Genomic DNA, 144,179 nt, shown 5'->3' with positions numbered 1-144,179 from the left:
CGTAATCCAAATCATAAATATATATTGGAATAGCTGACGTACCAGCACCGATCCCTGTGGCACCCCACTAGTTATTGCCCTCCAATTTGAAAAGGGCCTGTTAATTCATACACTTTATTTCCTCTCTGCCAACCAGTTTTCTATCCATCTCGATACACATCTCCCAATCCTATGCATTTTAATCTTGCACGTTAATCTCTTACGCGGGAGCTTGTCAAATGCTTTCAGAAGGTCCAAATATATCACATTGATTGGTTCCCACTTGTCAACTTTACTAATTACATCTCCATAGAATTCCAATAGATTTGTCAGGCATGATTTTCCCTTCATAAATCCGTGCTGACTCTGTCTGAGCCTGCCACTGCTTTCTAAACGCTCTGCTCTAAAGTCTTTGATAATAGATTTGAGAATTTTCCTCACTACCATTGTGAGGCTTACTGGTCTATAATTCCGTGTTTTCTCTTTACTTCCCTTGTTGAATTTTGAGTGACGTTAGTCATCCTCCAATCTGCAAGGACTGTTTTAGAGTCTATAGAACCCTGGAAGATGACCACAAATGCACCCACTATTTTTAGAGCCACTTCTTTAATTGTTCTGGGATGTAGATTATCAGGCCCATGGATTTATCCACTTTCAATCCCATCAATTTTCCCAGCACCATTTCTTTATTCGTATTGATCTCCCTCAATTCTTCACTCACTAAATATTGCATCCATTTATACTAATCCTATTTCTCAGTACTTAGCTAGTAGCCCTATGAGCTGTGGTGTTTCAAGTGCTCACTTAGATTATTTCCAAATGTCTTAAGGGTTCCTGCCTATATCAACCTTTCAAATAGTGAGTTCCACATACCCAAAACCTCTGAGCAAAATTTTATTTCCTCAAGTCTCCTTTAAATCTCTTGTTGCTTACCTTAAAATTGTGAACCCTGGTCATTGACCCAACTACTAAGGGAAATAAGTTTCTCCTTATCCACACTGCCTGTATAAACCACAGAACATTGTTCACTTCAAATCAGATTCATTCCCCACCGCTGTCATCTCTGCTCAGAGGAAAATGACCCCAGCCCATTGAATCTCTTTTTAGCATGATTTACTTCAGACCAAGAAACACTCTGGTGTATCTTTTCGGCACCTTCTCCAATGCAATCACATCCCTCCTATAGCATGGCAACCAGAACTACACACAGCACTCCAGCAGTGACCTCACTAACATTATTATAGCTCCCTCATAACCCCCTTGCTCCCTTATTCTATGCCTTGATTATTAAAGGTAAGTATCCAATATCCCTTCTTAACAACCCTATCTATCTTTCCTGCAGCATTCAAGGATCTATGGACATGCACGCCAAAGTCCCTCTGATCTTCTGTATTTCTGAGGCTCCTACATTCAATGTATACTCCCTGTCTTGGTGGTCTTGGTAGGCCTCCATAAAAAATATGTCCTACTTTTCAGGATTATATTCCATTTGCCACTGTTCAGTTCATCTGACCAGCCTGCCTATTATTGCCCTGTGATCTAAGGCTTTCCTCATTATTATTTCCATGGGATCTGTGAACTTATTGATCAAACCTCCTATGTTTATGTCTAAATCATTAATATACACAACAGCAAGTGACCCAACTCTGGACTCTTTGGCATTTCAGCCACATAAGCACCCTTCAACTGTTACAATCTGTTCCTTCTGTTGGGCCAATTTAGGATGTAATTTGTGAAATTTCCCTAGATCCATGGGCTCTTAGCTTCATAACCAGTTAGATATTTGACACTGTCAAAAGTTTACTTATGTCTATGCAGGCTGCAACAATTGCATTATTTTCATTAAATACCTTGTGACTTCCTCCAAGCTCAATCAAATTTATTAGAAGTCATCTGCTCCTTACAAAACCATGCTGACTATCCTTGAGTAATCCTTCCCTCTAAGTGGAGATTACTACTGATGATCAGAATTTTTCTAATAATTTCCCCACCCTGATGTAAGACTCATTTGCCTGTAGTTTCCTTGTTCATCTTTACCATCTTTCTTGAATAATGATACCACTTTGGCTTTCCTCCAGCCCTCTGGCACCACCCTGTAGCTGGAGAGGACTTAAAAATTAACATCAGAGAACCTATAATCTCTTCACTTGCCTCCCATGGTACCCAAAGATACATCTCATCTGGGCCTGAAGTTTTATCCACCTTCAAGCCCACTAAAACTGCTAATACATCCTCCTTCTTAATGCTAATTGATTTAAATATATCACTCACCCTTCTCAATTTCTAGACCTTTGTCGCCCTTCTCTATTATGAAAACAGATGCCAAGTACACATTTAAAATGTTTTCTGGCTCCACACATAGATTTCCACTTTGGTCACCAGTTTCCTTGGTATTCTCTTGCCACTAATATAAATTAAATGCCTTTGGATCTTTCTTAATGTTGCCTCCCAATGTTTCTCATTTCCCTTCTTCGCTCTCCTAATTTCTTTTTTTTAAGTAAACCCCTGCTCTTTCCACATTCCACTAGTGCATTGACAATTTTGAGTCTTCTGTATCCATGATAAGCTTCCTTTTTTTTATCATATCCATTCCTGTACATACCTTGACATCTAGAACTGTCTGAACTTGTTGGTTCCACCTATCATCTTTACAGGAACGTGTTGGTCCTGCACTCCAGCTATTACCCTTTTGAATATCTCCCAATGACCTGATATGGATTTTCAAACCAATAGGTGCTCTCAGTCGACTTTAGTCAGATCTGTCTTATCTTATTAAAATCAGCCTCCCTCCAGTTTAGAACCTTTTATTTCTGGTCCATCTTTGTCCTTATCCATAATTACCCTAAATTTTATTGAATTCCAACCACTATCACCAAATATCACCAAAACGCTAGCCTACTGCCATACCTACTGCTTGCCTTACTATCTTTCCTAAAAGTAGGTCCATCTCCACGCCCCATCTTGCGAAACTTTTCCATGTTGACTTATAAAACTCTCTTGTACATATTTTAAAAATTCCATTCCTCTAATTCTTCCGCACTGCCTATCCCAATCAAAGTTGGGAAACTGAAATTCCCTAATATTATTAAACTATTATGTTTACGCTTCTGAGATTTGTCAACATATCTTTCTATCTCTTCTGACTGTTAGGGAGTCTACCGCACACCCCTGTAAACTGATTGCTCTGGTTTTGATTTTAAGTTCTATTCATACTTCCTTATTTCTGAGTAGTTTAAATTGAGTATTGAAGCATGAGTTGGCCTGAAGGTTAGTGGGGTTCAATAGCGGAAATGGCACAGTGGCTCAGCTGTTAGAGCTGTTACCTCACAGCACCAGGGACCCAGGTTTGATTCCACTCTTGGACAACTGTCTGTGTGGTGTTTTCACATTTTCCCAGTGTCTGCATGGGGTTCCTCCAGGTCCTCTAGTTTCCTCCCACAGCCTAAAGATAAGCAGGTTATGTCAACTAGCGATGGGAAACGGTAGGAAGTGGGTCTGAATGGGATGGTCTTCAGAGGGTTGGTGTGGACGTGATGGGCTGAATGGCTTGCTTCCACACTGTAGGAATTCCATGATTCTCTGATTATTGGTGCATTTTTCCCAACTAATTCGTAATACCTGGAATAAATGGGACAATATGATACTGAACTGTCTGAGCATTAGAAAGTACAATAATTAATGGATATTTTTTGGGCTGGAGACACCGATAAACATTCATGACGTATTTTCCGGTGTGCAGAGTACAATCTCCAAGTTTGCCAATGATACAAAACTTGAAATCATTGCCAAATATGAAAAACATTGTAAAACCACAAGAGGACAGTGACAACTTTAAGGAGTAGGCAGATAGACAGCAGGTGATGTTTAACAAGAAGTGTGAGGTATTGCATTTTTGTGGGAAGAATAAGGAGATGCAGTCTAAAATGAAACTTGCTACCCTAAAGACTGGGGAGGAGCAGAGCGACCCAAGTGTATATGTGCAAATGTACATAAGTCACTAAAGGTGGCAAGATAAATAGAGCACATGATAAATTATACAGTATTCTAGGATCTATTAATTTAAGGCACACTGGAGCATTGAGATTACATAATGTTATATTAAAAACTAACAATTTTTTTCCATTCATTGGATGAGGGCATTGCTGGCAACATTTGTTGCTTGTCCATAACTGACTATGAAATAATAATAGTCAATACAAACAAAATTTGCAATGGATCATCACATGTAAGTTAAGCCAGGTAAGGACAACAGATTTCCTTCCCTAAAAGGACGTGAGAAAAGATTTTTTAAGAAATGCAATTATAGCCGTCAATGCTACTGCTACTTAATAGCTCGATATTCCAGGTTTATTAACTGAACTCAAATTTCACTAGGTACCTAGGTTGTTGCTGGTAAGAGCTGCATCCACCAATATCCTACAGTCATCTTAATTAATATTAACAGACCATCTAAGTGACAATAAGCTACTTAACATTCTTAATACTAACTTCAGATCCTTGACAAAGATGTCATTTTGAGGTACACATGGGCTAAATTGATGTTTCTACTTAAGACTATATTCTGGCTGATTTAGAGTCCTAGGCCAAAATAATCCAGGAAAACCCACCCCTGTTATGGGTGCATTCATTGTTTTTAATTTGAAGGACTTTGCTGCATTTTGTTACATTGCAACATGCTAACATTAACCAAAGTGCTTTGGGACAATTTGAGGATGTGAAAGATGCCATGTTATCACAGCTCTTCCAATTTATTATTCTGAGCTCACACTTATTACACATAATTAACATTTGTGACAATTCTAACACACAGAGAAAATTTGACACTTGAGGTCAAGTTGCTTTGGAACGCTGTGATAGAATAATGAGGCAAACGCAGACCAATGCTGACAATTATGATATCCTTAACTCTTGTATTTTGACTTACTTTTCACATTAAAATGATTTTAAATTAAAGACAGAAAAAAAACTGACTTTTAACTATGATCAGTACTAATCTTAACTAATCCACCTCTTATCCGAATCACGTCAGCCACTGCAGTGCAGCTTGTCATTTTCAATTTGTCAGATAAAATTATGCCATTTATTAGGTACTCCCAATAAGCTGATTAATGGTTATTGTCAAGGATATGATTCTCATTTTAAAAAACTCAATAAATAAAGCACTGTATAAAAAGTAGAGAATAATTGACTTTCATGTTTTCCCAATAGAACTCACCTAAGCTTTAATTTATAAGGTTTCCTTTATTGCTCATTAATGGGCTGAAAAATCTACTGAAATAAATTAATACTTCCTCTTTCTATCAACATCAACTTTTCTATTCTGATAAATATGCAATTTTGGACTCATTTTAAAATTTTGTAACTCTTTGTAACTCTTTCAGTGTTGATGTGAACTAATGCTTTCAGTGGTTTGCAGTTTCTAAACATCCAGTGAAATAGGTAATCAAGTGTTTCAAGGAACAAATAAGTCTGACAGGCTTATTCAGTTGCAGCAAGCCAACTATGCTAAAACATAGCACGAGAAAGCTACGAAAACAAGCAATTTTGAAGACGCTGATCCCAGCTATAGATCAGGCAATAAAACACACGATACAGTTAAACAAACCAGAAAACTAAAAAGAATAAACAAAAAGATACCAGCAATTATCACGTGTGTCTCAATCAGTCTTGATAACTTTGGAATAAACACTAACCACATCTCTCTAGGACTTCTATCAAACTAATCAATATTGCAGGCATAATTTGGAGAAGAGTCTTGGAAATTCTACCCTGGAGTGTTTAGCAAACATTGAGTGAAATCTTGTTGAGGTTTTAATGCCCTTTAGAGAACAAAATCTGCCATCCTTACCTAGTCTGGCCAATTTGTGATTCCAAATCCACAGCAATACCATTGATTCTTAGCTGGCCTCTGGAATGGCTTAGTGAGCCATTCAGGCCAAGGGCAATTAGGGGTGGGTAAAGTCTTGGCCTTGCCAGCAACACCCACATCCAATGAAAGAATAAGATCAAGAGAATGTCATTGGTCCCATCAGTCAGCTGGAGAGGTAATGAGACACCCATGATACCTCTTGCAGGGAAGGTCCAAAGCAACACCTCGCAAAGTTGCAAGACCACTGTGGTTTTTTTACTCCAGAATCAAAGTGCAAGGGCCAACAGCCTTCCTAGAGAGAGCTTCTAGCCTCTAATTGGCTCAATGTTCTTGCACTCAACTGCACCACAGAGGAGGCTACGGCTATTCACAGAAAAGCGCCCCATGAGTCCCAGGACCAAAGCAACTAATGACAAAGGCAAATGAAGTTGGTGGGGTTGGGGAGTTGCTCAGATGGGACTCATGGGGAGAAAGGGCTAGGGTTCTTTGGAGCAAAGTTGGGGGTTAATCCCAACTCTGGGATACCCCTGCCCAATTTCAGTCCCTTGACTGATTGCCTTTGATCGACGGACATGGCCCTCACTTCCCCAAGGTGAGATAACAAAATGCTAATGGGAAGGCTGCATAGGTACAGACTCAACTGTTTCTGGTTAATCCCAGCAGTGGTAAACTGAGGCCCATAGGTGGTTCTTAATTCGGACCTTTAAATGTACTCTATACTGTTATAGCTTGATTATTTGTAATCTACAAATTAACAAAATAAGTATTATAAACGTTACTGCTTGAATTATTATAAATTATTGATTAATCTCAATGTGTCCAATATTGTAATCGAACAATATTTCTGTCCTTAGCAGAAAATCGCTGATAACTTTTTCAATCTTGTTTTTGGGCTTCCCATTTGGTATTGTCAACAGCTCAATTTAAACATTAATTTTTAACATCTCAAATATTTTAATGCACCATTTACACAATTGGAGGAAATCTCCCCACAGTGCTTTTAAAATAACCTTCAATTTGCAGAGCTCTTTGAAACCTTAGGGTTGTGGTTCCCAATAGAACTGATCACTTAGTCTGATATACCACATTTTGATATAATTTTGGCTACCCGTTTGTTTTTAGTTAAGATGCTCATGAGAATTTTGAAACAAATCTAAATGAGAAATAAGAACCAACTGTTGATAAGACTTTTTGGTTTGCTTGACACTTCATTATAAATATCATGTACATTAATTGGATAATAATGTTTATGCAGTTGTTTAGAGCCCCACACCAAGTGGATTGTTCAAGTAGCAAGTAATTTACAACATATTGGTATCAGGTGGCAAGTGAAGCATGTAATTTAGGATTTTGTTTTATTCTTACGAATAAGGATGCTGTTCATAACATACTTATGAATAGTTTTTGATCGAATGACATTAGTTGTGCAAAATTTCACACCAGTACAAATCTGAGTGCAACATTTCTTTCTAACTTGCAGAATATAGAAAATCTGAATGTAACCTTGTGCAGTATAAGCTGTTTTTGAATCTTCAGATATAAATGTATCGGAATGTGAAGGCAACTGCACGGCCTATGTGTTTGTTCCAAAATGCTCCTGATGAGCACTGAAAACTTTTGAATTGTCCTCCAAACTGACATGTTCTGGGTATTTAGAATACAAATATCAGTTAAAAGAACATGTAGAAGGAGTAAGCAAGTCAGCCCTCTAGCCTGCTCCACCATTGATGTGATCATGGCTAATCTCATCTCAGACACAGCTCCATTTTCTTGCCTGCTCACCATAATCATTTAACCCATTACGAATTGCAGATCTGTCTATCTCCTTCTTAAATTTAATTAATGTCCTGACATCCGCTGCACTCTGGGTTAGTGAATTTCATAGATTCATTGCTTTTTGAGAGAAGTAATTTCTCCTTACCTGTTTTAAATCTTTTTCCTACAGCTATGATTTCTCATTCTAGATTAATTCCACATGGGCATTCTTTCTGTAGCTACTACCTCTACTATGTCAGCTATATTTATTTGATTTGATTTAATTTGTCGTGAGTACCTAAGTAGAGGGAAAAACTTTGTTTATGATAGATCATGGTGAGGAAGGACATACAAATCATAGGGTGAAAAAACACTAGACAGAAGCATACAAGTTACGTTGCACAGGGCATGTGTCACGCAAAATCACCATTCTCTTGTAGATAGTACACACTTCTGTTATTGCAAATCACTGGTGGAGGGAGTGGATGCTTGTAGGTGTAGTGTCAATCAAATGGGCTGCTCTGTCCTGGATGGTGTCGAGCTTCTTGAGTGTTGTTGGGGCTGCACTCATCCAGGCGAATGGGGAGTATTCCATCATAGCCCTGACTTGTGCCTTTTGGATGGTGGACAGGCTCTGGGGAGTCAGGAGGTGAGTTACTTGCCACATTTTCCCTAGCCCTTGACCTGATGTTGTCACCACTATGTTTGTGTCATGAGTCCAGTCGAGTTTCTGCTCAACGATGGCCCCCAGGATGTTGATTGTGGGTGATTCAGTAATGATAAAACAATTGAATGAGAAGTAGTAGTGGCTTGATTGTCTCTTATTGGTGACAGTCATCGCCTGTCGTGGTGTGAATTTTAATTGCCACTTGACAGCCCAAGCCTGGATATTGTCCAGATCTTGTTGCATTTGAACGTGGACTGCTTTAGTATCTGAGGAGTCACTAATGGTGCTGAACACTATGCAATCAGCAGTGAACATCCCACTTCCGAACTTATGATGGAGGGAAGGTCATTGATGAAGGAGTTGAAGATGGTTGGGCCTAGGACACTACCCTGAGGAACTCATGCGGAGATGTCCTGGAGCTGAGATGACCGACCTTCAACAGTGAAGACCATCAAGTATGACTCTAACCAGTGGAGAGTTTACCACCCGATACCCACTGATTCCAGTTTTGTGACGGTTCCTTGATGCTGTACTTGGTCAGCCTTGATGTCAAGCAGTATGTTAATTTGCTGTTTTGCATATGTGATTTGCACCTGCCAGTGCACTATGACCCACTGAATGTAAACTCCTTGTAAAAAGATTAAAATTCTCTTTTTCTGACAACCACATAAGATAGTTATTCCTTTAGGTTTGAGATTTATGCAAAGTTGGGATGTTGTCCCATGATTACTCTTTATTCAACACGTCTCATGAATTTATCAATTAAAAGAATTTCTGCATTTAACTGTTTTCAGAGTCAAATATGATATTAACATTAAAAATGTGGCAGTTAAAAGTAAATATTCTATTACAACATTGTAAAAACTTAAATGCTATTATACTTTACTGAGGGAATGTATTAAATATGAGTTCATATTCATATTAATTACATTATATGTTTCAAATGCCAGAACATTGTCATTCAGATTTCTTTGTATGAATTAAACATATAATAGATTCCAAATAATATTTAAATAGCATTATTCTCATTGGAGAATACAGGGACACTATAAACCACTGGAGAGAAATTCAACTAAGTAATGTTTGAATCACAAATATAATTAATATATTATATTTATTTTCATTTATCAAATTGTAGTTAAAGAGTGTTTTGCAAATTTTGTTTAAGCTACACCAAGAACTTCGTACTGGAATGAGTGGAAAAGTACCCTACAACTTAGGCATGAGAACATTTGCACTAAACAGAGAATTTAACTTATTTACATGTTTATTGAGAATTGATCAACACTCAATTACATGGTTATTAAAATATGGCTTTGAAATTATAAAATGTTAAAATTAGTATTATAGTGATTGCAATGAGGTCAGCCAGCTGGACCTCATAGATTATGAGTTCCCTGATTGGGCTGTCAATTTGCTCCATTCAGGGAGGCCTGACTGGCATATAAAAAGTGGAGTGTCAGTGATGCTGACACTTTGGTAGCTAATTCTGAATGATGCAGTACTAAAGCCAAGGACTGTTGTTGTCTAAATAAAGGGTAACTTGGTGACAGATACTGGCCATATGGAGTAATTTCAAAATATTAACATCAAAAACGTTTGCTTGCTGGAATGCCTTAATTTTCGTATTGAATGCCAATAATAAGCAATTGGTTTGATTTTCTGGGGGCTATTTGAATAGTCTGCCATTAAATTTTATGGAAGACTCATGAAAAGTGTATCTGTGCAGTTTCTTCAGTCTTTCTACAGATCTCCAAATTGATGTAATAGCAGACAATTGGAAGGGCCTTTACAGAAATTCAACTCTTCACTTAACAATTGTCACACACCCCCATATATCTGTTCATCCAAGACTGACCAATGAAAGGCATTGTATTCAAACAGTTTTTAATGTGTTTGTTATGCAATCTTCATCTATCTTAAACTGAGTACATTGTGTCTTTGAGATAGATTTTGACATTAGAATTGCTGTTTAAACTTTGTTCAAATGAAATGTAGTTGAATGTTTAATCTGTCTTCACACTGCTAATTTTTGAATAGAGAAATGCTAACAGTGTGCATATTCAGTTTCAATTTCTACTGCTGGCAGACAACAGTTGTCTGCCACCAGCACGCATCACAAACTGCAAATGATTTACCCAATCATTTATTTGAGTGGCATAAAGTCACACAGAGCTTTGGGGTGGCACAGTGGCTCAGTGGTTAGCACTGCAGCCTCATAGTGGCAGGGACCCAGGTTCGATTCCAGCCTCAGGCAACTGCCTGTGCAGAGATAATGGGAACTGCAGAGCTGGAGAATCCAAGATAACAAAGTGTGGAGCTGGATGAACACAGCAGGCCAAGCAGCATCTCAGTTTGCACATTCTCCCTGTATCTGCATGGGTTTTGTCCAGGTGCTCCAGTATCCTCCCACCGTCCAAAGATGTGCAGTGGATTAGCCATGCTAAATTGCCAGTAGTGTACAGGGGAATGTGGGTTATAGGGGGATGGGTCTGGGTGGGATGGTCCAAGAGGCAGTGTGGACTTGTTGGGCCAAAGGGCCTGTTTCCACACTGTAGGGAATCTAATCTAACCATTCATTTGTAATTGATTGAAAAATCAAGCTTGAATTTCAAACATGCACTACTGTTGGGCAAGGCTTCCTAATGGGAACATCCTATGTGTATTCAATTTCAATGCATCCATGTCTTGCAAAACAGACTAAAATTTGAATTTAGCAATATAATTTTGTTGAAAGCAGATTGTTTTGTTGCACTACTTGTAGGCAGATCTAACTTTTTATCCGTGTACACAAACTTCTAAGCAGATTGCAGATTTTTACTGTGCTACTTATAAACTTGGGAAATAGTATAGTCTGTTTCAGGCTTATGAGAGCATGGTCTCACCCTGAAGGTGAAGGTCCTCCACCAACTTGGCCTGGTTTTGTCACGTGAACCCTGTTCATCAAGATCCATGGGAAAGCCTTGGAGAATGTTGACCACTTCCAATATCTCGGGAGTATCCTGTCAGCCAAAGCAATTATTGATGAAGAGACCAGCACCAACTTCAGTGTGTTACAGCAGCCTTCAATTTCCTGAGCAGAAAGGGTGTTCGAGGACGATAACATCAAATCCAACACCAAGATCATGGTTTATAAAGCTCTGGTGGTTCCTGACCTCCTATTTGGCTCAGACATGAACTGTCTACAGCACAAACTTTAAGGCGCCCGAGCAGTACCACTAATGTTACCTGCATAGGTTTCTGCAAATCTTCTGGGAAGAAAGGCACACCAACACCAGCATCTTTGACCAGGCCAACATCCCCAGCATCAAGGTACTAATCACCCTTGATCAGCTGCAGTGGGCTTGGCACATCATCCGTGCGATCAACATGGGATTCCCCAAGCAGGTGTTCTATTCCCAGCTTCGAAACGGCAGGTGAGCCCCAGGTGGACAGAGGAAGTGCTTCAGTGATACCCTCAAGGCCTCACTGGGAAAGTGTAGCATTCCCACAGACATCTGGGAGTCACTGGCACAACACTGTCCAAAGTGGAGGAAGAGCATCTGGGAAGGCTGCAAGCACCTTGAGACAAGCCATCGGGAAAATGTGGAAGCCAGGCAAAAACAGCATAAGGAAAGCACTGCCACAACAAATCTCCACCCACCCCTTCCCATCACCACCTTCTGCCTCAAGTGTAGCACAGCCTGCAGTAGGTGTATTGGTCTATACAGCCACCTATGGACAAGCAATAGTTAACTAAATACTGATGTAATCATACCACATTTTTCTCAGACAAATTATTATAACCTTATTGTACTCACAATATTGTGTCTTAAATTATCCAAGTAGGATTGATTTCTTCCAAAACATATGCTGAAAAACTGAATTATCAGATTTCAGCAGTGTAGGTTTTCCCAGCTAAATGCATAACCAAAATTAATATGCTACACTAAAAACAAACAGAAGGATAAATGATGTGGAGCTGGAGGAACACAGCAGGCCAGGCAGCAGAGGAACAGGCAAGTTGACATTTTGGGTCAGACCCTTCTTCAAAAATGGGGGAGGAGGAAGGGAGCTCAGAAACAAATAGAGAGGGGAGTGGTGGGGCTGGAGAAGGTAGGTGGGATGTCGATAGGTGAGTGAAGGTTGGCAGCAGTAGGGCTTGGTCAGTGAGGTGGGAGGAGCAGATTGGTGTGGTGGGAGACAAGAAAGAGGCAGTCACAATGATGCCACCGGAAACTGGAGGAGCAGCACCTCATATTCCTTCTTGGGAGCCTATAGCCCAGTGGATTTTACTAGTTTCAAAACTTCCCCAACCCTGCCTCATCCAATGACCAACCCTCAATCTCATCCCTGCCTCCTTAACCTGACACAACCTATCAGTCTTCTCTCCCACCCATCTGCTCCTCCCACTTCACTGACCAATCCACACCACTGCCTACCTGCACTCACCTATCACCATCCCATCTACCCTCCCCAGTCCCATCCACGCCTCTCTCTATTTACTTCTGAGCTCCCTTCCTCCTCCCCTATTTCCGAAGAAGCGTCCCGACCCAAAACATCAACTTTACTGCTCCTCTGATGCTGCCTGGCCTGCTGTGCTCCTCCAGCTCCACGCTGTGTTACCTCTGACTCCAGCATCGGAAGCTCTTGCTTTCTCGGAAGGATAAATTATTCGTTAACTATTCTGATTCATTCCAATTCAATTCATAGATCATTTGTGGCTCAAATATAACTGGGTATAGGAGTCAAAAGAGATGGCATACCCGTTCGTGTGTAACTACTTAATTAGTACTCATATAAAATAAAAACTGTAATAAAAACAGTTTAAAATGTATCTCTTGCATTTTAAAGGACTCATTAGCAGGATAGATGTGGGAGTAATTAACTGAAAAATACTTCATTGGCTATCACTTCTTTAATATGCAAAACACCTGCCGATACTAATGCCATTAATATTGTCCATAAATACCTTGAACTGCGTAAAGAACATTTCAGCTTAGTTGTCTGTGGATTATTATTTTAATGAGGAGATGCGAGTTGACCGTTACTTGTTGCCAATTGACGAATAATACTGTATCACAGAGAACCAAAGATCTGAGAGGATTGTGCTGAAATGAATGAACAAGCCAAACCTTCATCATCTAAAAAGAAATTTCTTCACTGAACAATTTGTGGTAAAAATGTAATGCAGATTTATTGTATCAGTGATAATGGGAACTGCAGATGCTGGAGAATCCAACATAACAAAGTGTGAAGCTGGATGAACACAGCAGGCCAAGCAGCATCTCAGGAGCACAAAAGCTGACGTTTCGGGCCTAGACCCCTCTGATGGAGGGTTTAGGCCCGAAACGTCAGCTTTTGTGCTCCTGAGAGCTGCTTGGCCTGCTGTGTTCATCCAGCTTCACACTTTGTTATCGCAGATTTATTGTGGTAGCTTCCAGTGGAGGAAAATTGTATTTCTTTCTTGTCAGTCTTGAGTTTTTAAGGCAAAGTTTTTTTTTAATGTAATGAATCATTAAGCATATTGTTTTTGCTTTAAGGATCAAAAACTGTACCATGTTGTATGTGTCCAAATCAAAGCGTCAGTTATTGTCATCAACTTTCCAATGTTCCTCTTAACTAACATGAAATTCAGTGTACGTAATTTCATCATTCAAAAAGGGTGGGATTTAAAATTGGAAACTAAGGCTAGTTAGCTAATCATCTGTTCAAATGACAAAATGTCAGCAATAGCTCTTATTAAAGATGTCATAGCAGTGCATTTAGAAGACTTAATCAGGCAGAGTGAACATGATTTTATGAAATGGGAATAATGTTTAATCAATTTATTGGAATTCTTTTGAGAATTAGCTTGTGCCCTAAACAAAGGAAAATGAATGGACTTAGGTACTTAGATATCGAGAAGGCATTTGATAAGATGACACATCAAAGGATATTGCAGAATATAAAAGCTCATGACACAATTCATAATACATTATCATGGATATGGCTTACTATCAGGATACCAAGAGTAGGTGAAAATAATTCTTTTTCTGGTTGGCAATATGCAATGAGTGAAGTGTGACAATGATCAATGTTTGATTTCTTTTATCATTTATATAAATGACTTGGATGTAAGGAACAAAAATAATGTTGCTAAATTTGCTAATGACACAGAGACAGGTAAAAATTAAATTGTGAAGAAGGCACGGCGGTCCACAAAGAGAAATAAATGGGGTAATTGAGCAGAGAATGAACTGGCAAATGGAGCATGGTGTGGGAAAATATGAAATTGTCTATTTTGGCAAGAGTAAAGCATAGCATATATATGAAAAATATGAGAGACTGCAGAGCTCTGAGGAATCTTGGTGTACACGAGCATGAATTGTAAAAGGCTAATATGCAGATATAGCACATAAGTAATTAATTGATTATTAGTGATTAATGTTGGGGGAATTGAATACCAAATCAGGGAGGTTTTGATTCAGTTGCACAGAGCCCTGACGACACCACATCTGAAGTACTATGTGCAATATTGCTGTCCTTATTTAAGGAAAATTGGTGGAAGCAGCACAGAGAACGGTTAGTAGACTAATAACTGAAATGGTTAGATTGTTTTGAGGAATGTTTGGGCAGGCTAGGCTCATATCCATTGACATTTTAAGAGTTACTTTATTGAAAAAAATCATTCTGGGGGTCTTTACAGGATACATGTGGAGACCATGTTTACTCTTGTGGGAGAATCTAGAACCAGGAGTAACTGTTTAAGAATAAAGTGTTACTCACAAGATAAATTTGAGACAAAAAAAGTTCTGTCAAGGAGTCTTCCTCAAAAAACATTGAAAGCAAAATCTTTGAATATTTTTAAGGCAGAAATGGAAAGTTTTTGATAAGCAAGGGATGAAAATTTATCAAGGGTAGGCAGGGATGTGGAGTATGGTTACAATGATATCTGTCAAGATCATATTAAATGATGGTGCTAGATCAATAAGCCAAATGGCCAATTCCTTCCCCTTGTTCAAATGTTTGGATGCTGTCACACTGGTACAGGTTTCCCTTCTGCCTTAGTGGTTCTTTTGAGCATAGCTGTTTAGAAATATGCCAATACAAAACAACGTCTAAGTACATGACAGCTGGGCCTGAGATTTAATAATGTGGTCTGAACCGTGCCCTTCATGTATGGTTTGAGGTGTGTTCTCCAATCTTTGATAATAAAAGGTTCAGCATAAATTATTTAGCTACTTTGTCTCATAAGCAGTAAGTGAATTGAACAGTGTTTGCCCAGTGAAAACTGTGGCAGTTAGAATTGCACATGAAGCTTGCCTTTCATGTGGTCTTCAGTTTTAATCTGCTCCACAGAAGTAGGAAACTAGCAAGGTTCTTCTTTAAATAAAAAACCAGGCACCAATTACATTTTTTAAAAACATCAAGTATTGTGTTAAGCAAAGGGATACTATATGTTTCCTATCAAATGAAACATTTAGCAAGTAGCCACAATGACGCCACCCGAAGGTTGCAAGAACAGCAACTCATATTCCGCTTGGGAACCCTGCAGACCAATGGTCTCAATGTGGACTTCACAAGCTTCAAAATCTCCCCTTCCCCCACTGCATCCCAAAACCAGCCCAGCTCGTCCCCTCGCCCCACTGCATCCCACAACCAACCCAGCTCTTCCCCTCCACCCACTGCATCCCAAAACCAGCCCAGCCTGTCTCTGCTTCCCTAACCTGTTCTTCCCCTCACCCATCCCTTCCTCCCACCTCAAGCCGCACCTCCATTTCCTACTTACTACCTCATCCTGCCTCCTTGACCTGGCCGCCTTCCCTGGACTGACCTATCCCCTCCCTACCTCCTCACCTATACTCTCCTCTCTACGTATCTTCTTTTCTCTCCATCTTCAGTCCGCCTTCCCCTCTCTCCCTATTTATTCCAGTTCCCTCCCTCCATCCCCCTCTCTGATGAAGGGTCTAGGCCCGAAATGTCAGCTTTTGTGCTCCTGAGTTGCTGCTTGGCCTGCTGTGTTCATCCAGCTCCAAACTTTGTTATCTATTTAACAAGAGCAGTTGGACCCAAAAGAAATCAAAATTTGTTTGTTTCTGCATGGATTGATTTTAGCAAGCCAGCTAATGGAAATGAGAATCAAGTAGATGTTATAATGATTGGGTGATCAGTTCTGCTAATTTGCCATTGGTTGTAAATAGAGGTATAAAAAGAAAGCAAGGACATTATGCTAAACCTACACATAACACTAGTTCATATCTGTGCTGGAGTATTCATAACATTAATGCAGAATTTCTAATTCTGTTGCAATAATATTATTTTTAATATGATTTGTTTTCAAAGAGATTACAATTGTGGTAATTTATTTGATAATAACTAAACAGTAATTAAATTGGTTGTCTTAATTTGGGCAAAACAAAAACCAAACTGGTTCCAGATTTTTCTAGTTTGTAAATAGAGATAGAAAATGCAAAATTCAGGACATTATGATAAACCTCTTTATAACACGAGTTCACCTCTGCACTGGAGTATCATGTCCAATTCTGGGCACTTTATGAAAGGCACAATTGTTTTGGAGACAGTATAAAAGGGATTTTTCTGGATTGGTTCCAAAGTTGAGGATTGTGGGAATGTTTGTAGGCTGGAGGAGATGAGGTTGTTCTCCTTTAAGCAGAAAAAGCTAAGAGAAGATTTGGTAAGAATTATTTTGATAGAATAAATAGTGAATCTATGTCCATATGTTGATGGGCTAAAAAAAAGTGCAAATTTAAAGGAATTGACAAAAGAACAAGAGGTGTCATTACGAAAAAAAAACACAATAAGTGGCTTGGAATTTGAATTCACTGTGAATCAGAATCAATACTAGCCTTCAAAAAGAAATTAATGAAATACTTGAAACAAAAAATATTGCATTTGAAAGAGACTTCTTTGACTCAATGGGTTCAATTGCTTCATGTGCTCTTGTCCTATAATGGAAGTGTGGCAGTAAAGAATTTGTTTGCAGAAAGAATTTTGGCTGTGATGTCCTTGTTAAAAAAAATCTGTATGATTATCATCCAGACTTACATATGAAGATGGCTGTTTATTAATGTAGTAAGTCCTAGATATCAGGATGGGATACCCTAGCACACGTTTGTGATGGTGTGTGGAGAAGGAACATACTTGCACAATAATGTAATTTTAGGAACAGTATACAACCTGCTCCATCTATCTTACCCCACAGGATACTATTAAATATAACTGATAAAATGTACAAAATAGAGTGACAATGTATAGCTTCAATAGATATGAAAGTTCCAAACATTTTGAAGTATATTTTTCTGACAGTATAAATATACTAAACAGTAACATGTATTATTTTTCTAGAACCCCCCAGAAGACAATGCTTTTACTATAGGAACCTACAAAAGATGGTTCAGTAGAACTGATATTTAAATTTTTATCAGAAAGTAAAATGCAAAATCCAAAATGTGCTGAACTTGTGGGAAATCTGCAGTAGTGTTTTAACTTTGTCAACGATTCTTGCCCCAGAGCTGTCACGTTCACAGTGACTCAAGTGACAATGTATATTGTTCTGATATCTATGTTGATCACAGTGTTTGGAAACTTAATGGTTATCATTTCAATCTCACACTTCAGGCAATTCCAGACACCTACTATGTATTTTCCTCTGCTGCTACAGATTTTCTTGTGGGTTTCTTGATCACTCCTTACAGTATGGTGAGATCCATTGAAACATATTGGTACTTTGGGAGTACATTTTGTAAAATTCACTCAAGCTTAGATATGATGAGTACAGCATCTATTTTCCATTTGTGTTTTATTACAATTGATTTCTATTGTGCCCTGTGTGACCCTTTACTCTACCTGACACCTCTTGTAATTGCTATTTTTACCACAGTTAGTTGGTAATTCCTCCATTATTTGCATTTGGTATAGTATTCTCTGAAGTGAATCTGTGGGGCATTCAGGATGTAATTATTTCCAATTCACGTGTAGGTAGTTGTGTTCATGTGTTCAATCACCAATGGGGAATATTAGCTCCAACAATTGCCTTTTGTATTCCAGGTGTCATTATGCTGGGTATTTATATCAACATATATTTTGTGGCAAGAAAACATGCCAAAGCAAATGAAATTACAAACAAAAGAACTAATTCTGCAGAAGAAAATAAAAGTCAACTCTCAAGAAGTAAAGAGGGCAAGTCAACATTAGGGATAGTGATAGGAATCTGCCGGACTTGTTGGCTTCCTTTCTTTATAACTTCTGTCATTGATCCAATGATAAATTTTTCCACATTACCAATCATACCTGATTCATTTGTATGAGTTGGGCATTTTAATTCTGCTTTCAACCCAATACTATGTATTCTCTTGCACCCCTGGTTTTGAAGATCGTTAAAGCTTATGCTGACCTGGAAGATATTAGACTTCAATTCTTCCACAATTAATTTATTTTTAGACTTGTTACTATCAGAACTTTGCAAGAAAAATGAATGAATTTGATCCAGAGAATTTGGTCTGGAAGCAAAGGAAATATGTTTCATACAATCCGGTATTCAGCCCAGTCATTGATCTAAATAAAAATCATTGATGATCAGTTTTTGCACTGGTGGGAAATATTTTTGATATCTGGAGATTTTAAAACAATTATTTTCCTGCGTGATTATTTCTTTTATTCATTTTTCTTCACAAAACATATCACAGCTTGAAACTATGAATGTATTTGGTATAATTAGTAAAGCAGGTTGGTGAAAAACACTGATTAATCTTGAATAGCCTGACTGTTACATCTGTAATTAACTACACTGTACCTCTCCTCAAAAGTCCCTTTATGCTTACAAATACGATTAGCATTAAGGTGAAAAACTGAGAAAACCACCTTGTCATAATTTACATTGATGACAATTAAACAAAAAACTTAATTCTCAAGATTTTTGGACATTCTTTAACATTATATTAGAAGCTGAGAGACAGAACACAATAATCATGTAAACATGCAGATTACAATTCAAAAGTGATGTTTGTTCACCCACAGCAATTGTTTTTGAATTCAGTCACAATTATAGTAGTAAAAAAGGTTCCCGCCCAACTATCCTGTTCTAAACTCACTCCTCTCTAAACATCTCTCTTTACCTAACTATTTCATTGCTTTTATCCTTGCTAGGCTTTGATCTTGATTAAAACAATTAACATTGATGGTTCTTAAAGCTAATTCACTTCATATCGGTCATTCTGAGCAATTGCATAACTTCTAAAAGATGTACCTCCATTATGGATACAAACTCCCTAACAACTTTGGCTACTATTGTCTGTCTTGTTATTATGTCAGCCTCACTAGCAATGAGTCAGGGATTTGAAGTTTCTGTGGTGATTTGATGACATCACATGGCATTTTAGATAGGACATCCACGTTCCAATTCATCTAACTAAAAGCACATTATCCATTACCTGCCAAGAAGGTTCTTCCAACAAATGGTGTTTTAGCATTTCCCTTGCTCATTCAATTATCTCCTCATGATGTTCAATGGCATTATCATTGCTGAATCTCCCACTATAAACATCCTGGGATATACTAATTGACCAGAAGCTGAACTGGATGAGCTTTATAAATACTGTGGCTTTAATAGCAGGTCAGAGGCTGGGAATTTTGCATAATTGACCTCCTGTCTCTTCAATCCATGTTTATCATCTGCAAGGCACACGGATGCGATCAAATATTCTCTCCTTACCTGGCTGAGCATAAATCCAACACTCAAAAAGCTTGACACCATCCGGAAGAAAGCAGCCTCTTTTACTGGAATTCTACCAACCACTTTGAACTTTCACCACTGATGCACAGTGGCAGCAGTGCGTAGCAGCCATAAAAGGTACCACAGTAACTCACCAAGGCTGTTCCAACACCATTTTAAGCCCATCTCCACCATCAAGGAGGATGAGGGTGGTATATGCAAGAAAACATCACCACATGCAAGATCTCTTCCAAATCTCACACCAACCTGGCTTTGAACTATATTTCTGTTACAGACACTGTCACTAGGTCAAAATCTTGGAATTCCATTCTAACAACCCTGCGGGTATACCAGCATTCCATGGACTATAGCTATTCAAAAAGGCAGCTCACCATCAGTTTCTACAGAGCAATTCAGTTTGGACAATAAATTATGTCTACATCCCATTGACAAGTGATGCCAACTGCCCATGAGTGATTAAGCAAATCTGACTAATCTTTTACTTTATTTTAAAATAATTTCTGGAGAAAATTCATTCATAATCAACTTGGTGACCAATAATGAAGTACTCTTCTAGCAGGCAATGAAAACAGATGAAATGGCTGAAGTGTAGTAGAAATCAATCCTCAGGCCTTATTGTAATTTTTTAAATAGAATTCCTACAGTGTGGAAACAGGTCATTCAGCCCCAGTCTACACAGACTCTCCAAAGAGCATCTCACCCAGACTCACCTACCCTATCCGCATAACCCCACATTAATGGTTAATCTATCTAACCACACGTCCCTGGACACTATGGACAATTTAGCCTGGCCAATCCACCTAACCTGCACATCTTTGGACTGTGAGAGGAAACCGGAGTGCCCAGAGAAAACCCACGCAGACACGAGGTGAACGTGAAAACTCCACACAGGCAGTCACCCGAGAGTGGAACTGAACCCGGGTCTACGGCGCTGTGAGGGAACAGTGCATTTTCCAGGATCCAACCTCTAGGGTAAAATCTTGGAACTCATGAAATGGCATTATGAATGTATCTATACCGAATGGACTGTAGTAGTTAAAGAACACAGCTCACCATCACCCTCTCGGGGGCAATTAGGGATGGGCCATACATGCTGGCCCAGTCAGCAAAGCTCACTGAATGGATACAATTCTTGGACTGTCTATCTCACTGACAGTAACTGACAAGTAGGTCTTGTGAGAGATGAGAAAAATGGGAAGGGGCCTGGGAGCTGATGATTATAACAATCAAGAGTACTGTGGACCAGAAGAGAGAAGTCCTGATTTACAGAGCTCAGAAGTGGCATTTTTTGGTGGCAGCCATTAATGGCTGCTGTGCTCTGCACTGTTGGATTTCCTACAGTGGACAGGCACTGATTTTGTCATTTACACAGGGGCCTGGGAAAGTAACAATATGGCTGCTCCTGTGCCACAAGTGCTGATTGCATGTGACAATACTGTGCCCCAAAATTTGTAAAAGTCATTGCAAAGTATACAGTAGAGATGGTTGAAGGACAAATATTTACGTGAATTCCACTGCCTTCTTCTTTGAATAGTATCATGAGCATGGATGGTGAATTGGAAGGCGGAATCTTTTAAATGAAGCATCAACCTAGATTATGCATGCAAAATCTCTTCACTGATAATAGTTTAACTTCAAAAATTTGAAGGCTTTCAGTGAGGAAAGGTTGTCACTTAATAAAACGCTAAGCACACTGATAAAATATACATCCACCATAATTATGTGATGAAGAATTAATACTTGTTAGTTTTTCGTGACTATCTTATCAGTGATATAATGACAAAAATGCTGAATCAATTACAGCACATCCTTCAAAAGACTGTGAAGGTTATTTTGGTCTCTTGTGGATCATAAAAATCTTATTGGCTGTGCTATTAAGACTGGGACAGAAGACAAATACTTTAATCTCCTTAAAGCACTTCTATCTGTAGTTGAATAATTGCACTGGTTCATATGCCCATTCAAAGATATGACACAAAGTTACCAATGTGAACATAAAAATCACATTTGAACTCAAAATCTGGTTACGTAGTTCTGAATCTAAGGACATCTCTGATATCCATGATGATAATGCCAAGAAACATACAGTTGGTTTTATAATTAGCATTTATAGAAAGGTAAGGAAGTTAACTGCTTAACTTTTTTTATACTGATCTATGGTACAGAAAGTTAAAGTGTATGTTAAAATATTTCAATCATCCCTCTTCTTTCTTTCTTGTGAAATATTGGTACATAATTACACACTGTGAAAATGTGACACTGAATGATTGATACACTGAAGAATCTTTGCTAGATTTTTGAGAGACTGCTTCAGCCTTCAGTCAGTTCAAGAAATGTGGGGAAATACGACATTTCATCCATAAGAAGATTAATAATACATTAGCTCAGAAAATGCTATTTAAATGTTGTAAAATGCTGTGTCTATTGAGATAGAAACATATATCTATTTAGATATTAGCTCCTTAAATGAAAGAAAAACATATTTATGTTCTATACATTAAAAGTTACCAAGAACACCTGTAAACTGTTGCTCATGTGCAATGCTATTTTAGTGAAGTTCCCGTAAATACTTCCATATTTTATTATAATTGCAATTAAAAAATCCAATGGTAGAAAATGTAATATGAATATCTTCAATATAGAGAGCAATAATTTGAATCGTTAAGCATCATCTTTTACATGTGATACATCAATCATATACTGAAATTCAAAATAACGTAAATGTTTTGCATTGAAGTTTGCTATGTGAACTTTATAAACATGGAGTTTAATGTTAAAATGGTGTCATTTAACAATAGCTGTTGCTATGTATCATTTGTGCTCTAATTGAAGTCCAATGTTAAATCACCAGGAATGATTAAATGACAGACCACAATGTGGTGTTATATGTCATCTTTACTACAAATAATTTAACAATGAACATATCTGGTATTTTTTCTAAGTAATGTAAACTCTAATATGCAAAACATGGTTTCAAGTCAAACTTAAATGTCAAATAATTGTGTATTTTACAATGGTATGTATAAATTGATCAATTCAATTCATAGAATCATAGATTCCCTACAGTGTGGATAAAGGCCCTCTGGCCCAACAAGTCCACATCGACCCTGAGAACATACAGGCAATTATATCTCTTTGCACAATATTTTGTCCAGTATAGCCTGCTCTCTGCTTGATTCCAGGACACTGTCATTTGCCTGGCCACTGGCAAAATCAGAAACTAAATTTCATACATATGTGTTTCTTTTCATTTGTTCATGGGATGTGAGCTTCACTAGGTGGGCAAGCATTTATTGCAAATCCCTAGTTGCTCTTGAGGCGGATTCTTGAACCACTGCAGTCCATGTACTGTAGGTAGACCTACTGCGCCATTAAGGAAAGCATTCCATGATTTTGATCCAGAGACACTGATGGAATGGTGATCTATTTCCAAGCCAGCATGGCATGTGGCTTGGAATGGAATATGCAGGTTTTGGTGGTTCCAAGTGTATGCAAACACGCTGTCTAAGGAGTCTTGGAGAATATCTGCAGTTCATGTTGGAGATGCTACACATCATTGTAACTGAGTGTCAATTATGGTGGGAGAGAAAGTTTGTGGCAGTGATGCTAATCAAGTAGGTTGCTTCACCCTCAGTGGTGTCAAGCTTCCTGTCCATTGTTAGAGCTGTACTCCTCCAGGCAAGTGGGGAGTATTCAATCTCCATCCTGAGCCATACTTTGTAGATGGTGGGGAGGATTTGGGGAAGATTCCACCTAGCAAACACATGAATATAGGGGGTATGATCAGTAAGTTTGCAGATGAAGGTGTGGTATATAGTGAGGAGGAAATCCTTATAGCATAGGATGATAAGAATGGAAAGGTCAGGTAGGTTTAACAATGGCAAATGGAGTTTAGTCTTGAAAAGTGTGATATAATGCATTTTGGGAGGTCTAACAGGGCAGGGGAGTGCACATTGATTGGTAGGACACTGGGAAGTGTGCAGGATTATAAAGATCTTGGTGTGTATTTCCATATATTCTTGAAGGCAATTTGCCTCATAATCCTAGTATGCCTTGTCTTGCACAACCAGAGAAGGAACAGAGGTGATGTGAAGGATGCTAAAGAACTGGGCGAGTGACAGCTAGGAATGAGATGAGGACATTGAGCACGAGGAACATCACTTTCACCATGAGAGAGTGCTGAAGTGTTGGGTGCAACAAGCCATACAGCAGATCATTGACACCCACTTCCATCGGAGCTGGCTGAAGTGATCAGTCATTTGATCATGGCTGATATGTTTCTCAAGCCCATTCTCCTGTCGTCTTGTCATAACCCTTGTTCGCCTTGATCCTGGAGCTCCCTCCCTAAGGGCATTGTGGATCAACCTACAGCATGTGAACTGCAGGCATTCAAGAACACACCTCACCACAACCTTCTTAAGGCCAGTTACAGATGGGCAATAAATGCTGGCCAGCAAGAGATGCCTGTGCCCCACAAGTGAAATTAAAAAACTCAAGAATCTATCCATCTACATCTAAAATACTCTCAAGGGCATGGGTTTTACAGCTTCCATGGAAATGCGTTCCACAGATTCACCAACTTCTGGCTGAAGAAATTCTTCCTCATCTCAGTTCTAAAGTGTCATCCCTTTACCATGAGGCCATGCCCTCAAGCCCTCATCTGCCTTACTAGTGGTGACACCTTCTCCACATCCACTGTATTCTGGTCTCTCATGGTTCTGTTAGTTTCAATGAGATGCCTCATCCTTCTAAACACCTTCAAGCACAGACTCAGAATCCTCAATTGCTCTTCATGTGACAAGCCCTTCATCCCTGGAATTATTCTTGCAAACCTCACCGGGACCCCTTCCAATGCCAGCAGATCCTTCCTTAGATACTGGGCCCAAAAGCTGCTCACAGTATTCCAAATACAGTCTGACCACAGCCTTATGCAACCTCAGCAGTACATCCACTGTCCATGAATATAGTGCCGGACGATTGGAGAGTGGCAAACTCTCCATTCCCTTGATGTTGTAGGTAAAATATTACCAAGTACAATTTAGTGGTGAATCAGGCACAGCTTTATTAACAAAAGCTTTTGGGAGAAGCAGGGACCTCAAAGGGGCCTCACCAAACTTCTGAATCGCTACAAACAGTTTCAAAACTTATATACATTCACTGTCATGTACACTGTTGTTCATTTGTCATGTACGCAGTTCTTCAGAAACCTGCGGTTTGTTCTACGTTCCAAACGGTTGTAGTTCTGCTGTTGTTTTTCGCCGGCAGGATCTTGCTGTTTCAGCAAATTGTTTCCTCCCAGGTTCAGTCTGAAGGTCCACATCCTTATCAGAGTTGTTGTGTTGTTAACTCTTTACTTACTCCTTCACTTGTTCAAAAAAGAAATAGGGATAACCCTGGAAATTACAGGCCAGTTAGTCTTACTTTAGTGGTGGGCAAATTATTGGAAAAGGCTCTGAGAGATAGGATTTATGATCACTTGGATAGGCACAATTTGATTCGTGATAGTCAGCATGGATTTGTGAGGGGTAGATGATGCCTCACAAACCTTATTGAATTCTTTGAAGAGGCGACCAAACATGTGAATGAAGGTAGAGCAGTGGATATGATACACGTAAGTTTAAGTAAGGAGTTTGACATGGTTCCCCATGGTAGGTTCATGCAGAAGATAAGGAAGCATGGGATAGGGGGAAACGTGGCAGATTGGATTCAGAATTGGCTGACCCTTAGAAGACAAAAGGTGGTAGTGGATGGAAAATTTCAATATGGTGCTCATTTATGAATGGTATACCACAAGGATCTGTTCTTGGTCCTCTTCTATTTGCAATTTTTGTAAACGATTTGGATGTAGGAGTGGAAGGGTGGATTAGTAAGTTTGCGGATGATACAAAGGTAGATCGAGTTATGTGTAGTGCAGAGGGCTGTTCTAGGTTACAAAAGGACATTGATAGGATGCAGAGCTCGGCTGAGGAGTGGCAGATGGAGTTTAACCCTGAAAAGTGTGAGGTGATTCATTTTGGAAGGACAAACTTGAAAACAGAATATAGAGTTAATGATTCTTGGCAGTGTGGAGGAGCAGAGGGATTTTGGGGTTCATGTCCACAATTTCCTGAAAGCTGCCACCCAGGTGGATAGCGATAGCAGTAACTGTAGATGCTGGAGAATCTGAGATAACAAGGTGTTGAGCTGAATGAACACAGCAGGCCAATCAGCATTAGAGGAGCAGGAAGGCTGACGTTTCGGGCCTAGACCCTTCTTCAGAAATAGGGTCTAGGCCCAAAATGTCAGCCTTCCTGCTCCTCTAATACTAATTGGCCTGCTGTATTCATCCAGCTCTACACCTTGTTAACCCAAGTGTATAGAGTTGTTTAGAAGGTGTATGGTGTGTTACTTTTTGTTAGAGGGATTGAGTTCAAGACCCGTGAGTTAGGCTTCAGCTATACAAAATCCTGGTTCGGCCACATCTGAAGTATTGTGTCTAGTTCTGGTTGCCTCATTACAGGAAAGATGTGGAAGTGTTGGAAAAGGTGCAGAGGAGATTTACCAGGATGTTGCTTGGAATGGAGGGAAGGTCATACAAGGAAAGATTGAGAGAGCTAGGGCTTTTCTCTTTAGAATGATGAAGGATTAGAGGAGACTTGATAGAGATATACAAAACGATCAGAGGTATATATTGAGTGGGCAGCCAGAAACTTTTTTTCTAGGGTGGAGGTAGCTATTATGAGGTGGCATAGTTTTAAAGTGAGTGGAGGTAGATATAGGGGAGATGTCAGAGGTAGGTTCTTTACTCAGAGAGTGGTAGGGGCATGGAATGCATTGCTGGAGAGGGTCGTGGAGTCAGCCTCATTAGGAGCATTTAAGCGACTATCAGATAGGCATATGGATGATAGTATGAGGTAGGGTGAAGGTTAGCTAGATCTTAGGTTTAGGGTAAAAGTTCAGCACAACATCGTGGGCCGAAAGGTCTGTACTGTGCTGTACTGTTTTATGTTCCATATTCTATGTTCTATCCCTGTTCTTGTATTCTAGGCCACCTCCTGAGATGAATGCTAACATTGTATTTGTCTTCCTAACAGCTAACTGAACCTGTATGTTAACTTTAGGAGAATCCTGAACAATGACTCCAAGTCACTCTGCACTTCAGATTTCAGAAGCCTTTCCCCATTTATAATCAAACCTCTCTTTTTCCTGCTAAGATACATTACCCACTCTCCCAGCCTGTCCAAGTCCTTCTGCAGCTTCCCACTTCCTCAACACTACCCATCTCTCTAAGTATCTTTTGACATCTGCATATTTAGTAGTAATGCCATCGGATCATTGGTCCAGATAATAAATGCATAATATGAATACGTATAGTCCTAACACTGATCCCTGTGGAACTCTACTAGTCTGTGGCTGTTGTCCTGAAAAGACCCCTTTATCTCAACTCTCTGCCTTATGCTAGTCCTTTATCCATGCCAGTACTTTACCCCTGACAGCATGGGCTCTCATCTTATCCAACAGTTTCTGTGCAGCGCATTGACAAAAGCCTCCTGGAAATTTAAGTAGATCACGTTCACTGGCTCTCCTTTGTCTAACTTGCTGGTTACCTCCACAAATAATTTAACAGATTTTTCAGGCATGATCTCCCCTTGATGAAGCCATGCTGACTCAGCCCTAACTTACCACGTGCTTCCAAGTACTCTGCAATCCTATCTCAATAATGGACTCTAAACCTTACCAATGACTGCAATCTGGCTAACTGGTCTATAGTTTCCTCTTTTCTAACTACCTCCTTTCTTAAATGAGGTATTACATTAGCCATTTTCCAGTCCTCAGGCACCCTCCCTGATTCTAGTGATTTCTGAAGGATCATCAATAATGTCTCTACCGTCTCCTCAGCTATCTCCTTCAGAAACAGGAGGCTGGAAGAACACAGCAGACCAGGCAGCATCTTGAGGAAAGGAGCAATCAACCTTTTGGGCATTACCCTTCTTCAGGACTGGATGGGGGAATTGAGGGGGCAACAGATAAAGAGGAGGGGAAGGGGTGGAGCCAGAATGGTGGTGCTAGGTGGACACTGGTTGTAGGTATGACCTGGTTAATTAATGGGAGGATTGAATCCTATTGGAAGATAAGGTGTTGTTCTTCCAATTTGTGTTCCAAGTCGCTGCCAACACTGGAGGAGGCTGAGAACAGATATATCAGAAGGGAATATGAAACGGGAAGTTGAAATGGGTGGTGGCCAGTAGGTTAGCTTGGCCGTAACAGGCCAGACAGAGATGCTCAGCAAAACATCTCTGGCCAGCTCCTCGTTCATGTCTTTGTAGTTATCTTTAATTAATTGTAATTCTATCACATCTGACTTCAGCTTCTTCCTCTCATACAGTAGGACAAATTCTCTCATATTATGGCCACTTCCCTGCTAGGGGTTCCTTCACCTTAAGCTCCCCAATCAAGTCCACTTCATTATACATCACCAAATCCAGAATTGCCTATTCCTCAGGGTTCTCTCACAGGTTGTTCCAAAAAAAAACCTTATAGCTGACTGGTTAGCATATACTGCCCATCCCTAGTTGCCCTTGAGAAGATGGTGGTGAGCTGCCTTTTTGAACCACTACAGTCCACCTGCTGTGGGTTGACCCACAATGCCATTAGGGAGGGGATTCCAGGGTTTTGATCCAGTGACAGTGAAGGAACGGCAATATATTTCCAAGTCAGAATGGTCAGTGGCTTGAAGGGGAACTTGAAGATCATGGTGTTGCCACATCCCTGCTGCCTTGGTTATTCTAGATGGAAGTGGTATGGGTTTGGAAGGTGCTGTCTAAGGATCTCCTCCTTTATTTTGGTGCCTGCTTCTGTCCGAATCCATTCTAGTGAAATATCTTGGATATTTTGCAATGCTAAAGCATTGATATAAAAAAAATTGCTGTTTTTGATGTTGATGGATTTTGTTTAGGTAATTGTACCAAGGGATATGGAAAGGTTGTGGGTAATTGGAGTTCAGATACGGATTAGTTATGATCTATAGATTTGAAGAAAAAACAGGTATGAAGAACAGAATGGCCAATTCCTGTTTCTGTTTTCCAAGTTAACTGAAATAGTCTGTCCAAGTGCAAAGGAGCAGCTGTGCAGATCAAGGATTAGCTTTATAGATTTTGTAGGGTAACTCAGAATTCTTCCCAAATTTCTACAGATAGGGTCTGAAATTGGTTTCCAATCTAATTGGGAAGCAGAACAAATAGTCCCCCCATTCAAGGTATGGAGCAAAATGTATGGAGAGAAAAGCTAGTAACATTGTATTTTGCCAAATTTTTGCCATGAATTGACATGCAGTTTTACAATGCAAATGGAATTTCTACCTCAGAATGCCTTTCCACATATAATTCAAGTTTATTTTACATAAGAACCCATGAGTTGAATTTTGAAACTTAAAATAAATGAACGCTTTTGTTAATAATAAGTTTTTATTACTGTCACCAGCATAAAATCACAGAACTGCTGCAGTGCAGAGGGAAAACATTCTGCCTTTGTATCTACACCATCATTCTGAAAATTGTCCCTGCATATTGTTTCTATTTAAATTATCATCCAATGGCCTTTTGAATGCTGCAATGTACCGGCCTCCACCACATTTCCATTCCATGCAGTGCATTCCGGATTCAAACCACTCGCCTTGCGTTTGCTTATCTAAAATTGGGCTCCCTGTTTCACTTTCCTTTTGTGAGTGGGAATAGTTTCACCCTAGTCTTTTTGTCCACACCTCTTATGATTTTGGATACTCCTGTTGAATCTATTCTAAGCCCTCTCCTATCCAAGATAAACAATCCTAACTTCTCCAATCCCTCTTTTAACTGAAGTATCTTAATCCTGGAATCATGGTTGTAAACCTCTTCTGCACTCTCTCCTATGTGTTTACATTATTTCTATGGCATGGTGCTCAGACTGTACACAATCCAGCTGAGGTCTCGTCAATGTCTTATCTAGTTAATCATAACAGCCCGCTCTTGTGTTTTATAATCATATTTATAAAGCTGAGAACTCTGTATACTTTATTAAAGGTTCTCTCTACCTCTCCTGTTATATTTAATGTCTTGCATGCATTTAGACTCAGGTGTCCCAGCTCCTACAAACCCTTTAGAATTGTACACTTTGTTTTGTACTGTCTGTCCATGTTCTTTGTACCTGGGGCAGCACGGTGGCTCAGTGGTTAGCACTGCAGCCTCACAGCACCAGAGACCCAGGTTCAATTCCAGCCTCAGGCGACTGTCTGTATGGAGTTTGCACATTCTCCCTGTGTCTGCGTGGGTTTCCTGCAGGTGCTCCGGTTTCCTCCCACAGTCCAAAGGTGTGCAGGCTAGGTGGATTGGCCATGCTAAATTGCCCACAGTGCTCAGGGGGTGTGTGCGTTATAGGGGGATGGGTCTGGGTGGGATGCTTCAAGGGGCGGTGTGGACTTGTTGGGCTGAAGGGCCTGTTTCCACACTGTAGGGAATCTAATCTAATCTAATCAAACTGTATTACTTCCCATTTCTCCACATGAACTTCGCGGCAGATTTTGAGGCAATGACATGCACAGGAAGATGTGTGGATGCAGCCACAAATAGAGAAAGATGCAGATAGAAGCAATACATTTTTCTCATTCAAATTTGTTTTAGCTTTAAACGAGTAAGGAAGTTTAATTTTGGGAAGAACAAAACTGTTGAGTGAAACTGATACCAAGCTGAAGTATTCTGTCCACCAACCACACACCCTGAGGTTCAAGGCTAAGGTAAATGTCATCGAAGTGAATCAGGTTCCAACGCAATGCCTGTTTAACAATTACACCTGATTAATTCAGGCAGCATATTTATGAAAAGGGAAGTTTAGCAAAAAATTTATTTGTATATCAGTAATTTATTTTAAAAAATATGAGTGAATAAAGATGAAATAAATGTTTACTAATATCAAAGCCCGGTTAATTGTAATTGGTCTTAATTAACATTAAAGGATATGCAAACACAGTACTTTAGATTTTATGACCTTCAGTGATCAGGTCAATGGCAGAAACATTGAACAAGAATATTAGACAAGACCAGTTCTCTGGAAGGGTCACTCGACCCAAAACATTAATTCTGATTCTCTCCACAGATGTTGATGGACCTGCTGAGCTTTTCCAGCAACTTCTGTGTTTGTTTGTGAGTAGAAACATTGGTTCATTTAATTTTTCTGCAGTACTGTATAGTTGATCATCCAATTGACCTTGTTGAGTTCAATGGAAATCAAAATTATTTCTGTCATCCAATGCAAATACTGAATCATTTTATTTGTTTAGGAAACTATTTTTGTGGTGTTTTCAATCTCTGCGGGCTATAGTTACTTAACTGATCAATAATCATGATAAAATAATCCACAGATAAATTGCATAGGTATTATAAATTATGCGTCGTCAAATTAAATTAAATATTCTGTATTGTGTCTTTTTTCAATAGAATATTTCAATTCTTCAGACTCAGGTTCTTCTACTCTAAAATATATTTGACCATTATAAATCTTCTTCATACCTTTTGAACATGTGCTTCCCTTGTTTCAAATGTGCCACTAATAATAGATTATTTTTACAGAAAACACAGATTAACTACAAATGAAGATAATCATATTCTTGATAAAGATTTCTTCAATCAATCATTTTGAAGTAACAGCTTTTTTGTCTCACCGTGATCAAGGAATTTATTTTATCAATGTGAAACAAAATGAATTTATCAGACAATGAGAATTCAGACAATGTGCAATATTGTTTTGAATTGGTCAACACGTCCTGTACCAGAGTCACCAGGTCAATTGCAATTAATGTAGCACTGTACATTTTTATTATCACTTCAATACTCATTACTATATTTGGAAACCTGGTGGTGGTCATTTCTGTTTTACATTTCAAACAACTACAGACACCCACCAATTTTCTTCTCTCATCTTTGGCAGTTGTGGACTTTCTAGTTGGCTTTATTGTACTGCCGTATAGTATGGTTAGGTCAGTGGAAACATGCTGGTATTTTGGAGAAGTGTTCTGTAAAATTCATTCAATTATAGAGATTGCGTTAACTGTTGTTTCAATTTATACTTTATGTTTTATTGCCATTGATCGTTATTATGCTATGTGTGACCCTTTGTTTTACTCTATAAAGATCACTCTACCTGTAACGGTTATGACAATTATACTAATTTGGCTGTTTGCTGTCTTTTATGGACTTAGTGTATTTTTACTAGACTTTAGTAAAAAGACTGTAGACAATTATGTAGCTGTAAGGTCCTGCGAGGGCAGCTGTATTGCATACCATAAGTTTGAGGGGCATATAGATGCATTGATTGTATTTTTTATTCCAATTTTTATCATTTTAGGAATATATGTCAAGATATTTTTTGTAACAAGATGCAAACTTTGTAGAAAGATTGAAAATATGCCAAATGATAGACACTGTACTGAAGAAAACAATGTCAAAATTATGCATAAAAAGGACCAGATAGTTGTTAGAAACCAAGACATATTAATTGGAGTTTTTACGTTATCCTGGCTGCCTTTCTATGTAAATAGCATTGTTAACCCATATTTTGATTTTTTAATCCCACCAGTTTTGGATAGTGTATTTGCATGGTTTGGATTCTTTAATTCTACTTTAAACCCTTTGCTGTATGCTTTCTTGTATCCATGGTTTCGGAAATCACTAAAACTTATACTTTCTTGTCAGATATTTAACTCTGATCCTTCTACAGTTAATTTTCTTTCTGAGTAACCACATATGGAAATGATGCAAAAAATGAAATAAATGCAACCTACAAATACCCAAAATGTGTTATGTCGGAAAGTCTTTGATTGCCTTTTATCCGGTCATGGTTCATTTGTAGTATTCCTGCTTCTGAAAAGAAGTGCTCCTGAAAAGGATGTAGGTAGGCTTCCTGTTACAAAGTAATGTTATTGCTACATTCCTAGGTTACCGTATTGCACAAATCTGAAGAAGGACCACTAGATGATGTCTTTTGGAATGGATGGTCTGTTGCACACGCAGTGTGGTTTCAATGATCAGGAAGGACAAGGCTGCAGTATTTCATTCACCTTCATATCATTGGAGGGTTTTGTTTTGGTAGGCCCTATTGAGAAGTCACCCACAACTCTCTACCTTACCCTATCTTAAGCACCCTATCACTATGGTCCACGGCTTCTTATTTAATGGAAGTGGACTCAATTATTTTTCACTTGCCTCCATATCTGGAGGTTGTATCAGCTATCCATCAGCTTTCAATGGCTATGTCAGCTGCAGCTCACCCCAGTTTTACCAGAGCAGGTCTTGTGATCTGATGGGGTAGGTGGCCAACCTATCCGAGTGCATTCAAGCTGACAGCTGCACTGAACATTTCTGCAACTGGCTGTTTCCAATTATTCACTGAACATTTCTGTGACTGGCTGTTTCCAATTATTCACTGGGAATCCTGTGTAGAATTGCTCAAAGCTCAACCCACAAATGTATCTAGTCTGTTACTGATGCAGTTTATGCCAGATTAAAGATCGAAGAACAAAGAACAGTACAGCACAGGAACAGGGCTACAGCCCACCAAGACTTTGTTGCCATATGATGCCTTTCTAAACAAAAAACTTTTTGCCCATCACTGTCCAATTCCCTCTATTCTCTGCCTATTCACGATACCTCTTGAACATTGCTATTGCGTCCACCTCCATCATCTCCCCTGGTTGTGCATTCTAAACACCTATTACCCTCTTTGTAAAAAAATTGCCCCTCACATCTCTTTTAAACTTATCCCATTTACTTTAAACCTCTGTTCCCGAGTAATTGACATTTCTCCTCTGGGGAAAAAGCATTCTACCCATGCTACTCGTAATTTTGTACAAAAACAAAATTGCTGGAAAAGCTCAGCAGGCCTGGCAGCATCTGTGGAGGAGAAAACAGAGTTAATGTTTCGGGTCTGGTGACCCTTCCTCAGAACATAATTTTGCAAACTTCTATTGGGTCGACTCCCAGCTTTCAATGTCCAAGTGAAAACTATAAGACCAGAAGACCATAAGACATAGGAGTGGAAGTAAGGCCATTCAGCCCATTGAGTCCACTCCGCCATTTAATCATGGCTGATGGGCATTTCAACTCCACTTCCCTGCACTCTCGCTGTAGCCCTTGATTCCTTGTGAGATCAAGAATTTATCAATCTCTGCCTTGAAGACATTTAACTCCTGTGCTCCATGGCAATGAATTCCAAAGGCCCACCACTCTCTGGCTGAAAAAATGTCTCATTTCCATTTTAAATTTACCCCTTCTAATTCTAAGGCCGTGCCCACGGGTCCTAGTCTCCCTACCTAACGGAAACAACTTTCCAGCGTCCACCCCTTCTAAACCATACATTATCTTGTAAGTTTCTATTAGATCTCCCCTCAACCTTCTAACCTCTAATGAATACAATCCCAGGATCCTCAGCCATTCACCATACGTTAAACCTACATTCCAAGGATCATCCGTGTGAATCTCCGCTGGACACGCTTCAGTGCCAGTATGTCCTTCCTGAGATGTGGGGTTCAAAATTGGACACAGTATTCTAAATGGGGCCTAACTAGAGCTTTATAAAGCCTCAGGAGCACATCGCTGCTTTTATATTTCAACCCTCTTGAGATAAACGACAACATTACATTCGCCTTCTTAATCACAGACTCTACCTGCAGTTAACTTTTAGAGAATCCTGGAACAACAGTCCCAGATCCCTTTGTACTTCTGCTTTACGAATTTTCTCACCGTCCATGCCTGTATTCTTTTTTCCAAAGTTGGTCCAATTTCTCCTTATAGCAAATACCCTCCAAACTAGGCATCATCCTGGTAAACCATTTCTATAACCTCTCCAAAGACTACCCATCCTTCATGGAGCATGGCAACCAGAATTGTGCACAATAATCCAAGTGTGGTCTAACTAAAGTTTTATTCAGCTGCAACGTGACTTGCCAATTTTTATGAAGCAAGCATATTTAAATGTCTTCTTGACCACCTTATCCACTTGCGTTGTCACTTTCAGAAAACTGCGGACCTATACATGTAGATGCTGTGTATGTTGATGCTGGTAAGGGGCCTACCATTTGCTGTATACTTCCATCCTGCATTAGATCTTCTAAAATGCATCACCACGCAGCTGTCTGGATTAAACTTCATCTGCCATTTCTCTGACCAAGTTTCCAGCCTATCTGTATCTTGTTGTATCCTGTGAAAATCCTAATTACCCACAGCTCCCCCAATCTTTAGATCATCTGCAAACTTACTAATCAGACCACTGACCTTCTCCTCCAGGTCGTTTATATATTACATACAACAGGAGTCCTAGTACTGATCCCTGCAGAACACTACTGATCTGATCTCCAATCTGAAAAACATCCTTCCACCACTACTCTCTGTCTTCTAATGATGAAGCCAGTTTCGTATCCATCTTACCAGTTCAGCACAGATCCCTTGTGACTTCACCCTCTGTATTAGCCCGACATGAGGGACCTTGTCAAAGGCCTTGCTAAAGTCCATATTGACAACATCTACTGCCCTTCCCTCATCGATCATCTTTGTCACTTCCACAAAAAACTCAATCAAGTTTGTATGGCATGGCCTTTCCCACTCAAAGCCACGTTGCCTATCACTAATAAGTCTATATTCTTCCAAATGTGAGTAAGTCATATCCCTAAGAACTGTCTCCAATAATTTCCATACCACTGATGTAAGGCTCACTGGCCTATAATTTTCTAGATTATCTCTGTTGCCCTTCTTAAACAAAGACACAACATTAGCTATTGTCCAGTCCTCTGGAACCTCCTCTGTGATTAAAGGGAATACAAAGATTTCATACAAGGTCATGGCAATTTCCTCACCTGCATCCCTCAGCCTTCTGAGATAGATCCCTTCAGATCTTAGGGACTTGTCAACCTTAAAGCTTTTCAAAACACCCAGCAATTCTCCTTTTCTATATTGACATGTCCTAGAATATCAACATACCCCTTCCAAGACTCACTATCCAACATATTCTTCTCCTTTGTGAATACCGATGTAAAGTTTTAGTTAAGAAACATAGAAACATAGAAGATAGGAGCAACAGGAGGCCATTCAGCCCTTCAAGCCTGCTCTGCCATTCTGCACAATCATGGCTGATCATCCAACTCATTAGCCTAATCCTGTTTTCTCCCCATAACCCTTGATCCCATTTGCCCCAAGTGCTATATCTAGTCACTTCTTCAATACATTCAGAGATAGTAGGAACTGCCGATGCTGGAGTCTGAGATAACAAGGCATAGAGCTGGATGAACACAGCAGGCCAGGCAGCATCAGAGGAGCAGGAAAGCTGACATTTCGGGTCAGATCCAAAACATCAGCTTTCTTGCTCCTCTGATGCTGCCTGGTCTGCTGTGTTCGTCCAGTTCCACACATTGTTATCTTGAATACATTCAATGTTTTGGCATCACCTACTTCCTGTGGCAATGAATTCCCCTGACTCATCATCATTCTTTGGGTGAAGAAATGTCTCCTCATTTCTGTCCTAAATCATCTATCCCGAATGCTCATACTGTGACCCCCTGGTTCTGGACATACCCACCATCCGGAACACCCTGTCCAGTCTTACTAGAATTTTAAAAGTCTCTATGAGATTCCCCCTCATTTGTCTGAACTCCAGTGAAAACAATCCCAAACCTGGTCAATCTAGAAATGTTTTGCAGGATACTTTTCATTCAATAACAGTGTGTGGGTGCCACTGGTTAGGTCAGCATTTATTGCCAAGCCCTAATTCCCCAGAAGGCAGCTAAGAGTTAATCATGTTGTTGCAGATCTGGAGTCATTAGTTTTGTTTCATTTGAAGGAGACTAATGACTGTTTAATGTATTACATGAGCATATTTCAAAACTTTCTTGACGGACTGGCCATGCTAAATTGCCTGTAGTGTTCAGGGTGTGTGGGTTATAGGGGGATAGGTCTGGGTGGGATGCTCCAAAGGGGCGGTGTGGACTTGTTGGGCCAAAGGGCCTGTTTTCACACTGTAGGGAATCAAATCTAATCTAATGATTCAGCTATCCATTCCCTTTAAATACCGACTTATCTGCTGGGCATTTCAGCATTTAGCAGTATTTATTGTTCTAAACGTCATTAAATAGAAGCCTAGACCTTCCAACCTCTCGTCAAAAGACAACCCACACCACACAAATTCCACACAGTAGATTAGTAAACTTTCTCTAAATTGCTCAGAACTCATTTAGCCCCTTCCTTAAATAAGGAGACCAGTACAGTACCCAGAGATAATGGGAACTGCAGATGCTGGAGATTCCAAGATAATAAAATGTGAGGCTGGATGAACACAGCAGGCCAAGCAGCATCTCAGGAGCACAAAAGCTGACGTTTCGGGCCTAGACCCTTCATCAGAGAGGGGGATGGGGGGAGGGAACTGGAATTTCCCTCCCCCCATCCCCCTCTCTGATGAAGGGTCTAGGCCCGAAACGTCAGCTTTTGTGCTCCTGAGATGCTGCTTGGCCTGCTGTGTTCATCCAGCCTCACATTTTATTATCTCAGTACAGTACCCAGTAGTCCAATTATGATATCATCAATGCCCTTTTTATTGAAACATAAGCTTCCTACCTTTGCATTCAATTCCCCTTTTAATAAATGATTACATTCTATTTGTGTTCATAATTACTGCAGACTAACCTTTTACAATTCCTGCACCGGGGCAGCCAGATCATTATACGTCTCAGAATTCTGCAATCAATCACCATTTAGACATTACGCTTTCCTTGCAGAAAAAAAATTTCACACTTTGCTACATTATATTCCATTTGCCAGGTCTTTACCCACTTTTTAACCCTTTCGAGCTTCCTTATATCCTGTTCACAACTTGTTTACCCATATTTTTGTCATCAGCAAATTTAGCTAACATACCTGTGGCCCTTTTATCCAAATCATTATTATGAATTGTAAATGGTTAATGGCACTGCACTGATGCTCTATGATGCACCACTTGTTTTATCTTGCCAACCAAAAAAATGATTAATTTATGATTGTTCTAAGTTTCCTCTTAGCTAGTCTTCTATCCTTGCCAATATGCTATCCCTTCACCACCAGCTTCTACTTTCTGCAATAATCTATGATTTAGCACATTATTAATCACAGCTCGTCTGATCGGCTAGCAGATAACTGTCTGATTGGTGGTGATAGCATCAGGTCTGTTGGAGAGAAACAGTACAGGATGCTCATCAGTTCTCCCATTGTTCCAAATTCATCCAAAGTTGATAGACCCATGAATTTCCATTCTCTTGATCTCGTGACATTACTCTTGCAGAGTATTATGTGGAATCTCTGGCTAAAGGGTTTTTGAACCATTCCTGTGATTTCTCCAAGGATTCAATTAATTTTCCACTGAGAAAGATAATACTGAGACAACTTTTCAACATGTTCACAACCTCCTGAGGGTATTTCAAGGAAGACCAAGTAGTAAATTTCTGAATGATTCTCTAAAATGAAATGTTCTTTATAATGTTGCCAATCTTTTGGGAAGGGTTGCAGAACCCCCAGATAAAGAGGTAAAAAGTTTATTAATCCATTTATCCTTGAATCGTATGTCAAATGTATAGAATGGATTCAGGAAAAGTATAATGAGAAGCATTTACACTTATACTGTGAAGAGAGAATAAAGTGTGGCAGGAAAAATGACTAAAATGTATTTGATAAGAGTAAGAAAGCATGATGGATTGTAAAATCAATATGAATAATTGATAGATTAACAAAATAACAAGCCGTATTAACAACTAGGCAGAAACAAGAGGCATCAATTGTCAAATCTCAAATACACTTTCATTGTCGGTGAAAAGATAACTCATTGAAATAATTAGCTTTAGTAATCTTTAATCTCTGTTAAGCTAGGTTGAAAAGGTTGTTCAAAATGAGGATTGACAGTAATTACAAAACATATTGTAATCCCCAGTAAGTACGAATAAACATTGCCAATCCAAGTATATTATACTGTCGGCACTCCTGCATTCTTTCTTTGTTATGTACTCCTTTACCTATTTACGGGAGCAATACATGCTTTGTTTTAATGAAATGAAAGAGATTGGTTGGAACTCTGATGAAAACAAGGCATACCTAATTGGCTGCATTATTTTACGTCATTTAGACTGGGATTCAAAACAAATACATGATGAGTCTCAAGTTAGATCAAGGAGCATGTCCCTGTAATTCAACACATGCACTGGATCTACGGGATTTTTTGAGAAGTCACAATGAGGGATCGATGAAAACAAAGAACTGAGTCAGAGCAACACATCAGACTACACCATCAAGAGGCCAGAAACAGTCTTAAAATGCAATTACATTCTTTGGCTTAGGTAATCATTTGGCTGCAGTGAGGATGCGTAGACATCTGTGAAATGTGATAAGTCCAGTATCATTGTGACTCAATTTGACTTGAGCTAAATATTGAATAATTGAAATGAAGCTGTCATTTACTTCCAGTTTTAAAAAATTCTGTAGTCATTATAATAGTCATAATATTTATATAAAATGGCTTTGGAAATGAAAGTTGGAAAATTGTGTTTATTTTGACTTGACTTGTGAGCAGGCAGGGCTATTTCAAGAATACTTTCAACTAATGACAAGCATTTTAGAAAGTGACAATGGAGTCCCAGAATTAGGAACTATATTTATAACATTAGTATAGTGTGGAAGATGGATCTAAAAAAAAATCATTTGACATTCGTTGCACTCCTTGAGCTTACCCAAAGCTAAATTAAAAGTATAGAGGAATTTTTGATCTTTAATTTTATTTTAAATATATCATTATTTTGGTGAAATAGCCAAATCTGTCCCGTGTAGAAATGAAAACAATGAGTTTCCTCAATGAGTCTCTTGCTAGAGTTCAAATAGTGATCATACAGATCAATAGCTTCCTAAAATGAAACATGAATAATTTTGTCTTTGCCTTTTATAGGCATGGTGACTCAGTGCTTAACACTGTTGCTTTGCTGTGCCAGGGACCCAGGTTCAATTCTACCCTTGGACAACTGTCTGTGTGGGTTTCCTTTCATGGTACAAAGATGTGTATGTTGGGTGGATTGGCCATGCTAAATTGTCCATTTTATCCAAGGATGTGTAGCTTACATGGATTAGCCATGGGGAATGCAGGGATAGGGTATGGGGTGGGTCTAGGTGGGGTGTTCCTCAGAAGGTTGGTGTGGATTTGATGGGCTGAATGGCCTGTTTCCACACTATATGGATACTGTGATTGGAACTCATGAATGTTGTGTATATGAATTGAGGATCTTTGTGCAATGAATGAGTGACTACAGTATTTATATAATCAAAGAAATGGTCATACTAAAATAAACTAAATCTTCCTTTCCACAGGATCAACATCTATTTTAAAACACAAGAGGACTTCCTGGTTCAAGATTACTGCAAACTCCTCTCCAATAAACTGTCTGTTTACTATTTCAAAATTACGCTAAGAAAAGGAAAATGAATTCAACCCAAATTCAGAATAAGGTTGATACAGAATACTGCTTTGAATTTGTCAACACTTCATGTTGCAAAAACAGCCAGTCAACAGCTGTACATGTAGCATTATATATGATCTTTGTAATTATTGTGTTGATTACAATTATAGGCAACTTACTGGTGATTATTTCAACCTTACATTTTAGAAAACTACAGGCAGCCACCAAATTTCTTGTTCTTTCTCTTGCTGTAACTGATTTTCTAGTGGGGCTGGTGGTTTTGCCTTACAGTTTGATTAGGTCTGTTGATACATGCTGGTATTTTGGAAGTATATTTTGTAAAATCCATTCAGGCCTGGACATGGTGCTGACAATAACATCCTCCCACCCCAAGCCACATCTCCATTTCCTACCTACTAACCTCATCCCACCTCCTTGACCTGTCCGTCTTCCCTGGACTGACCTATCCCCTCCCTACCTCCCCACCTATACTGTCCTCTCCACCTATCTTCTTTTCTCACAAAATAAACCATTCTCTCCATCTTCGGTCCGCCTCCCCCTCTCTCCCTATTTATTCCAGAACCCTCACCCCATCCCACTCTCTGATGAAGGGTCTAGGCTCTAAACGTCAGCTTTTGTGCTCCTGAGATGCTGTTTGTCCTGCTGTGTTCATCCAGCTTCACAATTTATTATCTATTTATCACATGTGTTTTATTGCCATTGACCGTTACTATGCTGTGTGCAAACCTTTACTCTATCTGACAAAAATCACTCTGCCTTGGTTTATTTGTTACATTTAGTTGGGTGTTTTCTATAGTTTATGGGTTTGTTTTAATTTTCTCAGATGCTAATATATATGGAATTGAAGATTATACCAGTGCTATTTCTTGCCATGGCAGTTGTGTGCTCATCTTTAATAAGCTATGGGGCTATCTGGATCCACTGATAGCATTTTTTGTACCAGTTTCAGTTATTGCACATATATACCTCAAAATATATTTTGTAGCAAGGAAGCATTCTTGAGCAATTGGAAATATAACACAGATTGAATTCAAAACATAAAAATAATACAGGAGGTTTCCAAAAAAAAAGAATTTAAGGCTGCTGTAAAGCTGGGGGTTGTAATAGGAATCTTCATTATCTGCTGGGTTGCCATTTTTCATAATTACCATAGTTGATCCTTATATTGGTTTCTCCACACCTCCTGCATTGTTTGAAGTGTTTGTGTGGCTTGGTTATTTTAATTCCACTTGCAATCCAATGTTATGTGGCTTTTTTTTAAATCCCTGGTTTTGTAAAGCATTAAAAATGATCATTTCTTGCACGATATTTGATGAACACTCTCCAATGATGAATGAGTACCTGGAATGACAATATTTTTCAAAACAAGAATGGTTTATTTTGTGATACCAGTGAGCTATATGTGCTGGGATTTCTTTTCATTTAGTGGCCTGAGTATTTTATATTTTGTTAAATCCTAGTTCATCATTCTTAGGATACTGTATTTAAAAGGTCTAATTGTCAATCTGCAATTGTTAGAATTAGTCTGTTCAAATTTATGCATGTAATAAACTTTGATGATTTGGTAAAAGTACATTGGCAGCCACAAGTGAATATGTTCAATGACTGACCACCATAGCAATCAATTTCTACATTTAAAACCTATGATCGATTATACCAGGCTTCACTTTGGAATCTGGCTTGCTCAAAATTACCATCAGTTGGGAACATACATTGCTATGAGTTAGCATCAGGATAACTGGAGCCGAACACTGAAAAATCAGTTTTTTAAAGGGTCAATAGTCTATATCTCATTGAAGCAGTTTATCTCATGATGTCAGCTAACTCTTACAGGTACTGAAATAAAGCAAAGAGCTGCAGATGTTGGAAATATAAAGTATTCTAAAGAAGGGTCACTGAAATTGAAAGTTAACTCTGATTTCGCCTTGATTTAACCAAAACTGGAGAGTTTTTCCAGAAATTTCCATTTTCTTTACAGATACTCTCAGCTCAGTTGGCTGAATGGCTCGTTTATCATATGGACTGGTGGCAACAGCACAGGTTCAATTTCTGCAGCAGCAGATGTCACTACAAAGTCCCCACCTTCTAAACCTCATCCCTCTGCCTGAGGCATGATGGCCCTTGGGTTAAACCATCATCTGTCATCTCTCTCTAATGACACTGCAGCCTTATGCAACAATGGTGATATTAGCCTGTCTTATAGAACAGTAGCTGGAGTTCTTCTGAAGAAGATTGAATGATTTCTAAGTGCGAAGTATTGAGATTTGATTTCTGTGAAGCTGTCCCCTTATAACCAATGGTAAAATTAAGTGGATTTGTAGACTTGGGTCACGTTTCCACCTCAAGAAAATTGGGATTTGGCTTTGGCACGGTCATTTCCTAATCAAAGCGAAATCAGGTGTGAAGTATATTGGAACTAGAAATTCAACAATTTGACACCGAAGGAAGTTTGGGAATTGCATTAAAGTTTATGGACAAAATTTTTAAAAAACTGATCTATTACATCTGTATGCAGCATAGTAGGACTTTGATAAGAAAGCTGGATGGTTATTATATTGAGAAATACACAATTGACAGGTTTTATAGAAGATTGCAAAAATTATATTTGAAGATTTCTAATTTAATATTTTCCTTCAAACAGTTAGATTTTGCTAATATGTTAAACATGGATAAATTCCCAATATTAATTGGACTCATATTTTAAAAAAAGAATATGCTACTGAAAAGAAACAGACGCGTTAAAAAAACCCCGGAGAAAATATTGATTTCCAGCCATTTTCGAGGTACCAATGACACAAGGATTCAATAATAGCAATGTTTCCAGATGATCCAGATATGCTAGCATTAATATTAGGGAAGATTCATAACCAAGTGAGATAGAGACACCTTTGACAGCTATGTAGACCACACACATTGAGGAAATGTGACAGAAGAACAAATGCTGGGAATTGCTAGGGAACAAGTATTTCAAATTTCACTTGAAATATCACTATGAAACACATTGTCCTATTCAAAATAACAAGACTTTCAAAATGAACTATGACTCAGAGGGTCTGTGAGGAGAAAGTGACAGTACTTGTCAGGCAGAAGGAATCAAATTAGTTGCAAGTTGTTTCAGCCCAGTAATGTATGTCCTGTTCGCAATCTCAACTGGCTGTGCAAGAGTTTGACAGTAAATGCATGCCCACAGAGTATGGAAGGGATTAGTTAAAATGTTATGTGGGTTTCTAAACAATATTGATCACAGTAAGATTAAGGAAATTGAAAATTCTATTTGTTTCTAATTCAGGGATGACAACACACTACAGTTACTAAAAAGAATAATGAACCCCAGTAACATGGCTGAAGTAAATCACCTTATCAGCAAAGATGTAAAATCAAGTTACTTATGAGTTACTGTTGAGCAGGCCATCTCATGTTGAGAAATAAAATTTAATCCAGGGGACACGGTACATTACAAAAGCGAAGAGCAGCAAAAATGAAAGCATTCTGGTAAGACTAAAAGCAATGATGGAGAAATAGTAATACCACAATGTGGAAATCAAATACCAAACACGATGCATTTGTTGGGGTTAATTGTAAGTGTTTATAAATTTACAGAATCTGAACAAGTTAGTGCAATTGGTATAGTAGCCTGCACTGTTCATACACATATATTGGAAAATATTAAAGAGTAGGTTGTGGCAGATGAGCAGAACATGGTAAAAGTGATGCTGAAACAAAGTATAAAATTATCTCAGGGGACAACAACTAAAAATTAATACCAGAGAAAGAGGATCCAGTATGCAAAGTGAAAACCGACAAATTAAAATTATATTGAGTCCGATATGACACTTCTTCAGGACTGAAACAGGTTGGAAAATTAAGTTTCTTATGTTATTACCATAGATGGAGAAGGAGAGTAGAATAGATGGCAAGGGTGCCTAAGACAAAAGTCAAACAGAGGTCTTTTGCTCTGAGCATTTTCCGCATCTGTTCCACTTACTTCACTTCTGGCTTGCTCATGTCAGGTACAAGCAGCCAACACCACACAGCAAGATACAAAAAGCCTCAGCATTTGCTAGGTTGGATAACTGGATGAACCACAGTTGACGTAACAATCTTGTAAACGGAACAGTTGATAAATTCACAGCTTGAAAACTTTGAAAGTCTCCCAGAGTGTTGAATTCATTACACATGCTTTTCCCAGATTCTTCTGTTCCACTGTGAAATAAAGAAATAGCTGTTGAAAATTTACCAAGCCCAATCTAAATTCAAAGATATAGTGAAGCCCACAATCTTTCAACAAATCTGATTGAAATAAACAATTTGTCATTATGTGATCCCTTTAATGTAAATAAACATTTCAAATATTTTCTCAGAGGCAATATAAAAAGAATGAGCTCTTAAACAATAGATGACGTTGATAGTAAATTATGAAAGCTGATGATATGCACTTTTCAAGCTTTGATGCTTATTTTAGCTCCCATAACATAAATATAACATATGATTCAAATAGCGCTGAAGAATTCAATGAACATTTATTGTAACTCATGGTATTTATAAATGTGCATTCCAAACTCAGGTCAAGCTAAGCAATTTGTATGTAATTCAGTACTCTTCCTTCAGTGTGTCATGCTGTACAAGGACAGAGCTCAGTGAGATGGAGACTGAGAGCTTTATAATAAAATGTGAGGCTGGATGAACACAGCAGGCCAAGCAGCATCTCAGGAGCACAAAAGCTGACGTTTCGGGCCTAGACCCTTCATCAGAGAGGGGGATGGGGGGAGGGAACTGGAATAAATAGGGAGAGAGGGGGAGGCGGACCGAAGATGGAGAGTAAAGAAGATAGGTGGAGAGGGTGTAGGTGGGGAGGTAGGGAGGGGATAGGTCAGTCCAGGGAAGACGGACAGGTCAAGGAGGTGGGATGAGGTTAGTAGGTAGCTGGGGGTGCGGCTTGGGGTGGGAGGAAGGGATGGGTGAGAGGAAGAACCGGTTAGGGAGGCAGAGACAGGTTGGACTGGTTTTGGGATGCAGTGGGTGGGGGGGAAGAGCTGGGCTGGTTGTGTGGTGCAGTGGGGGGAGGGGATGAACTGGGCTGGTTTAGGGATGCAGTGGGGGAAGGGGAGATTTTGAAACTGGTGAAGTCCACATTGATCCCATATGGCTGCAGGGTTCCCAGGCGGAATATGAGTTGCTGTTCCTGCAACCTTCGGGTGGCATCATTGTGGCAGTGCAGGAGGCCCATGATGGACATGTCATCAAGAGAATGGGAGGGGGAGTGGAAATGGTTTGCGACTGGGAGGTGCAGTTGTTTGTTGCGAACTGAGCGGAGGTGTTCTGCAAAGCGGTCCCCAAGCCTCCGCTTGGTTTCCCCAATGTAGAGGAAGCCGCACCGGGTACAGTGGATGCAGTATACCACATTGGCAGATGTGCAGGTGAACCTCTGCTTAATGTGGAATGTCATCTTGGGGCCTGGGATGGGGGTGAGGGAGGAGGTGTGGGGACAAGTGTAGCATTTCCTGCGGTTGCAGGGGAAGGTGCCGGGTGTGGTGGGGTTGGAGGGCAGTGTGGAGCGAACAAGGGAGTCACGGAGAGAGTGGTCTCTCCGGAAAGCAGACAGGGGAGGGGATGGAAAAATGTCTTGGGTGGTGGGGTCGGATTGTAAATGGCGGAAGTGTCGGAGGATAATGCGTTGTATCCGGAGGTTGGTTGGGTGGTGTGTGAGAATGAGGGGGATCCTCTTGGGGCGGTTGTGGCGGGGGCGGGGTGTGAGGGATGTGTCACGGGAAATGCGGGAGACACGGTCAAGGGCGTTCTCAATCACCGTGGGGGGAAAGTTGCGGTCCTTAAAGAACTTGGACATCTGGGATGTGCGGGAGTGGAATGTCTTATCGTGGGAGCAGATGCGGCGGAGGCGGAGGAATTGGGAATAGGGGATGGAATTTTTGCAGGAGGGTGGGTGGGAGGAGGTGTATTCTAGGTAGCTGTGGGAGTCGGTGGGCTTGAAATGGACATCAGTTACAAGCTGGTTGCCTGAGATGGAGACTGAGAGGTCCAGGAAGGTGAGGGATGTGCTGGAGATGGCCCAGGTGAACTGAAGGTTGGGGTGGAAGGTGTTGGTGAAGTGGATGAACTGTTCGAGCTCCTCTGGGGAGCAAGAGGCGGCGCCGATACAGTCATCAATGTACCGGAGGAAGAGGTGGGGTTTGGGGCCTGTGTAGGTGCGGAAGATGGACTGTTCCACGTAACCTACAAAGAGGCAGGCATAGCTGGGGCCCATGCGGGTGCCCATGGCCACCCCCTTAGTCTGTAGGAAGTGGGAGGAGTCAAAAGAGAAGTTGTTGAGTGTGAGGACGAGTTCCGCAAGGCGGATGAGAGTGTCGGTGGAGGGGGCCTGGTCGGGCCTCCTCCCACCCACCCTCCTGCACACCTCCTCCCACCCACCCTCCTGCAAAAATTCCATCCCCTATTCCCAATTCCTCCGCCTCCGCCGCATCTGCTCCCACGATAAGACATTCCACTCCCGCACATCCCAGATGTCCAAGTTCTTTAAGGACCGCAACTTTCCCCCCACGGTGATTGAGAACGCCCTTGACCGCGTCTCCCGCATTTCCCGCGACACATCCCTCACACCCCGCCCCCGCCACAACCGCCCCAAGAGGATCCCCCTCGTTCTCACACACCACCCTACCAACCTCCGGATACAACGCATTATCCTCCGACACTTCCACCATTTACAATCCGACCCCACCACCCAAGACATTTTTCCATCCCCTCCCCTGTCTGCTTTCCGGAGAGACCACTCTCTCCGTGACTCCCTTGTTCGCTCCACACTGCCCTCCAACCCCACCACACCCGGCACCTTCCCCTGCAACCGCAGGAAATGCTACACTTGTCCCCACACCTCCTCCCTCACCCCCATCCCAGGCCCCAAGATGACATTCCACATTAAGCAGAGGTTCACCTGCACATCTGCCAATGTGGTATACTGCATCCACTGTACCCGGTGCGGCTTCCTCTACATTGGGGAAACCAAGCGGAGGCTTGGGGACCGCTTTGCAGAACACCTCCGCTCAGTTCGCAACAAACAACTGCACCTCCCAGTCGCAAACCAATTCCACTCCCCCTCCCATTCTCTTGATGACATGTCCATCATGGGCCTCCTGCACTGCCACAATGATGCCACCCGAAGGTTGCAGGAACAGCAACTCATATTCCGCCTGGGAACCCTGCAGCCATATGGTATCAATGTGGACTTCACCAGTTTCAAAATCTCCCCTTCCCCCACTGCATCCCTAAACCAGCCCAGTTCATCCCCTCCCCCCACTGCACCACACAACCAGCCCAGCTCTTCCCCCCCACCCACTGCATCCCAAAACCAGTCCAACCTGTCTCTGCCTCCCTAACCGGTTCTTCCTCTCACCCATCCCTTCCTCCCACCCCAAGCCGCACCCCCAGCTACCTACTAACCTCATCCCACCTCCTTGACCTGTCCGTCTTCCCTGGACTGATCTATCCCCTCCCTACCTCCCCACCTACACCCTCTCCACCTATCTTCTTTACTCTCCATCTTCGGTCCGCCTCCCCCTCTCTCCCTATTTATTCCAGTTCCCTCCCCCCATCCCCCTCTCTGATGAAGGGTCTAGGCCCAAAACGTCAGCTTTTGTGCTCCTGAGATGCTGCTTGGCCTGCTGTGTTCATCCAGCCTCACATTTTATTATCTTGGAATCTCCAGCATCTGCAGTTCCCATTATCACTGAGAGCTTTATGTTTTGCTGTCACATGCCAAGACACAGAGATGACATCGTGAACATGTTTGTTAAAGTTATATGACATTTCTGCTGCAAGACATAACACAACAATACAGGTTTAAAACTATTAATCAAACCAAACATTTTGAAAGGCATTTGAAAAAATACCTAAGCTAGGTTATAGGATAATAAAATGTGAGGCTGGATGAACACAGCAGGCCAAGCAGCATCTCAGGAGCACAAAAGCTGACGTTTCGGGCCTAGACCCTTCATCAGAGAGGGGGATGGGGGGAGGGAACTGGAATAAATAGGGAGAGAGGGGGAGGCGGACCGAAGATGGAGAGTAAAGAAGATAGGTGGAGAGGGTGTAGGTGGGGAGGTAGGGAGGGGATAGATCAGTCCAGGGAAGACGGACAGGTCAAGGAGGTGGGATGAGGTTAGTAGGTAGCTGGGGGTGCGGCTTGGGGTGGGAGGAAGGGATGGGTGAGAGGAAGAACCGGTTAGGGAGGCAGAGACAGGTTGGACTGGTTTTGGGATGCAGTGGGTGGGGGGGAAGAGCTGGGCTGGTTGTGTGGTGCAGTGGGGGGAGGGGATGAACTGGGCTGGTTTAGGGATGCAGTGGGGGAAGGGGAGATTTTGAAACTGGTGAAGTCCACATTGATACCATATGGCTGCAGGGTTCCCAGGCGGAATATGAGTTGCTGTTCCTGCAACCTTCGGGTGGCATCATTGTGGCAGTGCAGGAGGCCCAGACGGACAGGTCAAGGAGGTGGGATGAGGTTAGTAGGTAGCTGGGGGTGCGGCTTGGGGTGGGAGGAAGGGATGGGTGAGAGGAAGAGCCGGTTAGGGAGGCAGAGACAGGTTGGACTGGTTTTGGGATGCAGTGGGTGGGGGGGAAGAGCTGGGCTGGTTGTGTGGTGCAGTGGGGGGAGGGGATGAACTGGGCTGGTTTAGGGATGCAGTAGGGGAACGGGAGATTTTGAAACTGGTGAAGTCCACATTGATACCATATGGCTGCAGGGTTCCCAGGCGGAATATGAATTGCTGTTCCTGCAAGCTTCGGGTGGCATCATTGTGGCAGTGCAGGAGGCCCAGACGGACAGGTCAAGGAGGTGGGATGAGGTTAGTAGGTAGCTGGGGGTGCGGCTTGGGGTGGGAGGAAGGGATGGGTGAGAGGAAGAGCCGGTTAGGGAGGCAGAGACAGGTTGGACTGGTTTTGGGATGCAGTGGGTAGGGGGGAAGAGCTGGGCTGGTTGTGTGGTGCAGTGGGGGGAGGGGATGAACTGGGCTGGTTTAGGAATGCAGTAGGGGAAGGGGAGATTTTGAAACTGGTGAAGTCCACATTGATACCATATGGCTGCAGGGTTCCCAGGCGGAATATGAGTTGCTGTTCCTGCAACCTTCGGGTGGCATCATTGTGGCAGTGCAGGAGGCCCAGACGGACAGGTCAAGGAGGTGGGATGAGGTTAGTAGGTAGCTGGGGGTGCGGCTTGGGGTGGGAGGAAGGGATGGGTGAGAGGAAGAGCCGGTTAGGGAGGCAGAGACAGGTTGGACTGGTTTTGGGATGCAGTGGGTGGGGGGGAAGAGCTGGGCTGGTTGTGTGGTGCAGTGGGGGGAGGGGATGAACTGGGCTGGTTTAGGGATGCAGTAGGGGAAGGGGAGATTTTGAAACTGGTGAAGTCCACATTGATACCATATGGCTGCAGGGCATCTGCAGTTCCCATTATCTCTAAGCTAGGTTATAGTTTTCTTTTGTTGAATGTAAGGAGTAATTATTTGCATTTTTAGCACTTCCATGACTATAAAGTGTCCTAAAGCACTTGACAGCTAATGTAATACTTTTGAAATACAGTCACTTTTAGAATGTAGGAAAGAAGAAACCAATTTGTGTACAGCATGTTCCCACAAATTGTAACCAGGTAAATCACCAAATGAACAAAATGGCCAAATGACCAGTTTTAGTAGTGGAGTGATAAATATTGAGATTAGGAAAATTCTGTTCCCTTTCTTCAAATAGTGGCACAGAAATCTTTACAAGAGAGCAAAGGCAGGGCCTTAGTTACTATGTCATCTGAGACATGACACATTCAACGTTGCAGCATTCTCTCAGTACTGCATTAACGTGTAAGCCAAGAGTTTGTGCTTAGATCTCTGGTGCAGAATCTAACCCAAATCACAATTTTGACTCAGAAGTAAGAAAGCTGCCACTAAATCACAATTAGTAATGTGTTAATTTAGTAAAAAGTATGTGGTATATTTTTATAAGGTTAGCTGCTATAATATTATATAAATAGGAGGTAAGGCTGTTGTGTTATAGGTCTTCAGAATTTACTTGATTTTTTATGAGGGTCCAAATGTAGTGTAATATTTAGCTGCCTGTCTGTTGGAAGTTTTGAAATACAGAGGATGTCCCAAAGTTGCTACTGTCTTTCTATATAATCCAGAATAAAAAAAACAGAAAATACACAACAGTATCTTAGAATCTGTAAAGTGGAAAATAACTGAACCTTTGCAAGAAATTAGTCACACAACTAGCCACAACCTTCTTCAAGGTAATTGGGGTAAGTCATAAATGCTGGCTGAGCTGGCATTGCTCATATCTCATAAACTATAAAGAGAAGGAAGCTTGGATTAAAATTAATACATGTAAAAATAACAAAACACAATGAAATATAAACCATAAATGTCAACTGTCCAGCTACAAGCCCCTCATCAGACCTGTGATTTGGAGAGGAATGGACAATATCAATTAGCTTATTCCCACACATTGACCAACTCCCTATACAACAGAAGACTGTCCACTATTGAGATAACAAAGTGTGGAGCTGGATGAACACAGCAGGCCAAGCAGCATCTTAGGAGCACAAAAGCTAATGTTTCGGGCCTAGAACCTTCATCAGAAAAGGGGGATGGGGAGAGGGCTCTGAAATAAATAGGAAGAGAGGGGGAGGCGGACCAAAGATGGATAGAGGAGAAGATAGGTGGAGCGAAGAGTATAGGTGGAAAGGGGATGAGGTTAGTAGGTAGGAAATGGGGGTGCAGCTTGAGGTGGGAGGAGGGAATAGATAAAAGGAAGAACAGGTTAGGGAGGCGGGGAAAAGTTGGGCTGGTTTTGAGATGCAGTGGGGAGAGGGGAGATTTTGAAGTTGGTGAAATCCACATTGATACCATTGGGCTGCAGGGTTCCCAAGCAGAATATGAGTTGCTGTTCCTGCAACTACAGGTGGCATCATTATGGCACTGCAGGAGGCCCAGGATGGACATGTCGTCTAAGGAATGGGAGGGGGAGTTGAAATGGTTCGCGACTGGGAGGTGCAGTTGTTTATTGCGAACCAACCACTATCGAAGTTGTTTGCACTCCATAGCTGATCATTTTTCCCCATGCCTTATCCTCAGTAAATATCCAACAGATTAACTAAAACCAAGTTCATTTCCAAACTATGCTTATTTATAGCCTTTTGCTAAAGTTACCTAAATGATCAGGGTGGGATGGTGCCTCAGTTATCCCTCACCATTTCTCCTTTTAAGAGGTTTAGAGGCAGAGATTCCCTCCATCAGGAGTTTGCCCTCAGTCAGATTCAGAATAGTGTCTGCAGATGTACGGTGAGTGGTAGAACCAGGGCTGGCCTGGGGTTCCACAACTAGATTATGACTTGGTTTCCTTGGATAAAGGCGACAAAATCTTTTGATTTTCTTTAGTGCAGCACATTTACAGAAGGCCTGCCAAGGGCAACAGTAGATTCTTTCTGCTGATAACATGAGCTGTGCAGGCACCTACCAATGGCAACCAAAAATAGATAAACTACTTCTCACAGCTGGGAACAGTGGCAAGGATTCCCTTGTAAGTGCACCTTGGTCCCTATACTGAGATGTGCATTTTTGCTTCAATATATAATTGACATTTGGATATAATTAATAATACAGGTCTGTAATATGTGGTGTGGTGTTTGCTTAATCATATCTTTATGACATTATCCAAGTATGGTATTATACGACTAAGGAACCATAAAACTTTTCACAACTACCCAATCATCATAATTGCTAATGGCTGCTGACATGACCATCATTTACCTTGATCTGCCTCATCAGCCTGCCCCAAAGTGGTAGGATAAATGGAACTCAAGGACCCCACTAAAGAAAGACACGCAGCCAGTATCTCACAGCCAACTTGGCGTTGCTCAATAAACAGGAACTGTAGAATTTCTACAGCGTCACCCTTAAGACCATCAAAAAAAATGCCTGCAAGCATCCTATAGATTTCTCTAACAGGAATATCAAGATTGATCAGAGAGGACTGACAACGTGATCCAAGAGCTGCCAAATAGTAGGCAAAGCATTTCTGAATTGAAAACACAACAGAAGTTCAAAGGAAAGAAAGAATAAATGGTGGGAGTGAAGAGGACAGGTTATTTGCTAATAGCTGCGATGTGCGTACATTCTTCAAGGTAGTCAAAACCTTCAATGGCACCAGCACCTGACCACCTCTCACTGAGAGCTAAAGACAAAGTGCCACTCATCAAGGATGGTGTGGCAGTAAGCAGTTGCTGGAAGAAACAGTTTCAGGAGCTCCGCAATGCAGACTCTGTCTTTAACACAAACGCCCTTGATCGTATCTTACAGTATGCTGCTCACCACCACCTTAGCACAACTCCATCCTGAGATGAGATTATAAAGACCATCGACCAACTGAGAGCCAGCAAGCCCATTGGTACAGATGGAATTCTCCTCAAAATACTGCAACTTAGCAGAAATAAAACACTCTTGGTATAACACCATGAACTCATCTCCCTTATCTGGAAGGAGGAGAGCATGCCAGGATATCTCCAAGACGCCATAACTGTACCATTTTCAATAAAGGAGACCATAACAATTGTGGTAACTGAAAGCAGTCTCTCTTCTGTCTGCTGCAGGGAAGGTCAGTGCAGGAATTCTCCTCCACCATCTCCTTCCAATGACTGAAGAACTGCTCCCAAAATCAAACTCAAGTTTTGTGCAACATGAGGCAGAGAAGACATGATTATGATACCAAGACAAGTCCAACAAAGATGCAGAAAGTAGCAACAATTTCTATTCAGTGCCTTCTTCAGCCTCACAAAGGCCTTAGTCAATCAAGAGAAATTACAGAACCATTTCCACAAGTCAGGTTTCCAACAGAATTTATTTACTTTATTCATTTGTGGGATGTGATTGTTGCTGGCTGGCCAGCAGTTATTGCCCATCTCTAGTTGCTCTTGAGAAGATGGTAGTAAGCTGCCTTCTTGAACCGTTGCAGTCCGCCTGCTGTGGGCTGATCCAAAATGTCATGAGGGAAAGAATGCTAAATTCGTTAACATCATTCATTTGCGGCACAATGACATGCATATCATCATTCTCACCAATGGATTCCCACAGAAATGATACAAATACAAACTGGGGTTGAGCAAGGTTATATCTTTTCTAACTCTCTACCCCATATCCATGAAGCTTCCAGCTGGAGTGGCACTTCTTTAGTGTGTAAATTATAAGAAGACACCTTTATTTCGGCCACTTATTAAGGAATCTCACAGACAATCAAATACTGAAACAACTATTTAAACTTAATTGCATATAGCAACCAAAAGAAGACCTCTCAATTAAGCAAGTTAAGCCTCACAACTCAACTTGGCTATTACCTGATTAATGGTCAAATTTAGCTATGATTCCAACCAATAGAGTCTGTCCCTGGGTGTGTCCAAAGTCTGATCCTTGTGCAGATTTGTTCTCTGGAATTCTGCTCCCAAGGAATACTGGAGTTGAAATCTTATACAATTTTTTGTCCTTCAAGTTTGTGGTGTGACATTATTGAATATCTTTTAGATTCTTTCATCCAGAATATTGACTACTCCTCTGAAACTATCAGATATGCAGCTTGCCTTCTTATAAGAAGTAGCTTAATTGTTCTTTGCTACATTTGGTATTGGCTAACTGTTTGAACACACAGCTTTCCTGTGATTAACTTCTTAAATTCTTCTGTAGGGCAATCAGTTATCTTTGTGACATAAGGCAGCCAGTTATCAAGCAGTTGTTAAACAATTTTGTTTGTGTTGCTTCAAATCCTTTTCCCAGACATGGCTAATTGTTATCAATTCTTCTGTAAGTTTTTCATTATCCCTTAACAGTTCTTTCTTTCCAGACAGAAGTATTTCTGATTCTTTCATTTTATGAACAGCTATTAAAGTTCTGAAGTTTACACAATCAAACTTCTCTAATTGATGAGCAGAAAACTCTTTAATGTGTATCACCTCTAGTTCAGAACTGAGACCACCCCAGCTCTGTAATTGAGCCGCTGTATACACATGATGCTTGCATATGTGCACACACAGAGACCAAAATCCAAGCCATCAAGCGTGCAATCATGGAACTGTTTCAGAAAATGGGCCTTAGGCTAAACATCTGGAAAATAAAGGTGCTCTACCAGCCTGCTCCTGCCATGCAACACTGTTTCACAACTATCAACTGGAATACATGGACCAGTTCGCATACTTTGCAAGTGTAATGGAAACATACATCAAAAATTAAATTCAACACAGCCTAGAGTGTGCCAATGTAGCCTCTGGTCATCTGAAAAAGAGTATTTGATGACAAGGATGCCAAACCCAGAACTGAGTTCCCAATCTAGCAGTATTACCCACCCTTCTGTCTGTGTTGGAGAAAACCCTGTTGTTGGACTCAGCATGAAACCTACTTACTGTTTGAAAGAGTATTGAGGGGCTATCTCAATATTACTTGCTGAGCAAGTTACAACTGCAAGAATCCTGTGACAACCATGATCACAAGAGCCAGAACATCAGTGCAATAGACTTTGAAGCACACTATGCCTGATCCTTTTTGCCTTTAAGAACAAAAAGTGTTGGAAAAAAGTGTTTTCTTCAAACGCTTCTAGTATAAAGGCAATTAAGAATGTAATCACTTCTAAGTGTGAAAGATGGATGCGTTGTAACTAGTTCTAAATCCAAATGACACATTCACTGCTATCATTCACTATTTTCTAGACATTCAATGCAACTGAAACATGGCTGAGACAACTCTCATGGTGAGAGGGCTGAGTGTCACTTTTATGGGCAGAGGCACAGGATTCATAGCCATCGGTCATTAGGATATTGAAGACGCAGACACATGAAGCATGCATCTGTAAATCCCAGCTATCAATACAGGATGAATGGCACACTCTTACGGAAGGTGGAAGAATTTCAATTATTCACCAAGGAAGTTGTATTTCTGTCATTTGCCTGCTACAATTAAACTCAGAACTTGCCCATTTCACCTCTGCACAATGCAAGTTGTGGGACTTACATGATAAGCATGCACGTTTAGAATATTGATTATATCCTGTAAAATAAAAATTGTTTGTTTGCCAAGTTCTGCCTGGAAGCTTTGCATCAATAGTGAATTACAGCCTGTGATGACTTGATAGCTGTTCTAAATTATTGGTATTTGATCAAGATGGTAAACACCATTAGTGAACTACTATACCACTGCTGTATTGTTTATTAGGACCATCTCCACTTCAATAAACTACAATCCTTAGTTTTGGGGACCTTTTCAAAATATCCACCTCATTCTGTGATGTAGTCTCCAAGCTCTTAAAGAGAACAAGAAGTTATTACAAGTGTTAAAGTGAAAATTTATTGGAAAAAAAATTGATAGTTTCATATAATACTACACACCATTTCATTAATCATTAACTTTTGTACGGAAAGAAGAAAGTTCAAAGAAATTATTTTCCTCTAACATCACAAGCATAATTTTTGCTTTCTAAACCATTATATATAACGGTCTTCAAAACATTAAGTCTGTGTGCTCAACTCCACAAGTGTTTTAAATAAAGGATTTATTTTGTAAATGCATGACCACAGCTCAAAGCTTCATGGTGGATGTTCCTCTGAAATTTAATTTTAACAATGAAACCTTAGGATATTCACTGAAAAGTGGTGGAAAAAAATCCACAGTTCCTATTAATTACTTTCTGTCCTGAGATACTTCCTCAGGGACTGAAGATCTATGTTTCACACCTGAATACTTAAAAAAAGTTGCCCCACAATATCATGTAACTTTCCTTTATGCAATTTATATGAAGTGATAGAACAAGAAGTAAAATTGTAAACATAATTTACAAAAAAGCACTTCTTATAAATCATACAGATTAAATTCTCATTTGACAGTACAACTAAAAATCTCCCTACCATTCTCTACACTAAATATGTTTATGTGAATTCTTATTATTCTGTAAACAAGTTCATTGTGGAAGATTTAAACTTAAGTATTTTACTTAACATACTTAAGGAGTATGTACTTGCAGATTTTTAGGTCAGGGATAGTTTCTGGGAATGATGATGTAATGTGGCCCGTTTTGATTTTTATCTTTGCTTTCTCTGCCTTCAACATTCACATTTCCCTTACAACCTTTTGTTTCTGGCCCCTCTTTACTCCTCTCTGACTTCCTGCATTGGTTCCCATCTCTGCCGCCATTTTAGTTTAAACCATTCACAACAGCATGGTGGGAAAGGGGGGAATTTAACACTGGGGATTGGAGGCAGTAATTTAAGATGAAGAGGGCAAGTGGTTAGTGAAGGGAGATGGAGTTTGACACATGGGGGCATACAGTATATACAGAATGCAGCAGGTTTAATTGACAACCACCACCATAATGACACCACATCGTAACCGCTTGCACCCAGTACCCAGGAATTGCTATGATCCCTATATTCTTGATAACTCTCAAGTTTCTGTTGTGTGCATGGGTCCAGATGGCTTGTAAGATTAATTACAGTGGTTCAGGAGTTACTCCCTGTGGCCATGGCTGTTTCAACGGACCAACGGAAGAGGAGTAAAGATAAAATACAGTCCATTCTCAAACCAGGAATATTATGCAGCAGACAATAAGAGTCACAGAAGTTGTAGTTCCATTGTTTGAATAAGACAGGGGGTAGCCTTAAAGTGCAGTCTGGACAGATTGTACTGCATCCTGCTGTGCTCTGCACAACTGGAGCTGGAAAAGCAGGGATGTGATGGAAGTTGATGAGTTGGGAGTCTGAGAGCAGTTTTCAGAGAAAAATAAGAACATTGAACAGAATAAAAATCACCTTCTGCATGACAGAACACAGCAGAGACATCACAGGGCATTTTATGTCAGACAATGGCTTAATTGGCACCCTCCTTCGTAAATGAGAGCTGGCTGCAGTAGTTATTTATTGACTGTAACATTGTTGTTGCTTGAAAGGCAAGCAATTCATTTCTATTCTGAGAAGCAAATGCAGCTTCAGTTTGTTTGATTTATGTTTGCTTTTGGTGTTGGTCAATAGAAGTGACTGTTTTGACAGCTTTCCTTTAAGTGAGAGCCCCACATTGAGAAATAGAATGCTGGCCTATGCTGGGCATTTGAAAAAGATTAACGATGACACAGAGAGGTTTGTATTATAGGATGTGGCTAAGGGCAAGTAAATTATGTGGCCTGGTGCTAAAGCATCAACAGGTATAGGAATGTATAGCTGAGTATGTAAGGAAGCAATGTTTCCTCTAAGCCACACAGTCATTTTGTGGGTCTGTGAAGCCTCTCAGCATTCCAACGCTATGCCAACACATTCACCTCCAGTTTCTCCAGACACTGCCACACAAGGATATTGGAGAGCTGCATAGCGACTGGAGATATTGGAGGTAATGTTGTACAGAAGTGTCAGCCATGCCACCTATTATCATAAGAAATATAGGTTTATGAATGCTATCCCATTACGTAGATGGTGCTGAGCAATCCCAGCCTCCAATGTCAACGTGACCAAATGCATGCCTGGTGCTCAAAGATGATGCCAGCACTAGCAATCTACAGAGATCCTAACAGCAGTGATTATTTCTGGCTACAGCAAATGGGAGAATCAACCTCATGTCAGGTGTGCAGGATGCCAAAGAACATGGTATGGAATTTATGAGGTGAGTCTAGAACAACCACATGAGAAATCTCACTCAGCTCTGTGGAGAGAACTTCTCCAAGAAATCTGACACTTAGCCAATTTCCCAAGAGTTAGCTCAAGAGTTTAAAAGCAGGAAAGTTGTGATGAATATTTATAAAACACTGGTTTTACCTTGTGTGCAGTATTGTACCCTAATCTTAACACTGTACTTGCAGAACGATGTGAAGACTTTCGAAAGGGCGCAAATAAGTTTTATGGGAATGTTTCCTGGGTCATAACATCTGTAAGGTTTGGAGAATCTAGAATTATTATCAGTAAAGAGGTCTGTGAGGTGAATTGATAGACCTGTTAACATGACGAATCTAAACCAAGCAGAGAGGAAGAAATTGTCCCTGTTGGTGGAAGGGATAAGAACCAGACCAGATCAATTGTTTTGTCAGAAGCAACAATAATGACATGAGGAAAATCCTTTATTACATAGTGCATGTTTAGAATCTGAACTGCACTATCTGAGATCATGCTGGAGCTAGGTTAAATCGTAACTTTCAAAAACAAGGTTGAATAAATCCCTGAAGAGAAAGATAATCAGGGCTGTGGAGAAGGAACATGGGAGTGTACAGGCAGCACTGTTCTTGCAGGAAGTTGGCATTGATACAGAAGACCGGTCTCCTTCATTGCTGTAATCATTGCCTGATTTATTAATTCCTCTCATTCTCAAATCACATATAGTGCATATGGATTTATATGCAAACAGAAATAATTTGCTGATGTAATGCAACACCAAAGAAGCCCTAAGAATTTAGTAAGAGTATCAGGATATCTGTCAAGAGGCCTGAGAGCGGGGGTGTGATCCCAACTTGGCCCATTGAGAGATCTGTTGTGCTGCATTTTAATCCCACTGAATTTGTTACCATCAAATCATTTTTCCCTTTCAAGGAACAAGAGCACATCTCCAAGAGCTGCTGTCCAATTAGATGGTCACCAGCTTTTCAGTTTCAGCAATGCCTAATCAGTGGCCATTAGTGAGACTGCGACCAGTTTAAGATGATATGGAAAAAAGTGCCAGCTTTACAATGAAGTGAGTGGCATCTGGGTCTACTGGTACCAGTCAGACAGGCTGCAGAAAGTGGGAAATAGAGACATTGTGTGGAGGTGTTGGGGGGAAGGGTGCAGGTCAATGGGATAACATCATCATACCCACCAGCGATGTCAGCTGGAGAGGCCATTTCAGTGTACTACAGACCATCACTCCACGTTGGAACTAAACACCTGCAGTGGAGGGAAATGGCCATTAATATCATTTTGCAGTCTCTTGACAAGGGGACAATTCTCCATTTCTTCCAGTACTTGTGAAATGCTTTGGTGGTACGGAGACAATTGGCATTCTAAGCCTTGCTTTCCCTCACTATCAGATAGATTGCCTGATCTTCAGTCTGTCCTGGAGGATAGAAAATATTGACTTGATCAATGAGGTATTCTGTATCTTCATTCACCAGGTAAAGAACAAAACAATGCATGGAAACATGCTGTTTACAAGGAAGGCTTTATCCTTCAACTATCTTGATGAGTAATCAGTATCCAAGAAATACATGTTGAATAAAAATACAACAGTGACTATATTAAAAGTGTTCCATCTGGATGTCCTAAAGGTATAAACGTTATTCTAGCTTCAGATAATGTTTCCAATATACTTTGAATAAACTATTAAATTTGACTATATTTATGTAACTACACACCATATATCATAGAATCCTCACAGTGCAAAAAGACTATTTGGTCCACTGAGTCTGCACTAACCCTCTGAAGAGCACTCCATCCAGAGTGAGCACCCACTCTATCCCCATAACCCAGCATTCACTATGGCTAATCCACCTAGCCTGCACATCCCTGGACACTACAGGGCAATTTACATGGCCAAACCTGCATGTCTTTGGACTGTGGGATGAAATTGGAGCACAGGGACAACATGCAAAGCCCTGAAGCCTTGAAGAAGCCATATATGAAGTCTTGAAGAAAACTGACAGATTACTTGACTTCGTAAAGGAGAGCTCAAGTTCTGAATTGTTCTTATGTCTATATTACTTTCTAATTGTCTGGGAATAAGTTTATTGTTGAAGAGTCAGGGTTAAGTATTTTGCAGGAAAGGATATTTTTAGACCTTTGCAAAACCAGGGATAAAAGAAAGCATAAACAATGGGGTTAAAAGCAGAATTAATAAAACCAAACCATAAAGTAGCAGAGAATAAAACTCTAGATGTACTGTAATTAATACATGGATCAACAACAATGGTCATGCAATAGGGTAGCCAGCAGATTATATAGAGTACTGTTACTATGCTCAGTTTCATGGCAGCACTGTGTTCGTGGCCTGCAAAACCTGGATTACTGTATTCCTCTTCAGATTGGGCTTTCCTTGTCATGTTTCTAATGACTCGAGCATGCCTTCTTGCTATAATAAAGATTCTAATGTAAATACCAAAAATGGTCAAAGTGGGGCCAAGATGTCTAATCAATGGGTTCAAATGTCCCCACAGCTTATTAAATGCAAGTATACAGCTACCATAACATGAAACTGTCCTAATATAATCTTCTGTTCCCTTCCTAATTATTTTTGAACAAACTAAACCAAACCCATAAATAATAGAAAACACCCAAATAAATATAATAATTGTGATGATCGCAGGTAGTGCGATTTCATTTTTTACTGTAGAGCAAGGGATCACAGACAACATAGTCATGATCAACTGCAATAAAGCCCAAATGATCGATTGACACTAATGTCAGTGTCTCAGATAATCTTAGATGAATGGCATAGAGAATATTCCCAATATACCAGCATGTTTTAAGTGGACAGGGTTGTTAAGAAAGCATATGGTGTTTTGGCTTTCATTAACAGGGGGATTGAGTTTAAGAGTCGTGAGATCTTGTTGCAGCTCTATAAAACTTTGGTTAGACCGCACTTGGAATACTGCGTCCAGTTCTGGGCGCCCTATTATAGGAAAGATGTGGATGCTTTGGAGAGGGTTCAGAGGAGGTTTACCAGGATGCTGCCTGGACTGGAGGGCTTATCTTATGAAGAGAGGTTGACTGAGCTCGGTCTCTTTTCATTGTAGAAAAGGAGGAGGAGAGGGGACCTAATTGAGGTATACAAGAAAATGAGAGGCATAGATAGAGTTGATAGCCAGAGACTATTTCCCAGGGCAGAAATGGCTAGCACGAGGGGTCATAGTTTTAAGCTGATTGGTGGAAAGTATAGAGGGGATGTCAGAGGCAGGTTCTTTACGCAGAGAGTTGTGAGAGCATGGAACGCGTTGCCAGCAGCAGTTGTGGAAGCAAGGTCATTGGGGTCATTTAAGAGACTGCTGGACATGTATATGGTCACAGAAATTTGAGGGTGCATACATGAGGATCAATGGTCGGCACAACATTGTGGGCTGAAGGGCCTGTTCTGTGCTGTACTGTTCTATGTTCTATGTTCTATGTTTTAACAGAGTAAACCGTGCAGTTTGGTAAAACAACTAATTCCAGTAGAAGGTCAGCCACAGCTAAAGAAAGAACTAGATAATATGTAGGAGTATGGAGTTGTTTGAAATGGGAGATTGAAATAATCCCCAATAAGTTCCAAGAACAGTGACTAAAATTAAACTCAAGGATCAAACATAAAGTATTGCTCACAGAAGTTGCTGGAAAAGCTCAGCGGGTCTGGCTGCATCTGTGAAGAAAAAGTTAGAGTTAACATTTCGGATCCGGTGATAGGTCACCAGACCCAAAACATTAACACTGATTTTTTTCTTCATAGATGCTAATAGACCTGCTGAGCTTTTCCAGCAACTTCTGTTTTTGTTCCTGATTTACAATATCCGCAATTCTTTTGAATTTTATAAAGTATTGCCCGGTTTATTGGGGTCTCCCCATTTTTGGGCAGGATGGGTTACTAAATTCGAAAAACAGTTCTAGATGTTCCAATGATCACTGAATAGGATGAGTTCATTTCCTGCTCCACCTGTCACAAAATACTGAAAAACACAAACTGATTGTTCACAAAATATTTGCTGGAAATAATTTTAGAGGCAAAGTTCTTCTTAAACTGCAGATTGTATGGAAAATCAAGTTTCAATGTCCTATAACATCACTGTATCATTCTGATGAGCAGAATAAGAAATTTGTCTCAATGGTATTTGGCAATAGCTTTGTGATTATCACTGAATAAAGCAAAACTTTGACTTACAAACAAGCGTGCACTTAAGAGTACTCCACAGAGATGTTAATGTAGTGTCCATTGAGAACTCACTAATTATATCCTTATAAGAGCTTTGACTCCAGCATACTGTTAACAAACAGATCTTAATATTCTCAATTTTTAACTTGGAGAACAATATGTAATGTATTTACCGTCTATTTATTGGTCCTATATTCAGTCTGTTCAAGCTCCGAGGACTTCTTGCTCTAAATAAATTCAATTTTATTACTTATTGTCCAAATGATCTAATTTATTTTACACCTTAGTTTAAAATACAAACTGATCATTATTTCTTTCATGAAACAATCATGTAAAGCACGGTAACATTTCAATGACAATCAGCAAGACTTAAAATGATTTGCACATATTCCAATTCAATTATAATCAATGTGCAATAAGTATTGCAAGTTTTAAATGTCAAATTCTTTATTACCATAAAGTTATCTCAGTTTTGAAGAACGTTGCTAGAATTTGGGAACTGATTTCTGATGTTCGTCCAGCACCGAATGAGGTATCCTAATCTTTATTTTGCAGCTTCTGAATTTTGTAGTTCAGCAGCAATTATAAGTAGCCTTTGAGACAATTTGAGACACTCTCATACATTTACGTAGGAATTGAAGTACTCAGTTTATGATGTAGATATGTGCAGCTAACGTAATGCTTGTTTACACTGCGTTAGTGAAGTGACTGCCCAGTTTTAAGGATGTGTTCTATGAAAATATGTAGCAACTTATGTCACATTGCCATAACACGATAAGACATAGAAGCAGAATTAGCTTACTCAGCCCAAGTCTGCTCTGTCTTTCACTGACATCATGGATAATCTGCAGCTCCAATTTTCTGTCTTCTCCCTCTAGCTCTTGACAATAACTCAGGCTCAACAGCCCCTGCAATAATGAATTCCACAGAAACACTTCACTCTGACAGAAGAAGTTCATTCCCATCGCTGTGTTAAATGTGCGACCCCTTAATGTGAGATTATAACCTTTGGCCCTAGGATCTCCCACTCTCTGCATCTACCTTGTCAAGTCCCCTAAAAATCTTAAATGTTTAAATAAGGTCACCTCTCATTCTTTGGATCAAAACTATAAATGTGTAGTTTACTTTTCTAAAACTCTGACTATTTATTGCGACGTTAACATTAATATCACAACTACCACTTACCATTTAATTTCTGTTTTAACGGGATGAAAATCTCAAAGCTTTCTGGAGTCTAAAGTGGATTATTTCTTGAAAAGGAATTTAACATTTTAGACCATAAATCTGATTACACTTTGTCTAAAATGCATTCCTAATTTCAATGGAAGTGGACACTGGTCAAAGGTGCACCTATTCCAAAAGTAGTGACGCATGCAAATATTAGCAAAATAAGCTGAAAATTTGTTAACAAAAAAAATCAATAAGTAAGCTCAAAACAAAACTGAAGCTTGTGAGAAAGTAAAGTAAGTACCAATATGATTGTCTAATGGAAAATTCACAAGCTTCATTTATCCACAAACTTTCCATGTAATGTAAGGTTTTTACTCAACTATTCAACTAAGAAAGAATACCGCAAACTACAAGGAAATCTTTTTTATCTTCTGAGGAAGGGTCACCGGAGTCAAAACGTTAACTAAGATTTTTTTTCCACAGATGCTGCCAGACCTGCTGAGCTTTTCCAGCAACTTTTGTTTTTGTTCCTGATTTACAGCATCTGCAGTTCTTTCAGATTTTTCGAATTATGGACAAAGAAAAACTAGGGGCAAAAGGAACAGAAAATGAGCAAGGCACTCAGGATAAGGCTAATGTAAAAGAAATAGGAATTACTCAATACCAGTGTCTAAAAAGTACATTGTTCACTCAATGATGCTTCAGAACAGCCATCTTAAAGAGTCAGCAGTTCAAATTCAAGTGAGATGAACTAACCTGATGAGGAGATGTGCATGAAAATTCTCTTCTGTTCAGTTAAGATTCACAAATATTAAATGGAAAAGCATGAGGGTTGTTTGATTCCTTGAAATTTTCAAACTGCATGTAATAAAACTCTACTTGTTTTTTTTAAGATGAAATCATGGAATCATTTACAAAATTATCAGGTGAATTGAATTTTTTCTCACAATTGGAATCTGGGCATTTGGGAACATTTGCTGCAATTCATCACTATTCGACTGCATAAATAACTTGGTGGTAAACAGCTATTATAATAGTACAACGCTTGCTAATGACACCAAGTGTGAATAGGTAATGAATAGAAAGGATAGTCTTCAGGCTATGTGATCATATAATGGCATGAGTATTTTAATGTTGATAAGCAAATATACATGAATACATATAGGAAACAGAAGATATTTACATGCTGTTCACTAAAATTGTCATCAATGGAAAATGATTAGAAGCAATGTTGGTCTCATTAGTACCTATACACTACATCAGCTTTCAACTTCATAGGGCTATCCTTTTTTCCCTGGTTCTACATCACAGGAACGTTAAGAATTAGGAGCAGGGCTAGGCTATTTAGCCCTCCAACTCACTCCACCATATAATGAGATCATGACTGATCTTTGACTGCAATGCCATTTTCCCGCACTTATCCTCATATTCCCTCTATTTTTTAATATGCAGAAATCTATTGAACTCAATCTTGAACATAATGAATGACATGTCTCTGCAGCAGAGAATTCCAAAAAGTTCACCATTTTCAAGCATCAAAATTCTTCCCCATCTTGGTCCAAAATGGCTATCCCTTATTCTTAGACTGTGTACTTTGGCACTAGACACCCCAGACAGAGGAAACATCCTTCTCGCCTCCATCCTGTCAAACCCTGCTAAATTTTATAGATTTGAGTGACATCACTTCTCAGTCTTCTAAACCCCAGAGAATACAGGCCCAGTTTATTTAATCATTCATTATACAATAAACCCTCCATCTCACAAATCAGTTTCATTAAACTTTATGGCAAGTTATCTTTTTGTAGTGTGATGAAAGGTGTCTGTCTTTTGATATATATATCATTCTTAGAATTTTTGGTTATAGAATAGCAACACATAGGGTTGATTAGTTTTATGCAGATTTAAAAAATCCAACACCTTGGTCAAATAGTCATTCTGAAACAGTGACCTAATTCATTTTAGGTCAGAGGGCAGGGAGACCTTGGAGTGAAAATAGAAGACTGTTTCGTTGAGAGTCTTTGCTTGTTTTCGGTTCAACGTAATCAAGGATTGATTATTCCTCAGAAAACCATAGATTACAAGTTTTTGGGCGGGTCAGAGGAGACCTTATTGGTGTCAAAAGAAACTTCATATCCCGGAAAGAAATATAAAGCAATCTGGGGAAAGCATAGTTACAGCAGTAACAAGTTTATTTTGTTTCCCTTCCAGAATAGCAGCGTTTGGGTAGAAATCTGCAGGTTACCAAAAACTGAGGAAGTCTAACTCTCGGCTTTGTGGATGAGCATACACAAGAACTTCATAGCTCATATGAAAGAACCGGGGAAAATCAGCTAATTTTAAGCTAATGATCTGATAGAGATGAATAATTTCTGCAGATTTGAATTTTCATGACAGATAATGTGGGGAAGTGAGATGACACTTTGTTTTGCTATGTATTTTAAGATCTTTCAAAGTGTGTCCTAGATCTAGATAACTTGGTTTGCTCATCTTCTTCTTCTTTTCATCTTTTGTGTATGTTGTGTATCTGTTGTGGCTTCGTGAAAGAGCTAAATTGCAAAGTAAGATGGGGTTTTGACAGACCCAGAGCTCTGACTGAGTGGCAAAGTGTAAAGGGCAAGACAAGGCTTAAATGCTGTGAGCATCCAAGTAGGCTCAAGTGAGTACTATGATAGCAAGTGAACAATTCTAAAATGCAAGAATAACAAGGTGTGGAACTGGATGAACACAGAGGCCAATCAGCTTCATAGGAGCAGGAAAGCTGATGTTTCGGGCCTAGATCCATCAGCTTTCCTGCTGCTATGATGCTGCTTGGGCTGCTGTGTTCATCCAGCTCCAACCTTGTTATCTCGGATTCTCCAGCATCTGCAGTTCCTACTAATTCTAAAATGCAGCCTGATTCAATCTGTGAGCTGCATGTCTGTCCATGTGTGCACAGTGTCCTCGCAGCAGTATTACAATAATTGTTGGTGTGCCCTGAGGTGCGCATGACCACAAAGCAGCATGGCTCAACTAGATTGGAGATGTGCCATGATGATTCAAAGAGTCTGACAAGTGTCCAACGACAAGATCCGTGGACATCAGCTGCCCACGGACCGTGCCCTGAGGTTTGGTGTTGGGTGTCCAAGATGGTGATCTGGAAGTGGAAGTGGTGAGCTGGAGAAGCCAAGCACCTGCTCAGACTTCCATGTGGAAAATTCTCAGCATTGAGTTTCTTTGTAGCAGGAGGTAGGATGGGAAGTTGCATATTAATGTAGCAAGATCTTCATTACAAGGCTGAAAACAAACAATAATCTCCATATACATGAATGTTGCCAATACTCAGCAAGAATCCCATTTCAACAACTGGAATTTTATTGGAAAAAGCAATCAGCTGCTCCCGATGTCAATAAAGGCCTCACTGGGCTTCTCATTTGAATCTCTGATGAAGGGCCTAGGCCCAAAACGTCAGCTTTTGTGCTCCTGAGATGCTGCTGGGTCTGCTGTGTTCATCCAGCCTCACATTTTATTATCTTGGATTCTCCAGCATCTGCAGTTCCCATTATCACTTCTCATTTGAATTGCCCAGATTTCTTGCCATAGTTCTGTCATTGGCAAAACAAATACATTTCAAATTAGTTCAGAGATAGTAGGAACTGAACATGCTGGAGAATTCGAGATAACAAGGTCTCGACCTGGGTGTACACAGCAGGCCAAGCAGCATCATGGGAGCAGGAAAGCTGATGTTTCAGGCCTTTTTGAAGAAGGGTCTAGGCCCGAAACGTCAGCTTTCCTGCTTCTATGATGCTGCTTGGCCTGCTGTGTTCACCCAGCTCTACACTTTGTTATTTCACATTTCAAATTAGGTTTACTTTTGAGTGCAATGAGTGCCAAAACTGGCAATTCTACCCAAAGTGAAAATTCTATCCCTGCATCTTTATCTAAGCTTTTAGACACCTGTCCTGAATTATTTTCGCTTGGTTTATTATCAAATTTTGTTTGGTAATGCCATTAAGAGTTACATTAAAACCTTTTACTATGCTAATAGTATTCCATAAATACAAATTGTTGCTGTTGAACTTGTGATCCATCGGTCTACATTATCAATCAATAAAAATGAGTACAAATCTAATCAAGGCTATCTGAGAATCAAATTCATTTCAAAAATCTGGAAATAGAGTTATTTTACAACAAGACAAAGTTGTTTCATTTGTGCATTTAAACTAAAATCTTATCATCACAAGAAGGATTAAATAAAGGACCAAGCTTCATGTAAAACTTATAGCATTTACTTGTGCCAATCCAGCAAAGAGAATTTACTAGGATACTTCAGAATGTGCTAAGCTGGTGTTTAAGGCACATTGAAAATTATAATAGCTAAAAAATAATGCATATCAAAAATATTAATCACATTAAATTTAGCAGTACTATGTAACATGTTTCTTGTTATGGCAAAATGAATGGCAAAGTTTTACAGAACATAAAACACTGGAGTTATTTTGATTGATAGAAAATAGTTGTAAATTTTACGTAGATGTGTTTCTGATTTCATTTAGATCAATTATAGAAAATAAAGTGGGTGGACTTTTGATCCTTAACTTTAACTCTCTAGTTCTACATCAGCAAACCCCGGTACAATGTTTTTCTTAAAGTTAAATGAGATTGCACTTCAGTTTCGTGTTATATTGGATATTGACTCAACCACATCACAAAGAAATATTAAGTCACATGAATTACATACCTGGCTATCACATGGCAGATTGGATTAACAATACCAGGTTGCACAATCCAGAGCCTGGAAGCATTTAGCAAGAATATCACACAGTCAATACACTGATCCTGTGTTAAAACAGTAATAAAATGTTGTAGAATATCCATTGTATGTGTTAAATATCAAGTACATGTTGATAATAGTCATGTGGTTAAAAAAAATCTGAAATTTTATGCTAGCATGTTTAATTTTATTGTAATGCATGTCGTCAATAAATTTTCATATAGATTGTGTTTGATTATTTGATTCTTTAAGTGGCATCTGGCCTCCAGTTCATTTCAAAACTAACTGACGAATTTTCCTTAGACACAGGGGTGTTGCCTGAAGGCTGGAAAATTGCATTTTGCCCTTTTCAAAAAAGGATATAAGGAAATGTCTAGCAATTATAAATCAGCTTTATTTTGGTGATGTGGAAATTTCTAAAATAATATTTTTGGTGTCATATTAATTGTCACATGGACAATTCCAGGTTAATTAAAGAGCGCTAACATGGATTTCTTAAGGGAAAATTATATCAAACCAACTCACTGGATTTTTTTGAATACATAAGACAGAAGTGATGAGGGTAAGGTAGTTGTGTGGTATACATGGTCTTTCAATGGACATTTAATACAATGCCACATGTGGGATAAAAGTACCAGTGAGTATAATGTATACACAACTGTGAGAGTGACAGGAATCAGAAAGTAATGGCCTATGGTTATATTTCGAGCTGAAGGAAACTTAGTGTTGTGGTGTTTCCCAGGGATTGGTATTGCTTTTTCTCCTTTATTCATTGATGGGATGAGGGTGTCACTGGCCAGGCAGCATTTATTGCCCATCCCTAATTACCCAGAGGGCAGTTAAGAGTCAATCACATTGCTGTGGGTCTACAGTCACATGCAAGTCAGACCAGGTAAGGATGGCAGTTTCCTTCCCTAAAGGAGATTAGTGAGCCAGATGAATTTTTCCTGACAATCGACAATGGATTCACTGTCATCATGAAATTCTTAATTCCAGATATTTGTTGAATTCAAATCCCATCATCTGCCGTGGAGGGGTTCGAACCCAGGTCTCCAGAACATTATCTGTGTCTCTGGATTAACAGTCCAGTAATAATACCACTAGGCCATCACCTCCCCTACATTTTCTCAATATATGTGAAATCTTTTGACAGGGGATAATTTTAAATTTTGCAAATTATAAAAAAATTTTGAAGTATTGTAAACTGTGTGGATGGCAGTATAAAACTTCAAAGGATTTTGACAAGTTGGTGTAGTGGTTGTATCAATGGCAGTTGAAGTTCAATTTGCAGAATTGTGAGGTGAACATGCAGATATAAAGGGGACAGACAGAGTAAAAAACAGATACTATTCTAAAGGGAGTGCAGGAGCAGAGAGACCTGGGTATATAGGTGCATAATTCATTAAAAGCAAGAAAGCAGGTGAGGAGTGAGGTTAATACAGCATATAGTATCCCTGGCTTTATTAATAGGTGCACAAACCACAAGAGCAAGGATGTTATGCTGAACTCATTTAAGACATTAGTTGGAACTCAGCTAGGGAATAATGCACAGTCTGGGTGCCATACATCAGGATGCACGCGAATATATCAGAAAGAGTACAGAAAAGGTTTACAAGAATGGTTATGAGGATGAGAATGCTCAGCAATGGTGATAGATTTGAAAAGTTTGGACTATTTTCCTTGGAGGGAAGACACTCAGCAGAGATCTGAAAGAAGTTTTCAAGATCAGGAAAGCTCTCAACAGAGTAGTTAGGGAGAAGCTGTTTCACCTTGTAAAAGAGGATGAAAAGGGCAGACATTTTAACTGTTTTGGCAAAGGGGCAAACATGAGGTGAAAGGAAACATTTTCACAGAGCAAGTGGTTCACGTCTAGAATGTACTACCTGGAAGTGTGATGGAAGCACGTTCAATGGAGGCATTCATGAGGGTATTAAGTGATTATTTAAGTGGGAACAATGTGCAGACTTATGAGGAAAGGGTAGGAGATTGGCATTAAGTCAAACAGCCCAGAGGGCCTGTGCAAACCCAATCACTTGAATGGCTTCCTTCTGCACTAAAGCAGCTCAGTATTCTGTGATATATCGCACTCCAGGAACTTAGTAGATACACCAAGGCTGGATCTTCTTGAAGGTCTGATAAAATCTTGCACTTCTAGCACTCTTGTTGGTTGAGATGCCTGAGAGTCCATCTGCCTCTGGTACATGTAAAAGACCTCACAGCACTATTTTGACAAAGTCCGCGGAGGTTATCTCTTTTTCCTTGGCCAATATTTATTTCGCAATGAACATCACGACATCAGACTGGGTGGTCATTAGAAAGTTGGTGTTTGTAGAGTTTGTACAAAGGTGGCTGCTGCACTTCCGGTATTGCGAGTGTTGACTGCGTTTCAGAAGCCCTTCATCAGCTGTCAAGTTTGGAAGTCATGAAAAGCCCTACGCCAACGCAAGTCACTTTTTTAACTTAAATTTTACCCCAGAAACATACTGCTTCCCCTTTGCCTTCAAGGACAGGGCAGATCTGATACAATATATCGACAGGGAAGGCCCTTCTTCGGCCGCCAGCGACAATCTACGCACGCGCCAGGCAGCCAGGTGCGGTGCGGGGTGGGTAAGGTCAGCGGATCAAGGGGGCGGGGCCGGCGTAGGGTCAGAGGCCGAGGTGGTACCGTCAGGGTAGGTGGGGTTGAGTGACCGTCCCGAACAGGTAGGATCCGCTGTACACTGATCTCCCGGTCTTTGTTGGTGCTGGTAGGCAGGCTAGGCTCTGAGCCTTGAGGGGGAGGGATCCGCCTGGAAATGCGGCCGGGCCTCGGAAGCAGCCAACCCCGGTGGGTAAGAGCCCAACCCAGCGCTGTCCAGTCCAGTGTTTCTGCCGGTTCCCCCCTTTCCCTTGATCCGGGGAGATCAGCCCCTTCTCTCCCCAGTCCCACCACCCCCACCTCCCCGCTCCCTTTCCTCGCCCTGTAACTAGTATAGAGCTGTTTGTGAGGAAGGGAGCATTGAGCCAGGGAACTCTCTTGAAGGACGTTCTTATGAGTGCGTCTGTGTGGAGGAATTGATCCCAACCGACAAGAATGACCAGACAGTCCCAGGTTTGCCTCCCCCTCCCCTCTCCCAGCGGTGATTTCTCTGACCCTAACCGGGGTGGCAGTAAAAAGGTTTCCCAGTTATTCAGATTTCTCACCGTGTTCAGCAACTCTGACGGGGCGCCTGGGTTTCTGTGTGACCACAAGGCTGAGATTTCCGTTTCTGTTTATTTCAACACATAATGTAGAACAGCTCGGGCTCTCTTAACCCTCCCTTGTTGACAGTTACCGTCGAACTTGCCGGTGATGGTGGGTTATTTAGCAAAGAATCGTAAGTGACTGGTGTACATGGGAGAAATTTGCAATCTTATGTTAGCTGTGGGGCGCATTTGGTATTTTTCAGATGTCTGAGTCAGAAAGATTTGGGCTTAAATGCCATTCCAGAATTTTAACACAAAACACAAGGCTAAAACTCGATAGCAACACCGAGGAGACGCTGTACTGTCGGAGGTGTAAACTGAGGCCATGTCTATCATAAGATAATAAAATGTGAGGCTGGATGAACACAGCAGGCCAAGCAGCATCTCAGGAGCACAAAAGCTGACGTTTCGGGCCTAGACCCTTCATCAGAGAGGGGGATGGGGAGAGGGAACTGGAATAAATAGGGAGAGAGGGGGAGGCGGACCGAAGATGGAGAGTAAAGAAGATAGGTGGAGAGAGTATAGGTGGGGAGGTAGGGAGGGGATAGGTCAGTCCAGGGAAGAGGGACAGGTCAGTCCAGGGAAGAGGGACAGGTCAAGGAGGTGGGATGAGGTTAGTAGGTAGATGGGGGTGCGGCTTGGGGTGGGAGGAAGGGATGGGTGAGAGGAAGAACCGGTTAGGGAGGCAGAGACAGGTTGGACTGGTTTTGGGATGCAGTGGGTGGGGGGGAAGAGCTGGGCTGGTTGTGTGGTGCAGTGGGGGGAGGGGACGAACTGGGCTGGTTTAGGGATGCAGTAGGGGAAGGGGAGATTTTGAAACTGGTGAAGTCCACATTGATACCATTAGGCTGCAGGGTTCCCAGGCGGAATATGAGTTGCTGTTCCTGCAACCTTCGGGTGGCATCATTGTGGCAGTGCAGGAGGCCCATGACGGACATGTCATCTAGAGAATGGGAGGGGAAGTGGAAATGGTTTGCGACTGGGAGGTGCAGTTTTTGTTGCGAACTGAGCGGAGGTGTTCTGCAAAGCGGTCCCCAAGCCTCTGCTTGGTTTCCCAAATGTAGAGGAAGCCACACCGGGTACAGTGGATGCAGTATACCAATTGGCAGATGTGCAGGTGAACCTCTGCTTAATGTGGAATGTCATCTTGGGGCCTGGGATAGGTGTGGGGGCAAGTGTAGCATTTCCTGCGGTTGCAGGGGAAGGTGCCGGGTGTGGTGGGGTTGGAGGGCAGTGTGGAGCGAACAAGGGAGTCACGGAGAGAGTGGTCTCTCCGGAAAGCAGACAGGGGTGGGGATGGAAAAATGTCTTGGGTGGTGGGGTCGGATTGTAAATGGCGGAAGTTTCGGAGGATGATGCGTGTTCTCCCTTGTGACATTCCACATTAAGCAGAGGTTCACCTGCACATCTGCCAATGTGGTATACTGCATCCACTGTACCCGGTGTGGCCTCCTCTACATTGGGGAAACCAAGCAGAGGCTTGGAGACCGCTTTGCAGAACACCTCCTCTCAGTTCGCAACAAACAACTGCACCTCCCAGTCGCAAACCATTTCCACTCCCCCTCCCATTCTCTCGATGACATATCCATCATGGGCCTCCTGCACTGCCACAATGATGCCACCCGAAGGTTGCAGGAACAGCAACTCATATTCCGCCTGGGAACCCTGCAGCCTAATGGTATCAATGTGGACTTCACCAGTTTCAAAATCTCCCCTTCCCCTACTGCATCCCTAAACCAGCCCAGTTCGTCCCCACCCCCCACTGCACCACACAACCAGCCCAGCTCTCTTTCCCCCCCCCCCCCCCCTGCCCACTGCATCCCAAAACCAGTCCAACCTGTCTCTGCCTCCCTAACCGGTTCTTCCTCTCACCCATCCCTTCCTCCCACCCCAAGCCGCACCCCCATCTACCTACTAACCTCATCCCACCTCCTTGACCTGTCCGTCTTCCCTGGACTGACCTATCCCCTCCCTACCTCCCCACCTATACTCTCTCCACCTATCTTCTTTACTCTCCATCTTCGGTCCGCCTCCCCCTCTCTCCCTATTTATTCCAGTTCCCTCTCCCCATCCCCCTCTCTGATGAAGGGTCTGGGCCCGAAACGTCAGCTTTTGTGCTCCTGAGATGCTGCTTGGCCTGCTGTGTTCATCCAGCCTCACATTTTATTATCTTGGAATTCTCCAGCATCTGCAGTTCCCATTATCTCCCATGTCTATCATGTTGCTTTGACCTAAAACATATCCTGCGACACTATTCTGAAGAACAGTGGAGTTATCCCTAATACCCAGACTAACGCATCCTTGTGAATCGACGTTCTAAAACCGGACTGAATGCTTTTTATAATATGACCGTTTGTAGGTCTTTTGTATACAAATTGTTTTCCCCTCAACAAAACAGTGGCTTTGAAAGTACTTAATTTACTGGAAACTTCATTCAACTGTCTTAAGTTGTGAAAAGTACTATACGAAATCAAATCTTTGGGGAGAGGAAGAAATATTATGAAAATGCATGAGTCTCTCTTGGGGGATTGACAGTGAAGGAGCAGAGGAGGAGAGAGGGGAAAGAGGTGGGAGAGTATTATCTTGTGATTCTGTTTTATTACATTCTGAATAGTAACTAGTACTTTTGAACTTGTATTTCTAATGAGCTGTCAGAATTGAGTTGTAAGGTTGCCTGCATAGTGTGTAAACATTGATCTAAATTATCAGTGAAGGCCAGGTGTTATGTACTGAAATTCTTGATTAGGTTACAACATTGTTGCCTAGTCGGTATATTAAACCATTTTTTTAGGTTTATTTCTGTTTATATAGTATTTGCAAGATCTATATATGAGCCACTGATTTTTAGTAGAAGATGCTTGAAATTTGAAACTTGAATGCTAGAAGTTATAACTTTGTTCATTTTGAATTGTGGTTGGTAATTTTTATTTCATCCTGGGGGTATTCTGTATTAAATTTGGTTTAGTTTATAAAAAATTATTGTTGTCGTGAGCACTTGCAAATTACGCATTTCTAGTACAATTCCTTTATGATCAGCCTGCTGACTGACAGAAGTTGATATCCTTGGCATATTTCTTTAATATTCTTCAATTGTGCCTCTGTTCTTTACATAATCAATTAATTAAAGTTCAATTACCACTACTCTTTAAGGTATAACATCATCTTCATTTGGCAGCATATTACATATTTGAAATTCATTTGTATACATTTTCTACTCTTAAAATAAACACTTTGCTATAATTTAAAGTAACTTCAAATGGCAGGTTATAAGAGCCGCATAAAAGGTAATTGCACAAGACAGGAGCTCACAGTATTGGTACTGTATTGGTGCAGACTGAAGATTAGTGAACACAGGGAAGACAAAGTCAAGATTAATGGGTTTTTTCCAGATCGGCAGGGCATAACTAGTGGAGTGTCACAAGCATCAGCTCTACGGCCTCAATTTGTTTACATTCTATATTAATGATTTGGAGGTGGGAGAAGATTATACAAATGCAGTTTTGCTGATATAAAAATAGGTGTTGAGGTCATGTTGTGATTTGGACACGAAATCTGCAATGGGATATAGATGGGTTGAATGAATAGGCAAAATAAGTTGGCAAATGGAGCTTAATGTAGGATATTGAGGTTGTGCACTTGGTAGGAAGAATCAAGAGGTAGGCAATTGTTTAAATGGAGACAGACTCCAAAATAGTGCAGCAAAAGGGATTTGAGTATTCTTGTCCCTGAAATACTAAATGTTAGCATTTCAGATGTATTACATATTTAAGAATACAAATGGAATTTTGGCTGGAATTATTGCTAGGGTGTGACGTTTAAAACTAGGGAAGCCTTCTTCCACTGTAACAGAGTGTTGGTGAGGCTGCACTTGGAGTATTGTGGATAATTCTGGTCTCTTCCTTAAGAAAGGAATTTAATTTTATTGGAGGCAGTTCATCCAGCTCCACACTTTGTTATCTCGGATTCTCCAGCATCTGCAGTTCCCATTATCATCTGTAATTCTCTACCCTGGAGAACTGTAGAGATTAAATCACTGAATATGTTTAAAGGGTAGGTAGATGGATTTTTGAAATGTCAAGGAGCTGACATGAAAGAGGAGTTGAGTGGCCTCGATCACCACCTCCTTCCTATGTTCTATATAATTCATAAGCCTTAGGGTGTCTTTGAGGTGTGAAGTTTTAACTTGAGGCTGCAGTTGTTTGTTTAGATTAGATTAGATTCCCGACAGTGTGGAAACAGGCCCTTCAGCCCAACAAGTCCATACCGCCCCTTGAAGCATCCCACCCAGACCCATCCCCCTATAACCCACATACTCCTGAACACTACGGGCAATTTAGCATGGCCAGTCCACCTTGCCTGCACATCTTTGGACTGTGGGAGGAAACTGGAGCACCCGGAGGAAACCCATGCAGACACGGGGAGAATGTGCAAACTCCACACAGACAGTCGCCCGAGGTTGGAATCGAATCCGGGTCCCTGGTGCTGTGAGGCTGCAGTGCTAACCACTGAGCCTTAGGTCATCAGGATTGGCAATTATTTACATTCATTCTTTGATCTGTGAGTATTATGTATCTTTTGAGTCAGTATTCTCACTGGGCATTTTGTTGCCTCGTGAGACAGAGAATATGTTCTACAGTTAGTCCCATTAGGGCAAGCCAAAATTCATCTCTGCTCTTCAAAATGTATATTTGTTTTGTGTATTCCATCTCAAAAGTTCTTTTTCAGTTTTGCTAAATGTAAGCAAGGTTCCCCCTTCAACTTTTTAAACATTCCCAGAAAGATGTTAAACCAAATAGGCTTTTTTAATGTTTGACTGCATTGACTCGTCTTGATGCCTTTTAATAAAATATTAATTTTGTTTTGATTTTGTGAAATCTGGCTGTGGTCAGGTGATTGCTCTGGCCATTTTAAGCCACTTTTATTCCTTTTTAGACCAATTTCAGTCCAAATCCAGTTACCAAAGTTTAAAAATTAATAGTCCATATTTTATCATCATCCTGATATTTGCTTTAGTATGAATTGGGAAAATAATATTTGGGGAAATCCTTGGGTCATAAAAAGTATTGAATGTCAAGTACCTTTGGAGATGGCCACTGTCTCTGCGTAACAGTAGAATATTACATTCTGGACAATACCTGGTGATGCAAACTGCTTTGAAGCATTTCAGTACATAAGTGTAACACTTGCTTTAATAGATACTGTGTACTTTATGTAAGGTTTGGTCATTTTTCTTCTCAACGAGGAAATGATAATCAATGATAGTGTAACGGTTGGGTGCACTAAAACTCAAGAAAACAGCTTTGTTGCCGGTTGGTTCCCTTTTTCAGTGACACCTCAGAATATTTTTCAAAAACAGTGTAATAGCAGAAAAGAATGTGTTTATATTGAACTCAGAATGATTAGTTGATCTTGCAGATATTTGTACTTGGTCCAAATGTACTACTGTTTCTGTCAATCTTTATTATTGACATGCCTTTCCATAAACACACACGTAATGCATCTGCAGAACATCTGCAGTTTACTTACTTTAATGTCTGTCTGTCTGATGGAGTTAATAACTATGGAAGGAAGTATAATAGCTTCCTCATTTTTTTTTAAAAACCTGTTCCTTAAAACTGAGTTGTTTTGAAGAAGTACAGAACTTTTATCACAGTGAAAGATTATGGAAAGCTGACGAGACTGAGTTTTCTAGATTTCATTAACTAAAAATTGGATCTTTTTTCTAGAGCAACCGGTTTGTGGAATTTAAATTACTGGACAATTATATGTGACCTTATCTTTGCCACTGCTGACTTCTCAATCTGTGGTTAACCATCTGACTGAAAAGTAAATGGTTTACGCTGTGGGTTGTCAACTCTTAAACATTGCCTGACATGGCTCAAGAATCCTATTCTGGTGTGAAGTTTATTTGCTGCAGAGTAAGACAGTAGTTTATGAAGGTACACAACACGCTTGCCTCTGTTTTCCCCTTATCTCAATTGGAGGATTTTTGATTCTTTCCACCTCTTCTAAAGCCCTTGCAAACAGTCAACCTCCAAAGAGCATGACCAGTAGTGACTATCGTTTAGTTGGCAGTGTTAATGTCAGTTAGCTTTGTAGCAGCATTTGTGGAGAGAAAAACAGGTAACATTTTGAATCTACTATGACTTTACAATGGCACTGAAAGGAGCTGGAAAATGGTGGATTTTGTGCTGTGGACAGACGGAGATAAGGAGCAAATGGAACAGATTACAAGGGTGCCCAGGCCATAAGACAAAAGCAGTAATAATGGTGTTAAAGGAGTGATATGTAACATTGGGATAATTGTCAGCTGTGAAAAGGAGAAAATATGTCTGTTTCAGCCAACAAGGCACAAACCAGTCGGGGAGAATGGGGGATACAAGAGAAATGGAATACAGTGATCATACCCTAAAGTTGTGGAGTTCAATATTGAGTCCTAGAGACTGCAAAATGTTTAAGTGCAAAATGAATTGGTACCCCTTCAGTTTGCATTGAGATCTGTTTGAACACTAGCAGGTTTGGGACAGAAATGTGAGCATGGAGCAGTGTGGATTATTGAAATAGCAATGAACTGCAAGTTCAGGATCATTTTTATAGAAAGAATGAAGGTGTTCCACAAAGTGGTCACCCAGCCTGCACTTGCATTTGATCTTGCCAATGTAAAGGGGACTGCACAGTGAGAAGTGAATACAGTAGCCTAAATTGAGCAACGTATAAGTAAAATAGTGCTTCACCTAGGAGTTGTGTTTGGGTCCTTCAACGGTGAGTAGGGAGGATGTGAATGGGCAGGTTTTGATGCTTTTGTTATTGTGTGGAAACCAGGGGGTGTGAGGAAGTGTTAGGAGTGAAGCAAATGTGGAGCAAAATTTCATAAAGGGGACCCCTGTTGTTCTGGGAAGGAAGGGAAAAGGTGAAGGGGCGGTGTGAGAGTGGGTTAGACATGGTTAAGGATCCTCACTATCCACACCACCAGTTTTCATATTCAAAGGATCATTTTCTGCATTTCTGCCAGATTCAGCAGGATGCGACCGCTAAACACATCTTTTCCTTCCCTCCACTGTCATTGTTCTGCAGGGTCCATTCCCACCATGACGCATTCATCCACTCTTCCATCATTCATAATGCCCCTCTGCTCCCCTATTGCACCTTTGCATGCAATCACAGAAAGTGTTAACACCTGCACATTCACATACTCCTTCCTCAATGCCCAAGGTCCCAAACATACCTCCCAGGTGAAACAGCATTTTGCTCATACTTTTCAATCCAGCATATTTGCAATCTCCGTTACATTAGTGAGACCAAATGCACACTGGGTGACCACTTTGTGAACATATTTGCTCTGTCCAAAGGAATGACCTTGACGTTCCAGTTCCTCGCCACTTCGATAAGCCATGTTACTTCCATGCTAGCATTTCTGTCTCACACTTTCTACAGTGTTCCATTGAAGCTGCATACAAGCTGGAGAAGCAGTGCCTCATTTTCCACCTTTGCATTTTATGGTCTCTAGGGCTCAGTGCTCAGCTTCAAGAGTGCGACCTTTGAACTCCATTTTCTTTTCTTGTTTGTATCCTGGATTTGCTCTCAGCAGACAGGCCTATTTTCCCATTTTAACAGCTAACATCTACACTTACTTTATTTAACCAGCACTCCTTTACCTTGAGTTTCACTAGCTTTGTGTTTTGCTTTGCATGCCCTTGCAATCTGTTCTACATGTTCCACTAACTTAGTATATTTCCAACTCCTTTCAGTTCACAAGAAGAGTCATAATGAGACTCGATGTTAATTTCATCTCTTTACACATGCTGTCAGACCCGCTGAGTTTCGCCAGCATTTTGTTTATATTTCACATTTCCAGCACCTGCAATATTTTTCTATTATCTTCATATCTCACTGTCCTTGTAACAGAGGTATGACCAGCAGGTCATGACCCTGTGGCCTGTTCACTGGACAGAACGTGTTTGGGCATATAGCCATCAATATGGTCAATCCTGGTGACCTCCTAACCTTGGCAACGGTCAGAACAAGTGCTTGCTGTGACCTATTTGCAACTGAAGCATTGGCCTTTTCAATATAACTTTTTAGTTGTTTGTGAATTTATTCTCAAATCCATTCCTTTTTAGATTAGCATGGTTTCACTTGTACTTTCCAGGTATATTTGCTTTTGGCTATTGCTAGATAAAGGAAAAGGATTGAAATGTAAACTGGCACCTACAATTTAATACATGTTATTCGCTGGCATTGGACATCCAAGTTACCACACTTTAATCTGAACTTGCATGTACTTCAGGGTCATGAATTTTTTCTCTTCTGCCAACAAATTTGACTGTGGTTAGAAAATTCCCATAGAAAGTTTCAATAGGAGCTGGCTAATGTTGAACACAATGCTTGTCATTAGTAACTCAAAGATATCTGTGAATTCCATCCTCATGAGATGACTAGATGTGCAAATTATTAACATAACCTTGTTTGTTTTATCAACTTCATTTGACCCAACATTAGAAGGTGTGCTCAACAGTTTGAGGAACAGGTAGTCAAAACTACCAGGCTAACTGTTTTTTCAGAGGTGTGAAGGTGAAACATTATTGAGTGGATAACTTTACATTGGAAAGCCAACATGAATACAAAAATGAAAAATCCATTTTATAAAATTATTGAGAATTTCACCTCACCATATTCTTAATTTATGAGCATTCAGTTGTCATAATTGATTTAGGACTGCAAGACATTACCTGAGAACAACCTTTTTCATGAACATTGCAGGAGTGTTTTCTCTAGAGTCCAGTAACTCATCAACTCTATCTTTCCGTCTGTCTCTGTGACTGTTTCTCTGCCTGTGCGTCTGTATGTCGCTCTGTCTCTGTGTATATCTCTCTGTGTGTCTCTTTGTGTCTGTATGTCTCTCTCCGTTTCACCCCATCTGCCCCATACAGATATGCCCCTTGCTTTATGTGTGGAAGTTTTGTTGCCAAGGTTTAGTTAATGAGAATTTTCAACCAATATAAGTTATCAATGTGTAAAACTTTCTAGTTGTTATAAATATTCACCAATGGATATTTTTCAATGTCTGAGAATCCCTTTCGATGGGGTTGCCACAGGTGAAGCTAAGAAATTTTTTTTTATAAAAGGAGGATTGTAGATACGTTTTATGAATCTGAGGAACATTATTTGTAAAGGAGATGGATGAGAAAATGATTTTTTTATATGATTGTATTCCCTTTTGAGTTGAAAATGTTGCAGGGATAGGCAATAATGACGTTTTTAAAGTTAGAGGAAATGCCACTTCATACAAAGGATACTGTGAACCTAGAACTTGAAGCTATGGATGCTGTGTAAACTGAAAATTTTAAAGCTGGTTAACCAGTTTTGTTACTGATTTTGTTGTGCAAGGGTGTAAAGTGGTATGAAGAATATACAGGTGAATGAAATTGCATGTCAGCCATTATTGAATATAAAGATGAGGAAAGTTCAGGTAGTTATTGGTCAGTTCCTGATCCTGCATTTCTGTTATCAATTGTGAGAGTACAGCAGTATACAAATGGATGATTCAGTAAGACAAGCCGTATTTTTTAAAAATTAAATTTTAAAGATGAAATAAAACAAAAAATGCAAGAATTAGATATTGTTCTGCTATTGGAAATCTTTATTAACTAATCCACCTGTGATAAAAATTATGCTGGAAACTGTTTGAAATCATCAGTTGAGTCCTATGTGATGCATTTGCACATGCAAGAAGATATGATTTACTAATACACGGGACTCTGTTTGATGTGGGTAAAAGGAGTCTGTCCAGACATTAGATTTTTTTATGATTAGAAAGGGGCTGTAGAAACCCTGTGTGCTGCTTTCCAATGGTAATACCCTATGCTCATGCTGTATAAATTGGTATCCCTATTGTCAAGTCTGTTTCTTCCATCATAGTCCTACTTTTGACTTGTCTCCTTTTTAAGTGTTTAAGAGTTTGTGCTACCAAGCAATTATTTAAAATGTTTGAAACATTCACATCCTGCAGCCAACAGCATCTCTAGAAGTTATAGACCTGAAAAATTAACATTTTTTCATGTCGATCTCGTCTGATGATACCTGACCCAATGAGTTTTCCAGCATGTTCTATTTTTATTTTAGACTTCCGTGTTCTGTTTTTATTTAAGATTTTGTTTTTGTACTCATTGGAATCACAGGCTTATCCGTTATTTCACCTGATAGACATTTCATTAATTCCTTGGGCTAAAATGACAAACCAACACAATTTTCTGCGGGTTTCCTTTTTACTGAAATAAGTCAAATGGATATGAATAAATATATAAGTTTTGTCATAATCCACAGTAGTGAGATTTTAATATCAGTGGCTGTTGTATGAATGGTTTCACCCTATCACACAATATCTCTTTCTCTTTCTGTCTCTCTTCATAAGCTTAAACACTTTACTTTTCAATACATTTTTTTCTAATGATAGACTAAATATGTAGTTTGATATAAATTTACTGCTTTGCATATTTCCCTTGTAGGATACTTTCACTTTCACAAGACCCCTTTTTAAAGTATGCTTGACTGTAGGCTGTCTTTTCCTCTTGACTGGCTGGCTGAAGTGATGAACTGACCTTTAAGTTGCGAACAGATCATCACTTATCACTTTTATTTCTTTCTTGTTTCGACAATATACTTTATTCATTAAAAAATATCATTGTATAGATACGTGTCACAAATGCAGTTTGGTTGTGTATAGTAGCATATCAAGGAAACAAACAAACGTTGAAGTTTGTTCTTGCTTGAACCAGACTATATTTAAGTGCATTTGAGGTCTTTCAGTAGTCTTGCCCCACTGAGCCTTGGTGGCCGCTGCCCCAAGCTTTCGTACATCCCTCAGCACCTAGCCCTGGACCTTGGAATGTGCCAGTCTGCAACTCTCAGTCAAGGTCATCTCCTTGGCCTGGAAGACTCACCAGTTTCAGGCAGGCCAAAAAGCGTCTTTCATGGAGTTGATGGTCCTGCAGGCTCGGTGTGCGCGCTGAGGAACAGCCAGTAGAGCACGGAGTCCTGCATCACGGAGCTGCCCAGGACGAACTTTGACAAAAACCACTGTCTTTCTCCAGATTTCCTTTGCAAAGGCACATTCCAGCAGGAGGTGTGTGACAGTCTCTACTGTGGCAGGAGTTGAAATGTGTATTCAATAAAAATCTGTAATTAAGAATCTAATGTTGACCTTGATTGTCAGTAAACTATCTGTTTCACCAATGTTCTTTTTGGGAGGGGAACTGCTATCCTTCCTGATCTACATACGACTCCAGGTCCACAGAAATGTGGTTGATTCTTCACTGTCCTCTGGCCAATTAGGATTAGGCAATAAATGCCTAGCCTCCACATCCCATGAATGAATAAAAAAAACACTCAACAAGAAAACAGTTGCCAGTTGCTGATCTAATTTATTTGGGTTTTTACAAGGTACTTTTTTTCTTCATAGTTCTGAACATTTGCTTTCATTGTGGCTTCTAAGCCTCCAAAGTTTCTAAGCACTTTTTCATGCCATGTTGTGATGGTGATCTCTGTTGAAATTGTCAAGGATGATAATTTTGCCCTTGGAAGGGACGTTCTGGAGAGTTCAGAAAGATCTGTACAGAAATTATCCATATGAACTGGGTTAGACTTCAGGTTTGGAATATAAACACTGATGACAGCTGCATGATGGTGGTCTTAGAGGTTGGCATGCAGGGACATGATGTTCCATGTGATTGTAATTTCGAATGTTGAATGAATGGCAATACCTCACCCTGAAGCTGACACTGAAAAGTTATTAAAATGTGAGGCTGGATGAACACAGCAGGCCAAGCAGCATCTCAGGAGCACAAAAGCTGACCCTTTCGGGCCTAGACCCTTCTTCAGAGAGGGGGATGGGGAGAGGGAACTGGAATAAATAGGGAGAGAGGGGGAGGCAGACCGAAGATGGAGAGTAAAGAAGATAGGTGGAGGGAGTGTAGGTGGGGAGGTAGGGAGGGGATAGGTCAGTCCAGGGAAGACGGGCAGGTCAAGGAGGTGGGATGGGGTTAGTAGGTAGCTGGGGGTGCGGCTTGGGGTGGGAGGAAGGGCTGGTTTTGGGATGCAGTGGGTGGGGGGGAAGAGCTGGGCTGGTTGTGTGGTGCAGTGGGGGGAGGGGACGAACTGGGCTGGTTTAGGGATGCAGTAGGGGAAGGGGAGATTTTGAAACTGGTGAAGTCCACATTGATACCATATGGCTGCAGGGTTCCCAGGCGGAATATGAGTTGCTGTTCCTGCAAACTTCGGGTGGCATCATTGTGGCACTGCAGGAGGCCCATGATGCATCCACTGTACCCGGTGCGGCTTCCTCTACATTGGGGAAACCAAGCGGAGGCTTGGGGACCGCTTTGCAGAACACCTCCGCTCAGTTCGCAACAAACAACTGCACCTCCCAGTCGCAAACCATTTCCACTCCCCCTCCCATTCTCTAGATGACATGTCCATCATGGGCCTCCTGCAGTGCCACAATGATGCCACCCGAAGGTTGCAGGAACAGCAACTCATATTCCGCCTGGGAACCCTGCAGCCATATGGTATCAATATGGACTTCACCAGTTTCAAAATCTCCCCTTACCCTACTGCATCCCTAAACCATCCCAGTTCGTCCCCTCCCCCCACTGCACCACACAACCAGCTCAGCTCTTCCCCCCCACCCACTGCATCCCAAAACCAGTCCAACCTGTCTCTGCCTCCCTAACCGGTTCTTCCTCTCACCCATCCCTTCCTCCCACCCCAAGCCGCACCCCCAGCTACCTACTAACCCCATCCCACCTCCTTGACCTGTCCGTCTTCCCTGGACTGACCTATCCCCTCCCTACCTCCCCACCTACACTCTCTCCACCTATCTTCTTTACTCTCCATCTTCGGTCCGCCTCCCCCTCTCTCCCTATTTATTCCAGTTCCCTCTCCCCATCCCCCTCTCTTATGAAGGGTCTAGGCCCGAAACATCAGCTTTTGTGCTCCTGAGATGCTGCTTAGCCTGATGTGTTCATCCATCCTCACATTTTATTTTCTTGGAATTCTCCAGCATCTGCAGTTCCCATTATCACTGAAAAGTTATTGTTCACCTTGCAACTTACCTGACCAATGAAGTTGTGGCCACCATTGTGCTCTGTCAGGATACCTTGCTGTGAGAAAGGGGCCTTGTTCAGGGCTACTATTTTAATATCTAGACTGGCTAGCTAAAAGGCCTCAGCAGCTGCTTTTCTCAAGAAGGTTTGCTTTGTTTTCTTTTGCTGTGCATAGCAGTATTTATCAATGTTTATGAAAAAAATTCTGTTGTGAGAAGCCTGCAAATGTGGATGCATTTCATTTGATTTTATAAAAGGGCACCTTGGTGTGTAAGCTGTTGTCCACTGGTTAATACATAAAAGCAATACTTTTTCTATGTCTAAACATTACTAAGTAAAATACTGCTGATCTAATTAACACAACATGTACTGTTTTGAGTCAGAAGGCATGTTAAATTGTCTTGTATGTAGTTTTGGGAAGTGTTACACGCAAAGGAAATGATTAGAATGTGCAAAAGTGTGCGATTTAAATCAATGTTACTTGACAATACTCTCAGTAAGGTACAGGATGCTATGATATTCTTTCAAATTTGACTAGTTTTTTCACTGTTCTAATTGTGATTCACCTTTCGTCTCATTTATGGTTTGATCCAGTTGTGATACTCCAACTGTATGCTATCTGTACTCTTCTTTTGCTTTTATCACCCTCTGTTTAAATCTGGGCCATATCATTAATTTGTATTTAACTCCCTTTTTCCCCCAATGGCTTATTGCTATTGCAACATTTCCATTCACTGGATCACCTCAGTCTGTCCCATCTCAGCTCAAATTTTCTATTGCTTAGTTCTTTCTTCCTTGACATCGATCTTCCTGTTGGCTCTGCTTGCATATCCAACCCAGCTTTGCCATTATTCATTAGAAATATTTTCTCTTTCCTCCCTGTTTACATTCCTCTGGCTTATTCACTGGTTTTGCAATGCATAGCTCAGAGGGAAATTGCTGGTTGTTGCTTGTCTATTTTCCTTCTGTCATGATTTCTTCACGCTTTTCATAGCCCTTTGGCTCCCTGACATGAGCTTTGTTGCTCCCTTGGTTAAAGTTTTCACATTTCCCAACTATCTTTGATGTTACTTGGAATGCTCATTATTTTGTCTGCAGGGTCCTGAAGGCTGTATGAGCAATGCTCATTTCTTGCCATGTTGCACACCAGTTCCTGTCCCCACTGAATTTATCCTTCTGTTCCTATTTTTGACTCCTCCCTGGCCCATCCCTCATCTTATCACTGAGACGTTTTTTTGCTGAGTCTAAGAGCCACTGATGAAATCAACGTATATATCTGCAAAAAGAAACTTCTAGGTGACTTATCAGTAGCAGTTTGCCTAGTCAGTTCATTTTGTTGCACCATCTTTACCTTGAGGATGGTGTAATTACTAGCCTGATTTAGGCAACACAGTGGCTCATGGTTGGCACTGCTGCTTCACAGTGCCACGCAGCCAAGTTCGATTCTTTGGGTGACTGTGTGGAATTTGCACAGATGCTCCAGTGTCCTCCCACAGTCAAAGATATGCAAGCTAGGTGGAATGGCCTTGTTAAATTGCTCTGTGGTGTCCAGGAATGTGTAGGCTAGGTGGTTTAGCCATGGAAAATGTTGGGTTACAGGAATAGGATGGAGGTCTGGGTCTGGGTGGGATGCCCTCTAGAAGGCCAGTGCAGACTCAATGGGCTGACTGGCCTCTTTCTGCTCTGTTGGGAGTGTATGGTTTGTCAGTCGTTGAAGGAAATAAAACAGTTGTGATCTGTAATCAAAATCTGGGGAGAGTGGCAGTTTTATTGGTAGGGCAGATTTTCATTTTTTAATTCTCTTTGTTATAAATAAGAAGACAGGGCAGATAATGATAAACCATTTCCAGTGGTTGAGGATTCTAGAACTAGGGGGCATAATTTGAGAATTAGAGCCGGACTGTTTAGGAGAGATATTAGGGAGCACATCTATAACACAAAACATGGTAGATGTTTAGAACCCTCTTCCTCAGATGATAGGGGATGCTGGATTGGATGTAAGGGATTAGGTCGCAGATCAGTCATGATCTCATTGAATGGTGGAATAGGCTTGAGGGGCTGAATGGCTCCTTGTATTCCTATGTTCTTAATTTGACAAGGTTTTGATACTTTGGGTGACAGGAACTGATATCTGTAAGACATTTGCATTCTGCAACATCAGATTCTCTGTCTATGCACTCTTTTATTATGTACACAATTATTTCATATTCTCTCCCATTTATTTTGTATTTAAATAGTGCCTTTAATGACTTTGGAATATCCTAAAGTACTTTACAGTCAATGAAGCACTTTGAAATTATACCAACTTTACAATAAATCAATGTTACATCCAAATTGGACAAAGCAAGGTCTTAGAAACAATGGAATAAATGATCTGATCATTGCTTTTAAATTTTAATGATGCTGACTGAATTAAAATACATGAATTTTGAATTAAAATAGATGAATTATGAAACTAATTCTTCATAGGATGTTAGCTCTTTGAATCTATCTTTTTCATCACATCCCAAATGTTTTCTGCTGAATTTCTTGTTGGATTTATTAATGACCAACTTGTATATTAATTTTGTATATTAATTGCCTCTAATTTTGAAGTCTATGTTTTTGAATAGAGGTAAATAGATCTTCCTTCCCTGTTGAATCCTTTTTATGATTTTTATGTTCATATGTTTTGATGTTTTGCAGATCTCAGAAATAATCAAAAGGAAGATTGTTTGGACTTCTGATGTTGGTCAATTGAATCTCTCACTGGAGTTTTATTTAAACTGCTAACCAGCCATGATTTCGAATAGGAACGATGGTCACTTGGAAGAAACTAGTTCATCTTTAGAAGCACAAAAGCTTGCTCATGTTATAAGTTCAAATATCCATAAAATTGCACAATATTGTAAGTAACAAAGTATCCACCTCTCTACTAAAAAAAAATTCTTTATTTTTCAAAAGAAACTCTACCATTGTGACCAAGCAAGAATGAAGAAACAATATATTTTAAAGTTTGTAGGTGGTTTGCAATAAAGAACTTCAATAATGCTGAAAAGTGGGACATGTTGCCAAAGCTTTTTGTCTTGTACTTATCAGGCCAAATGCAGGAATGCCCAATTTTAAACAATTAGTTAGTTGCTTCTAAGTAGGAAGAGGTGCTGTTTGGTTGGCAAGTTTTAGTTAAAAGGTTGGGTTGGAAATGGGCTTGCACTCCTTGGAGCAAAGGAGATTGAACATAATGCAAGGAATACTCCCTCCCCCTCCCCTCCAAAAAAAACAAATCTACAGCTCTCTGAGGTGTGTGTGTATTTATGACTTGTAATATTGGAAGTCAATACATCAGCACACTGACTGGCACGCGCAGAGCCGCAGTGGCTGTGCAACTTAGAGGAAACATTGAACACAAGAATCAGGAACAGAAGTAGGCCGTTCAACTCCTTGAGCTGGTGTCTCCATTCACTAAAAACATGGGGGATCTGCTCATGGCCTCAATTCTTCCTTGCTGCCCGCGTTCCATAATCCTTGACTCCCTTGGTGTCCAAAACACACACTCAAACCATCTCAACCATGTTCAGTGGAGCAATCTTTGCTCCTGTCTGGGGAATAAGAATTCTACAAAGTAACAATCCTCTGAGGGTGGGGCAGATCCTTATCTCAGTCTTGAATCAGGTGCCTCTATTTTGTTAATTTGTGTCCCTAGTTCTATACTCTCCTACAATAGAAAACATCCATTGAGGGGAAATTTGATAAAAGTGCACAAGATTGACTTACAGACAAATTTCAGTAAAGTAGAAAAAGAAAACTCTTCCCATTAGCTTACCGTGCAAGGACCAGAGGTCTCGATTTTTGGGAAAAGACACAGGGGAAATGTGAGGAAATATTCTTGTTCAAGAATCCGGAACACTCTTATCTACAAGGGTGATAGAAGTGCGAGCAATCGGTTATTTCTAGAGGATGGTCACTTGAAGGAAATAAACATTCATGGATTATGGAGTTTGAGCAGAGGAGCAGATTCCTCCTCTGAGAACCTACAACAATATGATGAATTGAAAAGTGACACCCACTTTGTGCCATAAATTACTCTGCAACAGTTTTCTGAGGGCTCTGAACTCTCTGAAGTTACATTACTAAATTGCCTTGGATTTACAGTCAGACCAAAATAGTTAAGTTTATTGGTATCGGCTAGCTGAGGGGATTGAATTTGGGAGGTATCCCAAAAAAAAGTCTTTTATAGGTATGCAATTTTACTACTGGGATGTTTTTAGAATCGGAGTAAAGTGAGAACCAAGGTAAAGAAACAGATATCAGTTGAGGCAACCAAAAGTCTGGTTAAATATGGATGTTAAAGAGGGTCTCAAGAATAAAATTTTTTTTAAAAAATTCATTCACTGGGTGTGGGCTTTGCTGACCTTGCCAACATTTGTTGCCCAGCTATAATTACATGGAGGGCAGTTAAGAGTCAACGACATTGCTGTGCGTGTGGAGTCACATGTAAACCAGACCAGGTAAGGATGGCAGTTTCCTTCTCTCCTCTCTCTTCTCTCCACCTCCCCCCCCCAAAAATTCTGCTGTAGCAAGATTTAAACTTGGGTCTCCAGGACATTACATGGGTCTCTGAATTAACAGTCCAGCAGTAATACCACTAGGCCATCGCCTTCCGTGATGTGATGGGATTCAGGGAGCAGATTACAAACTGTAGGGTATAGGTACCCAAAGGCCTTGCCATTCTAGTGAAATAAGTAATATGGCAATGGCAACATTTTCGTCACGTGTATTAAATTTAGTTGAAAATGCATTGCATACAGTACAGGCAATGACTACTGTATTTGACAATGCTGTACTATGTGAACATAATTTGTTTGTCAGTCATTAAGGGACTATCAATTCCTTTGCATCAACTATAAAAATTTTAATTTTCTACCTTTTGTTTTCATATTAGATTAGGCATGTCACATAATTGAATTTAATCTGCACTATAATGCCACTAGCCCAGTGTAGGGGGTGACAGTGGCTCAGTGGTTAGCACTGCTGCCTCACAACATCAGGGACCTGGGCTCAATTCCACCCTCATGTGACTCTCTCTGTGTGTGTGTGTGTGTGTGTGTGTGTGTGTGTGTGTGGAGTTTCCTCCCACAGTCCAAAGATGTGCAGGTTATGTGGATTGGCCATGCTAAATTGCCGGTGATAGGCAGGGTAGGTGGCTTAACCATGGGAAACGCAGAGTTACAGGAATAGGATAGAGGGGTGGGTCTGGGTGTGAAGCTCTTTGGAGGGTCAGTGTGGACTCAATAGGCCGAAATGGATTCTATGATATAACTTTTTTTTCAGCGATCCTTCTGGTCTGTATACAACTGTGACCAAATATGTGCACTTGAGTCTCTGTGAATGCTTATAAAACTAGCTAAAAGATGCAAAATAATGGACTTGAAAGTTTTTATTCTATTGTCTCATTGACCATCCTTGTTTTAGAGGATCAATTTTGAGTTGGTGTGAAGTGGTCTTCGGTGTACACTAGGGCGAAACTAAAAATATAATTCAAGTGAGGTTGACAATCTAATGGAGCACATTAGCTGGATAAATACAAGATCATATTTGATTAGATTACACAAGTTAATGAAACTGACCAGGTACAAAAACAACATTGTTTAAGGTGTGTACATGAGAAGAATTAATTTTTATGTGAGATGATATTTACTGATTTCACAACACAAATAATGAGGATAAATTGAGTAAAACTGGTAATTTGTGGCTGTAGAATAGAATAATACTGATGACAGATTTGTAGTTTTGTATTTCTTTAAAAAAAACTGATGTTCTTCGGAGAAGAGATCTGAGCTCCTGTTTTGTCAAGCAAGCATACATGAGAATCCAGTTCCACGTGTGCAGTTAACATTAACCTAGCTTGGGATGATTGTGCATTTCTTGCTGCCAACCCAAAAAGAAATTTATCTTTTTTCATAAAGAAGCTAAAGGCATTATTAAAGCTGTATGATTGGATATTTGACCAAGTTAAAGATGACACCAAAAACTATAGCATTTCTCCATCCTGTATATTTTTGCTTAAACCACCAGAGGGTGGTAATGGTTTAAGTTTATTTCCAACTGTTACTACAAATGCCATAGAGAAAATGAAATTGTAAGGATTCTGAAGTTACATTCAGAAAGAAAGATATGTTAACTGTTGCAGTTTGAAATCCTTTGGTCAGGTGTCACTGTCATATTATATCCTTCCAATCTTCAGCCTCCACACACGAGCTTTATCATTGTGTTTGATAAGATTGATAGCCTTACAGGACATGCAAATCAGAAACAGGAACAGGCAATTCAGCCCCTCCAGCCTGTTTTGCCATTCAATAAGATCATGGCTGTAACTACAAGTGACTGTGACTCCAAATCCGCATTCATGCCTAACCCTGGTAACCCTTCGACCCCTTGCTAAACAAAAATCTGTTCACTTCTCCCTAAAAATATTCAAGGACTTTGCTTCTACCAACTTTTCAGGACGAGAGTTCCAAAGCCTCATGACCCTCGAAGAAAAAGAAAATTTACTTAACTTCTAAATGGTGACCTCCTAATTTGCAAACCACAGTGCTTAGTTCTGGATTTTTGCAAAGGAAACACCCTCCTCATATCTACCCTGTCAAGAGCACTCTTGATTTTGTGTTTCAGTCAGGTTGCCACTTGCTCATCTAAACTCTAGTGGATACAAGCCTAGCCTGTCAAAACCTTTCCTCAGAAGAAAATCTGCACATTCCAAAGCTAGTAAGGCTTCTCTGACCTGCCTGTAGACATTTCCATCTTTCTTTAAATACTGTAGTGTGTTGTCCAGATTGTGTACTGTGTAACTAAAGCCCAAGTTTCCTCCACCTGTGTCCCATTCCCCCGTGATAAATGATAACACTCTATTAGCCTTTCCTAATTACCAACTGTGCCTGTATATTAATCTTTTGTGATTCATGCACAAGTACAGTCTGCACCTCAGAACTCCATAATCTCTCACCATTTAGATAACATTGTTCTTCCTGCCAAATGGACAATTTCATATTTTTCCCAGATTATACTTCATTTGCCACCTCTTTGCCTGCTCATTTAACCTATCAATATCTTTATGTAGTGTTGCGTCCTTTCCTATCTATCTTTGTGTTGTTAGCACATTTGGAAATCATGCCCTCTGTCCCTTCAACCATTATATAAATTGTAAACAGTCGGGATCCCAGCCCTGAGCCTTTTGGCATGCCTTTCATCACGTTGCCAGCCTGATAAAGACCCATTTACACATACACTCTACTACCTGCTATCCAATCTTCTCCTATCTATGCCAATGTACTACTCCCTACACCATGAAATTCTATTTTTTGCAGTCATTTTCAATGTAAAGCTTATCAAAAACCTTCTGAAAATCTATGTACAGTGCATCTACCAGTCTGATGTTTTTTAACAAAACAGATGGTCCAACATCTAGGCTGATTTTAAACAGTCTGGAAATAGGCCCTTCAGCCCAACAAGTCCACACCAACCCTCAGAGCATCCCACCCAGACCCATTCCCCTATAACTCAACTAATCTACACATTCCTGAACACTATGGACAATCAACCTAGCTTGCACATCTTCGGACTGTGGGAGGAAACGAGAGTACCTCCAGGAAACCTACACAGACAAGGGGAGAATGTGCAAGCTCCACACAAACAGTTGCCCGAGGCTGGAATCAAACCCAAGTCCCTGGCGCTATGAGGCAGCAGTGCAAACCACTGACCCACCGTGCCGCTCCAATTTTGCCTTGCCATTTTACAGACCTGCACAGAAGTTAAAATGCGCTTGTGCAAACATGACTAAAATCAAAGGAGGAATAATGGTGATGATAACTCATGTCAACATTTCTCAGGTAGTACAGTTTTTCATACCTGAATTGTCATGTATTAGACAACACTGCATTAAATAAGTGCTTGAAATACTATCTTTAGGTGTTCATTAAGTGATTGAAGAAATGTAGGGCAGTGGGTTTTGGAGAATGAGAGTGCCCAGGTGAATGTGTGTAATTTCACAGTCCAACTGGAGAAATTCTTGTTTTGGAATTTGCTTTGTTCACCGTTTACAGGAACTTCAGAGCAGTGTTAATAATAATCTGATGTCCTGGCAGCAAGTGATTATACAGATGCTTCCTAGTGTCAAAAAAAACAAATTCCTTTTTCAGGAGAGGAGGCAAAATGATCACCCATTGAAATAGAGACAGTAGGAACTGCCGATGCTGGAGAATCTGAGATAACAAGGTGTAGAGCTGGATGAACACAGTGGCCAAGCAACATCAGAGGAGCAGGAAAGCTGATGTTTCGGTTCGAAGAGTCTCGACCCGAAATGTCAGCTTTCTTGCTCCTCTGATGCTGCTTGGTCTGCTGTATTCATCCAGCTCAACACCCATTGAAATAAACAGCTTCCACTTTACATACCTTGCAATGGTTGATCAAAAATATGTTGATCTCATCATGAAATTGATTATTTGACACCTGAATTAAATTTATCTGCAGTATTTTCAGTATGACTGTCACTATAGGTTAGTCAACTTGAAAAGTGAATTTGCCCCACTCAGCAGACCTGCAAATGATTGTCATGGTTTGTCTGTCAATTCTTGGTGCATCCTCTAAGATTAGTTGTTCATTCAAGGCTATCATTTGATGATAATTGTTTATTTTGTCTTTAATTATCTTAATATTCAGTAACTTTTTCACTTCTTCAGCTGCAGAAATCCAAAAGACTTTGAGCTACTTCGGTAAACCTGAGGATAATATTGAACTTCGACACCAGCTGTGAGTATAATTATTGGATATAAAATCTAGAATACTCCTTCAGGGCAATGAAAGTCAAGGAATTTTAAAGATATGCTCATAAATGCAGGGCTTAATTAAGGCATGTTTGGAAAAGGTGTTACTGTTGTTTGCTGATTTGATAACACAAAGGCATAAATGCAGCGTAAATAAAATGAGGAAGATAAGAACTTTTCTATGAGAACTTGAAGTGATTGCTCAAAAACTGGAAACTGAGAATCTGTGGCAGATATAAAAGGGAAGTAGACTAATTTTTGGAAAAAAATGTGGAAAGGTTTGTAAAATTAACTCACAAGAGCGCTCTGTGAAGTGTCAGCCAGAACAGAATGATGAGTCATTGGCTTTCTGTGTCCACAGAGGAATTATAGATATACATCAGTAAAGTGAAGGTCAGCTGGAAGGTTGATTAGGCATGGTCTTGCTGAATTACGGTGAAAGTCCAAGTGATCAGCATTTATTTTGTATGTTCTTTGCAGTGTTAGTTAAACTGGGCTAGGTCTTAAAGTGGGTGTGTTTTCAGATTGTGGCTTTGTAGACATGCAGTCATAGCCCTTATGAGACCATAGGGCTGCAGTCTTGTAGAGATGTCTGGTGGTTTAACATGAGGGTCACCATGCATTAGGTGAGCGGAGAGCTAGAGGAGGAGAATCCTTCATGGCAACCTTAGCTGATTTGGGAAATGAATCCATGCTGCTGGCATCCCCCTGTTTCACAAACCAGACCACACATAATCAAGTTGCTAAGGTGCTAATGGGATGGAATGCTTAATAATTGTCACCGTCATGGCGGAGTAAGCATTTGACAGTTCTAAGGTCACTGAAGACAGACAAGTTGCCAGAACCTGATGGCTTGCATCGAAGGGTTTTAAAGGACATGGCAACAGAGGTGGTCTTCATGGTGACTAAGTGGTTAGTACTGCTGCCTCACAGTGCCATGGACACTGGTTCAGTTTCACCCTCCGGTGACTGTCTGTGTGCACATTCATTCCACCTGTGTAGGTTTTGTCTGGAGGGGGGAGCGGTTAGTGTAGCACTTCCTGCGGTTGCAGGGGAAGGTGCCAGGTGTGGTGGAGTTGGAGGGGAGTGTGGAGCGGACAAGGGAGCCATGGAGAGAGTGGTCCCTCTGGAAAGCAGACAAGGGTGGGGATGGAAAAATGCCTTTGGTGGGGTCCGATTGTAGATGGTCCTCCCTCACCCCCATCCTCGGCCCCAAGAAGACTTTCCACATCAAGCAGATGTTCACCTGCACATCTGCCAATGTGGTATACTGCATCCGCTGTACCCGTTGTGGCATCCTCTACGTCGGGGAAACCAAGCAGAGGCTTGGGGACCGCTTTGCAGAACGCCTATGCTCGGTTTGCCATAAACAACTGCACCTCCCAGTCGCCAACCGTTTCAACTCTCCCACCCATTCCTTAGATTACATGTCCATCCTGCAGTGCCACAACGATCGCACCCAAAGTTTGCAGGAATAGCTGCTCATTCCGCTTTGATACCATTGGGCTGCAGGGTTCCTATGTGGATTTCACAAGCTTCAAAATCTCCCCTCCCCACAATTGCATCCCAAAACCAGCCCAGCTTGTCCCTGCCTCCCTAACCTGTCCTTCCTCTCACCTATCCCCTCCTCCCACCTCAAGCCACACCTCCATTTCCTACCTTCTAACCTCACCCTGCTCCCTTGACCTGTCCGCCGTCCCCGGACTGACCTATCCCCTCCCTACCTCCCCACCTATACTCACCTCTACAGGCTCCATCCCCACCCCTTTTAACATGTCTGGCTCCTCTCCACCTATCTTTTCCTCTAGCCATCTTCGATCCACCTCCCCCTCTCTCCCTATTTATTTCAGAACCCTCTCCCCATCCCCCTTTTCTGATGAAGGGTCTAGGCCCGAAACGTCAGCTTTTGTGCTCTTAGGATGCTGCTTGGTCTGATATGTTCATCCAGCTCAACACTTTGTTATCTACGACTAACTTAAACTAAAACAACTGTGAACTGAATCCCCAGGCCAAAAAAATCTTCCTGATCTATATAAAACTGAAAGTAATCTTCAATGTTTATTCTTGTCGATTTGTAAAATTATTCTGATGGAAATTTGTTTGCATTCTAACTGTTGTGCTTCTGCTTTGTCGTTTATTTCCTTACTCCTTGTGTTCTGCTTTCAAGCCTTCATCCTTGTTTTTATGTATATTGTTGGTAACGACATGGACCAGAACCTCCTGGCTATTCTCTCTTTCCACTTCAGAATGTCCCCCAGCTGCTCAGTGGCATCCTTGACTCTGATACCAGGAAGGCAATAAATATCCCAGCATTGTGCCTGTGTCCACAGAAATAACTGTCGGTCCTCCTTATGATTAATTCCCCTATCATTATTACTCGCACTTTTTTTTTCTCATCCTTACTACTCCTGACATCACAGACTTGAGGAAAAAGTGATTGTTACCTGATAAAATTCTTCATTGTAATAGAAACTAAACTTGTCCAATCCAAAACCAGGGTACTGAGTCAAATCAAAGGAAACAATGAAGGCTTAATGGATGAGTTGGCTGCAATAAACTGAGTAACCTCATTAAAAGACTTGACAGTGGACAGGCTGTTATTAATTTTTATGGAACTGATGTATTCATTGCAGCAGTTATATTGTTAGCAAACGAGAACAGCAGGAAGACTAGCTCAACTGTAGTTCACAAAAAAGAAATTAAGGATATCCTTAGATCCGTAGAAAGTTTTAAAAAAAGTTGCTCCAGAAAGGAGCAAGCCTGATGACTGGGAACAGATAGAGTTCAGCAAACGAGGACCAAGTATTTGATTGAGGGGAAAATAGAGTTTAAGCACAAACTTGCAAGATATATTAAAGTGGACTTCAAGAGCATCTGTAAGTATGTAGAGTGAATAGTGAAGACAAATATATTCTCCTCTAGTCTTAAATTGGAGAATTGATTTGGAGAGCAATGGAAATTACAGAGAAATTAAACAACTACTTTAGCTCTGTTTCACTGAAGAATACGCATACAACTTCCCAGATATGCTGTAGAAGCATAATTTTTTGGGGAATTGGAATTGAAGAAAATTAGCGTTAGTTTTAAAAAAAAAAGTGCTGGAAAAATTAATGAGACTAAAATTTAATAAATCCCTAGGGGCCTGACAACCTACCTCCATGACACCAAACTTGATGAACATGGAAATAATGGATTCATTTGTTGTCAACTTTGAAAATTCTGAGGATTCCAAAACAATCCTAACAGATTAAATCGAACTCCACTTGTCTAAAAATGAAGGGACACAGACAACTGGCAGTTGCAAAATGGTTAATCTAACATTGGTAAAGGGAAAAATGCTGGAGTCTGTTATCAAGGATGTAATAACAGGACACTTTTTTTTAAAAAAAGGCATTGAACAATCTCAACATAGACTTAGGAAAAGGAAATTGTGTTTGGCAAACCTACTGGATTTGTTTTGAGGTTGTAGCTATTGGATAGATGAGAGTGAACAGTTGATGTTTTGTATCTCATTTCCCCATTTACGTCTCTGTTAGACTGATCTTGTTTTTAACGGGTCTAGGCCCGAAATGTCAGCTTTTGTGCTCCTAGTATGCTGCTTGGCCTGCTGTGTTCATCCAGCTCCACACTTTGTTATCTCTATAGTTGATGTTTTGTATTTGGATTTTCAAAAAGCTTTTGATAAAAGCACCACCCAAGTCAGTGTGCAAAATCAAAGTATATGGGATACTGACGTGTTGAAAACTGATTAGCTGCAGGAAATGGAATAGAAATAAATGGTTTGTTTTGGGAGTGGAAAGTGGATACTACAGGGATCAGTGTTTGGGTCTCATCTATTCATTTTATCACTTGTAAAAGAAAACGGTTTGGATGAGATACTGATGTATGAAATGTATGGATAAGTTAATTGGGTGGCCTACTTCTGTTTCTGCTTCCTGTGTTTCTATATGATAATTGGAAAGTAACCCTTATACAATAGCTATTCTACCTAGTTTGCCTATTCTCACTGAAGCAGGGATGCTGGAGTTAAATGCCAAAAACAGAAGTGAGAATGGTTGCCTTTGTCACTAAAGCATTGATCTACATTTGTCATGACCTGTGACAAGCAAAACTTAGTGGAAAAAGTCTACAGTTGCTGAAGTTGTACCCGATACACAGGAAGAATGTTATTAGGGGCCCTAGACGTGTCGGCAGGAGCTCTTTACGATGGACTCTTTGCTTCACATGTTAACATTCATCAGTGACATATTTTAGACTTTATGAAGCTGTTCTCTGATCCCACTTAGCTTGGTTTAGTTCAGTACTTCTTAAAATGAAGTTTATGTTAAGATCTAAAGATCTTCATCAAGAAGGTTTGGGCTAAAATTTGGTTAGTTACAGTTAAGCTATATATGTACTTGCAAATGACAAGCGGAACCTCAACATTCAATAATCAAGTTCAACACCTTTCTGGAGAGCATGGTTTCCTTCACAAACATCTTCTGAATTTATTACCAACAGCTCCATCAGCGCGCTTTGAGATTGTAGAACGCACTAGAGTAACTTAATGATGTTACATTAAAAGTACCTACTAACTCAAGGTAACAAAGTGTGGAGTTGGATGAACACAGCAGGCCAAGCAGCATCTTAGGAGCACAAAAGCTGACGCTTCAGGCCTGGACCTCTATTTCCTCTATGGCTCATGATGTTATTCTGACTTGGACATGAGCTGCTGTTCCTTTAATATTGCTAGGAAAGCATCTCAGACTTTCATTCCTAATTTTGTCATGAACAGCACAAAAATTGTAGAGGTTGGGGGGAAAGGCCCCTCAGCTGTGCTACAGATATAGATGAACACTAAATGTAGCCTTTCCAGCATTCCCAAATCTTGAGAACAAATCAAAAATTACTGTTTATATGAACTTGATTATACAATGCAGCTTTAAACATAAATATACAAACAATGTGAACATTGGTATGGAGTACCTATCATTTTGTTCCCATCTAACGAATTTTGATAATACTGCCAACAGCTTTTTGTTGTCTACAGTTGCTACTGATCATTGTTATATTGTCGATTTTGTGTATTAAATATTTTATTCTAATCTTAGTCAGCAGAAGCAGCAGTTAGTCAACCACCTTGCTAAAGAAACTGAGAAGAACCTAAAGGAATTTGGATTAATAAAATCTTTAACTGACCAGGTGAGGGTTCTTTCTGTCATCCCATAATGCCCGAATTTTCAAATTCAGTGGGTGTATCAGTCTCTTGATGATTATTGAAAACAGCCTTCCTTGTATTTAATAGCTAATAAACAAAAGTGTCACCACGGCAGCTATTCACTCAACTTAGCAATGAGCACTAATACCAAAACATTGCTATTTTCTTAATTCAAATTCAATATTTGTAAGTAAAATCATTTTACAAGGAGTTTTAAAACTCTTAGACTTGAGTATTCATAAGTAAAATGAAACCACAGTAAAAAAAGACTTCAGGTCCATTTTCTCCGTAATTTGTGGATATGTGGCTATTGGCTTGGAGCAGTTTAGATCACTATTATTACCTAATTTGTTCATGAAAGTGTAACTTTCTCTAAACGACACTTCATTTACAATATCAAATATATTCTTTATGACCATTATTACCGTTTTGAAATGTATCCTAATTTTTGGGGTTTTCCCCCTCAGAGGCAAAGGAAGATAATGAAAGATCGTTTAGTAGCAGAATTCACTACAGCACTCACTAATTTTCAAAGAATCCAACGAGAAGCTGCAGAAAAGGAAAAAGAATTTGTAGCAAGAGTACGTGCTGGCTCACGTCTGTCTGTAAGTATTCTGTTTTTATTACCAGTAAGTGAGGACAAAGGATCCTGCTTGATTGACACCTCGTCCTCCAACTTGAGTATTCACTCCCTTCGTCATTTACCCACAGTGTCATGACTTGCCATATACAACATTCACTACAGCAACTTGCCGAATCCCCTTTCAAATTGAGCTCTACTGCAAATAAGGATACAAGGGAATATCACTACATTCAAATTCCTTTTAATGCCACTCAGCATCCTGAATTAAATATATTGCCTGTCCTCAACTGTCTCTGGATCAAAATCTTGGAACACCCTTCCTAACAACACTGTGTGTATCTACATAAGAAAAAGAATTTTAATTTCATTTTAACTCTTTCATTCTTCTTCATCTCAATCACTCAGAAACAAATGCAACAATTAAGTTGTCAATTTGTCATAATGAACCATATATTATTTCATTAGTCTCCAAGATAGAAAGCAACTCAACTCAACTGGGAATGCTTGTTGTACAATGTCGAAATTTTACGAATCATTTGGCTCCATTTTACACTTTTTGTAGTTTTCAGCAAGTTTCTCAATTTGTTAAATAATTTGCAGCAGGCTAATGGTGTTGTTTGTAAGCTTATGTTCTGGTAGATCTCATGGATTTTTCTTGCACATTTCACATTTCTAATCAGATCTAACTAGGCTGTTATGTTTCCCACGCCCATTGGTAATTACCTCATCCTTATAAGTATACATACTTTGCATTTAACTGAATGTAAACAAGGTTCTTCAGTAATTTATTATCAATTTACCCAATAGATTAACCTTTTAATCAGGATTTTCTCTACAAGGAATATTTGTAAACTCTGTAATTACCTTGTGTGCTAGAGCCCATTATAAAAGACTTAATAGCAGAGGAGTTGGAAAACAGTGACAGGATTGGAATGGAATTAGTGTACTGATGTGTATAGAGAATAGGCTAGCAGATAGGAAACAAAACTTAGGAATAAATGTGTCATTTTCTGAGTGGCAGCCAGTTACTATTAACACAGATCATTACTTGGACCCCAGCTATTCACACTATGTAATCAAGGCTTCATTACCCTTTGGAGTTCCCCAAAGTTGTTTTGTATTTTTGTATTTTATATATTTATATATTTGTAGCATCTTCAAGGTAACACAGAGTTGGGTGGGAGGGTCAACTGTGAGCAGAATGTAGAGATGCTTCAGTGTGATTTGGACAAGTTGAATGAGTGGGCAGATGCATGGCAAATAAAGAATAATGTGGATAAATGTGAGGTTATCGACTTTGGTAGCAAAAGCAGGAAGGCAGATTATCTGTACGGTGATAGATTGGGAAAAAGAGTAGTGTAACAAGACCTAGGCACCATTGTCTACCACTTGCTGAAAGTAAGCATGCAGGTAAAGATGGTAAAATGGTATGTTGGCCTTGATAGTGAGAGGATTTGAGTACAGGAACAGAGAAGTCTTGCTGCATTTGTAGAGGGCCTTGTTGAGAATCAGGCATATTGTGTACGACTTTTAGTCATCTTATCTGAGGAAGAATGTTTTATGTATTGAGATAATGGAACAAGGGTTTATCGGACTGATGTCTAGGATGGCAGGGCTGACATCTGAAGTGAGACTAGATCAGTTAGGGTTATATCCTTGGAGCTTAAAAGAATGATGGGAGAGATTCATAACTTTTTAAGTAAACAGGGTGAACTCAAAGAATGGTCCTGATGACCCACAGTCTAAGGTCACAAGGAAGACCATTTAAGACTGAGATAAGGAGACTGTTCAATGAGTGGTGAACCTGTGGAACTCTCTCAGAAAACGATTAAGGCCAAAGCATTGAATGTTTCCAATAACGTGTTAGATGGTTCTTGGGGATAAAGGGATCAGTGGGCATAGGAGAAAGTATGCACATGTCACAGAGTTGGATGATCAGTCATGATCATACTGAGTGGCAGAGCAGGCTCAAAGGGCTGAATGGCTTACTCCTATAGTTTGCCAGCTGCTTTAAAAAAAATCACTTCTTGGCACAAGTGACTTATAAACAAACATTAAAATACAGTTATTGTTTTATTTCTGACCTGTGATAATGTTGTTTCATTGCTGAATTATCTTGTTTTTCTGTTGGCCACCAAGCCAAACCTCTAATGGCTCTGACCTCGAAGTCGATTCTCTCTCTCTGTAGAATTTCTGCTCCATCACTTTCTCATCCCACCTGTTGCTTCTTTCTGGCTTGAAGCCATTTCCAATGAACTGTTATCACTGGTCGAGTCCTTTTCCTGAAAGTCCAGATAGCTGCAGTATTAAATAGTTTGCTCCACTTACATTTGGTTTTTGTACCTTCCCATGTCGTAATTAGCTGGGCTACCAATTTATCTAGATACTAATGTCATTGAGGAATTATGGGATAGCAGGGGAAATATATTGAGCAAGCTCAATGGTCCCTATAAGCTACATAGCTTCCTGCAAGTTACTGCTTAAATTGGGTCCTTTAAATTATGATGCATCCACAGATACACAAAAAAAAACTCTTCAAAAGGAATGTTCACTTTAATAAATCACCAGTGTACTGGCAAGAAAGGGCAACATTGCGACTGATCCATCTTCAATTCCTGGTTCTTGTCCAGCATACGAAATATGTAGTCACCTCCCATAGTCATACCCATCTTTTGCTCAACTCTCTGCTTGAATCTCTCCAAATGTGTTCTCAGCCTTAGCAAAACACCAAAACAGGCCAAACCATAGTCAGTCTTTTTAACTGTTATGCTTTTCTCTTTTTTGTCAATTCTAACCTTCATTCAGCATTTAACGTGACAACTTTACCACTGTCAATTAATACCACTGTTCTGTTGTCCAGTCCTCACTTGGTTCCACTCATAACATCATATATGTAGCAATGGCTTTGTTGCCCTTGCTACTCCCCAATATTTTATTCTTGGAGACCCTCAAACCTCTAACAAAACTTCTTCTCTCTCTGCATAGTGCCACTTGACAATGTTTGGGGCCAATTTTCAAATGAATGCTGGCAATGCCACTTGTCCATCATCTCTTTTGACCCTTCCACAATTTCAAGAAATGCTTCTGCAGTGACCGATAAGTGAGAATGTGAATTTACTGTTAGTTTTGAGGTGCTATTTTCTTAAAATTCAAGTCAACCAATGAAAATATACTGTGTACCAAATTCATAACCTGGTGTCTACTCAATTAAGTTTCCACCATATTAATGTAAGCAATTTCATCAATATTTCCGTAACTAGAATCTAGCTAATACGTTTTGGTGCCCAAAAAAAAACAAGAATCCCAAAAAATTTTGGACAAATTCAAAGTTAACGTTATGCATCCAATAAGATTCTTCTTCGGAGGTTGCTTCAGTTTTGAAGTAGAGTCATTGTCAGACTCAACATTAGCTCTTTGGGTTGGGACTCGAAACGTCAACTTTTCCACTCCTCTGATGCTGCCTGTCCTACTTGTGCCTGCAGCTCCATACTTCGTTATCTCTGACTCCAGCATCTGCAGTTCTTGCTATCTCAACTTTAACTCTGCTTCTTTTTCCACAGATGCTGCCAGACCTGCTGTGTTTTTCCAGCATTTTCTGTTTGTTTCAGATATGCAGCATCTGCAGTATTTTACTTTTAAAAAGAATACACCTATGCACAAACCATGCTGTGACGGGCAGCTGGTGAAGGTAAAACTTTGTCTCTGTTTCTCAGCTTCTCTTCTCCATTGTTCTCTTCACTCAACCATTAACTGACTGGATCTGAAAACCCCCTGTAGTTTGATGGGACAATTTTGAAAACTGAAGGCAACATTTTGAATGTTTACATTCTGATTCACAGCTGTGCATCATGTAAATGGGACAGATGTGATCTAAATGAAAACCAAATATACCAATTCTCATTAAATCAGCGAGAGTTGAAATTTTTGAAATAAATTGAATCCAGTGGTAATTTTGTTTTCTTTAACGCTTTCATAAACTGCTATGACCTGCTGCTTGATAAAGTGAATCTTGGACTTTTTGTCCCTTCCCCAGTCTTCCAAGGTGAATGTCTCTCCTCGTATTGACACGGTGGCTGTTTGCCCCTTCAAATTTCTGTGCCGCTCCCATTCCCTATTTCTTGAACAGTAGCAAAAAGTGGCAGCACTATGAAGGTAAGCCCTTGGACTCTGCATGTGTTTTTAAAGCTCAAAGAGCAGGCAGATTGGGCTCAAGGCATCAGACGGCAGGCAGCGGAGAGAGGACCATGAGTCATGGGGCTGGCAGCTGGGAATTACTTTATGAAGTTAATAGGATTTCCCACATCAGGGGCTAAGTTTTATTCCAGTTAGCCCTGCTAAGTTTATTCATTCTCTGGTGTGGGTGGAGGTACTTCTTTTTATTCATTCATGGGATTTTAAGTGTTGCTAGTATCACTAGCATTTATTGCCTATCTCTCTAATTGTCCAGAAAAGATGATGGTGTCCTACCTTTTAAACCACAGCAGTGCTTTGGCCTGTAAAGTGCTGTTAGGTAGTGAGCTCCAAAACCTTGAACAGCAATATACTGTGGCTTGTAGGGAAACTTACAGATGGTAACGGTCCCATGCATCTGCTGTCATCCTTCTAAGTTGTAAAGACAGCTGTTTGGAAGATGCTTTTGAAGCAGGCTTGGTGAGTTGCTGCAGTTTATCTTGTAAATGGTGCACACTTCTGGCACAGTGCGTTGGTGATGAAAGGAGGTGTCAGTCAAGTGAAATGCTATGCCCTTGATAGTTCCAAATTGCTCAGGTGGTATTGGAGCTGTACACATCCAGGCAAGTGGAGAATTTTCTATCACAAGACTAACTTGTTCTTTTTAGATAGTGGACAAGCTTTGGGGATTCAGGTATTTTTACTTGCTACTGAATTTTTAACTACTTATCTGCTGTTGTTGCCACTCATTTATGTGGCTATCCCAGTTTACTCTAGTCAGTGGTAATCCAGCTTAGTTTCAATGAGCAGGTAATTGCTTTGCAGTTTGATGGCAATTTCAACAGTCCCTGGTATCACTTTGCTGATGAACTGAAAGGACTGATAGGACTGTAACTGGCCAAATTGGGTTTGGCCTGCTTTTTTTGTGGTTAGGACATACCTGGACAATTTAGCATCAGGTTGTTGCCAGTGTTGTAGCTTTACTGGAATCATTAACCATCAATTCTGAATAGTGGTAAACTAGTTTAAGTACCAAAACTAAGAACATGTCAAAAACTTTTAAGAAATATATCTCGAACAGGAACACTAAGATTATTTGTTTTAATAATTGAGAAATTACATTATTTTTGCAATTTGTTATAATGACCTTTTATCAAGTACGTTTAGCACTTTAACATACAAGAAATTAATTTCCCTTTTTTAGTGAAGTGTGATAATGAATCCAACAGTACCCAGCCCTCTTCACAGGTGACTAGATTTTTGTTTGAAAAAAATTCACCTGAGACTGGGTGTAAAACCTAGCGTTTGGAGAATCATGGTCAATGGTTAGGTGAGGGTCCATAACAAATCCTTACATTGGCATGTTTAACATAGGTTAACATCTCAGGTTTCTTCATAGCAGTATTCTGAAAAAGAGTTTTGTACTCAGTGACATAAGGAGACAGTAGGGCAGATGATCAAAAATTTGACCAAAGAGTGTTTTAAAGGAGAAGGAGGGGGACTTTACGAGTTTAGTACTGGACAGATGAATGCATAGCCCCACTGAGGAAGCAATCAAAGTTGGGCTGCTGGAACAGACTGAATGAGCTGTCAGCTGTATCTTTGTTGCTACAGGTACCTTTTTTTGTGTCCTTTGTTATGCTCAGAAACAAAGATTTAAACAATTAATGAATTTACTAAATTTCTTGATTTATGAAATCAGGGGTATGCAATGTCTGGGCAACTGATAGGAAACTCACTGACATGTTGATAACCTGTAATGGAGCACTTGACAACAACCAGTGTTCTGAAGCAAGTACCATTGTTGTTGTGCTGCCAAGTTATTGTGACTTAATGAGTTCAGTTATAGTGCCTTAATAATTAACTGGTGCTGTCCCTGAAGCAGTTAGATAATGGGTTTTCACACCCACCTGTTAGCGTGAAGGCAACTTTTTACCATGTGCTAAAGACTGTTTTAAAAACAACATTACCAGCCAATCTCTGGAAAATCTTAATGGTGTTCCTCAGACAATTGTGCAATTATGTTTATGTAGTGATGCCCAGATCCCACTGCCTGTGGACTTTGTTCAAGTAAAAATCTCATGTTTCAACCTGAACAGTTGATGAATATACACAAGTGTGTTGTACTAACTGTTTAGATCTTTTAAAAAAGCTTCAACGTTTACATTTAGTTGAGGAAGAGAGGAGTATATCTGAGATAATCTTTTGAAAGTTAAATAAGGGTAATTGTGAGACCACGTAAGCAGAACTGACTGAGAAATGTTGGTACCTTAGGTTAAAGGTTAGTTCACTAGAGATGAACAGACATTTTAAGGGGATATTTCAGAACCTACAGAATAGTTGCATTCCAAGAGTAACAAGCTCCAAGGGATAGATGCACCATTTCTCGTTAAGTAGAAATGTTAAAGGTAGCAACAAACCTAAAGAAAATGCCTTTAACTATGAAGGTAGATAGCAGGTCAGACAATTTTAAAAGCATGATCAAAAGTTAGTCAAATGGGAAAAGATCAAATAATAGAGAAATCAACAAGAAATAAATTTTTTAAAAAGTTTCTAAAGAGTATTTAAAGAAGAAAAGTCCATGTCCAAGAACAGAGTTAATAAAGCGAGCATTGATCCTTATAGAAAGTTAGACTGCAGAACTAATAATAGAAAGCGGAAATAACTAATGAATTAAATGGGTATTTGGCATATCTTCGTTAAAGAGGATGCAAGTAACATGCCAGAAGTAGAGATAAATCAGGAAATGAAAAACAGGGAAATTACAGTCACCAGATACACAGTACTGAGTAAATTGTTGGAACCTTGGGTTGACAATGACGTGATTTGCATCAACTTCATCCTAGTGTTTGAAATGAAATGGCGAGGGAGACAATTGTGCAATTGGCTTTACTTTTCTGAAGGTCCTTGATTTGGGGACCATCCCATTATATTTAAAGATAGCAGATATAACACCTTCATTCAAAACAGAAAGAAGACAGAAAGCAGGAAATTACAGGCCAGTTAGCCTAACGTTTGCCATAGGGAAGATGTTAGAAGTTTTTATTTAAGAAGTTCTAGTGTAAGACATTTGGATAGAGACTAAGTAATTGAAGAGTCAAAATAGTTTTGTGAAAAGGGAGTCATGCTTGACCAGTGTATTGGAGTTCTTTAAGGAGTTATAATGCGTTGTGGATAAAAGGATCACGTATTTCTGATTTCTAGAAAGTATTTTATAAGTTTCTACCTCCAAAGATTATTTTTATTGTTAAGTTTCCTGAAAATCAAAATACATTTGTTGATCTCCCACAAAATAGATTTTTATGCAACTTCAAAGCATATGGTATTGATGGTAATGCCCTGGTATGGTCTGAGAATTGGTTAGTAGGAAGGAAACAGTAGGAATAAGTGGTTTTCAGAGTGGATGACAGTGATAAACAGGGTCACAGAAATCAGTGCTTGCACTCCACTTATTCACAATTTATTGCAATATTTGGATCAATAAATCATGTGGAATATTTTCAGAGTTGCTAAATGTCACAAAACTAGGTGAGAATCAGGAATGAAGATGATGTAAAGAGATTTCAGGACGATTTAGAGAAGTTGATTGAGTTAATGTCAGATTCAGTGTAATGTGAATAAGGGTAACTTTGGTACGAAAAACGGAATGGCAGTTTATTCTATAAGTAGCGATTGATTGGGACATGTTGAGGTGCTATGGTTGCAGGTGCCAGTGAATCAACATTACGTGATTGCCCTCAGTTGGATGTGGCATATGTTTTAAAAGTAAGTGTGTTCTTTAGTTTAGATTATATCTCAATCCTTATCTACCTTTCACACAGCCATATACCAAACCACAAGACAACATATACAGCCGGTTGCACTATTAGAACGTATCACATTGAGCTATAATTATGATATTAGTAATTTTTTTCTCTCATGCCTGAGAGGACTGAGAGTAGAACAGAACAATGGAAGATGTTTGCTCTCCCACAGAAATTGCATATAGAATGGAAGAGATAGTGGCAATACTGCTGCCTCTGAGTCATGAGGAGTTGTGAAGATGTACAAGTAATAGTGCCAGAGAAGGAATGGAATCTGATACATTAGACTTGCTGTAATTTTGAGAAAGCTAGCAGTGTGGTGAAATATACAAACTGTCGGGCTGCTTATGAGAAAGGAGGAAGTGAGACGAGAAGAGGGGAGATTTAGAAAGTTAGTAAATTTAACATGGCTATTCAAGAAAGGAGAGTGAGAGATAAAAATGAATTACAGACCAGTTAGTTTCATGTCAGCAATGATGGAGCTATACAAGGCTTTGGGAAGACTACAGTGGGAATTTTGTGTGCAGTTTTGGTCTAATTGCCTAAGAAATGTCTATTTGCCATAGAAGGAGTGCGTTAGAAGTTCACCAGCTTGATTCCTGAGGTAGCAGGTTTGTCATATTCAGAGAAAGTAGGTCAGCTAGAAAAAGTCACTATAGCATAAAATGAAATTGTTGGACAGAAAGCAACTCTAGCATCATCTGTGGAGTGAAAGCAAAGTTACCATTTTGAATCTAGGGTCCCTTTTTCAGAACTGGTAACTAGGAAATGGTGGTATATGTAATGAAGACTGGGTGAGTGGTGATTAGGTCATAAACCTAAAATTGGTGGAAATGGGGAGCCTCAACAGCGAGAAAGACAGTTAGGCAGACAAAGCAATTGGACAATGGTAAGCCAGGAAGAGAGAAGAACTGCTAATGGAGACTACCTATCACTGCTAGACCTGTTGAGTTTCAACAACTTCTATTTTTGTTTCAAGATTTCCAGTACCTGCACTTTTTTTTAAGTCGTCACTGTTCCATAGGTCTGCGCTCTTATTAGAAAGAGACAGCTTGTTGTGAGTTTAACCTGAGGGGCACTGGACACCAGGCCTCAGGCAAGAGGCAAAGTTAGAAGGCAGGAGCTTTCATGGTGACCTCAGTCAGTGCAGGAGTTGAAACACGAGTTCTAAACACTCATTACACAGCAAAAACATGAGCATGCTGAGTGCTGGTTGGGTCAGAGTGACGGGCATGCACACCCAGCTGTTTTGTTCTTTATTCCACTTCTCCATGCCTTGCTTTTTCCAAAGTACAGAGGCAACCTGCTTGACATGTTGATGGGATGATTTTGACCTGCGAAAGATTCTCCTTTAATATAAGATAAGGTGAGCCATATTCTTTGTTTAAATCGTGGAATAAAAGTGCACCCTAGTGTCATCTCGCACGTTCCAAGAGCCTATTATAATCCCTATACGTAGTTTTTTTTTTCTTGGCCAACTTTATTAAGAACAGAAGTGCTTTCCCTATCTCATTTGTGCTGTTACCTATTGTGAATTTCATCCTCAGCTACCTTTTACTTTTAGTCCGTGTTACATTGTTTATATTCAACTTTTTTCTTCTTCATTCATGGAATATACACTTTGCCAGCTAGGCCAGTATTTATTGCCCTTCTCCAGTTGCCCTTCAAGATATTAGTCAGTATCTTGACTGCTGCAGCCTAATCTTGTACATCCATGGTGCTGTTAGGGATGGAATTCCATGATTTTGTCGAAGTGACATTGAAGGAATGGCAATCTACTTCCAAATCAGAGTCATGAGTGGATTGGAAGAGAACTTGCAGCCTCCGATTGTTATCACTCATTCATGACAAAGCTAAAGAAGGATCCTTTGATAAATTTTCCACAATGGCTATTCAGTCTAACTCTTTATCAGACAATTGAACCATGAAGTGATTCACTAAGATACCTTCCTTTTTACGAATATGGTGTCAGGGAAATGAAACTTGATCAGTTCCCAGTAAAATAAAATTTCTAGCACTAACCTAATTGTCTAATTAGTCCAAGTTTTATTAATAAATCATCTTTGCACAATTTTATGTCTATCTCTCATTTCTAGGACACTTAGGATTGCAAACTGGAGATGTAACATTGAAAGAAATATTTTAAATGTGTTTTACTTCTGTTCTTCCAATTTGAAACTTTAGCCAGATTTCCTGTTATGCTAATTTATTATAATAGTTGAATTTCCACCCAGACATCAGAAACTTTGACGAGATTGCTCATCAGGTCTGTCAGCATTCAAGGTATTCATGCATATTCATGCATTTACATGCATTTAACTGTGGGAAGAAAATTAAATTGCCAGCCCATCAAAATACATGCGTTGGGGCATATTTTCATCAGGATGTCCAGTCATGTCCCATCTTTCACTTGCTTCAGTCCTATCAGCTGCAGCAAAATCCAACCCATTTTACAGAAACATTCACATACATTTGGAATGTAGAAGGGAAAATTAGAGCTGTACATGCTAGAAATTGGAAAAAATACCAAGTACTCAAATTGCATGATAAATCGGTTATGTAAAAGAAGTAATAGTTTAAAATTTAGGTGGGAGCTTATCTGAATTTATTGCTGATTTCTTTACAGATATCCTAGTTCAAAGCTCATGCACTTTGAAGGAGAAATTCAGTTATTTTTTTCATCCCTTTTAATTAGCCTTTCTTTTCTTTTTCTCTAGCAAGGTTTACCTGATAACGAAAGTGATGGGAAACTGTTGCCATCTGGCCGGTAAGGAAAATAGATTATACATTGCCTGCTCCCAAGCAAGAAGAAATTGTTCTTTACATAATACCTTAACATTTCCTCAGTGCATCCAAAAGTATTTCACAACTAAGGTATTCTTTTCTGAAGGATAATTACTTGTGTAGGGAAAACCAGGAGCTAATTTGTATACAATAAGTTCTCAAAGAATGGTGAATAGATTTTGGAGAGTACAGAAATGTTACAGATTTGTCTGGATGTAAACCCTGAGCAAATGTGTTAAAGATCTTCAAAATGTAGTCTGTTTTTCGTACCCAGTTGTGCCCTTGCTCAAGTATTTTTGGACTTAATTATTTGCACCAGCCAGTGGTCGAAATGCTGCCACGTTTCTGGGTAGGCAATCCAGCACAAAGAGGTCTGACCAATAGTAAGTGTTGGATCGCCCAATTGAAGCAAACCAGCATAATCCCATTTGTCTTTGAATAGTGGCATAGGATCTGTTACTTTTACTCATACATATAGAAGTATCTATAGTTTAGTGCCTTTGCATTTTCTTACTCTTTCAACCTGTGCTTTGATCCTGAGTGGAATTCAAGCTCTTGATCTACCACTTCAACAAGAATTTTACCATTGAATTAATTAATCTTTAATGTTCATTTGAGTTAGGTCAATTTTAGCTAGTTAATTGCTTTAGAAGTTGAGAATTCTGAGAACATTATCCCTGGAGGAGTGAATTAATGTAGAAGTTAGAAAATGGTTTGAATGAAAGCAAATGATAAGTATTGGCAAAGATGTATTTGTGAATCCCACTTTGTGCAACAGAGCAGTGTGTGTGATCTCTCTAGATGCAGGCAAATCTGTTGAATCTGCAACTTTCATAATTTTATATTGTTAGAAACAGCAACATTGGGCATCATGTAAGTTCAGGCTTAATAGATTTTAATGAGAATAAGTAGAGCTAGCTTTTGTGTCATACTACTATGTTTTGAAATTAAAATTACGTAATCTCATCTCAATACTAACAATTGTTTTCAATGTTGCATAGCCAAAATCAGGTTCAAGATGAAATAGAAGATGGAATTACAGTGGAGGACTTGGAGCTTATCAAAGAACGAGAGTCTGCAATTAGGCAGCTAGAGGTATATATATATTTTGTGGCCTGATACTTAACAAAATGTGTAGTTTTGAAACAATGCTTGTATTCTTTTTCCATAAGCTCAGGAGTGATTCACTTATCTTGTGCTGACGCATTGGCTAGGTGGTAAGACACAGATACAAACCATTTAGTACCTTGAATCAGTTCTGCAGTAGAGATCATGGCTGATCAGTGACTTAACTCCTTTGATCTTTTCCCCTATTGACTAAGTAAAGATCAATCTTGGATCAAATTTTAATTTTAAAACTTACTTCAGTTGCTCTTTGCAGAAAATACACTCAACTTCTGCTCTACGTGCATAAAAAAAGGCTTCCTGCTTTCATAAAATGCATACTGCATGGAACAAGCCATATGGCCAAGCAAGTCCACACTGACCCTCTGAAAAACAACCAACCAGACCCGTACCCCTACTCATCCCTAGCAGTCGGCTAGCAGCAAACCAACATGACAACCTTTCCTTACTATTAGTACACTCAGACAATGGAGACCATCGGTTTAACTGAGACAGCATAACCATGGTAGACCAAGCCAAACATAGACACGCATGGGAATTCCTAGAGGCATGGTTCTCAACCCTTAATGCAATCAACAAACATATAGAATTGGACCCTATATACAAACACATACAGAACAAAACCAGAAATAACCCTATTCAGCAAAACAGACTGACCAGTATAAATTTCTAGCTGAGTAGAATAACATCGCTACATCGGAGGCCTCACTGATGACGTTACCTAGCATGGTGACAAAACATCTGAACGAAAACGAGCCAGCTCGGTGAGAAAGTCAACAACTCACCCACAACCCGAGCTCCAAATCTTTGCTAAAATCTTGAGCTTTGGTATTCCTGGAGTTGTCCCAAAAGTTAAAGATCTTGTAGAATTTGCAAAGGTATCCAATTTACCTGGCTTTCAGTTCTAGATTGACAGAAAGCATGGACCTGGTTTCTGTACTTGATAGGAATTAGTATTTATTTCATTTATATAATCTCTACAGGTGAACATTTATGAACCATTGTTATTAAACACTAATAGTCAAAACTCCAATCCCCTTAAAAACACCCCCTTTTACACATGCAATTGTGCGTGCACACACGAACAGTGATGTTTTTAAAAAATAAAGATGTGTTGTGGACAGAGATAAGAGTGGGAATGCTGTTTAGTAGTCTCTGTTCACAGGATTTTGTAAAATGGTCCTTGTGGTGGTCAGAATCCTGCTTCTCAGTCTTCTCTCTCTCCAAATGTTTTACTGGAGTATAGAAGGTACAGGGGTTGGTTCATGCTTTTGAAAGACCTCTGACTTAGTTACAGTCCTTAGGCTTGTCCAGCAGATTTGAAATTCTTGCTCCATGTGTGGATGCAAATTAGGCCTATAGAGCAAACTGACCATAGCATCAAGGTACAGGGTGCCATTCAAGAGCAGGGAGAAAAGAGAAATGTAGTTGCAGTCGGAAATAGACTCAGTTCCCTTTGGATAGGATTGAGAGTCTCAAAGGCTGTGTTGCTTGCCTAATGCCTGGATTCAGGTTGCCTCATCTGGGCTGCAGAGGAATTTGGAGTGGGAGGGAAAAGATCCAGTTGTCATAGTCTGTGTAGGTACCAAACATATAGGTAGAAAGGAGAATATGAGCAGCTGGGGGCCAAATTAAAAAGCATAACTAAACAGAAGTTTTATAACTATAACTGAGCCATGGGCAAATTGGCACAGGGTCAACAAAATAAGCATGATAAACACATGGCTCAAAGATTGGTATGGGAGAAATGGGTTTGAAGTCATGGGACATTGGCATCAGTACTGGAGAAGGAGGGTGATGTTCTGATTGGACTGGCTCCACCTGAATTATGTTGGGACCAGTGTCCTTGCGAATTGTATAACTAGGGCTGTGGACAGGGTTTTAAACTAAATAGTGGGTTTGTGGGTTCAGTTGCAAGGAAAATTATGAAAGGGGTGAAAGGTGGGGAGGGCTTAGCAGAGATTAAAGTTTCCAGAACAGTTAAGGGTCAGAAATCTAACTTGAGGCACAGCTGATAAGGGGACAACTATGAGAATGGGGGCAGTCAATGCAGGACTAAGGATGTTGCATTTAGTGCACACAGTATATGAAACAAGGTAAATGAGTCTGTAGCACAGATTGAAATTAGCAGGCATATGTGGATATCACAGAGGTGTGGCTGCGAGAAGATCAGGGCTGGGAATTAAATATCCAACAAAGCATGTCCTTTTGAAAGGACAGGCAGATGAGCAGCTGTTGGGGGCACAGATGTTGGTTGGTTGGTCGGTTGGTCAGCTTAGTTCATAAGAAATGAAATTAAATCAATAGCAAGAAGTGATTATAGAGTCAGAAGGTGCAGAATCTTTTGTGGGTAGACTTGAGGAGCCCCAAAGGGAAAAGACCATGAAGGGAGTTGTGTACCAGCTTCTGAGCAGTAGTTGGGATTTAGGAAAGAAAATTACTATTACAAAAATTGAGGGTCTTCAATATGCAAGTGGACTGGGAAAATCAGGTTGGTAGTGGATCTCAAAAATGGACAAGAGTTTTTTTGGAGCTGCTTGTGTAGGCTAGGGAACAAACAGTTCTGGATTTGGTGATGTGTAATGAGGCATACTTGATTAGGGAGCTGAATGTGAAGGAACGTGTAGGGGCCAGTGACCATAATGTGATGGAATTCACCCTTTTGAGAGGAACGAGATTAAATCAGATAAAGCAGTATTACAACTGAGTAAAGACAACTACAAAGACGAGGAAAGAGCTGGCCAGAGTTGGTTGGAAGAGGAGCATAGCAGAGAAGATGGTAGAGCAGCAATGGCAGAAGTTTCTGGGGGTAATTCAGAAGTTACAGCAGAAGTTCATCCCAAGGAAGAAGAGGTGCATTAAGGGGAGGATGAGGCAACCATGGCTGACAAGGGAAGTCAGGGACATCATAAAAACATACAATGCGATAAAGATTTAATAGAAGTCAGAAGGATTGGGAAGCCTTCAAAAACCAGCAGGGAATAACTAAAGTAGTAGTAAGGTGGGACAAGATGTAATATGAGAGTAAGCTAGCTAGTAATATAGAAGAAAATTGCAAGTGTTATTTTTAGTTCTCTAAAAGAGGAGAGAGAGGCAAGAATGGACATTGAACTGCTGGAGGCTGGAGAAGTAGAAATGAGGAACAAAGAAACTTTTTGTATCCATTTTCACAGTGAAGAAACCAGCCACACAGCAGAACTTCGAGAGTCAGAGGGCAGAGGTGAGTATAATGAAGGAAGAGATATCAAAGTTTCCACACTCCTGCAGTCAGAGTCTTACAGCACTGAAACAGACCCTTCGGTCCAACCAGCCCTAGCTGACCCTGTTCCCAAACTAAACTAGTCCCACCTGCCTGTGCTTGGCCCATATCCTTCTAAACCTTTCCTATCCATGAACTCATCCAAATGTGTCTCAAATATTGTAACCTTACCTGTGTCAGCTACTTTCTCTGACAGCTTGTTCCACACATGAACCACTCTGTATTAATAAACACTTATTCCTGTCATCCTTTTGAAATCTCTCTCCTCTAACCTTGTGAATGTGCTCCCTAGTTTTGAACTCCCCCATCCTAGTGAAAAGACTCTTGTCATTCACCTTACCTATGCCGCTCATGATTTTATTAACCTCAACGACCTCAACCTCCAACAGTCGAGTGAAAAACATCCCAGCTTTATGACTACCCTGAAAGTATTTCATAACTATAGTTTGGGGAATACTGTATATTCAAAGCATATTGTGTAAATATTTTTGTAGACCTTAGAGATCTTTAAATTCATTTGTAGCAAATCTGAAAAGTGCATTTATTTATGCAATTGTTGCATTGGTTTACTGGTAATGCAATAAAATCAGAAAATACTGATTGAGCGGCAAATTTGAAATGTAGATTAAAATGAGGAGGGAGAGGAATCTCTTAATCAAAAATTTCCCAATTAGGGAACAGATACTTTATACAACTAACTTTGCTGCGACAAGCCATGGGAACATTTTTATTTACATAACCTCATCAAAAATTAATTTTCTGTTCATTTCAGTCTGATATCCTGGATATTAATGAAATATTTAAAGACTTGGGAATGATGATTCACGAGCAAGGAGATCTAGTTGGTAAGCACCTTTTTGTTCCAACTGTCTCCTTAGCTGTGCTACATTTATATAACTTTGTTTTATTTCAGATGCAGAATTTTTTTAAAACATCAATAAAAATAGCAGTCACTATTGAGATTAATATTTTCTATCAGAAGGCTAATTAAATGTCTGATTGTGCTGTGATGTGCATACTTTCAGAAATAATTTATAAGGATTTTCTTCCTGTTACTTAAATTAGTGGATTCAATTGATATGGATTCCTGAACTGCACATAACACTCGAGCTGTGGCCTGACGTTTTATACAGTTCCAACAGAATCTCCCTGCTACAGTTTCCATTTGCTACAGAGTTTTGGCTTGTTATAATAGGATTTGATATTCTTTTGAAGTATGATTAATTGCTGAGTAGAAGGCTATTTTTACATTTACAAGGTGATAATTGGGTTAATAGAGGCTTAAGAAATACGCTCCATCATATCTTAGAGTCCAGAGACTGCAATTGCTTTTGGTGAGTAACCTAGCAAATTAAATGGGAAATATTGACATAGCGAATTATCATAATAAATGTTGTCAAAGTCACAATAGCTGAAAGCTGGTTGTGTAATATATGAACAGACATTTCTTGCTGAATGTTTTATTCATGTGGTCTTCTTTATGCATTTTGTAAATGAATTTTTTACTTTTCTTTTCTTCCCCCTGCCCTCTAAACCCACCACACCTGGTACCTTCCCCTGCAACCGCAGGAAGTGCTACACTTGCCCCCACACCACCTCCCTCACCCCCATCCCAGGCCCCAAGATGACTTTCCATATTAAGCAGAGGTTCACCTGCACATCTGCCAATGTGGTATACTGTATCCATTGTACCCGGTGTGGCTACCTCTACATTGGGGAAACCAAGCGGAGGCTTGGGGACCGGTTTGCAGAACACCTCCGCTCGGTTTGCAATAAACAACTGCACCTCCCAGTCGCAAACCATTTCAACTCCCCCTCCCATTCTTTAGATGACATGTCCATCATGGACCTCCGGCAGTGCCACAATGATGCCACCCGAAGGTTGCAGGAACAGCAACTCATAGTCCACTTGGGAACCCTGCAGCCCAATGGTATCAATGTGGACTTCACCAGCTTCAAAATCTCCCCTTCCCCCACCGCATCCCCAAACCAGCCCAGCCTGTCTCTGCCTCCCTAACCTGTTCTTCCTCTCACCCATCCCTTCCTCCCACCTCAAGCCGCACCTCCATTTCCTAGCTACTAACCTCATCCCACCTCCTTGACCTGTCTGTCTTCCCTGGACTGACCTATCCCCTCCCTACCTCCCCACCTAAACTCTCCTCTCCACCTATCTTCTTTTCTCTCCATCTTCGGTCCACCTCCCCTCTCTCCCTATTTATTCCAGCACCCTCACCGCATCCCCCTCTCTGATGAAGGGTCTAGGCCTGAAACGTCAGCTTTTGTGCTCCTGAGATGCTGCTTGCCCTGCTGTGTTCATCCAGCTTCACACTTAGTTAGCAAGTATTGTCATCTTGGAGGAGGGCCAAATTACCCTAAGGATACTGTCCCTTTTAAGAAATTGCATTCTTGAGTTCAAGATTTTCTTTGTTGTGTTCTAAAATATTTTCTGAAGTGCTTTGCATGTGATAAATCATTTGTGTTATCGTCAGTCTATGATCGTCTCCCTCAGTTGGGTATTACTTCAAACTTTGGCTGGTTTGGCACTGGAAACAGTTGATTAGAATCTGATCCTTGTGCGGCTTCAAACAGACTTCCTAAAATGTTAATGTCCATTAGTTCTCGTTAATTTCTGTAAAGTAGTCATTTACTTAAAAGTTGCATATGAACTTCCATTGTGTCCTTTAGTAATGGGGGGGCTCCTGTGAATTTGCTGAATTGGTCTCGGGTTAGAAAACAGAGTTATTGTTGGTGGTATGCAGCAAGTTGCTGAAATCAAATGAGTACCTTCAAATTTCACAGCTTTTGTTTAAAACTTTTGTTTTTATTAAACTATAATGCAGTACCTTGAATTAGTGCTTCTCTGGCGTAGATTGTGCGCACTTTAGTGCATAATGTACGTACCCAGAGCTTTCTACAAATACAGAAAAATAACAAGTGGCTGTTGGGTTCAGTCAAACTCATGCATGTGCTGGTTAAACAAAAAGAATTGTCAAAGGAGTTGACGAGAAATCCTGGGACTTAACACTGTTTATTGGGTTGTTAACACCTATGAGTTTTGAATTAACACAGCTCTGCTGAGGCCTCATTATTTTAGGCTGAGCACAGAATTTTTATCGTGCAAATGGAGGCCATTCATCTCCTCTTGTCTGCGCTAAAAATCTCTCCCCATTCTAATTTGTTGTCAATATCGTTGCTTTTTCCTTGCAACCCATCATTTTTCTATTTAAATAATCATTTAATACTTCATTTGAACCTGTCTCCACCACACTGCCAAGCAGTGCTTTCTAAACCGTAACTATTTTTCATGAAAATGATTATTTTTTTTATTCACCCAACATTTGCTTCTTCTTCAAAACACTGTAAACTGTGCTGTCTATGATTCTTGATCCTTTCGACAAACTGGAATAGTTTATCCTTATCTAACCCATCCAGATTTCTCATGATTTTGAAAACTCCTATCAAATCTCCCCTTTAGCTGTGTCTGAGGAAAGCAGTCCCCGCTTCTCCAATTTTTCATCACAATTGAAGTATCTCCTCCCTGGAACAATTCTCATACAAGTTTTCTGTACTGTCTACTGTTTGAGGTTGCACTAAGTTCAGATTCTAATCAACTTTTCCAGTGCCAAACCAGCCAAAGTTTTAAGTAATACGCATCTGAGGGAGACTATTATAGACTGACTATAACACAACTGATTTATCACATGCAAAGCTCTTCAGAAAATATTCACATCCTTCTGAAAATGTGGCATCCAGAACCAGATCCTATGAAAAATCGTCATAAGTTTCCCTCCTCTCTTATGCCCTTATTAACGAATTCTAGAATACTGAATGCATTATATACCTCTAACACTTTTACTGACTTAAATTCATATACACCCAGGTCTTTCTGCTCTTACACACACTTTTTATAATGGTACAATTCATTTTGTAATATTTTGTGTTGTTTTTTGAACCAAAGTGAATCACCTAACACTTCTGTGTTTTTAACTTGATCTGCTACATATCCACCCACTCCACCATGTCAGTCTTCTTAAGACTGCTGCCCTCTCAGTTCAGATTTTTTTATGTTGTCTGCAAACTATGGAATTGTCCCCTGCACATCAAGATCTGGCTCATTCACATGCGTCAGGAAAAACAATGGTTCTGATCTGAAACATCAATTTTTCTGCCCTGCTGATGCTGCCTGGCTTGCTGTGTTCCCCCAGCTCTACACTGTTGTCCCAATATCAACCCTTGGGGAACTTCAGTACAAATCTCCCTTCCACCCTTAAAAAATAATCATTAAACATTACTTTCTGCTTCCTACACTTCAGCCAATGTAGAGTCCTTGTTGCTACTGTACCTTTCTATCCTGTCACCATTAACTTTCTTGCCAAAGCTCTTGTGTTGTATTGTAGCAATGGGCTTTTGGAAAATCCATTTACACCATGTAAATAGCTTTTCTCCTCATCAGTCCACTGTTACCTCTTCAAACGTCTCTAGCAAGTTGGACGTGAGTTTTCCCTCGTTGAATCCATGCTGACTGTTTCTGAATCAGCCCACATTTTTCCTTGAGACTACTAACTGTATCCAGCGTAATTATTTCTCGATGCTTCCCCTCCCCCCAACCTGATGATCACCATAATAAATTGAATTCATGTGTGCCATTTCCCCTTTGTTACTTATTTGAAAATGCTATGTTAATCACATAAACAAAATGAAGTTAAGAAAATAAAATGTGAGGCTGGATGAACACAGCAGGCCAAGCAGCATCTCAGGAGCACAAAAGCTGACGTTTCGGGCCTAGACCCTTCATCAGAGAGGGGGATGGGGGGAGGGAACTGGAATAAATAGGGAGAGAGGGGGAGGCGGACCGAAGATGGAGAGTAAAGAAGATAGGTGGAGAAGGTGTGGGTGGGGAGGTAGGGAGGGGATAGGTCAGTCCAGGGAAGACGGACAGGTCAAGGAGGTGGGATGAGGTTAGTAGGTAGCTGGGGGTGCGGCTTGGGGTGGGAGGAAGGGATGGGTGAGAGGAAGAACCGGTTAGGGAGGCAGAGACAGGTTGGACTGGTTTTGGGATGCAGTGGGTGGGGGGGGAAGAGCTGGGCTGGTTGTGTAGTGCAGTGGGGGGAGGGGATGAACTGGGCTGGTTTAGGGATGCGGTGGGGGAAGGGGAGATTTTGAAACTGGTGAAGTCCACATTGATACCATATGGCTGCAGGGTTCCCAGGCGGAATATGAGTTGCTGTTCCTGCAACCTTCGGGTGGCATCATTGTGGCAGTGCAGGAGGCCCATGATGGACATGTCATCAAGAGAATGGGAGGGGGAATGGAAATGGTTTGCGACTGGGAGGTGCAGTTGTTTGTTGCGAACTGAGCGGAGGTGTTCTGCAAAGCGGTCCCCAAGCCTCCGCTTGGTTTCCCCAATGTAGAGAAAGCCGCACCGGGTACAGTGGATGCAGTATACCACATTGGCAGATGTGCAGGTGAACCTCTGCTTAATGTGGAATGTTACACTTGTCCCCACACCTCCTCCCTCACCCCCATCCCAGGCCCCAAGATGACATTCCACATTAAGCAGAGGTTCACCTGCACATCTGCCAATGTGGTATACTGCATCCACTGTACCCGGTGCGGCTTTCTCTACATTGGGGAAACCAAGCGGAGGCTTGGGGACCGCTTTGCAGAACACCTCCGCTCAGTTCGCAACAAACAACTGCACCTCCCAGTCGCAAACCATTTCCACTCCCCCTCCCATTCTCTTGATGACATGTCCATCATGGGCCTCCTGCACTGCCACAATGATGCCACCCGAAGGTTGCAGGAACAGCAACTCATATTCCGCCTGGGAACCCTGCAGCCATATGGTATCAATGTGGACTTCACCAGTTTCAAAATCTCCCCTTCCCCCACCGCATCCCTAAACCAGCCCAGTTCATCCCCTCCCCCCACTGCACTACACAACCAGCCCAGCTCTTCCCCCCCCCACCCACTGCATCCCAAAACCAGTCCAACCTGTCTCTGCCTCCCTAACCGGTTCTTCCTCTCACCCATCCCTTCCTCCCACCCCAAGCCGCACCCCCAGCTACCTACTAACCTCATCCCACCTCCTTGACCTGTCCGTCTTCCCTGGACTGACCTATCCCCTCCCTACCTCCCCACCCACACCTTCTCCACCTATCTTCTTTACTCTCCATCTTCGGTCCGCCTCCCCCTCTCTCCCTATTTATTCCAGTTCCCTCCCCCCATCCCCCTCTCTGATGAAGGGTCTAGGCCCGAAACGTCAGCTTTTGTGCTCCTGAGATGCTGCTTGGCCTGCTGTGTTCATCCAGCCTCACATTTTATTATCTTGGAATCTCCAGCATCTGCAGTTCCCATTATCTCTGAAGTTAAGAAAAGTTCAGTCCTAATTGGGAAGATATTGAGAAATTTATCCAGTGAATTTGTGTTTGTCCTTCCTGTACATTGTTTTTGTTTGGGTTGATACTTCAATATTGTTGCATGTTTCTGTAGATAGCATAGAAGCCAATGTGGAAACTGCTGAAGTACATGTTCAGCAAGCAAACCAACAACTAAGCAGAGCAGCAGAATATCAGGTACGGTATGGTTTGTATTTTGGTTAGGGTAAATTAGAAAGGTACATGAGTTTGGTTTTCATTTCCTTCCTTGAGTTCAATCACATTGGTTGCAGATCAAGCAACATTTTGCTTTTAACAGTCTTCTTGTTTTTAAATCCATCCATGACCTTGCCCTTTCTATCTTCGGTCTCTCAGTCCTCTGAGATATCTGTGCTCTCTAATTCTAGCCTCTTGTTCATCACCAACTTTCAATGGTCAGTGTTTGGTGGCTGTGCCTTCAGTTGCTTAGGCCCCAAGCTCTGGGTATCCTCCCTTTTACTTCTCTAATGCACTGTTTTCCTCCTTTTAAGAGACCTTTTAAGAGACCTTTTTAACCAGCTTTTTGTTTTTTGGTCTAATATCTCTTTACGTTACTTGGCATCGTGTTTTGATTTATAACACTTCTGATAAGTGTCTTTTTTATTAATTTGAAAGTACTATGTGAATATAATTTGTAGTTCACTTCAGAGTTAATTGTATTGTACTATTATTTAATTATCATGTACCATGTAAAGATGAGTATTGCCTTTCTCATACGTGAGATTTACCTATTGATGGATTTAAAGTATGTTTTTATTTTACTTTGATCGTTTTGAAATAATTAGATTTACTACTTTTTCTTTCCCACAGCGCAAATCTCGTAAGAAGATGTTCATCTTAATTATGTTATTGGTCATCATAGCTGTGATAGTGGGAATCATTATCTGGGTTTCTGTGAAAAAATAAATTCAGAAGATTTAACATAGATATTGCATTCAAATACTGGCATAACATTAAACATCAATAGAGTCAGGGTTATGTACTGATGCCTAATTCTTTATTCTAATAAATAACATTGAAAATTAAACAGATATCCAAAGTATGCTTTCTAACAATATAATCAGAAAATGTAATTTATAAATTAAGATGCTGTGCTTTGCAAATTCAAATGTCACCGATCTAATAATATACATTGTCAAGTCTCGTGATGCTTGTAACAACATCGTGGAAATTTTTCTCCCCCATACCAGGTTGCCATAATCTTAATCTTTCAAATTCTGTTAACAATTGTAGATTTTATTTTAGTTTTACCTAATTTCCAGGCAAAAGGCATTCCTATTGGTAGAAGTATGCCTGGTCCAGTGCCAAAACTGCTTTTCTCATTTTTTAAAATGGTGCCAGTTTAACCTATTTTCTATTCTTATTTGCCTGTTGACAGCTTTGGCTTTGTGCCTGCTTATAATCACTAAATGACATTAGAATGCACTCAGTAATATCAATAGTAAGTATCTATAGACTTCTTTGTAAAAAGTAACTTGCAATTGTCTGATGTTTGCAACATTTGCACTGAATAAACCTAGTCTGACTTTGTAACACATACACCCCTTTGTATTGTGTGTAATCTTGATGAACAATGCAGAAAGGACTATATTTGTATTCCGGGGGATGTATCATGCATTTTAATACAAATTGTGCCATTTCGAGATTATATGCTTTGCATATGGTTTTTCAGACTTGGACCTAAAAATTAGACTAGATTGTATAACAAAATGCAAAAATGCTGCTTAAATAAACTATTTGTCAATATTTTTGCGTTATCTTTGTCATCAACCAACTATAGATGATGTACCAGTTAGTATGTTCTTTAAGCCAGAATTTTTTGAAAAGTTGATATGTGAACAAAAAGAAAATTGATATAATTTGAATAGTTAAATTCAAGTCACATGACTCGGGCAAATTGGACAACCTACAGTAAAGAACTTTTTCCTGGGAGGTGATGGAAAGAATTTTTTTAAACTCGAACTATCAATAAGCAACTGAACTACATTAAGTCATCTTGTATTTTTACAAGGTAGCAGAAAGCTAATATTGTACTGAAACACCGTTCCTATATTTTGTCAGTTTGCTGTAATATTCAGATTCTATTCAGAAAATCCTGTTTTACATGCATTTATATATCTAATAAATGTTAACAACTGCCTTTACTAAAATTTAAAAGCTTAGTCTTTTATCGCAGTGTTTGATAATTTCATATATGAAGCAATTTCCCTCATGGGTTGCCGTGAAAATTGGGATCTTGTAACATTTACGCTAAGGAGTTTTGGGAGGGAAAGAGATTCTGTTGTTAGCACATTGTTTAAAAAAAAAATTAGCTTCCATCAAATAGGCAAGAATAGTCTACCACACAAGATTCTTGATCCCTGTCCCAGAATAAATATAACTCTGCTCTTTTAAATATCTGATTAAAACAGTACATTTTATCATATTTGATGTCCTCCGTGGCGATCTGAAAAACCTGTTCGTTATCTTAAAAGCAGGTCGTTCAAGAGACTATTTCAACTGAGTCTCTTGACATCTGTAGTCTCCATGGCTATTGAGATTCTGCTTTGATCAAAGGCTACTTGTGGGAAAATGAATGTGTTATCTGTTCATTGGTTCCTAACACTTTACTCATCAAATGCAATTTTTCACACGGAGTGTGCTACTTGTATGGAATGAACTGCCACTGGAAGTGGTGGAGGCTGGTACAATTATAACAACATATAAAAGGCGTCTGGATAGGTACATGAATAGGAAGGGTTTAGAGGGATATAGGCCAAATTTTGGCAAATGGGACTAGATTAAATTAGGATATCTGGTTGGCATGGACGAGTTGGAACTCTTTCCTTGCTGTACAACTCTATGGCTCTAAATACTAGCCTCCAGCTGGGGGATAGTGGCAAAGTATCTTTACTGCCTATTACACAGAAGAATATCACAAGCAATATGTTAAGAGGCTAGGAAATATCTTCACTGTACATCAAAAGAATCAAAACCATTCATTGATTATTTGCAAAATGTATGGATTGATATATTTTTAATATTTCAACCATTTCTGGTTGAGCAGCAGCGCGAGCGGGAGCTTGGACCAGGGGCTTGTTGGGAAGCCGGTGAGTCACTGTTTTTGAATCTATAAAAAGCTTACCTCGTGAATAGGTGGAGGTACGCTGAGCAGGAGCGGACACGGGACTGGTGAGTAAGTGAGGTAATTTATTTGTGTGGTTGCGTTACCCGAAATACTACTCGGGTAGTGTCTCCCACCCATCCTCCTCCTCTAACCAAAAAAAAAGGTTCTGTGTGCCTGATTGGTAAGGTAACAAGTTCATTTTTTATTTTTTATTTTGTAACAGTCTTGGGAATTTAGAATAATGGGAACGGAAGTCAGGACAGTTGAATGTTCCTCCTGCAGAGTGTGGGAGGTAAGGGTCACCACTAGTGTCCCTGCTGACTACATCTGCGGGAAGTGCACCCAACTCCAGCTCCTTGAAAACCGCGTTAGGGAACTGGAGCTGGAGCTGGAGCTGGATGAACTTTGGATCATTCGGGAGGCAGAGGGGGTTATTGAGAGGAGTTACAGGGAGGTAGTCACTCCTCAGGTACAAGAAAAAGGCAGATGGGTTACAGTCAGGGGACAGGAAGGGAACTGGCAGGCAGTGCAGGGATCCCCTGTGGCCATTCCCCTCAACAATAAGTATACTGTTTTAGATACTGTTGGGGGGGGAACGACTTACCAGGGGAAAGCACTGGGGCACAGGTCTCTGGCACAGAGTCTGTCCCTGCTGCTCAGAAGGGAAGGGGGAAGAGGAGCAGAGCAGTAGTCATTGGGGACTCCATAGTTGGGGGGGACAGTTAGGACATTCTGTGGGGACGAGAGAGACTCATGGTTGGTGTGTTGCTTCCCAGGTGCCAGGGTGTGTGATGTCTCTGAGTTTTTGGGATCCTTAAGGGGGAGGGGGAGCAGCCCCAAGTCGTGGTCCACATTGGCACCAACGACATAGGTAGGAAGAGAGATGGGGATTTAAGGCAGAAGTTCAGGGAGCTAGGATGGAAGCTGAGAGTGAGGACGAACAGAGTTGTTGTCTCTGGTTTGTTGCCCATGCCACGTGCTAGTGAGGCGAGGAATAGGGAGAGAGAGGAGTTGAACACATGGTTACGGGGATGGCGCAGGAGGGAGGGTTTTGGATTCTTGGATAATTGGGGCTCTTTCTGGTGTAGGTAGGACCTCTACAAGTAAGATGGTCTTCACCTGAACCAGAGGGGTACCGATATCCTGGGGGTGAAATTTGCGAAGGCTATTCGGGTGGGTTTAAACTAATTCAGCAGGGAGGTGAGAACCAAAATTGTAGTTTGAGTATAGAAAAGGTTGAGAGTAGGGAGGTCGGAAATAAAGTTTCAGGGACGCAAGATGGCACCGGCAAGCAAGAAGTTGGTTTGAAGTGTGTCTACTTCAATGCCAGGAGCATCCGGAATAAGGTGGGTGAACTTGCAGCATGGGTTAGTACCTGGGACTTCGATGTTGTGGCCATTTCAGAGACATGGATAGAGCAGGGACAGGAATGGTTGTTGCAGGTTCCGGGATTTAGATGTTTCAGTAAGAACAGAGAAGATGGTAAAAGGGGGGGAAGGTGTGGCATTGTTGGTCAAGGACAGTATTACAGTTGCAGAAAGGATGTTTGGGGTCTCGTCAACTGAGGTAGTATGGGCTGAGGTTAGAAACAGGAAAGGAGAGATCACCCTGTTGGGAGTTTTCTATAGGCCTCCGAATAGTTCCAGAGATGTAGAGGAAAGGATAGCAAAGATGATTCTCGATAGGAGTGAGAGAGACAGGGTAGTTGTCATGGGGGCTTCAACTTTCCAAATATTGACTGGAAACACTATAGTTCAAGTACGATAGATGGGTCAGTTTTTGTCCAGAGTGTGCAGGAGGGTTTCCTGACACAGTATGTACATGGGTCAACAGGGGGCAAAGCCACATTAGATTTGGTACTGGGTAATGTGCCTGGCCAGGTGTAAGATTTGGAAGTAGGTGAGCACTTTGGTGATAGTGATCACAATTCTGTTATGTTTACTTTAGTGATGGAAAGGGATAGGCGTGTACTACTGGGCAAGAGTTATAACTGGGGGAAAGGCAATTACGATGAGATTAGGCAAGATTTAGGGACCATAGGATGGGGAAGGAAACTGCAGGGGATGGGCACATTAGAAATGTGGAGCTTATTCAAGGAAAAGCTCCTGTGTGTCCTAGATAAGTATGTACCTGTCAGGCAGGGAGGAAGCTGTAGAGCGCGGGAGCCGTGGTTTACGAAGGAGGTGGAATCTCTGGTCAAGAGGAAGAAGAAGGCTTTTGTTAGGATGAGATGTGAAGGCTCAGTTAGGGCACATGAGGGCTACAAGGTAGCCAGGAAAGACCTGAAGAGAGAGCTCAGAAGAGCCAGGAGGAGACATGAGAAGTTGTTGGCGGATAGGATCAGGGTAAACCCTAAGGCTTTCTATAGGTATTTAAGGAATAAAAGAATGACGAAAGTAAGATTAGGGCCAATCAAGGATAGTAGTGGGAAGTTGTGTGTGGAGTCAGAGGAGATAGGGGAAGCACCAAATGAATATTTTTCAACAGTATTCACTCTAGAAAATGACAATGTTGTCAAGGAGAATACTGAGATACAGGCTACTAGACTAAGTGGGATTGAGGTTCACAAGGAAGGGGTATTAGAAATCCTCCAGAGGGTGAAGATAGATAAGTCCCCTGGGATGGATAGGATTTATCCTCGGATCCTCTCGGAAGCCAGGGAGGAGATTGCTGAGCCTTTGGCATTGATCTTTAACTAGTCATTGTCTACAAGGATAATGTCAGACGACTGGAGGATAGCAAATGTGATTTCCCCTGTTCAAGAAGGGGAGTAGAGACAACCCTGGTAATTATAGACCATTGAGCCTTACCTCAGTTGTTGGTAAAGTGTTGGAAAAGGTTATAAGGGATAGGATTTATAATCATCTAGAAAAGACTAAATTGATTAGGGATAGTCACGGTTTTGTGAAGGGAAGATCGTGCCTCACAAACCTTAGAGTCCTTTGAGAAGGTGACCAAACAGGTAGATGAGAGTAAACCGGTTGTGTATATGGATTTCAACAAGGTGTTCGATAAGGTTCCCCACAGTAGGCTATTGTACAAAATGCGGAGGAATGGGATTGTGGGAGATATAGCAGTTTGGATTGGAAATTGGCTTGCTGAAAGAAGACAGAGGGTGGTAGTTGATGGGAAATATTCATCGTGGAGACCAGTTACTAGTGGTGTACCGCAAGGGTCGGTGTTGGGTCCACTGCTGTTTGTCATTTTTTATAAATGACCTGGATGAGGGTGTAGACAGATGGGTTAGTAAATTTGCAGATGACACTAAGATCAGTGGAGTTGTGGATAGTGACGAAGGATGCTGTAGGTTGCAGAGAGACATAGATAAGCTGCAGAGCTGGGCTGAGAGGTGACAACTTGAGTTTAATGCAGACAAGTGTGAGGTGATGCACTTTGGTTGGAGTAACCGGAAGGCAAAGTGCTGGGCTAATGGTAAGATTCTTAGCAGTGTAGATGAGCAGAGAGATCTCGGTGTCCATGTACACAGATCCTTGAAAGTTGCCACCCAGGTTGACAGGGCTGTTAAGAAGGCATACAGTGTTTTAGCTTTTATTAATAGAGGGATCGAGTTCCGGAACCAAGAGGTTATGCTGCAGCTGTACAAAACTCTGGTGCGGCCGCACTTGGAGTATTGCGTACAGTTCTGGTCACTGCATTATAAGAAGGATGTGGAAGCTTTGGAAAGGGTGCAGAGGAGATTTACTAGGATGTTGCCTGGTATGGAGGGAAGGTCTTATGAGGAAAGGCTGGGGGACTTGAGGCTGTTTTCGTTCGAGAGGAGAAGGTTGAGAGGTGACTTAATTGAAACATATAAAATAATCAGAGGGTTAGATAGGATGGATAGGGAGAGCCTTTTCCCTAGGATGGTGATGGCGAGCACAGGGGGGCATAGCTTTAAATTGAGGGGTGAAAGATATAGGACAGATGTCAGAGGTGGTTTCTTTACTCAGAGTAGTAAGGGAATGGAACGCTTTGCCTGCAATGGTAGTAGATTCACCAACTTTAGGTACATTTAAGTCGTCATTGGATAAGCATATGGACGTACATGGAATAGTGTAGGTTAGATGGGCTTCGGATCGGTGTGACAGGTCAGCACAACATCAGGGGCCGAAGGGCCTGTACTGTGCTGTTATGTTCTATGTCTAGGATCAAACTCCAATTGAAAAGATGGTTGTTCCTCCAAAGTTATAACAGATGCAATAGATTTTTTTTTATTTTGTCATGAACTTTAGTGCTTTCTTCACGTTCACTGCTTGTTTTCATTTTTGACAACTCAAATTGGCAGGAAATATACAGATTTCAGTTTTCTGTAACTGCTCTACAGCAGTAAAGCTTGAGAACAAATACACCAAATTTCTGGAGTTGTTAGTGTTGGATAATGAGTTGCTAACTGTACCAGATGGTCAAACAAAATAAAAAAGTTGTGTCAGATTATCAATCTTCAAGGCTTGGTGAAAGGTGGTAAAATCTGTTTCTAATGTAGTGACCTCCTTCCTAAGCAGTATACAGTTTGTTACATGTATGTGAAGAAGTTGACCCTACTAATTTAATTGCCACTAAAATGCCACCAGTTAAGATCTTGTTACATAGTTGTTTAAAGAAGAAACCTAAACAGCCAGCAATCAGCCGACAGAATTACACCACGAGATTTCATTAAAATAAAATGAATAACTGCAGATGCTGGATATCTGAAACAAAAACAGAAATTTTTGGAGAAACACAGAAGGTCTGGCAGCAGCTGTGGTGAGAAAACAGGGTTAAAGTTTTAAATCTAGTGACCCTTCCTAAAAACAGTGACAGTTTTCTCCAGCAATTTCTGTTTTTATTCAAGATTTCATGTTTAACAAAAACAAACAATTAAACAAAGTTAGCAATGCTAACTTATAATGACTTATAGTATAATATCAATTCTACTTTTTAAGACTCTTTACAGTCACCTCCCACTCGCCAAAGACATCTTACAAAATCTTGATGATGCATTTACTTTTGCTAGACCAACCCAAAAGATATACTGCAGTCTTCTAAAATTTACTTTAGTTGTCCTTGGTATCTCAGCTGTTCCTCAAGATGTATATTGCATAGGGCTCCATCCATTTACTTTTGGCTAAGCCATCCTTCACTTATCTTTCAAGACCTTGTGACCTAATGTTTTAACTCCTTGACCTGACTTTTAACATAACATCAAACATTTCTTCCACCCTTCTCTGCTTCCACAGTTTGTGTGCAGTTTTTTTCTAAGCTTATTGTTCAGGTTGATTGCTTTCTGTCACAGGGCTTTGTGAAGACCACTATTAAGTTTTTCCACTAGCTTCAGGTTAAAATATTCCAGCTTTTTTATTTCTTCCTCAAAACCCAAATGAAATGACTGCAATGGCAATGAGACATACGCTTCATCCTGAGGTAGAAATACAGATTAGCTACCTTTTGTAATTCCAAAAGATTTCCTTGACTCCAGGAAGTTCTCTGAATAACATTTGTTGTTAACAAAATTGGACAAGGCTTCCCACTCCCATTGGTAGTATCACAAACCTAAGTCATACCTTTCTATCTCTGACCTCCTTGAGTCAATGTCGCCCCAAACTTATTGTTAATTGCTTTGGTTTATCATTTGATTGAAAAGCTCCAGTTCTCAAACCAAAAGATATACTCCAAAAAGTTATATTTTAAAATATATAAATTGTGAACCAGACTTTTCCATCTCATCAGATATTCTTGCCAGTATCTAACGTTCAATGCTACTATACTTCAATGTAAAATTGAAAAAATGTATTGTAAACTTTTGAACAATGCTGTTTAAATATAATTTCCTTTCTTTCCATTCAGTCCTTGATCTGAGAGTTGGTTAAATAAGTCAGACAGATGAAATATTCTGTTAAATTCTTTGACTTGGCTGGGTTTTATTTAGCATTCCTAGGCGATTATTAATGCTGACACCCGATGTACTGTGCGATCCTTTATTTGAAAGGACAAAGCATACACAGGCTTTGTCATAGCACAGTCGCTGATCAAAACAAGACTTTATTCCTTAGTCAACCATTTTAGGAGAACGTAACATGCGAAAGCAGATAAGCATTTCAACTAGAATCATCCACAATTTAAAAATTGCTTCATATTTACAATGTTCATGTATTTGCTGGTATTAAATTAAAAGAAACAATATATCAAAGTGCTTTCATCATTACATCAGTGTGTCTGCTTTGTGTTAATTGGTGCTGAGATATAAATCAAGGACACTTTGATTAACTAATCTTTATAAGATGCTAACAATTGTCTTGATAATTTGGGGCTCCCCACAGTTTGCATGTTACTTCAGCAATTCTATGTAACCCTGTTTCAAGTCAGCACAAGATTACCTTCATATGCTTCCTAGAATGCCAGCTATTCTATAACTCACCCTTACAACAACAAACCTACCACACAACAGATGATGATCTACTGGGCATCGGACATGGAGAAAAAAGATTGATAGAGCAGTCCACCTCAAATATCAATCAAAGTAAGCAGTAAAAATAGCCTGGGGAGCTTCTAGACCATTGTATGCAGGAAGTGTATCTGTGGTTAGATAATATCATGGTTGTTCAATATATCAATGAGTAGAAGAAATTGTATTTACCTTGTTGAAACATTTGATGTTGCACTGTTCTCAGCTCAATACTGTAGCAGAAGTCGATAGCAAATGGCACAGATAAGTCTTGGTTTACCCTCTGGTATGAAAAATAAATTGACTCAGAGTATTTTTAAGGAAGAGAGAAATGTATTTGAGATAAGCAGTCATTCCACTGTTTCAATTACAATGTTTTTGTTGAGGCATTTTTGTTTGGCATTGGCAGTTGCTTTAAATCCCTTTTAAAATGTATGTATAATTCTTTTCAGATTTTCAAGCAGCTTGCATCATGACATTTGAATAGCATAGTAATGCCTGTAGCTCCATACTGGCTCTGCAACCAAACAACATAGCAAGTAGTAGATAGATAACGCTAGCCTGAAGGGATCTTCTGCAGCTTATTGGGAATGTTGAAGAAATTATTCTGGAACTGGAGATTATTTGGTTGATCTGGTAGTTGAAAGACTATGATTGAAGTCCCATGGGCCACGGAATAACTACTTTGTTGCCTGTTACCCAATGGAAACAAATCCAAGTTGCCAAGTGGAGTGAAATAAATTGTGCAGCAGCCTTTTTACTGGTTTTGATTCTCTTTGGTGATTCTGTCTAAAATGGATTAGAATAGCTACGATTGTGGAGAAACAATAAGGTTTAGTGCTGCCAGTTGCTAAATGCTTCCAGGCACCACAGTGCAGTCAGTGTTTACTGGATATGGGCGCATTAATAATAGAGATTTCCAATGGCAGGACATAACCTAATACCTTTTTTTTTGCAGGCGTTAATCTCTATCAAACATGTCTTATTCAATAATTGAATAGACAAAAATCTAAAACATACAGACTTGTGTAAACTAATATTGATAACCATTCAACAAAGTGAGAACAGAAAATGAATTGGATTCCTGGATGAGAATTCTTAATAACAGTATTACTTCTTATTTCATTTCAGTTGAATCACAAAATTGCTGTTTTTTTTGATCCAATATTACATAAGTCAGAATTGGATCATTACCACTTGAGTGACTGAGTTGCTATCACCTTCTCAGTGAAATTTAAGGCACTCAACACTAATTTAATTCCTGTGGTGCAAGTATCGTTGGCAGACGAGTCATTGGCTCACTGTTTTATCTTCTTGCTTTGAAGGACTTGGTTTAGTTCATTTGGTTGACAGCTGGTTTGTGCAGCAGTGATGCCAATAGTGTGGGTTCAATTCCTGCACAGGCTGAGGTTACTATGAAGGATTCTCTTTCTCAACCTCTCTTCTCAGGTTAAATCACTACGAGCTGTCCGTCTTTATTGAGTGAGCAGCTCTTAAGGTCTGTTAAGACTATAGTGACTTTATCTTAATTTGCTCCAACTTTTCTTCAGTGCAATAAAATATCATTCCACCAACTTCCTGGTCAGACCTCATTTGACATTACACTTTGCAATTAAATCCAGATGATAATTATTGCAACATTATTAGATTACTCCTAAGAGTTGCTGATTTGGCAATTTTGTGGAGCATCCCACTTCCTTAATATGTCCTGCTTCGCTAAGTATCTGTTATTAAGGTGATATAGAAAGAAAAAGTGTCAATTACTTAGTAGATATTCTGATCTAAACAAACTACATTAGCGATGTGCTACAATCCAATCAATTTACTGTTACTGGGGTTGAGATTTGAGAGGGTGAAATTTTAAGGCATGTTTTGGTTTCGATTGCAGTCAAAATTAAATAGCAGAATAATGTAATTTCTGGGTCAAGTATATGCAGACAATTGTGTGATTATTCATATTTACAGTCATGACATTTTCATATCATCTCACTGTAGTAAATACACATCATTTCAGGATCCCAAGTCACATGCTTGTCCCTGAATTTTGATTTCTGCAATCCATTTGTTTTAACTTGACTTTGACCAAATTGTTTACACTCTAATTATTTTTAATACATTAAGTCAATTTTTCCAAACTGAATGAGCTCATGATCTAAAATATTTATTTCCTTTTGGTCTGAAGGTGTTTGGTCATATGCCTGAGATTGCATTTGTCAGTACCACAGAAAGCCTGTTCTTCAGTGTTCTTAAAGGTGTAAATGTTTTCCATTGGGTCTCGATTTAATGAATCTCTTGTGTTAGATGTTTTGTTAATTTTGACCTTTAAACACTCTGGAGTTTACCACGTTCATAAAGATTCCATTTGTTAGATGCATTCCCAAAAGCTCAAAAATGAAAAGTGAAAGATTTTAAAAGCTTTTTTTTGTATTTGCATTGATATCAGTTTAGTAAGTCTTTTTCCATTGATAAATTTGTACATGTGTGTTAACACAGTCAGTTTAAAGCGATCAACATATTGTCCCTTTGTGGGCTTTGTACAAACTGAGTGTATTTCATTTAATTATAAATCAACTGCAGTGCTTTCCTTGGTCACAGAAAAATTCAGTTGTGTTCATATAGGATCATGCATTTCTTCATAAACATGTGCTAGTTGAAAATGTTAACTGTTCATCTTATAGATGTGACTTGTAATCGAATTTCATCTTAATATCCATGTGACTGTTGAAACTGGAGGCTCATTTCCAAGACCTTTTTAAGTTCTTCGTTCAATGAGCAATTCTTAGTAAGCACAGTACATCTTCCTGGGTTGTATGCATTACTATTGTGTCAAAATGATTCACAGAACAGTTGAACAGCTGCCTTTTTGCCATTGTTCTTTAAAATCTTTTAAGTCTGTGGCAGGTTGATGCCCTTAGGCTTTGTAGCCCTGCTAGGTGCATCATATATGTGTAGTCACCAATCAGCCTATCGTGCTGACCCTAAAGGCTTTTCAAAGTTCACAAGTGGATCCAAAAATCTGTTCACAGTTTACCAGTATATTTCAGATGAATGATTATGGCTGATCATGCAATTCAGAGATCCATTCCTGCATCCTTACCATACCCTTTGATCCCTTTACCACTAAGAACTATATATACCACCTTGAACATTCTATATATTGGCCGTAGTTGCTTTTTGTGGCAGAGAATTCCACAGGCTCATTGTTACCTGCATCAAGAAATTTCTCATCTGTCCTAATGGCCTACCTATATCTTAAATATGATCTCTGGTTCTGGAGCCCCTGGTTATTGGAAATCACCTTACTTGTTCACCCTGTCTGATCCCCTAGACCATAAAACATAAGAGTAGGGGTAGTCAAAAGCTCATTGAGCCTGCTTAACCATTAGATGAGATTATTGCTGATCTGATAATCCTCAACTCCATTTTCTTGCCTTTTTCACCATAACCTTTTGATTCCCTTACAGATTAAAAATCTATTTACCTCAGCCCAAATGTCCTAGACTCAACAGTCTCTGTGATAAAGAATTCCACAGATCCACAACTCTCAGAATAGATTGTTCCTCACCTCTGTTCTAAATGTGACTTTTTAATCTGAGATTACATACTCTGGTACTAGACACACTCGGGGGAGAAATTTTTGAAGAATTAAACAGGTAGCAGTCGAACCTATAATCTCTTGGTCTGTAGTCAGATGTGTTGTCTGTCATACCATTTCATAATTTTCTGTAAGATTCCCCAATATTCTTCTAAACTCTAGTGAAAATAATCCTAACTGTTCCAGTCTGTCATCTATTATGCCATTTCAGGAGTCAATCCTAGTGAGCCTATGTCGTATGCCTTCTGAAGCCCAAACACTTCTGGAGAGAAGAGCTATGTACAAAGTAATGTACAACATGTCAATTGTCTGAATAATGCAATGGGGGGGTTTTAATGTTCAGCATGCACCTCTGACTCTGATACAGACTAACTTCTGAATTAACTTAGCCTAAAGCAATTAATCACATAATGAAAGGTCAAATTCAGATATTTTTGTACACAGCCACCTCAGGCGATCTACATAGATTGTAATATCAGTAATTGCCTGATGACATGTAATAACCATGATATCCTTATACCTAAATCAGATGCTAAGTGATTTCTTTCTGATGTATTTCAGGAAAGGTCAGAGAAATATGGCCAATTTTCCAGTGTTGAGAACAGTGACTCAGTTATAAGTGACAAATTGAACCATGTTTGTCTGTTGTTTGATTTGCAATATCAATTATTCAACATCTAATATTCTTAGGTCATGGTAATATTAACTGCTTTCCTCATGCCGTTTCTCCATTAAACTCAGTGAATCTCACATCCTGGTGTAATTTTCTCACAGCCTTGTGTTAATTATAGAAAAAAAACTAGGAAATTCTGGCTCTCAAACATGTATTTAATTTTGTTTGTCAAGAAAAGTTTAAAATACAGCTGTGAAACACACGATACTCATGGTGATGTCATCATTTCCAGGAGTAAAAAGGCTATAATTCACAACATCTGGCAGAGCTCAAGAGATTCTTGTCTTTAATCAAAATAGAAACATGGCAATGCTTTGCCAGTCCTAAGGTTCATTGAAATGACAACGCAAAAATGTTTAACAAAATTGTAACTTTATTACTGAGAGGGATTATCTTTCAAAGATGGAAGTGATTTGACAGTGCAAATTCAATTTCAGCATGAAGTTTAAATGTGAAAACGTCAAGAACATTTAAGTTTATACAAACAAACTACATTCCTACAGCAACAACAATATGTAAGATTAATGACAAAAGTACAGGGAGTGGATTAGAGTACTGCCAAGTTGTTCGACAGGTAACTGGCTCCATTTCTGATTTTGGTTCCCAAGGCTTTAACGATGGTGGTAATATTGGTATACCATGTACCTACATTTTTAAAAAAAAACCTTTACAAATCTCGGATCATGGAAAATGTTGTGTTCTTAACAGTCTTAATAGGAATATTTGGAACACAAAATTACAAGTATTTCTCTAATGTTGCAACTGCACTAAAGCTAAAATAGGTAACTAGTTGGCCATTGGCAATGATGCTATTAAAAATGCAGCTAAAGGCTAAAGGCACAGTAAATGACAGTTGTCTGGAGGCAGTCAATCTGGACTAAAGTTGGCAATCTTTGAAATTGAGCTTTTTCTAAGAATGTAATGATCATTCAACTGCTACTCATATTAAAAGAATTTACTAAATAATGCCACTGCATTGCAAAAACACCAATCAATCAGTTCAGGCTATGTTAGAACTACAGGCAAATATCATGATTTGGATTCTAGCAACATATGACAAAGTAACCACTAGCATGATATCCTATTTCATATGAAAGGAAATGTGGCCTGTGTCAAAGACTGAATTTTAGCTATCTCTTATTCATGAGATGCATTTAGGCTGTTGTATCCTTATTCTGCTGTAGGGAAATAGTGGTAATCCTACTGCGTTAATAGATTTAAGGAAAGAATTCTGGTATTTTGACTTCTGATAATAAAGTGCAACCAGTGGAGGTGATGGTTGGGCAGATTCTCTGGCCACAAGTCTCAGAAGACCAAATCAGTCCTTGTATTATTAAAACCATTTCACAGATATAAGCGTAAAGGCCGCTCTGAATTTCTCACTTACATGATGAGCCACTTGGAACAGTAAGGTAGAAACTGAAAAATTATTCTTAATCAAGCTTTGAACTACGCCACAATTTATCATTTAAAATTGTCAGGCCAACTATTATTCATGTTTTTATAAAACATTATTTGCACATGGACATCTCTCATTTTCAGAGGTCTCAGATTGAGCAAAGGATGGATCTAGACAGAATTTTTTTGTTTGGCCGATTAAGAATGTGTGCACATCCACACAGGGATATACCCTACTTTTGTGCGCAAAATTTCTGTGTAGTTGGTAAGACACGATGTTTAGATACACTCAAATGTTTATCAGAATACTGCTGATGTTTGATCAGCGCAAACTGTGGTTTGTCAATGAGTGACTGGGTAATCTTCCTATTGCTGGTCTAACTAGGACCATCAATAAACATTAGCGTGAGGTGCTTCGTGGGATTGAACAAATGGAATGCCAATATCCAGTACCAGCTTTCTCATTCCATATTACATTAAGAAGTCAGGAAGTGAAAACAGCTAGATTGTATCTGAATGCTGACCCTGCAATAGTGACTCCTTTTGATCAAGTTTTACATTAGACGTGTCACCCAAGCCTGGAATGTAGTGAAAGCTTCTCATATCTGCAACATGGCCTTTCAAATCTAACGATCTATCATTTTTGGTCCCTGCTCTATTTCAGCTAAAAGCAAATCAGGTTCCACACTGTATGATCAGATATGAAAACAGAAGTTGCTGGAAAAGCTCAGCAGGTCTGGCAGCATTTGTGATGAGAAATCAGAGTTAATGTTTTGGGTCTGGTGATCTTGCAACTGTTATTCTTTGATAATACATTATTTCGTCAATGAGCATCTGAGGCATATGGACATCTCTCATTTTGAGGGGTCTCTGATTGAGCAAAGGACGAATCCAGAAAGAGACTTTTTGTCTGGCCAATTGAAGGCTTGTGTCACCTGACCCAAAAGTTAATTTTTTCAGACAATTCTGTTTTTGTTTCTGATATACAGCATCTGCAGTTCTTTTGGTTTTTATTTAGTTTCCACTCTCTTGATGCTTAAGTCAACCCACCAGCACTTTTCTACATCCTTGGACCCAGCAAGCTGCATGTGACATACTCAGTATTGATGAGGGAGAATTTCCTCCACTTAGTATTAGGAATTTGGAATTAAATGTCTTCAACCTCCTTCACAAATTCTGTTCCTGTGCTAATGTCTTGATTCCTCTTGCTGACACTAAGGGTGAACCAGGCCATTCCAACTTTGGCATCCTGTTGAACCCGATTTGTGTTTCTGATTTTGTACCTCTAACATCTATCTCTATCGCATCCCAGCTCATATACTTAAATCCTCACCCATGCTTTACTCCTGACTTAACTATTCAAATGTTCTGGCCACCTTATATTCTCTAAACCTGATCATTCAAAACTCTCGTGGTTGTATCCTAATTTACAAGCACCAAATTCCGTTCAGCTATTAACCCCATCCTTGCATATGTAAATTGGCTACCCCTCCAGAATAACCTAGATTTTAAAATTTTATTCTTGTTTTCCAAAACCGCTATGGTCTTGCCATTCACCTTGGCATCTTGTGTATTTAATTTTTACACTCTAGAATTGCCTTCAAGTCTCTCTGCATCTGTACCATTCTACTCTTCCTTAAAGACAAACTTTTAAAACTTCTTGCATTTGCAAGCTTTTGGTTACTTTCCCTAATTTTTTTTTGTGTAGTACAGCATAAATACAGAAACTTTTTATTATGATTCTGCAACTTAACCACCATGCACTGAACTCTCAACGCTCGAGCACATGTTCTTTAAAAACAATCATGTTGAAACATTACTAACAGCTATTGTTCAAAATTCAGATTCCTCTAGCTGTGAAACAGATCTTTAGCAACAAGGGAAGGAGCTGTACAGGATATATTGCAAAAGTTTTACTGGTGCATAAAAGGTTCATTCACCAACTGAGGGACTTGCTAGGAATGAGTCTCATTCCAGTCCTCAGTGGGTTTATTAGCAGTTTAGTATGAACTATAACCCTCCCTGTAGCTGTTTACTTCAAACTACAAATCTTCTTTATGGCTTAAATATCTAATTACCTACAGTGATTAGCACAAAATGGTCTGCAAATTCATTTTTTTTGGTTTAAAATCTTTCAGCAAATATTAAAGAGTACAATGCATTCAAAAAGTGTCCAATATTATTTTCTGGATTTCATTATGAAACATATTTAAATGCAGTGTACAATTTTGGAGTATGCACCCCCTGAAGATGACATTTGTAGGAGCAGAAGTAGGCTGACCAGCCCATCACGTCTACTCTGCCATTCAGTGACAACTCATCTGATATGATCATCTCAACTCTTCTCTCCTTACTGGCAAATTTCAACCTTGAATTTAAATCTTACTCTACTAATGCTGTCTTAGTGAGATTTGAACCCAGGCTTCCCCATTGTATGAGCCTGGATTAATTACCAGCCCTCTGACGTTACACTGCATTACATTCTCTCCATATTCAACGTCACTGTTATATACTCACCTGCCACTCTTCTTGGTTGTGCTTAGCACATCTAATATTCATCTCAATTCCATGTACAAGACTGTTAAATTCTCTTCCCTTCTTCCTAGACCATTGAAATTTATTCATGGCTTCAGTGAAGGAAAGATCCTTATATTTCTTTGGACTTTTGATGATAAATGGCCATGTCCTTGATACAGAAAATAAACATTTCAAAGTGAATTATACAGCACAGAAACATGCTTGTCAGTCCAATCTGTCCGCTCCGACCAGACATCCCAATCTGACCTGGTCCCATTTGCTAGCATCTAGCCTATATCCTATCTATATAGTTTAGTAAATAAATCGGATAAAATCCATTTCTGGTTTAAAGTCTTGTCTCTATTTGTCAATTTTCCTCTTTTGTGATTCACTAGATTAACAGTTTCTTCCAAATTATTAATGTTCTGCCATAAAAATAAACAACCGGAAAGAATGTCCGCTCTTGCATGCAAATATTGAAGATGCATTTTAAAATTAGACTAGTTGGTTACAAAATATATTTCCTCACATCAAATGTAATTTACTCAACTTGTACATAGCAATAAGATTCTTCCATTTCTTAAGAATATGAGTTTTTGCATACATATCTCTTAAGAGGTTTGTGTCATTGTAATTGATTTTTGTTTCTTTTCAGGGTCACCACTTATTGTTATTCCTGTCTAAGTGATTTGTTAGATCATTTCCCAGTCTACCATACAGACCGCAATGGATAAAGATAATGGATTTCCTCCCAAAGGCATTGGTGTATCGGTCTCACTACTTTTCTTACAAGAATTTGGTAGTTTTGTGGCTATTGCTCATTCTTGCTTTTTATTCCAGATTTAAATTTTTGAAATGCCAGTCAATTTATGATGCCAAATCACTGTCTAAGCCTTTTGATTATAAATATAGGTCTTTGCTACAGACACTGTAGAAGTTTGAACATGGTATTTTCTACTGTACTGTTGAAATTAGAACTCATTGTTTTCTCACTCAATTCAGCCCCTTTGCTACCAAGCTCAATTTTCCGCTTTCCCTTGCAATTAATCAAACTTGTGCTCTCATTACCTCACTGCTAAATTAAGATTTTTTCTTCTGATAGCTTGCCACGTTTTCCATTTTCTTTGTGTCCTGCATAAGGGGCCTGTCTTTGACGTAGGGTGCTAGCAGCTTTTGGAAACCAAGGTACTTTTGTAAGGAAAGGTTTCATGATTTCAAGCACAGTAACATTCTGGATTTTGTGTCAGGTATGGAGCTGGCGTTTGACAGCAGGTTTCTGAACCTTACCATCACACTCAAATGGGGGTCAGAAGCCCCACCGGTTGGAGAAGAGTTATGCAGTTGTGATCTTGACTGAATTGATCAGTGACTACCCAGATGACAAACATCTACTGTCCAATTAAAGACAAGGTATACATGACCCTCCAGCTCAGAAGGTGAAGAAGCTGGCCTTGCAAAATAAGACAATGTGCTGCAAGTCGGAGATGCCTTCTCCAATGCTTTTTAAAATTTAACGCAAAGTACCTCTTCCACAGGGTGGTCTATGACTGCAGTTGGAGCCTGGCAATCCAGGAAGACCTCCAAACTTGGCAAGCACACCACTCTCCTTATCTGTCACCATAAGGCCACCTCCAGGCAACTACACCTCCCCAATGACTTTAGAGAACTAGAAAATTCTGGTCAATCTCCAATAATCAGCTTTAATCCACTAACTTCCCCTAATCCACTAAAAAAGACCTACCAAAAAAAAGGGAAATCTAGCCTGTAATGTTCGAACGCGCGAGCAAAATAAAATTGTGGCTTCCCTACCAGTTCGAAGTGAAATGGTGTGGCTGGCAGGGTGGGTCAAAAGTTACCACTATTGCCTCAGTGCACCACTAATCCAGGTTTGATTCCACTCTTGGGTGACTGTCTGTGTGGAGTTTGCACGTTCTCCCTGTGTCTGCGTGGGTTTCCTCCCACAATTCAAAGATGTGAAGGTTAGGTAGATTGGCCATGGGAAATGTAGGGTAGGGTGTCTGGCCTGGGTGGGATGTTTCTTGGAGGGTTAGTGTGGACTTGGCCAAATGGCCTGCTTCCACACTATCGGGATTCTATGATTCTGTGAAGGCATTGGCCACTTCAAATAAGACAAACAGCTTTGGTTGACTAAAGCAGTGTTTCATCATGGGTAAATGTTTCTTCTTTGCTTGCAACACATCTAAAGCTATAGTTAGAGAACATTAACATTAGGTTCATATCTTCTGTGAAGAATGAGTATTTGTGTATAAAAGCATGTGTAGATTTTATCTTTTATCTTTTATCTTCTAACCGTACTAATACTGGTTTCTCTTGCACCTATGTATAGGAGGTCTTGAGAGCGCGCAATCACTGAGGCAGGTACTTTTAATCAATCCTGCCAACGTAAAAGCTATTACAATTGGGAATACTTTGTTAGCAAACAGGATATCTTACTTCCTGTAGCAATACTTGCAGCAACTAAGTGTGTCTTAAATAGGGCTGATGAATAAGATTCATTGTGGTTGCCCTTACTGCTCACAGATTGTTGCAAGCACTGCTGCTCCATTTAGTCTCCAGTATTGGAATTGTTTTAAGTCCACTTTCACAAACCTGTATGATCTGCTGACTTGGTAGTTTTGCATCTTGCAACAAATCTGCTTTCAGGCCAATGTACAATGCATTTGTCAATATTTAATTTGCCATTTTCTGTCTAACATGGTATATCTGAAGTGGTATGGCTTTTGCTTCAATTTTGTCATGGTTTTTTTTGAAAGTCCAAATAAACCATGAGAAGAAATTAAATTCACAGTCATTCAGAAATGTGTCAGGCAGGTTCAGTCTTCTAAATCTATATGGACTATTGTTGCTGCTTGAGATTTTGCCACACAGTCTCGTAGTGCATTGCTTGAAATGCTTTATTTACATGGCACTGACGTATAATCGCAGCTAAGCTGTTTCAGCAAAAATTATTCAAAGTTTAGGAAAAGTTTGTTATAATTGTCCATTAGTAGCTGTTATGGTCACACTGTAAGGAATAATGGAAAATATATTTACCTGATTGGTTGGTAAATTTCTTTCACTCCAATAAATTGCAACTGTGGAGCTATTTCAGGAAGACTCTCGCATCTAGAAAGATCAATTTTTGGATAGTATAGAAGATATGACAAGCACATTTCATCTCTTGTGCTTAAGCCACCCTGTAAAAGAACAAAATTATTTTTACTTATTGTCATTTTCCATTATTGTATAATCTAGAAATGTCGCACATCACTTATTTGCTTAAACTCACATCATTATGTAACTCACGTGTACTTATTTCCAGAGGACCGAAACTTTTTCGTCACTGCAATAACTAACATGGTCTTAATTGCTGGCCAGACATAAAAACCTACAATTCTTTGCTTAAAAAAAACTGCATTCTCACAAACAAAATTTCTGAATTTTGTGCAGGGTCTGCACTGAGTTCCATTTGTCTTAGTTAGAGGGTCAATACAAATACCAGAGGTATTCTCAAAATCATAATTAAAGTTGCAGAAATTCAATGAGTGTTCCTACTATCTAATAGCTACTACTGTAAACGTATATGAGCATAAAGTTGACTCTGATACCATAATAAAATGACCCGCTATTAGTGGGACTAAAAGACAGACACTGGCACCAGGCAAGATGACAAGCATGACTAGTTTTGTAACTATCATTGCAATGAACCAGCAGCTTCATGACAGAAAGGATGTATGTATTTGCATCCATGTGGGAGTGGGGATATAAGCATGAACGGAAAGAGAACTAACTATGGATTTTGGTATTGTTACAATGTTTAAAAGATATTTGGATAAGTACATGAAAAGTATGTGTTTGGAGGAATATGGACCAAGCACAGGTAAGTGGGACTTGTTTGTGATTATGGTTGGCATGGATTGGTGGGACTGATGTGTCTGTTACCATGCTGTATGACTGAGTATCAAAATTTTTTGAGTTACGAGTTGATTAATTATAGCACTCATTCAGCCATCTGAATAAAAAGGTTCGAGGTCAATGATACAGACATAGCTAAAGCACACTCCAAATATAATTTGAGTCCAAAGGCAGACTACTGATAAAATCATGTACCTTTGTAACTTTGTGGAGGGAGTCAGGTCAGCAACTGTACATAAAGTACCCACAAATGCATAAAAATTGCATAACTATTAGTGAATTAATTAAATGGCCATAGTGTATGTAATTACAATAAAAGTAATAATAGTGTGTGGGAATTTGTTGCATTTCATTCCATCTCACCAGATCTGACAGACATGACTGCTGACCCCAAGATTTGATTTTTATGATGCTGTGGGTAGCCAGGAAATGCAAATAAGAAGAAATAAGTGAATTTTGCATTCTGTGGTGAATATATGGTACAGTATATTGTCATTTATAACACTTGCTCACAGACTTTCCACTTTGACTGGAGATGCCAGCCAATTACATAAACAGCACCCTCTACAGGACATATGGAACCTCCCCTCCACAAACAGGTATCATTACCTCCTTCACCAACCAGACTGTAGGATCCTTAATAAGTAGTGCAGAGTCTGAACCAGAAAGTGACACTGAAAATACTAAATTCAATGTCAAGTACAGAAAACAAAATGGAGGGGTAGAAAGGGAGGATTAAGAGGAAAAACAGATGTGACCAAAAGAAGGTAAAACATATATTTTATTTACATTTCCAACAATAATCCAAGTTCTGAAACAAGGAGGCAGCACTTTTAAAATAATTGCTTATTGATGGAAATGACTGGCAATTGTTGAGACTTACCACAGTTCTAAAAGACTAGTTAACACTGGAATGGGCAAGTTCGACGTTTTTCTGGTGGGTTTAATTTCAAAACAAAAAGGTACAGTAACATCACGTCTTTCAATGTATTTGGAAGGGGAATCAGATGGCAAGGTGACACTTTGGGAAAGTTTTTGAGGAAAACTGCATCCTGGACAGCAAGCATCAGAATTCCATATGTGCAGTCGGTGGAAGTTGACGTTTGGTCCTCTACAGTTTCTACTGTAAAGTCTGGTTCCAGTTCTTTCCAGATACCCACCACTGTTTGCTGAAGGGATGGTTGCAGAAGAGCAAGAAGGTAATAGAACTGAACTGTCATATTTCTCTATAAATTGGAAAGAAAATTCAAAGGGGTGGCCATTTTCATATGCTTCCTGTTGTCAGAATTTAGGAACACACCCTTATCTGTTGAATAGTTCCAGAAGAGAAAAAGAACTAATGTTTTAAAAAATGGTTGCCAAGGTATAGGTAACTGAAGCTTCAAAATGTGCTCAATAGAGTAAAGCTTTACTTTTTAAAAAATTGTTAAAATAGAGTGGTATCTTCACATAATATTATTTAAGTGCAAACCTTTAACATGGACACAATGACCAACAAAACGAACTACAAAACATCCAAACTAGCATTGGCAAAATTTAAAAGACTTCACTTTCACAGTCCTGGCCAAAAGTAATTGCACTGGAAAAATTAAGAGTCTAGGCCCGACACGTCAGATTTTATGCTCCTAAGATGCTGCTTGGCCTGCTGTGTTCATCCAGCTCTACGCTTTGTTATCTTGCACTGGAAAAATGAACTTTTTTAAAATCATAGATGTTGCCTGAAATACTGAGTATTTCTAGCATTTTCTGTTTTTAACTGGATGAGCAGAAAATTTGTCCAATTAAATATTGAGAAGATTTAAGATATTTTACTTTCTGCCACAAACTCTGCTCCCTC

The 144,179-nt window shown here is 40.0% G+C and overlaps 4 protein-coding genes and 2 pseudogenes across 12 annotated transcripts in view; 4 read left to right on the top strand and 2 right to left on the bottom strand.

Moving 5' to 3' along the window:
• Positions 1-17,685: 17,685 nt before the first annotated feature.
• On the top strand, positions 17,686-18,730 carry LOC125452630 (trace amine-associated receptor 4-like; annotated as a pseudogene).
• Positions 18,731-21,919: 3,189 nt separating this feature from the next.
• Positions 21,920-32,761, top strand: LOC125452170 (trace amine-associated receptor 4-like). Of its 2 annotated transcripts, none has more exons than XM_059645411.1 (2): positions 21,920-22,100; positions 31,563-32,761. In XM_059645411.1, exon 2 carries the CDS (start codon positions 31,692-31,694, stop codon positions 32,727-32,729), a length of 1,038 nt encoding a protein of 345 aa, XP_059501394.1. In that variant the 5' UTR covers positions 21,920-22,100; positions 31,563-31,691; the 3' UTR covers positions 32,730-32,761. The 2 variants fall into 2 exon arrangements, with proteins under 2 accessions (XP_059501394.1, XP_048386198.2); XM_048530241.2 differs by lacking the exon at positions 21,920-22,100 and adding an exon at positions 30,901-31,136.
• Positions 32,762-33,141: 380 nt separating this feature from the next.
• On the top strand, positions 33,142-41,965 carry LOC125452171 (trace amine-associated receptor 4-like; annotated as a pseudogene).
• An 18,238-nt stretch (positions 41,966-60,203) lies between these two features.
• LOC125452629 (trace amine-associated receptor 5-like) lies at positions 60,204-63,864 on the bottom strand. The gene is given in 5 exon segments (XM_059645700.1): positions 60,204-60,277; positions 60,280-60,567; positions 60,824-60,957; positions 61,600-61,740; positions 63,749-63,864. Coding segments are annotated over 5 exon segments (753 nt in total).
• A 6,732-nt stretch (positions 63,865-70,596) lies between these two features.
• LOC125452305 (syntaxin-7-like) lies at positions 70,597-122,463 on the top strand. Of its 6 annotated transcripts, none has more exons than XM_048530554.2 (10): positions 70,597-70,699; positions 87,268-87,469; positions 93,297-93,366; positions 98,471-98,561; positions 99,045-99,182; positions 109,851-109,900; positions 110,919-111,012; positions 115,074-115,146; positions 120,794-120,876; positions 121,528-122,463. In XM_048530554.2, exons 2-10 carry the CDS (start codon positions 87,361-87,363, stop codon positions 121,621-121,623), a joined length of 804 nt encoding a protein of 267 aa, XP_048386511.1. In that variant the 5' UTR covers positions 70,597-70,699; positions 87,268-87,360; the 3' UTR covers positions 121,624-122,463. The 6 variants fall into 6 exon arrangements, with proteins under 6 accessions (XP_048386511.1, XP_048386509.1, XP_048386512.1 ...); XM_048530552.2 differs by lacking the exon at positions 70,597-70,699 and adding an exon at positions 70,877-70,960; XM_048530555.2 differs by lacking the exon at positions 70,597-70,699 and adding an exon at positions 70,983-71,084.
• Positions 122,464-134,676: 12,213 nt separating this feature from the next.
• Positions 134,677-144,179, bottom strand: part of moxd1 (monooxygenase, DBH-like 1) — a 120,357-nt gene continuing 110,854 nt past the window's right edge. For all 3 annotated transcript variants that reach the window (XM_048531153.2, XM_048531154.2, XM_048531152.2), the window contains 3 exons: positions 141,482-141,624; positions 138,428-138,596; positions 134,677-135,157 (listed from right to left, as the gene is read on the bottom strand). In XM_048531153.2, the coding sequence (XP_048387110.2) occupies positions 135,002-135,157; positions 138,428-138,596; positions 141,482-141,624 (468 nt within the window). In that variant the 3' untranslated portion in view covers positions 134,677-135,001. The remainder of the gene's footprint in view (positions 135,158-138,427; positions 138,597-141,481; positions 141,625-144,179) is intronic.

This window comes from Stegostoma tigrinum, chromosome 4, assembly GCF_030684315.1.
Source record: "Stegostoma tigrinum isolate sSteTig4 chromosome 4, sSteTig4.hap1, whole genome shotgun sequence".
Taxonomy (NCBI): Eukaryota; Metazoa; Chordata; class Chondrichthyes; order Orectolobiformes; family Stegostomatidae; genus Stegostoma; species Stegostoma tigrinum.
This window is presented reverse-complemented; position numbering and strand designations above follow the sequence as displayed.

Bases quoted from the DNA above. Each gene is read 5' to 3' on its own strand.
- LOC125452170 (XM_059645411.1), top strand. From the start codon at position 31,692: ATGAATTTATCAGACAATGAGAATTCAGACAATGTGCAATATTGTTTT.
- LOC125452305 (XM_048530554.2), top strand. From the start codon at position 87,361: ATGATTTCGAATAGGAACGATGGTCACTTGGAAGAAACTAGTTCATCT. The intron at 98,562-99,044 runs GTGAGGGTTCTT...TTTCCCCCTCAG, and splicing joins TAAAATCTTTAACTGACCAG to AGGCAAAGGAAGATAATGAA. The intron at 115,147-120,793 runs GTAAGCACCTTT...ATGTTTCTGTAG, and splicing joins CGAGCAAGGAGATCTAGTTG to ATAGCATAGAAGCCAATGTG.